The following is a 144,179-nucleotide window of genomic DNA, read 5'->3' as shown; positions in this document are numbered from 1 at the left end:
CACTCATAAAATCGGTTGCATACTACTCTAAATCATATGGTAAGCAAAATAATATGGTTTACATGAAGTTATCACATAGTAGTTTCCCTCAAAATTCAACTTTACACTCTATTGAGCTGAATGCATTACTTTCTATTCTATGCATTTTGAGTTATGGATGTGTACATAACTACTCAGGGTGAGGTGGAACGGTATAAATATTGCATGTATCCTACTCAGAGCCATGAAATACTCAAATGCAAGGTGAATTCAGGAAGCTACCTCATAACATTTAGAGTGGAACAGTAAATATCTTTGTTTAGTTCTGTAAATGGTAATGTTCCATTGTGTAGAAAAGTTGAAGTTACTAAAAGTAACTTCTCCAACCTGGGTAGAACACTCATAAAATTGGTTGCATACTACTCTAAATCGTATGGTAAGCAAAATAATAAGGTTTACATCAAGTTATCACATAGTAGTTTCCCGCAAAATTCATCTCTACACTCTATTGAGCTGAATGCATTACTTTCTATTCTATGCATTTTGATTTATGGATGTGTACATAACTACTCAGGGTGAGGTGGAACGGTATAAATATTGCATGTATCCTACTCAGAGGCACGAGATACTCAAATGCAAGGTGAATTCAGGAAGCTACCTCTTAACATTTAGAGTGGAACAGTAAATATCTTTGTTAAGTTCTGTAAACGGTAATGTTCCTTTGTGTAAAAAAGTTGAAGTTACTAAAAGTAACTTCTCGAACATTGGTAACACACTCATAAAATCGGTTGCATACTACTCTAAGTGATGTGGTAAGTAAAATAATAAGGTTTACATCAAGTTATCACATAGTAGTTTCCCGCAAAATTCAACTTTACACTCTATTGAGCTGAATGCATTACTTCCTATTCTATGCATTTTGATTTATGGATGTGTACATAACCACTCAGGGTGAGCTGGAACGGTATAAATATTGCATGTATCCTACTCAGAGCCATGGAATACTCAAATGCAAGGTGAATTCAGGAAGCTACCTCTTAACATTTAGAGTGGAACAGTAAATATCTTTGTTAAGTTCTGTAAACGGTAATGTTCCATTGTGTAAAAAAGTTGAAGTTACTAAAAGTAACTCCTCCAACATTGGTAGCACACTCATAAAATCGGTTGCATACTACTCTAAGTGATGTGGTAAGTAAAATAATAAGGTTTACATCAAGTTATCATATAGTAGTTTCCCGCAAAATTCAACTTTACACTCTATTGAGCTGAATGCATTACTTTCTATTCTATGCATTTTGATTTATGGATGTGTACATAACCACTCAGGGTGAGGTGGAACGGTATAAATATTGCATGTATCCTACTCAGAGCCATGGAATACTCAAATGCAAGGTGAATTCAGGAAGCTAACTCATAACATTTAGAGTGGAACAGTAAAAATCTTAGTTTAGTTCTGTAAACGGTAATGTTCCATTGTGTAAAAAAGTTGAAGTTACTAAAAGTAACTTCTCCAACATTGGTAGCACACTCATAAAATCGGTTGCATACTACTCTAAATCATATGGTAAGCAAAATAATATGGTTTACATGAAGTTATCACATAGTAGTTTCCCTCAAAATTCAACTTTACACTCTATTGAGCTGAATGCATTACTTTCTACTCTATGCATTTTGAGTTATGGATGTGTACATAACTACTCAGGGTGAGGTGGAACGGTATAAATATTGCATGTATCCTACTCAGAGCCATGAAATACTCAAATGCAAGGTGAATTCAGGAAGCTACCTCATAACATTTAGAGTGGAACAGTAAATATCTTTGTTTAGTTCTGTAAATGGTAATGTTCCATTGTGTAGAAAAGTTGAAGTTACTAAAAGTGACTTCTCGAACATTGGTAACACACTCATAAAATCGGTTGCATACTACTCTAAGTGATGTGGTAAGTAAAATAATAAGGCTTACATCAAGTTATCACATAGTAGTTTCCCGCAAAATTCAACTTTACACTCTATTGAGCTGAATGCATTACTTCCTATTCTATGCATTTTGATTTATGGATGTGTACATAACCACTCAGGGTGAGCTGGAACGGTATAAATATTGCATGTATCCTACTCAGAGCCATGGAATACTCAAATGCAAGGTGAATTCAGGAAGCTACCTCTTAACATTTAGAGTGGAACAGTAAATATCTTTGTTTAGTTCTGTAAACGGTAATGTTCCATTGTGTAAAAAAGTTGAAGTTACTAAAAGTAACTTCTCCAACATTGGTAGCACACTCATAAAATCGGTTGCATACTACTCTAAATCATATGGTAAGCAAAATAATATGGTTTACATGAAGTTATCACATAGTAGTTTCCCTCAAAATTCAACTTTACACTCTATTGAGCTGAATGCATTACTTTCTATTCTATGCATTTTGAGTTATGGATGTGTACATAACTACTCAGGGTGAGGTGGAACGGTATAAATATTGCATGTATCCTACTCAGAGCCATGAAATACTCAAATGCAAGGTGAATTCAGGAAGCTACCTCATAACATTTAGAGTGGAACAGTAAATATCTTTGTTTAGTTCTGTAAATGGTAATGTTCCATTGTGTAGAAAAGTTGAAGTTACTAAAAGTGACTTCTCCAACCTGGGTAGAACACTCATAAAATTGGTTGCATACTACTCTAAATCGTATGGTAAGCAAAATAATAAGGTTTACATCAAGTTATCACATAGTAGTTTCCCGCAAAATTCATCTCTACACTCTATTGAGCTGAATGCATTACTTTCTATTCTATGCATTTTGATTTATGGATGTGTACATAACTACTCAGGGTGAGGTGGAACGGTATAAATATTGCATGTATCCTACTCAGAGGCACGAGATACTCAAATGCAAGGTGAATTCAGGAAGCTACCTCTTAACATTTAGAGTGGAACAGTAAATATCTTTGTTAAGTTCTGTAAACGGTAATGTTCCTTTGTGTAAAAAAGTTGAAGTTACTAAAAGTAACTTCTCGAACATTGGTAACACACTCATAAAATCGGTTGCATACTACTCTACGTGATGTGGTAAGTAAAATAATAAGGTTTACATCAAGTTATCACATAGTAGTTTCCCGCAAAATTCAACTTTACACTCTATTGAGCTGAATGCATTACTTTCTATTCTATGCATTTTGATTTATGGATGTGTACATAACCACTCAGGGTGAGCTGGAACGGTATAAATATTGCATGTATCCTACTCAGAGCCATGGAATACTCAAATGCAAGGTGAATTCAGGAAGCTACCTCTTAACATTTAGAGTGGAACAGTAAATATCTTTGTTTAGTTCTGTAAACGGTAATGTTCCATTGTGTAAAAAAGTTGAAGTTACTAAAAGTAACTTCTCCAACATTGGTAGCACACTCATAAAATCGGTTGCATACTACTCTAAATCATATGGTAAGCAAAATAATATGGTTTACATGAAGTTATCACATAGTAGTTTCCCGCAAAATTCAACTTTACACTCTATTGAGCTGAATGCATTACTTTCTATTCTATGCATTTTGAGTTATGGATGTGTACATAACTACTCAGGGTGAGGTGGAACGGTATAAATATTGCATGTATCCTACTCAGAGCCATGAAATACTCAAATGCAAGGTGAATTCAGGAAGCTACCTCATAACATTTAGAGTTTAACAGTAAAAATCTTTGTTTAGTTCTGTAAACGGTAATGTTCCATTGTATAAAAAAGTTGAAGTTACTAAAAGTAACTTCTCCAACCTTGGTAGCACACTCATAAAATTGGTTGCATACTACTCTAAATCGTATGGTAAGCAAAATAATAAGATTTGCATCAAGTTATCACATAGTAGTTTCCCGCAAAATTCATCTCTACACTCTATTGAGCTGAATGCATTACTTTCTATTCTATGCATTTTGATTTATGGATGTGTACATAACTACTCAGGGTGAGGTGGAACGGTATAAATATTGCATGTATCCTACTCAGAGCCATGGAATACTCAAATGGAAGGTGAATTCAGGAAGCTACCTCTTAACATTTAGAGTGGAACAGTAAATATCTTTGTTTAGTTCTGTAAACGGTAATGTTCCATTGTATAAAAAAGTTGAAGTTACTAAAAGTAACTTCTCCAATCTTGGTAGCACACTCATAAAATTGGTTGCATACTACTCTAAATCGTATGGTAAGCAAAATAATGTTTACATCAAGTTATCACATAGTAGTTTCCCGCAAAATTCATCTCTACACTCTATTGAGCTGAATGCATTACTTTCTATTCTATGCATTTTGAATTATGGATGTGTACATAACTACTCAGGGTGAGGTGGAACGGTATAAATATTGCATGTATCCTACTCAGAGGCATGAAATACTCAAATGCAAGGTGAATTCAGGAAGCTACCTCTTAACATTTAGAGTGGAACAGTAAATATCTTTGTTAAGTTCTGTAAACGGTAATGTTCCATTGTGTAAAAAAGTTGAAGTTACTAAAAGTAACTCCTCCAACATTGGTAGCACACTCATAAAATCGGTTGCATACTACTCTAAGTGATGTGGTAAGTAAAATAATAAGGTTTACATCAAGTTATCACATAGTAGTTTCCCGCAAAATTCAACTTTACACTCTATTGAGCTGAATGCATTACTTTCTATTCTATGCATTTTGATTTATGGATGTGTACATAACTACTCAGGGTGAGGTGGAACGGTATAAATATTGCATGTATCCTACTCAGAGCCATGGAATACTCAAAAGGAAGGTGAATTCAGGAAGCTACCTCTTAACATTTAGACTGGAACAGTAAATATCTTTGTTTAGTTCTGTAAACGGTAATGTTCCATTGTGTAAAAAAGTTGAAGTTACTAAAAGTAACTCCTCCAACATTGGTAGCACACTCATAAAATCGGTTGCATACTACTCTAAATCGTATCGTAAGCAAAATAATAAGGTTTACATCAAGTTATCACATAGTAGTTTCCCGCAAAATTCATCTCTACACTCTATTGAGCTGAATGCATTACTTTCTATTCTATGCATTTTGAGTTATGGATGTGTACATAACTACTCAGGGTGAGGTGGAACGGTATAAATATTGCATGTATCCTAATCAGAGCCATGAAATACTCAAATGCAAGGTGAATTCAGGAAGCTACCTCTTAACATTTAGAGTGGAACAGGAAATATCTTTGTTAAGTTCTGTAAACCGTAATGTTCCATTGTGTAAAAAAGTTGAAGTTACTAAAAGTAACTTCTCGAACATTGGTAGCACACTCATAAAATCGGTTGCATACTACTCTAAGTGATGTGGTAAGTAAAATAATAAGGTTTACATCAAGTTATCACATAGTAGTTTCCCGCAAAATTCAACTTTACACTCTATTGAGCTGAATGCATTACTTCCTATTCTATGCATTTTGATTTATGGATGTGTACATAACCACTCAGGGTGAGCTGGAACGGTATAAATATTGCATGTATCCTACTCAGAGCCATGGAATACTCAAATGCAAGGTGAATTCAGGAAGCTACCTCTTAACATTTAGAGTGGAACAGTAAATATCTTTGTTTAGTTCTGTAAACGGTAATGTTCCATTGTGTAAAAAAGTTGGTTACTAAAAGTAACTTCTCCAACATTGGTAGCACACTCATAAAATCGGTTGCATACTACTCTAAATCATATGGTAAGCAAAATAATATGGTTTACATGAAGTTATCACATAGTAGTTTCCCGCAAAATTCAACTTTACACTCTATTGAGCTGAATGCATTACTTTCTATTCTATGCATTTTGATTTATGGATGTGTACATAACTACTCAGGGTGAGGTGGAACGGTATAAATATTGCATGTATCCTACTCAGAGCCATGGAATACTCAAAAGGAAGGTGAATTCAGGAAGCTACCTCTTAACATTTAGACTGGAACAGTAAATATCTTTGTTTAGTTCTGTAAACGGTAATGTTCCATTGTGTAAAAAAGTTGAAGTTACTAAAAGTAACTCCTCCAACATTGGTAGCACACTCATAAAATCGGTTGCATACTACTCTAAATCGTATGGTAAGCAAAATAATAAGGTTTACATCAAGTTATCACATAGTAGTTTCCCGCAAACTTCATCTCTACACTCTATTGAGCTGAATGCATTACTTTCTATTCTATGCATTTTGAGTTATGGATGTGTACATAACTAAGGGTGAGGTGGAACGGTATAAATATTGCATGTATCCTAATCAGAGCCATGAAATACTCAAATGCAAGGTGAATTCAGGAAGCTACCTCTTAACATTTAGAGTGGAACAGTAAATATCTTTGTTAAGTTCTGTAAACCGTAATGTTCCATTGTGTAAAAAAGTTGAAGTTACTAAAAGTAACTTCTCGAACATTGGTAGCACACTCATAAAATCGGTTGCATACTACTCTAAGTGATGTGGTAAGTAAAATAATAAGGTTTACATCAAGTTATCACATAGTAGTTTCCCGCAAAATTCAACTTTACACTCTATTGAGCTGAATGCATTACTTCCTATTCTATGCATTTTGATTTATGGATGTGTACATAACCACTCAGGGTGAGCTGGAACGGTATAAATATTGCATGTATCCTACTCAGAGCCATGGAATACTCAAATGCAAGGTGAATTCAGGAAGCTACCTCTTAACATTTAGAGTGGAACAGTAAATATCTTTGTTTAGTTCTGTAAACGGTAATGTTCCATTGTGTAAAAAAGTTGAAGTTACTAAAAGTAACTTCTCCAACATTGGTAGCACACTCATAAAATCGGTTGCATACTACTCTAAATCATATGGTAAGCAAAATAATATGGTTTAAATGAAGTTATCACATAGTAGTTTCCCGCAAAATTCAACTTTACACTCTATTGAGCTGAATGCATTACTTTCTATTCTATGCATTTTGAGTTATGTATGTGTACATAACTACTCAGGGTGAGGTGGAACGGTATAAATATTGCATGTATCTTACTCAGAGCCATGAAATACTCAAATGCAAGGTGAATTCAGGAAGCTACCTCATAACATTTAGAGTTTAACAGTAAAAATCTTTGTTTAGTTCTGTAAACGGTAATGTTCCATTGTATAAAAAAGTTGAAGTTACTAAAAGTAACTTCTCCAACCTTGGTAGCACACTCATAAAATTGGTTGCATACTACTCTAAATCGTATGGTAAGCAAAATAATAAGGTTTGCATCAAGTTATCACATAGTAGTTTCCCGCAAAATTCATCTCTACACTCTATTGAGCTGAATGCATTACTTTCTATTCTATGCATTTTGATTTATGGATGTGTACATAACTACTCAGGGTGAGGTGGAACGGTATAAATATTGCATGTATCCTACTCAGAGCCATGGAATACTCAAATGGAAGGTGAATTCAGGAAGCTACCTCTTAACATTTAGAGTGGAACAGTAAATATCTTTGTTTAGTTCTGTAAACGGTAATGTTCCATTGTATAAAAAAGTTGAAGTTACTAAAAGTAACTTCTCCAATCTTGGTAGCACACTCATAAAATTGGTTGCATACTACTCTAAATCGTATGGTAAGCAAAATAATAAGGTTTACATCAAGTTATCACATAGTAGTTTCCCGCAAAATTCATCTCTACACTCTATTGAGCTGAATGCATTACTTTCTATTCTATGCATTTTGATTTATGGATGTGTACATAACTACTCAGGGTGAGGTGGAACGGTATAAATATTGCATATATCCTACTCAGAGCCATGGAATACTCAAATGGAAGGTGAATTCAGGAAGCTACCTCGTAACATTTAGAGTGGAACATTAAATATCTTTGTTTAGTTCTGTAAACGGTAATGTTCCATTGTATAAAAAAGTTGAAGTTACTAAAACTAACTTCTCCAACCTTGGTAGCACACTCATAAAATTGGTTGCATACTACTCTAAATCGTATGGTAAGCAAAATAATAAGGTTTACATCAAGTTATCACATAGTAGTTTCCCGCAAAATTCATCTCTACACTCTATTGAGCTGAATGCATTACTTTCTATTCTATGCATTTTGAGTTATGGATGTGTACATAACTACTCAGGGTGAGGTGGAACGGTATAAATATTGCATGTATCCTACTCAGAGCCATGAAATACTCAAATGCAAGGTGAATTCAAGAAGCTACCTCTTAACATTTAGAGTGGAACAGTAAATATCTTTGTTAAGTTCTGTAAACCGTAATGTTCCATTGTGTAAAAAAGTTGAAGTTACTAAAAGTAACTCCTCCAACATTGGTAGCACACTCATAAAATCGGTTGCATACTACTCTAAGTGATGTGGTAAGTAAAATAATAAGGTTTACATCAAGTTATCACATAGTAGTTTCCCGCAAAATTCAACTTTACACTCTATTGAGCTGAATGCATTACTTTCTATTCTATGCATTTTGATTTATGGATGTGTACATAACTACTCAGGGTGAGGTGGAACGGTATAAATATTGCATGTATCCTACTCAGAGGCATGAAATACTCAAATGCAAGGTGAATTCAGGAAGCTACCTCTTAACATTTAGAGTGGAACAGTAAAAATCTTTGTTTAGTTCTGTAAACGGTAATGTTCCATTGTGTAAAAAAGTTGAAGTTACTAAAAGTAACTTCTCCAACATTGGTAGCACACTCATAAAATCGGTTGCATACTACTCTAAATCATATGGTAAGCAAAATAATATGGTTTACATGAAGTTATCACATAGTAGTTTCCCGCAAAATTCAACTTTACACTCTATTGAGCTGAAAGCATTACTTTCTACTCTATGCATTTTGATTTATGGATGTGTACATAACCACTCAGGGTGAGGTGGAACGGTATAAATATTGCATGTATCCTACTCAGAGCCATGGAATACTCAAATGGAAGGTGAATTCAGGAAGCTACCTCTTAACATTTAGAGTGGAACAGTAAATATCTTTGTTTAGTTCTGTAAACGGTAATGTTCCATTGTATAAAAAAGTTGAAGTTACTAAAAGTAACTTCTCCAATCTTGGTAGCACACTCATAAAATTGGTTGCATACTACTCTAAATCGTATGGTAAGCAAAATAATAAGGTTTACATCAAGTTATCACATAGTAGTTTCCCGCAAAATTCATCTCTACACTCTATTGAGCTGAATGCATTACTTTCTATTCTATGCATTTTGAATTATGGATGTGTACATAACTACTCAGGGTGAGGTGGAACGGTATAAATATTGCATGTATCCTACTCAGAGCCATGGAATACTCAAATGCAAGGTGAATTCAGGAAGCTACCTCTTAACATTTAGAGTGGAACAGTAAATATCTTTGTTTAGTTCTGTAAACGGTAATGTTCCATTGTATAAAAAAGTTGAAGTTACTAAAAGTAACTTCTCCAATCTTGGTAGCACACTCATAAAATTGGTTGCATACTACTCTAAATCGTATGGTAAGCAAAATAATAAGGTTTACATCAAGTTATCACATAGTAGTTTCCCGCAAAATTCATCTCTACACTCTATTGAGCTGAATGCATTACTTTCTATTCTATGCATTTTGATTTATGGATGTGTACATAACTACTCAGGGTGAGGTGGAACGGTATAAATATTGCATATATCCTACTCAGAGCCATGGAATACTCAAATGGAAGGTGAATTCAGGAAGCTACCTCGTAACATTTAGAGTGGAACATTAAATATCTTTGTTTAGTTCTGTAAACGGTAATGTTCCATTGTATAAAAAAGTTGAAGTTACTAAAACTAACTTCTCCAACCTTGGTAGCACACTCATAAAATTGGTTGCATACTACTCTAAATCGTATGGTAAGCAAAATAATAAGGTTTACATCAAGTTATCACATAGTAGTTTCCCGCAAAATTCATCTCTACACTCTATTGAGCTGAATGCATTACTTTCTATTCTATGCATTTTGAGTTATGGATGTGTACATAACTACTCAGGGTGAGGTGGAACGGTATAAATATTGCATGTATCCTACTCAGAGCCATGAAATACTCAAATGCAAGGTGAATTCAGGAAGCTACCTCTTAACATTTAGAGTGGAACAGTAAATATCTTTGTTAAGTTCTGTAAACCGTAATGTTCCATTGTGTAAAAAAGTTGAAGTTACTAAAAGTAACTCCTCCAACATTGGTAGCACACTCATAAAATCGGTTGCATACTACTCTAAGTGATGTGGTAAGTAAAATAATAAGGTTTACATCAAGTTATCACATAGTAGTTTCCCGCAAAATTCAACTTTACACTCTATTGAGCTGAATGCATTACTTTCTATTCTATGCATTTTGATTTATGGATGTGTACATAACTACTCAGGGTGAGGTGGAACGGTATAAATATTGCATGTATCCTACTCAGAGGCATGAAATACTCAAATGCAAGGTGAATTCAGGAAGCTACCTCTTAACATTTAGAGTGGAACAGTAAAAATCTTTGTTTAGTTCTGTAAACGGTAATGTTCCATTGTGTAAAAAAGTTGAAGTTACTAAAAGTAACTTCTCCAACATTGGTAGCACACTCATAAAATCGGTTGCATACTACTCTAAATCATATGGTAAGCAAAATAATATGGTTTACATGAAGTTATCACATAGTAGTTTCCCGCAAAATTCAACTTTACACTCTATTGAGCTGAAAGCATTACTTTCTACTCTATGCATTTTGATTTATGGATGTGTACATAACCACTCAGGGTGAGGTGGAACGGTATAAATATTGCATGTATCCTACTCAGAGTAATGGAATACTCAAATGCAAGGTGAATTCAGGAAGCTAACTCATAATATTTAGAGTGGAACAGTAAAAATCTTAGTTTAGTTCTGTAAACGGTAATGTTCCATTGTGTAAAAAAGTTGAAGTTACTAAAAGTAACTTCTCCAACATTGGTAGCACACTCATAAAATCGGTGGCATACTACTCTAAATCATATGGTAAGCAAAATAATATGGATTACATGAAGTTATCACATAGTAGTTTCCCGCAAAATTCATTTCTACACTCTATTGAGCTGAATGCATTACTTTCTATTCTATGCATTTTGATTTATGGATGTGTACATAACTACTCAGGGTGAGGTGGAACGGTATAAATATTGCATGTATCCTACTCAGAGGCATGAAATACTCAAATGCAAGGTGAATTCAGGAAGCTACCTCTTAACAGTTAGAGTGGAACAGTAAATATCTTTGTTAAGTTCTGTAAACGGTAATGTTCCATTGTGTAAAAAAGTTGAAGTTACTAAAAGTAACTCCTCCAACATTGGTAGCACACTCATAAAATCGGTTGCATACTACTCTAAGTGATGTGGTAAGTAAAATAATAAGGTTTACATCAAGTTATCACATAGTAGTTTCCCGCAAAATTCAACTTTACACTCTATTGAGCTGAATGCATTACTTTCTATTCTATGCATTTTGATTTATGGATGTGTACATAACCACTCAGGGTGAGGTGGAACGGTATAAATATTGCATGTATCCTACTCAGAGCCATGGAATACTCAAAAGGAAGGTGAATTCAGGAAGCTACCTCTTAACATTTAGACTGGAACAGTAAATATCTTTGTTTAGTTCTGTAAACGGTAATGTTCCATTGTGTAAAAAAGTTGAAGTTACTAAAAGTAACTCCTCCAACATTGGTAGCACACTCATAAAATCGGTTGCATACTACTCTAAATCGTATGGTAAGCAAAATAATGTTTACATCAAGTTATCACATAGTAGTTTCCCGCAAAATTCATCTTTACACTCTATTGAGCTGAATGCATTACTTTCTATTCTATGCATTTTGAATTATGGATGTGTACATAACTACTCAGGGTGAGGTGGAACGGTATAAATATTGCATGTATCCTACTCAGAGGCATGAAATACTCAAATGCAAGGTGAATTCAGGAAGCTACCTCTTAACATTTAGAGTGGAACAGTAAATATCTTTGTTAAGTTCTGTAAACGGTAATGTTCCATTGTGTAAAAAAGTTGAAGTTACTAAAAGTAACTCCTCCAACATTGGTAGCACACTCATAAAATCGGTTGCATACTACTCTAAATCGTATGGTAAGCAAAATAATAAGGTTTACATCAAGTTATCACATAGTAGTTTCCCGCAAAATTCATCTCTACACTCTATTGAGCTGAATGCATTACTTTCTATTCTATGCATTTTGAGTTATGGATGTGTACATAACTACTCAGGGTGAGGTGGAACGGTATAAATATTGCATGTATCCTAATCAGAGCCATGAAATACTCAAATGCAAGGTGAATTCAGGAAGCTACCTCTTAACATTTAGAGTGGAACAGTAAATATCTTTGTTAAGTTCTGTAAACCGTAATGTTCCATTGTGTAAAAAAGTTGAAGTTACTAAAAGTAACTTCTCGAACATTGGTAGCACACTCATAAAATCGGTTGCATACTACTCTAAGTGATGTGGTAAGTAAAATAATAAGGTTTACATCAAGTTATCACATAGTAGTTTCCCGCAAAATTCAACTTTACACTCTATTGAGCTGAATGCATTACTTCCTATTCTATGCATTTTGATTTATGGATGTGTACATAACCACTCAGGGTGAGCTGGAACGGTATAAATATTGCATGTATCCTACTCAGAGCCATGGAATACTCAAATGCAAGGTGAATTCAGGAAGCTACCTCTTAACATTTAGAGTGGAACAGTAAATATCTTTGTTTAGTTCTGTAAACGGTAATGTTCCATTGTGTAAAAAAGTTGGTTACTAAAAGTAACTTCTCCAACATTGGTAGCACACTCATAAAATCGGTTGCATACTACTCTAAATCATATGGTAAGCAAAATAATATGGTTTACATGAAGTTATCACATAGTAGTTTCCCGCAAAATTCAACTTTACACTCTATTGAGCTGAATGCATTACTTTCTATTCTATGCATTTTGATTTATGGATGTGTACATAACTACTCAGGGTGAGGTGGAACGGTATAAATATTGCATGTATCCTACTCAGAGCCATGGAATACTCAAATGGAAGGTGAATTCAGGAAGCTACCTCTTAACATTTAGAGTGGAACAGTAAATATCTTTGTTTAGTTCTGTAAACGGTAATGTTCCATTGTATAAAAAAGTTGAAGTTACTAAAAGTAAGTTCTCCAATCTTGGTAGCACACTCATAAAATTGGTTGCATACTACTCTAAATCGTATGGTAAGCAAAATAATGTTTACATCAAGTTATCACATAGTAGTTTCCCGCAAAATTCATCTCTACACTCTATTGAGCTGAATGCATTACTTTCTATTCTATGCATTTTGAATTATGGATGTGAACATAACTACTCAGGGTGAGGTGGAACGGTATAAATATTGCATGTATCCTACTCAGAGGCATGAAATACTCAAATGCAAGGTGAATTCAGGAAGCTACCTCTTAACATTTAGAGTGGAACAGTAAATATCTTTGTTAAGTTCTGTAAACGGTAATGTTCCATTGTGTAAAAAAGTTGAAGTTACTAAAAGTAACTCCTCCAACATTGGTAGCACACTCATAAAATCGGTTGCATACTACTCTAAGTGATGTGGTAAGTAAAATAATAAGGTTTACATCAAGTTATCACATAGTAGTTTCCCGCAAAATTCAACTTTACACTCTATTGAGCTGAATGCATTACTTTCTATTCTATGCATTTTGATTTATGGATGTGTACATAACTACTCAGGGTGAGGTGGAACGGTATAAATATTGCATGTATCCTACTCAGAGCCATGGAATACTCAAAAGGAAGGTGAATTCAGGAAGCTACCTCTTAACATTTAGACTGGAACAGTAAATATCTTTGTTTAGTTCTGTAAACGGTAATGTTCCATTGTGTAAAAAAGTTGAAGTTACTAAAAGTAACTCCTCCAACATTGGTAGCACACTCATAAAATCGGTTGCATACTACTCTAAATCGTATGGTAAGCAAAATAATAAGGTTTACATCAAGTTATCACATAGTAGTTTCCCGCAAAATTCATCTCTACACTCTATTGAGCTGAATGCATTACTTTCTATTCTATGCATTTTGAGTTATGGATGTGTACATAACTACTCAGGGTGAGGTGGAACGGTATAAATATTGCATGTATCCTAATCAGAGCCATGAAATACTCAAATGCAAGGTGAATTCAGGAAGCTACCTCTTAACATTTAGAGTGGAACAGTAAATATCTTTGTTAAGTTCTGTAAACCGTAATGTTCCATTGTGTAAAAAAGTTGAAGTTACTAAAAGTAACTTCTCGAACATTGGTAGCACACTCATAAAATCGGTTGCATACTACTCTAAGTGATGTGGTAAGTAAAATAATAAGGTTTACATCAAGTTATCACATAGTAGTTTCCCGCAAAATTCAACTTTACACTCTATTGAGCTGAATGCATTACTTCCTATTCTATGCATTTTGATTTATGGATGTGTACATAACCACTCAGGGTGAGCTGGAACGGTATAAATATTGCATGTATCCTACTCAGAGCCATGGAATACTCAAATGCAAGGTGAATTCAGGAAGCTACCTCTTAACATTTAGAGTGGAACAGTAAATATCTTTGTTTAGTTCTGTAAACGGTAATGTTCCATTGTGTAAAAAAGTTGAAGTTACTAAAAGTAACTTCTCCAACATTGGTAGCACACTCATAAAATCGGTTGCATACTACTCTAAATCATATGGTAAGCAAAATAATATGGTTTACATGAAGTTATCACATAGTAGTTTCCCGCAAAATTCAACTTTACACTCTATTGAGCTGAATGCATTACTTTCTATTCTATGCATTTTGAGTTATGTATGTGTACATAACTACTCAGGGTGAGGTGGAACGGTATAAATATTGCATGTATCTTACTCAGAGCCATGAAATACTCAAATGCAAGGTGAATTCAGGAAGCTACCTCATAACATTTAGAGTTTAACAGTAAAAATCTTTGTTTAGTTCTGTAAACGGTAATGTTCCATTGTATAAAAAAGTTGAAGTTACTAAAAGTAACTTCTCCAACCTTGGTAGCACACTCATAAAATTGGTTGCATACTACTCTAAATCGTATGGTAAGCAAAATAATAAGGTTTGCATCAAGTTATCACATAGTAGTTTCCCGCAAAATTCATCTCTACACTCTATTGAGCTGAATGCATTACTTTCTATTCTATGCATTTTGATTTATGGATGTGTACATAACTACTCAGGGTGAGGTGGAACGGTATAAATATTGCATGTATCCTACTCAGAGCCATGGAATACTCAAATGGAAGGTGAATTCAGGAAGCTACCTCTTAACATTTAGAGTGGAACAGTAAATATCTTTGTTTAGTTCTGTAAACGGTAATGTTCCATTGTATAAAAAAGTTGAAGTTACTAAAAGTAACTTCTCCAATCTTGGTAGCACACTCATAAAATTGGTTGCATACTACTCTAAATCGTATGGTAAGCAAAATAATAAGGTTTACATCAAGTTATCACATAGTAGTTTCCCGCAAAATTCATCTCTACACTCTATTGAGCTGAATGCATTACTTTCTATTCTATGCATTTTGAATTATGGATGTGTACATAACTACTCAGGGTGAGGTGGAACGGTATAAATATTGCATGTATCCTACTCAGAGCCATGGAATACTCAAATGCAAGGTGAATTCAGGAAGCTACCTCTTAACATTTAGAGTGGAACAGTAAATATCTTTGTTTAGTTCTGTAAACGGTAATGTTCCATTGTATAAAAAAGTTGAAGTTACTAAAAGTAACTTCTCCAATCTTGGTAGCACACTCATAAAATTGGTTGCATACTACTCTAAATCGTATGGTAAGCAAAATAATAAGGTTTACATCAAGTTATCACATAGTAGTTTCCCGCAAAATTCATCTCTACACTCTATTGAGCTGAATGCATTACTTTCTATTCTATGCATTTTGATTTATGGATGTGTACATAACTACTCAGGGTGAGGTGGAACGGTATAAATATTGCATATATCCTACTCAGAGCCATGGAATACTCAAATGGAAGGTGAATTCAGGAAGCTACCTCGTAACATTTAGAGTGGAACATTAAATATCTTTGTTTAGTTCTGTAAACGGTAATGTTCCATTGTATAAAAAAGTTGAAGTTACTAAAACTAACTTCTCCAACCTTGGTAGCACACTCATAAAATTGGTTGCATACTACTCTAAATCGTATGGTAAGCAAAATAATAAGGTTTACATCAAGTTATCACATAGTAGTTTCCCGCAAAATTCATCTCTACACTCTATTGAGCTGAATGCATTACTTTCTATTCTATGCATTTTGAGTTATGGATGTGTACATAACTACTCAGGGTGAGGTGGAACGGTATAAATATTGCATGTATCCTACTCAGAGCCATGAAATACTCAAATGCAAGGTGAATTCAGGAAGCTACCTCTTAACATTTAGAGTGGAACAGTAAATATCTTTGTTAAGTTCTGTAAACCGTAATGTTCCATTGTGTAAAAAAGTTGAAGTTACTAAAAGTAACTCCTCCAACATTGGTAGCACACTCATAAAATCGGTTGCATACTACTCTAAGTGATGTGGTAAGTAAAATAATAAGGTTTACATCAAGTTATCACATAGTAGTTTCCCGCAAAATTCAACTTTACACTCTATTGAGCTGAATGCATTACTTTCTATTCTATGCATTTTGATTTATGGATGTGTACATAACTACTCAGGGTGAGGTGGAACGGTATAAATATTGCATGTATCCTACTCAGAGGCATGAAATACTCAGATGCAAGGTGAATTCAGGAAGCTACCTCTTAACATTTAGAGTGGAACAGTAAAAATCTTTGTTTAGTTCTGTAAACGGTAATGTTCCATTGTGTAAAAAAGTTGAAGTTACTAAAAGTAACTTCTCCAACATTGGTAGCACACTCATAAAATCGGTTGCATACTACTCTAAATCATATGGTAAGCAAAATAATATGGTTTACATGAAGTTATCACATAGTAGTTTCCCGCAAAATTCAACTTTACACTCTATTGAGCTGAAAGCATTACTTTCTACTCTATGCATTTTGATTTATGGATGTGTACATAACCACTCAGGGTGAGGTGGAACGGTATAAATATTGCATGTATCCTACTCAGAGTAATGGAATACTCAAATGCAAGGTGAATTCAGGAAGCTAACTCATAATATTTAGAGTGGAACAGTAAAAATCTTAGTTTAGTTCTGTAAACGGTAATGTTCCATTGTATAAAAAAGTTGAAGTTACTAAAAGTAACTTCTCCAACATTGGTAGCACACTCATAAAATCGGTGGCATACTACTCTAAATCATATGGTAAGCAAAATAATATGGATTACATGAAGTTATCACATAGTAGTTTCCCGCAAAATTCATTTCTACACTCTATTGAGCTGAATGCATTACTTTCTATTCTATGCATTTTGATTTATGGATGTGTACATAACTACTCAGGGTGAGGTGGAACGGTATAAATATTGCATGTATCCTACTCAGAGGCATGAAATACTCAAATGCAAGGTGAATTCAGGAAGCTACCTCTTAACATTTAGAGTGGAACAGTAAATATCTTTGTTAAGTTCTGTAAACGGTAATGTTCCATTGTGTAAAAAAGTTGAAGTTACTAAAAGTAACTCCTCCAACATTGGTAGCACACTCATAAAATCGGTTGCATACTACTCTAAGTGATGTGGTAAGTAAAATAATAAGGTTTACATCAAGTTATCACATAGTAGTTTCCCGCAAAATTCAACTTTACACTCTATTGAGCTGAATGCATTACTTTCTATTCTATGCATTTTGATTTATGGATGTGTACATAACCACTCAGGGTGAGGTGGAACGGTATAAATATTGCATGTATCCTACTCAGAGCCATGGAATACTCAAAAGGAAGGTGAATTCAGGAAGCTACCTCTTAACATTTAGACTGGAACAGTAAATATCTTTGTTTAGTTCTGTAAACGGTAATGTTCCATTGTGTAAAAAAGTTGAAGTTACTAAAAGTAACTCCTCCAACATTGGTAGCACACTCATAAAATCGGTTGCATACTACTCTAAATCGTATGGTAAGCAAAATAATAAGGTTTACATCCAGTTATCACATAGTAGTTTCCCGCAAAATTCATCTCTACACTCTATTGAGCTGAATGCATTACTTTCTATTCTATGCATTTTGAGTTATGGATGTGTACATAACTACTCAGGGTGAGGTGGAACGGTATAAATATTGCATGTATCCTAATCAGAGCCATGAAATACTCAAATGCAAGGTGCATTCAGGAAGCTACCTCTTAACATTTAGAGTGGAACAGTAAAAATCTTTGTTTAGTTCTGTAAACGGTAATGTTCCATTGTGTAAAAAAGTTGAAGTTACTAAAAGTAACTTCTCCAACATTGGTAGCACACTCATAAAATCGGTTGCATACTACTCTAAATCATATGGTAAGCAAAATAATATGGTTTACATGAAGTTATCACATAGTAGTTTCCCGCAAAATTCATCTCTACACTCTATTGAGCTGAATGCATTACTTTCTATTCTATGCATTTTGATTTATGGATGTGTACATAACTACTCAGGGTGAGGTGGAACGGTATAAATATTGCATGTATCCTACTCAGAGCCATGGAATACTCAAATGGAAGGTGAATTCAGGAAGCTACCTCTTAACATTTAGAGTGGAACAGTAAATATCTTTGTTTAGTTCTGTAAACGGTAATGTTCCATTGTATAAAAAAGTTGAAGTTACTAAAAGTAACTTCTCCAATCTTGGTAGCACACTCATAAAATTGGTTGCATACTACTCTAAATCGTATGGTAAGCAAAATAATAAGGTTTACATCGTTATCACATAGTAGTTTCCCGCAAAATTCATCTCTACACTCTATTGAGCTGAATGCATTACTTTCTATTCTATGCATTTTGAATTATGGATGTGTACATAACTACTCAGGGTGAGGTGGAACGGTATAAATATTGCATGTATCCTACTCAGAGGCATGAAATACTCAAATGCAAGGTGAATTCAGGAAGCTACCTCTTAACATTTAGAGTGGAACAGTAAATATCTTTGTTAAGTTCTGTAAACGGTAATGTTCCATTGTGTAAAAAAGTTGAAGTTACTAAAAGTAACTCCTCCAACATTGGTAGCACACTCATAAAATCGGTTGCATACTACTCTAAGTGATGTGGTAAGTAAAATAATAAGGTTTACATCAAGTTATCACATAGTAGTTTCCCGCAAAATTCAACTTTACACTCTATTGAGCTGAATGCATTACTTTCTATTCTATGCATTTTGATTTATGGATGTGTACATAACTACTCAGGGTGAGGTGGAACGGTATAAATATTGCATGTATCCTACTCAGAGCCATGGAATACTCAAAAGGAAGGTGAATTCAGGAAGCTACCTCTTAACATTTAGACTGGAACAGTAAATATCTTTGTTTTGTTCTGTAAACGGTAATGTTCCATTGTGTAAAAAAGTTGAAGTTACTAAAAGTAACTCCTCCAACATTGGTAGCACACTCATAAAATCGGTTGCATACTACTCTAAATCGTATGGTAAGCAAAATAATAAGGTTTACATCAAGTTATCACATAGTAGTTTCCCGCAAAATTCATCTATACACTCTATTGAGCTGAATGCATTACTTTCTATTCTATGCATTTTGAGTTATGGATGTGTACATAACTACTCAGGGTGAGGTGGAACGGTATAAATATTGCATGTATCCTAATCAGAGCCATGAAATACTCAAATGCAAGGTGAATTCAGGAAGCTACCTCTTAACATTTAGAGTGGAACAGTAAATATCTTTGTTAAGTTCTGTAAACCGTAATGTTCCATTGTGTAAAAAAGTTGAAGTTACTAAAAGTAACTTCTCGAACATTGGTAGCACACTCATAAAATCGGTTGCATACTACTCTAAGTGATGTGGTAAGTAAAATAATAAGGTGTACATCAAGTTATCACATAGTAGTTTCCCGCAAAATTCAACTTTACACTCTATTGAGCTGAATGCATTACTTTCTATTCTATGCATTTTGATTTATGGATGTGTACATAACCACTCAGGGTGAGGTGGAACGGTATAAATATTGCATGTATCCTACTCAGAGCCATGGAATACTCAAATGCAAGGTGAATTCAGGAAGCTAACTCATAACATTTAGAGTGGAACAGTAAAAATCTTAGTTTAGTTCTGTAAACGGTAATGTTCCATTGTGTAAAAAAGTTGAAGTTACTAAAAGTAACTTCTCCAACATTGGTAGCACACTCATAAAATCGGTGGCATACTACTCTAAATCATATGGTAAGCAAAATAATATGGATTACATGAAGTTATCACATAGTAGTTTCCCGCAAAATTCATTTCTACACTCTATTGAGCTGAATGCATTACTTTCTATTCTATGCATTTTGATTTATGGATGTGTACATAACTACTCAGGGTGAGGTGGAACGGTATAAATATTGCATGTATCCTACTCAGAGGCATGAAATACTCAAATGCAAGGTGAATTCAGGAAGCTACCTCTTAACATTTAGAGTGGAACAGTAAATATCTTTGTTAAGTTCTGTAAACGGTAATGTTCCATTGTGTAAAAAAGTTGAAGTTACTAAAAGTAACTCCTCCAACATTGGTAGCACACTCATAAAATCGGTTGCATACTACTCTAAGTGATGTGGTAAGTAAAATAATAAGGTTTACATCAAGTTATCACATAGTAGTTTCCCGCAAAATTCAACTTTACACTCTATTGAGCTGAATGCATTACTTTCTATTCTATGCATTTTGATTTATGGATGTGTACATAACCACTCAGGGTGAGGTGGAACGGTATAAATATTGCATGTATCCTACTCAGAGCCATGGAATACTCAAAAGGAAGGTGAATTCAGGAAGCTACCTCTTAACATTTAGACTGGAACAGTAAATATCTTTGTTTAGTTCTGTAAACGGTAATGTTCCATTGTGTAAAAAAGTTGAAGTTACTAAAAGTAACTCCTCCAACATTGGTAGCACACTCATAAAATCGGTTGCATACTACTCTAAATCGTATGGTAAGCAAAATAATAAGGTTTACATCCAGTTATCACATAGTAGTTTCCCGCAAAATTCATCTCTACACTCTATTGAGCTGAATGCATTACTTTCTATTCTATGCATTTTGAGTTATGGATGTGTACATAACTACTCAGGGTGAGGTGGAACGGTATAAATATTGCATGTATCCTAATCAGAGCCATGAAATACTCAAATGCAAGGTGAATTCAGGAAGCTACCTCTTAACATTTAGAGTGGAACAGTAAAAATCTTTGTTTAGTTCTGTAAACGGTAATGTTCCATTGTATAAAAAAGTTGAAGTTACTAAAAGTAACTTCTCCAATCTTGGTAGCACACTCATAAAATTGGTTGCATACTACTCTAAATCGTATGGTAAGCAAAATAATAAGGTTTACATCGTTATCACATAGTAGTTTCCCGCAAAATTCATCTCTACACTCTATTGAGCTGAATGCATTACTTTCTATTCTATGCATTTTGAATTATGGATGTGTACATAACTACTCAGGGTGAGGTGGAACGGTATAAATATTGCATGTATCCTACTCAGAGGCATGAAATACTCAAATGCAAGGTGAATTCAGGAAGCTACCTCTTAACATTTAGAGTGGAACAGTAAATATCTTTGTTAAGTTCTGTAAACGGTAATGTTCCATTGTGTAAAAAAGTTGAAGTTACTAAAAGTAACTCCTCCAACATTGGTAGCACACTCATAAAATCGGTTGCATACTACTCTAAGTGATGTGGTAAGTAAAATAATAAGGTTTACATCAAGTTATCACATAGTAGTTTCCCGCAAAATTCAACTTTACACTCTATTGAGCTGAATGCATTACTTTCTATTCTATGCATTTTGATTTATGGATGTGTACATAACTACTCAGGGTGAGGTGGAACGGTATAAATATTGCATGTATCCTACTCAGAGCCATGGAATACTCAAAAGGAAGGTGAATTCAGGAAGCTACCTCTTAACATTTAGACTGGAACAGTAAATATCTTTGTTTTGTTCTGTAAACGGTAATGTTCCATTGTGTCAAAAAGTTGAAGTTACTAAAAGTAACTCCTCCAACATTGGTAGCACACTCATAAAATCGGTTGCATACTACTCTAAATCGTATGGTAAGCAAAATAATAAGGTTTACATCAAGTTATCACATAGTAGTTTCCCGCAAAATTCATCCCTACACTCTATTGAGCTGAATGCATTACTTTCTATTCTATGCATTTTGAGTTATGGATGTGTACATAACTACTCAGGGTGAGGTGGAACGGTATAAATATTGCATGTATCCTAATCAGAGCCATGAAATACTCAAATGCAAGGTGAATTCAGGAAGCTACCTCTTAACATTTAGAGTGGAACAGTAAATATCTTTGTTAAGTTCTGTAAACCGTAATGTTCCATTGTGTAAAAAAGTTGAAGTTACTAAAAGTAACTTCTCGAACATTGGTAGCACACTCATAAAATCGGTTGCATACTACTCTAAGTGATGTGGTAAGTAAAATAATAAGGTGTACATCAAGTTATCACATAGTAGTTTCCCGCAAAATTCAACTTTACACTCTATTGAGCTGAATGCATTACTTTCTATTCTATGCATTTTGATTTATGGATGTGTACATAACCACTCAGGGTGAGGTGGAACGGTATAAATATTGCATGTATCCTACTCAGAGCCATGGAATACTCAAATGCAAGGTGAATTCAGGAAGCTAACTCATAACATTTAGAGTGGAACAGTAAAAATCTTAGTTTAGTTCTGTAAACGGTAATGTTCCATTGTGTAAAAAAGTTGAAGTTACTAAAAGTAACTTCTCCAACATTGGTAGCACACTCATAAAATCGGTTGCATACTACTCTAAATCATATGGTAAGCAAAATAATATGTTTTACATGAAGTTATCACATAGTAGTTTCCCTCAAAATTCAACTTTACACTCTATTGAGCTGAATGCATTACTTTCTATTCTATGCATTTTGAGTTATGGATGTGTACATAACTACTCAGGGTGAGGTGGAACGGTATAAATATTGCATGTATCCTACTCAGAGCCATGAAATACTCAAATGCAAGGTGAATTCAGGAAGCTACCTCATAACATTTAGAGTGGAACAGTAAATATCTTTGTTTAGTTCTGTAAATGGTAATGTTCCATTGTGTAGAAAAGTTGAAGTTACTAAAAGTAACTTCTCCAACCTTGGTAGAACACTCATAAAATTGGTTGCATACTACTCTAAATCGTATGGTAAGCAAAATAATAAGGTTTACATCAAGTTATCACATAGTAGTTTCCCGCAAAATTCATCTCTACACTCTATTGAGCTGAATGCATTACTTTCTATTCTATGCATTTTGATTTATGGATGTGTACATAACTACTCAGGGTGATGTGGAACGGTATAAATATTGCATGTATCCTACTCAGAGGCACGAGATACTCAAATGCAAGGTGAATTCAGGAAGCTACCTCTTAACATTTAGAGTGGAACAGTAAATATCTTTGTTAAGTTCTGTAAACGGTAATGTTCCTTTGTGTAAAAAAGTTGAAGTTACTAAAAGTAACTTCTCGAACATTGGTAACACACTCATAAAATCGGTTGCATACTACTCTAAGTGATGTGGTAAGTAAAATAATAAGGTTTACATCAAGTTATCACATAGTAGTTTCCCGCAAAATTCAACTTTACACTCTATTGAGCTGAATGCATTACTTTCTATTCTATGCATTTTGATTTATGGATGTGTACATAACCACTCAGGGTGAGGTGGAACGGTATAAATATTGCATGTATCCTACTCAGAGCCATGGAATACTCAAATGCAAGGTGAATTCAGGAAGCTAACTCATAACATTTAGAGTGGAACAGTAAAAATCTTAGTTTAGTTCTGTAAACGGTAATGTTCCATTGTGTAAAAAAGTTGAAGTTACTAAAAGTAACTTCTCCAACATTGGTAGCACACTCATAAAATCGGTTGCATACTACTCTAAATCATATGGTAAGCAAAATAATATGGTTTACATGAAGTTATCACATAGTAGTTTCCCTCAAAATTCAACTTTACACTCTATTGAGCTGAATGCATTACTTTCTATTCTATGCATTTTGAGTTATGGATGTGTACATAACTACTCAGGGTGAGGTGGAACGGTATAAATATTGCATGTATCCTACTCAGAGCCATGAAATACTCAAATGCAAGGTGAATTCAGGAAGCTACCTCATAACATTTAGAGTGGAACAGTAAATATCTTTGTTTAGTTCTGTAAATGGTAATGTTCCATTGTGTAAAAAAGTTGAAGTTACTAAAAGTAACTTCTCGAACATTGGTAGCACACTCATAAAATCGGTTGCATACTACTCTAAGTGATGTGGTAAGTAAAATAATAAGGTGTACATCAAGTTATCACATAGTAGTTTCCCGCAAAATTCAACTTTACACTCTATTGAGCTGAATGCATTACTTTCTATTCTATGCATTTTGATTTATGGATGTGTACATAACCACTCAGGGTGAGGTGGAACGGTATAAATATTGCATGTATCCTACTCAGAGCCATGGAATACTCAAATGCAAGGTGAATTCAGGAAGCTAACTCATAACATTTAGAGTGGAACAGTAAAAATCTTAGTTTAGTTCTGTAAACGGTAATGTTCCATTGTGTAAAAAAGTTGAAGTTACTAAAAGTAACTTCTCCAACATTGGTAGCACACTCATAAAATCGGTGGCATACTACTCTAAATCATATGGTAAGCAAAATAATATGGATTACATGAAGTTATCACATAGTAGTTTCCCGCAAAATTCATTTCTACACTCTATTGAGCTGAATGCATTACTTTCTATTCTATGCATTTTGATTTATGGATGTGTACATAACTACTCAGGGTGAGGTGGAACGGTATAAATATTGCATGTATCCTACTCAGAGGCATGAAATACTCAAATGCAAGGTGAATTCAGGAAGCTACCTCTTAACATTTAGAGTGGAACAGTAAATATCTTTGTTAAGTTCTGTAAACGGTAATGTTCCATTGTGTAAAAAAGTTGAAGTTACTAAAAGTAACTCCTCCAACATTGGTAGCACACTCATAAAATCGGTTGCATACTACTCTAAGTGATGTGGTAAGTAAAATAATAAGGTTTACATCAAGTTATCACATAGTAGTTTCCCGCAAAATTCAACTTTACACTCTATTGAGCTGAATGCAGTACTTTCTATTCTATGCATTTTGATTTATGGATGTGTACATAACCACTCAGGGTGAGGTGGAACGGTATAAATATTGCATGTATCCTACTCAGAGCCATGGAATACTCAAAAGGAAGGTGAATTCAGGAAGCTACCTCTTAACATTTAGACTGGAACAGTAAATATCTTTGTTTAGTTCTGTAAACGGTAATGTTCCATTGTGTAAAAAAGTTGAAGTTACTAAAAGTAACTCCTCCAACATTGGTAGCACACTCATAAAATCGGTTGCATACTACTCTAAATCGTATGGTAAGCAAAATAATAAGGTTTACATCCAGTTATCACATAGTAGTTTCCCGCAAAATTCATCTCTACACTCTATTGAGCTGAATGCATTACTTTCTATTCTATGCATTTTGAGTTATGGATGTGTACATAACTACTCAGGGTGAGGTGGAACGGTATAAATATTGCATGTATCCTAATCAGAGCCATGAAATACTCAAATGCAAGGTGAATTCAGGAAGCTACCTCTTAACATTTAGAGTGGAACAGTAAAAATCTTTGTTTAGTTCTGTAAACGGTAATGTTCCATTGTGTAAAAAAGTTGAAGTTACTAAAAGTAACTTCTCCAACATTGGTAGCACACTCATAAAATCGGTTGCATACTACTCTAAATCATATGGTAAGCAAAATAATATGGTTTACATGAAGTTATCACATAGTAGTTTCCCGCAAAATTCATCTCTACACTCTATTGAGCTGAATGCATTACTTTCTATTCTATGCATTTTGATTTATGGATGTGTACATAACTACTCAGGGTGAGGTGGAACGGTATAAATATTGCATGTATCCTACTCAGAGCCATGGAATACTCAAATGGAAGGTGAATTCAGGAAGCTACCTCTTAACATTTAGAGTGGAACAGTAAATATCTTTGTTTAGTTCTGTAAACGGTAATGTTCCATTGTATAAAAAAGTTGAAGTTACTAAAAGTAACTTCTCCAATCTTGGTAGCACACTCATAAAATTGGTTGCATACTACTCTAAATCGTATGGTAAGCAAAATAATAAGGTTTACATCGTTATCACATAGTAGTTTCCCGCAAAATTCATCTCTACACTCTATTGAGCTGAATGCATTACTTTCTATTCTATGCATTTTGAATTATGGATGTGTACATAACTACTCAGGGTGAGGTGGAACGGTATAAATATTGCATGTATCCTACTCAGAGGCATGAAATACTCAAATGCAAGGTGAATTCAGGAAGCTACCTCTTAACATTTAGAGTGGAACAGTAAATATCTTTGTTAAGTTCTGTAAACGGTAATGTTCCATTGTGTAAAAAAGTTGAAGTTACTAAAAGTAACTCCTCCAACATTGGTAGCACACTCATAAAATCGGTTGCATACTACTCTAAGTGATGTGGTAAGTAAAATAATAAGGTTTACATCAAGTTATCACATAGTAGTTTCCCGCAAAATTCAACTTTACACTCTATTGAGCTGAATGCATTACTTTCTATTCTATGCATTTTGATTTATGGATGTGTACATAACTACTCAGGGTGAGGTGGAACGGTATAAATATTGCATGTATCCTACTCAGAGCCATGGAATACTCAAAAGGAAGGTGAATTCAGGAAGCTACCTCTTAACATTTAGACTGGAACAGTAAATATCTTTGTTTTGTTCTGTAAACGGTAATGTTCCATTGTGTAAAAAAGTTGAAGTTACTAAAAGTAACTCCTCCAACATTGGTAGCACACTCATAAAATCGGTTGCATACTACTCTAAATCGTATGGTAAGCAAAATAATAAGGTTTACATCAAGTTATCACATAGTAGTTTCCCGCAAAATTCATCCCTACACTCTATTGAGCTGAATGCATTACTTTCTATTCTATGCATTTTGAGTTATGGATGTGTACATAACTACTCAGGGTGAGGTGGAACGGTATAAATATTGCATGTATCCTAATCAGAGCCATGAAATACTCAAATGCAAGGTGAATTCAGGAAGCTACCTCTTAACATTTAGAGTGGAACAGTAAATATCTTTGTTAAGTTCTGTAAACCGTAATGTTCCATTGTGTAAAAAAGTTGAAGTTACTAAAAGTAACTTCTCGAACATTGGTAGCACACTCATAAAATCGGTTGCATACTACTCTAAGTGATGTGGTAAGTAAAATAATAAGGTGTACATCAAGTTATCACATAGTAGTTTCCCGCAAAATTCAACTTTACACTCTATTGAGCTGAATGCATTACTTTCTATTCTATGCATTTTGATTTATGGATGTGTACATAACCACTCAGGGTGAGGTGGAACGGTATAAATATTGCATGTATCCTACTCAGAGCCATGGAATACTCAAATGCAAGGTGAATTCAGGAAGCTAACTCATAACATTTAGAGTGGAACAGTAAAAATCTTAGTTTAGTTCTGTAAACGGTAATGTTCCATTGTGTAAAAAAGTTGAAGTTACTAAAAGTAACTTCTCCAACATTGGTAGCACACTCATAAAATCGGTTGCATACTACTCTAAATCATATGGTAAGCAAAATAATATGGTTTACATGAAGTTATCACATAGTAGTTTCCCTCAAAATTCAACTTTACACTCTATTGAGCTGAATGCATTACTTTCTATTCTATGCATTTTGAGTTATGGATGTGTACATAACTACTCAGGGTGAGGTGGAACGGTATAAATATTGCATGTATCCTACTCAGAGCCATGAAATACTCAAATGCAAGGTGAATTCAGGAAGCTACCTCATAACATTTAGAGTGGAACAGTAAATATCTTTGTTTAGTTCTGTAAATGGTAATGTTCCATTGTGTAGAAAAGTTGAAGTTACTAAAAGTAACTTCTCCAACCTTGGTAGAACACTCATAAAATTGGTTGCATACTACTCTAAATCGTATGGTAAGCAAAATAATAAGGTTTACATCAAGTTATCACATAGTAGTTTCCCGCAAAATTCATCTCTACACTCTATTGAGCTGAATGCATTACTTTCTATTCTATGCATTTTGATTTATGGATGTGTACATAACTACTCAGGGTGATGTGGAACGGTATAAATATTGCATGTATCCTACTCAGAGGCACGAGATACTCAAATGCAAGGTGAATTCAGGAAGCTACCTCTTAACATTTAGAGTGGAACAGTAAATATCTTTGTTAAGTTCTGTAAACGGTAATGTTCCTTTGTGTAAAAAAGTTGAAGTTACTAAAAGTAACTTCTCGAACATTGGTAACACACTCATAAAATCGGTTGCATACTACTCTAAGTGATGTGGTAAGTAAAATAATAAGGTTTACATCAAGTTATCACATAGTAGTTTCCCGCAAAATTCAACTTTACACTCTATTGAGCTGAATGCATTACTTTCTATTCTATGCATTTTGATTTATGGATGTGTACATAACCACTCAGGGTGAGGTGGAACGGTATAAATATTGCATGTATCCTACTCAGAGCCATGGAATACTCAAATGCAAGGTGAATTCAGGAAGCTAACTCATAACATTTAGAGTGGAACAGTAAAAATCTTAGTTTAGTTCTGTAAACGGTAATGTTCCATTGTGTAAAAAAGTTGAAGTTACTAAAAGTAACTTCTCCAACATTGGTAGCACACTCATAAAATCGGTTGCATACTACTCTAAATCATATGGTAAGCAAAATAATATGGTTTACATGAAGTTATCACATAGTAGTTTCCCTCAAAATTCAACTTTACACTCTATTGAGCTGAATGCATTACTTTCTATTCTATGCATTTTGAGTTATGGATGTGTACATAACTACTCAGGGTGAGGTGGAACGGTATAAATATTGCATGTATCCTACTCAGAGCCATGAAATACTCAAATGCAAGGTGAATTCAGGAAGCTACCTCATAACATTTAGAGTGGAACAGTAAATATCTTTGTTTAGTTCTGTAAATGGTAATGTTCCATTGTGTAGAAAAGTTGAAGTTACTAAAAGTAACTTCTCCAACCTTGGTAGAACACTCATAAAATTGGTTGCACACTACTCTAAATCGTATGGTAAGCAAAATAATAAGGTTTACATCAAGTTATCACATAGTAGTTTCCCGCAAAATTCATCTCTACACTCTATTGAGCTGAATGCATTACTTTCTATTCTATGCATTTTGATTTATGGATGTGTACATAACTACTCAGGGTGAGGTGGAACGGTATAAATATTGCATGTATCCTACTCAGAGGCACGAGATACTCAAATGCAAGGTGAATTCAGGAAGCTACCTCTTAACATTTAGAGTGGAACAGTAAATATCTTTGTTAAGTTCTGTAAACGGTAATGTTCCTTTGTGTAAAAAAGTTGAAGTTACTAAAAGTAACTTCTCGAACATTGGTAACACACTCATAAAATCGGTTGCATACTACTCTAAGTGATGTGGTAAGTAAAATAATAAGGTTTACATCAAGTTATCACATAGTAGTTTCCCGCAAAATTCAACTTTACACTCTATTGAGCTGAATGCATTACTTCCTATTCTATGCATTTTGATTTATGGATGTGTACATAACCACTCAGGGTGAGCTGGAACGGTATAAATATTGCATGTATCCTACTCAGAGCCATGGAATACTCAAATGCAAGGTGAATTCAGGAAGCTACCTCTTAACATTTAGAGTGGAACAGTAAATATCTTTGTTTAGTTCTGTAAACGGTAATGTTCCATTGTGTAAAAAAGTTGAAGTTACTAAAAGTAACTTCTCCAACATTGGTAGCACACTCATAAAATCGGTTGCATACTACTCTAAATCATATGGTAAGCAAAATAATATGGTTTACATGAAGTTATCACATAGTAGTTTCCCGCAAAATTCAACTTTACACTCTATTGAGCTGAATGCATTACTTTCTATTCTATGCATTTTGAGTTATGGATGTGTACATAACTACTCAGGGTGAGGTGGAACGGTATAAATATTGCATGTATCCTACTCAGAGGCACGAGATACTCAAATGCAAGGTGAATTCAGGAAGCTACCTCTTAACATTTAGAGTGGAACAGTAAATATCTTTGTTAAGTTCTGTAAACGGTAATGTTCCTTTGTGTAAAAAAGTTGAAGTTACTAAAAGTAACTTCTCGAACATTGGTAACACACTCATAAAATCGGTTGCATACTACTCTAAGTGATGTGGTAAGTAAAATAATAAGGTTTACATCAAGTTATCACATAGTAGTTTCCCGCAAAATTCAACTTTACACTCTATTGAGCTGAATGCATTACTTCCTATTCTATGCATTTTGATTTATGGATGTGTACATAACCACTCAGGGTGAGCTGGAACGGTATAAATATTGCATGTATCCTACTCAGAGCCATGGAATACTCAAATGCAAGGTGAATTCAGGAAGCTACCTCTTAACATTTAGAGTGGAACAGTAAATATCTTTGTTTAGTTCTGTAAACGGTAATGTTCCATTGTGTAAAAAAGTTGAAGTTACTAAAAGTAACTTCTCCAACATTGGTAGCACACTCATAAAATCGGTTGCATACTACTCTAAATCATATGGTAAGCAAAATAATATGGTTTACATGAAGTTATCACATAGTAGTTTCCCGCAAAATTCAACTTTACACTCTATTGAGCTGAATGCATTACTTTCTATTCTATGCATTTTGAGTTATGGATGTGTACATAACTACTCAGGGTGAGGTGGAACGGTATAAATATTGCATGTATCCTACTCAGAGCCATGAAATACTCAAATGCAAGGTGAATTCAGGAAGCTACCTCATAACATTTAGAGTTTAACAGTAAAAATCTTTGTTTAGTTCTGTAAACGGTAATGTTCCATTGTATAAAAAAGTTGAAGTTACTAAAAGTAACTTCTCCAACCTTGGTAGCACACTCATAAAATTGGTTGCATACTACTCTAAATCGTATGGTAAGCAAAATAATAAGGTTTGCATCAAGTTATCACATAGTAGTTTCCCGCAAAATTCATCTCTACACTCTATTGAGCTGAATGCATTACTTTCTATTCTATGCATTTTGATTTATGGATGTGTACATAACCACTCAGGGTGAGGTGGAACGGTATAAATATTGCATGTATCCTACTCAGAGGCACGAGATACTCAAATGCAAGGTGAATTCAGGAAGCTAACTCATAACATTTAGAGTGGAACAGTAAAAATCTTAGTTTAGTTCTGTAAACGGTAATGTTCCATTGTGTAAAAAAGTTGAAGTTACTAAAAGTAACTTCTCCAACATTGGTAGCACACTCATAAAATCGGTTGCATACTACTCTAAATCATATGGTAAGCAAAATAATATGGTTTACATGAAGTTATCACATAGTAGTTTCCCTCAAAATTCAACTTTACACTCTATTGAGCTGAATGCATTACTTTCTATTCTATGCATTTTGAGTTATGGATGTGTACATAACTACTCAGGGTGAGGTGGAACGGTATAAATATTGCATGTATCCTACTCAGAGCCATGAAATACTCAAATGCAAGGTGAATTCAGGAAGCTACCTCATAACATTTAGAGTGGAACAGTAAATATCTTTGTTTAGTTCTGTAAATGGTAATGTTCCATTGTGTAGAAAAGTTGAAGTTACTAAAAGTAACTTCTCCAACCTGGGTAGAACACTCATAAAATTGGTTGCATACTACTCTAAATCGTATGGTAAGCAAAATAATAAGGTTTACATCAAGTTATCACATAGTAGTTTCCCGCAAAATTCATCTCTACACTCTATTGAGCTGAATGCATTACTTTCTATTCTATGCATTTTGATTTATGGATGTGTACATAACTACTCAGGGTGAGGTGGAACGGTATAAATATTGCATGTATCCTACTCAGAGGCATGAAATACTCAAATGCAAGGTGAATTCAGGAAGCTACCTCTTAACATTTAGAGTGGAACAGTAAATATCTTTGTTAAGTTCTGTAAACGGTAATGTTCCATTGTGTAAAAAAGTTGAAGTTACTAAAAGTAACTCCTCCAACATTGGTAGCACACTCATAAAATCGGTTGCATACTACTCTAAGTGATGTGGTAAGTAAAATAATAAGGTTTACATCAAGTTATCACATAGTAGTTTCCCGCAAAATTCAACTTTACACTCTATTGAGCTGAATGCATTACTTTCTATTCTATGCATTTTGATTTATGGATGTGTACATAACCACTCAGGGTGAGGTGGAACGGTATAAATATTGCATGTATCCTACTCAGAGCCATGGAATACTCAAAAGGAAGGTGAATTCAGGAAGCTACCTCTTAACATTTAGACTGGAACAGTAAATATCTTTGTTTAGTTCTGTAAACGGTAATGTTCCATTGTGTAAAAAAGTTGAAGTTACTAAAAGTAACTTCTCCAACATTGGTAGCACACTCATAAAATCGGTTGCATACTACTCTAAATCATATGGTAAGCAAAATAATATGGTTTACATGAAGTTATCACATAGTAGTTTCCCGCAAAATTCATCTCTACACTCTATTGAGCTGAATGCATTACTTTCTATTCTATGCATTTTGATTTATGGATGTGTACATAACTACACAGGGTGAGGTGGAACGGTATAAATATTGCATGTATCCTACTCAGAGCCATGGAATACTCAAATGGAAGGTGAATTCAGGAAGCTACCTCTTAACATTTAGAGTGGAACAGTAAATATCTTTGTTTAGTTCTGTAAACGGTAATGTTCCATTGTATAAAAAAGTTGAAGTTACTAAAAGTAACTTCTCCAATCTTGGTAGCACACTCATAAAATTGGTTGCATACTACTCTAAATCGTATGGTAAGCAAAATAATAAGGTTTACATCGTTATCACATAGTAGTTTCCCGCAAAATTCATCTCTACACTCTATTGAGCTGAATGCATTACTTTCTATTCTATGCATTTTGAATTATGGATGTGTACATAACTACTCAGGGTGAGGTGGAACGGTATAAATATTGCATGTATCCTACTCAGAGGCATGAAATACTCAAATGCAAGGTGAATTCAGGAAGCTACCTCTTAACATTTAGAGTGGAACAGTAAATATCTTTGTTAAGTTCTGTAAACGGTAATGTTCCATTGTGTAAAAAAGTTGAAGTTACTAAAAGTAACTCCTCCAACATTGGTAGCACACTCATAAAATCGGTTGCATACTACTCTAAGTGATGTGGTAAGTAAAATAATAAGGTTTACATCAAGTTATCACATAGTAGTTTCCCGCAAAATTCAACTTTACACTCTATTGAGCTGAATGCATTACTTTCTATTCTATGCATTTTGATTTATGGATGTGTACATAACTACTCAGGGTGAGGTGGAACGGTATAAATATTGCATGTATCCTACTCAGAGCCATGGAATACTCAAAAGGAAGGTGAATTCAGGAAGCTACCTCTTAACATTTAGACTGGAACAGTAAATATCTTTGTTTTGTTCTGTAAACGGTAATGTTCCATTGTGTAAAAAAGTTGAAGTTACTAAAAGTAACTCCTCCAACATTGGTAGCACACTCATAAAATCGGTTGCATACTACTCTAAATCGTATGGTAAGCAAAATAATAAGGTTTACATCAAGTTATCACATAGTAGTTTCCCGCAAAATTCATCTCTACACTCTATTGAGCTGAATGCATTACTTTCTATTCTATGCATTTTGAGTTATGGATGTGTACATAACTACTCAGGGTGAGGTGGAACGGTATAAATATTGCATGTATCCTAATCAGAGCCATGAAATACTCAAATGCAAGGTGAATTCAGGAAGCTACCTCTTAACATTTAGAGTGGAACAGTAAATATCTTTGTTAAGTTCTGTAAACCGTAATGTTCCATTGTGTAAAAAAGTTGAAGTTACTAAAAGTAACTTCTCGAACATTGGTAGCACACTCATAAAATCGGTTGCATACTACTCTAAGTGATGTGGTAAGTAAAATAATAAGGTGTACATCAAGTTATCACATAGTAGTTTCCCGCAAAATTCAACTTTACACTCTATTGAGCTGAATGCATTACTTTCTATTCTATGCATTTTGATTTATGGATGTGTACATAACCACTCAGGGTGAGGTGGAACGGTATAAATATTGCATGTATCCTACTCAGAGCCATGGAATACTCAAATGCAAGGTGAATTCAGGAAGCTAACTCATAACATTTAGAGTGGAACAGTAAAAATCTTAGTTTAGTTCTGTAAACGGTAATGTTCCATTGTGTAAAAAAGTTGAAGTTACTAAAAGTAACTTCTCCAACATTGGTAGCACACTCATAAAATCGGTTGCATACTACTCTAAATCATATGGTAAGCAAAATAATATGGTTTACATGAAGTTATCACATAGTAGTTTCCCTCAAAATTCAACTTTACACTCTATTGAGCTGAATGCATTACTTTCTATTCTATGCATTTTGAGTTATGGATGTGTACATAACTACTCAGGGTGAGGTGGAACGGTATAAATATTGCATGTATCCTACTCAGAGCCATGAAATACTCAAATGCAAGGTGAATTCAGGAAGCTACCTCATAACATTTAGAGTGGAACAGTAAATATCTTTGTTTAGTTCTGTAAATGGTAATGTTCCATTGTGTAGAAAAGTTGAAGTTACTAAAAGTAACTTCTCCAACCTTGGTAGAACACTCATAAAATTGGTTGCATACTACTCTAAATCGTATGGTAAGCAAAATAATAAGGTTTACATCAAGTTATCACATAGTAGTTTCCCGCAAAATTCATCTCTACACTCTATTGAGCTGAATGCATTACTTTCTATTCTATGCATTTTGATTTATGGATGTGTACATAACTACTCAGGGTGATGTGGAACGGTATAAATATTGCATGTATCCTACTCAGAGGCACGAGATACTCAAATGCAAGGTGAATTCAGGAAGCTACCTCTTAACATTTAGAGTGGAACAGTAAATATCTTTGTTAAGTTCTGTAAACGGTAATGTTCCTTTGTGTAAAAAAGTTGAAGTTACTAAAAGTAACTTCTCGAACATTGGTAACACACTCATAAAATCGGTTGCATACTACTCTAAGTGATGTGGTAAGTAAAATAATAAGGTTTACATCAAGTTATCACATAGTAGTTTCCCGCAAAATTCAACTTTACACTCTATTGAGCTGAATGCATTACTTTCTATTCTATGCATTTTGATTTATGGATGTGTACATAACCACTCAGGGTGAGGTGGAACGGTATAAATATTGCATGTATCCTACTCAGAGCCATGGAATACTCAAATGCAAGGTGAATTCAGGAAGCTAACTCATAACATTTAGAGTGGAACAGTAAAAATCTTAGTTTAGTTCTGTAAACGGTAATGTTCCATTGTGTAAAAAAGTTGAAGTTACTAAAAGTAACTTCTCCAACATTGGTAGCACACTCATAAAATCGGTTGCATACTACTCTAAATCATATGGTAAGCAAAATAATATGGTTTACATGAAGTTATCACATAGTAGTTTCCCTCAAAATTCAACTTTACACTCTATTGAGCTGAATGCATTACTTTCTATTCTATGCATTTTGAGTTATGGATGTGTACATAACTACTCAGGGTGAGGTGGAACGGTATAAATATTGCATGTATCCTACTCAGAGCCATGAAATACTCAAATGCAAGGTGAATTCAGGAAGCTACCTCATAACATTTAGAGTGGAACAGTAAATATCTTTGTTTAGTTCTGTAAATGGTAATGTTCCATTGTGTAGAAAAGTTGAAGTTACTAAAAGTAACTTCTCCAACCTTGGTAGAACACTCATAAAATTGGTTGCATACTACTCTAAATCGTATGGTAAGCAAAATAATAAGGTTTACATCAAGTTATCACATAGTAGTTTCCCGCAAAATTCATCTCTACACTCTATTGAGCTGAATGCATTACTTTCTATTCTATGCATTTTGATTTATGGATGTGTACATAACTACTCAGGGTGAGGTGGAACGGTATAAATATTGCATGTATCCTACTCAGAGGCACGAGATACTCAAATGCAAGGTGAATTCAGGAAGCTACCTCTTAACATTTAGAGTGGAACAGTAAATATCTTTGTTAAGTTCTGTAAACGGTAATGTTCCTTTGTGTAAAAAAGTTGAAGTTACTAAAAGTAACTTCTCGAACATTGGTAACACACTCATAAAATCGGTTGCATACTACTCTAAGTGATGTGGTAAGTAAAATAATAAGGTTTACATCAAGTTATCACATAGTAGTTTCCCGCAAAATTCAACTTTACACTCTATTGAGCTGAATGCATTACTTCCTATTCTATGCATTTTGATTTATGGATGTGTACATAACCACTCAGGGTGAGCTGGAACGGTATAAATATTGCATGTATCCTACTCAGAGCCATGGAATACTCAAATGCAAGGTGAATTCAGGAAGCTACCTCTTAACATTTAGAGTGGAACAGTAAATATCTTTGTTTAGTTCTGTAAACGGTAATGTTCCATTGTGTAAAAAAGTTGAAGTTACTAAAAGTAACTTCTCCAACATTGGTAGCACACTCATAAAATCGGTTGCATACTACTCTAAATCATATGGTAAGCAAAATAATATGGTTTACATGAAGTTATCACATAGTAGTTTCCCGCAAAATTCAACTTTACACTCTATTGAGCTGAATGCATTACTTTCTATTCTATGCATTTTGAGTTATGGATGTGTACATAACTACTCAGGGTGAGGTGGAACGGTATAAATATTGCATGTATCCTACTCAGAGCCATGAAATACTCAAATGCAAGGTGAATTCAGGAAGCTACCTCATAACATTTAGAGTTTAACAGTAAAAATCTTTGTTTAGTTCTGTAAACGGTAATGTTCCATTGTATAAAAAAGTTGAAGTTACTAAAAGTAACTTCTCCAACCTTGGTAGCACACTCATAAAATTGGTTGCATACTACTCTAAATCGTATGGTAAGCAAAATAATAAGGTTTGCATCAAGTTATCACATAGTAGTTTCCCGCAAAATTCATCTCTACACTCTATTGAGCTGAATGCATTACTTTCTATTCTATGCATTTTGATTTATGGATGTGTACATAACCACTCAGGGTGAGGTGGAACGGTATAAATATTGCATGTATCCTACTCAGAGCCATGGAATACTCAAATGCAAGGTGAATTCAGGAAGCTAACTCATAACATTTAGAGTGGAACAGTAAAAATCTTAGTTTAGTTCTGTAAACGGTAATGTTCCATTGTGTAAAAAAGTTGAAGTTACTAAAAGTAACTTCTCCAACATTGGTAGCACACTCATAAAATCGGTTGCATACTACTCTAAATCATATGGTAAGCAAAATAATATGGTTTACATGAAGTTATCACATAGTAGTTTCCCTCAAAATTCAACTTTACACTCTATTGAGCTGAATGCATTACTTTCTATTCTATGCATTTTGAGTTATGGATGTGTACATAACTACTCAGGGTGAGGTGGAACGGTATAAATATTGCATGTATCCTACTCAGAGCCATGAAATACTCAAATGCAAGGTGAATTCAGGAAGCTACCTCATAACATTTAGAGTGGAACAGTAAATATCTTTGTTTAGTTCTGTAAATGGTAATGTTCCATTGTGTAGAAAAGTTGAAGTTACTAAAAGTAACTTCTCCAACCTGGGTAGAACACTCATAAAATTGGTTGCATACTACTCTAAATCGTATGGTAAGCAAAATAATAAGGTTTACATCAAGTTATCACATAGTAGTTTCCCGCAAAATTCATCTCTACACTCTATTGAGCTGAATGCATTACTTTCTAATCTATGCATTTTGATTTATGGATGTGTACATAACTACTCAGGGTGAGGTGGAACGGTATAAATATTGCATGTATCCTACTCAGAGGCACGAGATACTCAAATGCAAGGTGAATTCAGGAAGCTACCTCTTAACATTTAGAGTGGAACAGTAAATATCTTTGTTAAGTTCTGTAAACGGTAATGTTCCTTTGTGTAAAAAAGTTGAAGTTACTAAAAGTAACTTCTCGAACATTGGTAACACACTCATAAAATCGGTTGCATACTACTCTAAGTGATGTGGTAAGTAAAATAATAAGGTTTACATCAAGTTATCACATAGTAGTTTCCCGCAAAATTCAACTTTACACTCTATTGAGCTGAATGCATTACTTCCTATTCTATGCATTTTGATTTATGGATGTGTACATAACCACTCAGGGTGAGCTGGAACGGTATAAATATTGCATGTATCCTACTCAGAGCCATGGAATACTCAAATGCAAGGTGAATTCAGGAAGCTACCTCTTAACATTTAGAGTGGAACAGTAAATATCTTTGTTTAGTTCTGTAAACGGTAATGTTCCATTGTGTAAAAAAGTTGAAGTTACTAAAAGTAACTTCTCCAACATTGGTAGCACACTCATAAAATCGGTTGCATACTACTCTAAATCATATGGTAAGCAAAATAATATGGTTTACATGAAGTTATCACATAGTAGTTTCCCGCAAAATTCAACTTTACACTCTATTGAGCTGAATGCATTACTTTCTATTCTATGCATTTTGAGTTATGGATGTGTACATAACTACTCAGGGTGAGGTGGAACGGTATAAATATTGCATGTATCCTACTCAGAGGCACGAGATACTCAAATGCAAGGTGAATTCAGGAAGCTACCTCTTAACATTTAGAGTGGAACAGTAAATATCTTTGTTAAGTTCTGTAAACGGTAATGTTCCTTTGTGTAAAAAAGTTGAAGTTACTAAAAGTAACTTCTCGAACATTGGTAACACACTCATAAAATCGGTTGCATACTACTCTAAGTGATGTGGTAAGTAAAATAATAAGGTTTACATCAAGTTATCACATAGTAGTTTCCCGCAAAATTCAACTTTACACTCTATTGAGCTGAATGCATTACTTCCTATTCTATGCATTTTGATTTATGGATGTGTACATAACCACTCAGGGTGAGCTGGAACGGTATAAATATTGCATGTATCCTACTCAGAGCCATGGAATACTCAAATGCAAGGTGAATTCAGGAAGCTACCTCATAACATTTAGAGTTTAACAGTAAAAATCTTTGTTTAGTTCTGTAAACGGTAATGTTCCATTGTGTAAAAAAGTTGAAGTTACTAAAAGTAACTTCTCCAACATTGGTAGCACACTCATAAAATCGGTTGCATACTACTCTAAATCATATGGTAAGCAAAATAATATGGTTTACATGAAGTTATCACATAGTAGTTTCCCGCAAAATTCAACTTTACACTCTATTGAGCTGAATGCATTACTTTCTATTCTATGCATTTTGAGTTATGGATGTGTACATAACTACTCAGGGTGAGGTGGAACGGTATAAATATTGCATGTATCCTACTCAGAGCCATGAAATACTCAAATGCAAGGTGAATTCAGGAAGCTACCTCATAACATTTAGAGTTTAACAGTAAAAATCTTTGTTTAGTTCTGTAAACGGTAATGTTCCATTGTATAAAAAAGTTGAAGTTACTAAAAGTAACTTCTCCAACCTTGGTAGCACACTCATAAAATTGGTTGCATACTACTCTAAATCGTATGGTAAGCAAAATAATAAGGTTTGCATCAAGTTATCACATAGTAGTTTCCCGCAAAATTCATCTCTACACTCTATTGAGCTGAATGCATTACTTTCTATTCTATGCATTTTGATTTATGGATGTGTACATAACCACTCAGGGTGAGGTGGAACGGTATAAATATTGCATGTATCCTACTCAGAGGCACGAGATACTCAAATGCAAGGTGAATTCAGGAAGCTAACTCATAACATTTAGAGTGGAACAGTAAAAATCTTAGTTTAGTTCTGTAAACGGTAATGTTCCATTGTGTAAAAAAGTTGAAGTTACTAAAAGTAACTTCTCCAACATTGGTAGCACACTCATAAAATCGGTTGCATACTACTCTAAATCATATGGTAAGCAAAATAATATGGTTTACATGAAGTTATCACATAGTAGTTTCCCTCAAAATTCAACTTTACACTCTATTGAGCTGAATGCATTACTTTCTATTCTATGCATTTTGAGTTATGGATGTGTACATAACTACTCAGGGTGAGGTGGAACGGTATAAATATTGCATGTATCCTACTCAGAGCCATGAAATACTCAAATGCAAGGTGAATTCAGGAAGCTACCTCATAACATTTAGAGTGGAACAGTAAATATCTTTGTTTAGTTCTGTAAATGGTAATGTTCCATTGTGTAGAAAAGTTGAAGTTACTAAAAGTAACTTCTCCAACCTGGGTAGAACACTCATAAAATTGGTTGCATACTACTCTAAATCGTATGGTAAGCAAAATAATAAGGTTTACATCAAGTTATCACATAGTAGTTTCCCGCAAAATTCATCTCTACACTCTATTGAGCTGAATGCATTACTTTCTATTCTATGCATTTTGATTTATGGATGTGTACATAACTACTCAGGGTGAGGTGGAACGGTATAAATATTGCATGTATCCTACTCAGAGGCATGAAATACTCAAATGCAAGGTGAATTCAGGAAGCTACCTCTTAACATTTAGAGTGGAACAGTAAATATCTTTGTTAAGTTCTGTAAACGGTAATGTTCCATTGTGTAAAAAAGTTGAAGTTACTAAAAGTAACTCCTCCAACATTGGTAGCACACTCATAAAATCGGTTGCATACTACTCTAAGTGATGTGGTAAGTAAAATAATAAGGTTTACATCAAGTTATCACATAGTAGTTTCCCGCAAAATTCAACTTTACACTCTATTGAGCTGAATGCATTACTTTCTATTCTATGCATTTTGATTTATGGATGTGTACATAACCACTCAGGGTGAGGTGGAACGGTATAAATATTGCATGTATCCTACTCAGAGCCATGGAATACTCAAAAGGAAGGTGAATTCAGGAAGCTACCTCTTAACATTTAGACTGGAACAGTAAATATCTTTGTTTAGTTCTGTAAACGGTAATGTTCCATTGTGTAAAAAAGTTGAAGTTACTAAAAGTAACTTCTCCAACATTGGTAGCACACTCATAAAATCGGTTGCATACTACTCTAAATCATATGGTAAGCAAAATAATATGGTTTACATGAAGTTATCACATAGTAGTTTCCCGCAAAATTCATCTCTACACTCTATTGAGCTGAATGCATTACTTTCTATTCTATGCATTTTGATTTATGGATGTGTACATAACTACACAGGGTGAGGTGGAACGGTATAAATATTGCATGTATCCTACTCAGAGCCATGGAATACTCAAATGGAAGGTGAATTCAGGAAGCTACCTCTTAACATTTAGAGTGGAACAGTAAATATCTTTGTTTAGTTCTGTAAACGGTAATGTTCCATTGTATAAAAAAGTTGAAGTTACTAAAAGTAACTTCTCCAATCTTGGTAGCACACTCATAAAATTGGTTGCATACTACTCTAAATCGTATGGTAAGCAAAATAATAAGGTTTACATCGTTATCACATAGTAGTTTCCCGCAAAATTCATCTCTACACTCTATTGAGCTGAATGCATTACTTTCTATTCTATGCATTTTGAATTATGGATGTGTACATAACTACTCAGGGTGAGGTGGAACGGTATAAATATTGCATGTATCCTACTCAGAGGCATGAAATACTCAAATGCAAGGTGAATTCAGGAAGCTACCTCTTAACATTTAGAGTGGAACAGTAAATATCTTTGTTAAGTTCTGTAAACGGTAATGTTCCATTGTGTAAAAAAGTTGAAGTTACTAAAAGTAACTCCTCCAACATTGGTAGCACACTCATAAAATCGGTTGCATACTACTCTAAGTGATGTGGTAAGTAAAATAATAAGGTTTACATCAAGTTATCACATAGTAGTTTCCCGCAAAATTCAACTTTACACTCTATTGAGCTGAATGCATTACTTTCTATTCTATGCATTTTGATTTATGGATGTGTACATAACTACTCAGGGTGAGGTGGAACGGTATAAATATTGCATGTATCCTACTCAGAGCCATGGAATACTCAAAAGGAAGGTGAATTCAGGAAGCTACCTCTTAACATTTAGACTGGAACAGTAAATATCTTTGTTTTGTTCTGTAAACGGTAATGTTCCATTGTGTAAAAAAGTTGAAGTTACTAAAAGTAACTCCTCCAACATTGGTAGCACACTCATAAAATCGGTTGCATACTACTCTAAATCGTATGGTAAGCAAAATAATAAGGTTTACATCAAGTTATCACATAGTAGTTTCCCGCAAAATTCATCTCTACACTCTATTGAGCTGAATGCATTACTTTCTATTCTATGCATTTTGAGTTATGGATGTGTACATAACTACTCAGGGTGAGGTGGAACGGTATAAATATTGCATGTATCCTAATCAGAGCCATGAAATACTCAAATGCAAGGTGAATTCAGGAAGCTACCTCTTAACATTTAGAGTGGAACAGTAAATATCTTTGTTAAGTTCTGTAAACCGTAATGTTCCATTGTGTAAAAAAGTTGAAGTTACTAAAAGTAACTTCTCGAACATTGGTAGCACACTCATAAAATCGGTTGCATACTACTCTAAGTGATGTGGTAAGTAAAATAATAAGGTGTACATCAAGTTATCACATAGTAGTTTCCCGCAAAATTCAACTTTACACTCTATTGAGCTGAATGCATTACTTTCTATTCTATGCATTTTGATTTATGGATGTGTACATAACCACTCAGGGTGAGGTGGAACGGTATAAATATTGCATGTATCCTACTCAGAGCCATGGAATACTCAAATGCAAGGTGAATTCAGGAAGCTAACTCATAACATTTAGAGTGGAACAGTAAAAATCTTAGTTTAGTTCTGTAAACGGTAATGTTCCATTGTGTAAAAAAGTTGAAGTTACTAAAAGTAACTTCTCCAACATTGGTAGCACACTCATAAAATCGGTTGCATACTACTCTAAATCATATGGTAAGCAAAATAATATGGTTTACATGAAGTTATCACATAGTAGTTTCCCTCAAAATTCAACTTTACACTCTATTGAGCTGAATGCATTACTTTCTATTCTATGCATTTTGAGTTATGGATGTGTACATAACTACTCAGGGTGAGGTGGAACGGTATAAATATTGCATGTATCCTACTCAGAGCCATGAAATACTCAAATGCAAGGTGAATTCAGGAAGCTACCTCATAACATTTAGAGTGGAACAGTAAATATCTTTGTTTAGTTCTGTAAATGGTAATGTTCCATTGTGTAGAAAAGTTGAAGTTACTAAAAGTAACTTCTCCAACCTTGGTAGAACACTCATAAAATTGGTTGCATACTACTCTAAATCGTATGGTAAGCAAAATAATAAGGTTTACATCAAGTTATCACATAGTAGTTTCCCGCAAAATTCATCTCTACACTCTATTGAGCTGAATGCATTACTTTCTATTCTATGCATTTTGATTTATGGATGTGTACATAACTACTCAGGGTGATGTGGAACGGTATAAATATTGCATGTATCCTACTCAGAGGCACGAGATACTCAAATGCAAGGTGAATTCAGGAAGCTACCTCTTAACATTTAGAGTGGAACAGTAAATATCTTTGTTAAGTTCTGTAAACGGTAATGTTCCTTTGTGTAAAAAAGTTGAAGTTACTAAAAGTAACTTCTCGAACATTGGTAACACACTCATAAAATCGGTTGCATACTACTCTAAGTGATGTGGTAAGTAAAATAATAAGGTTTACATCAAGTTATCACATAGTAGTTTCCCGCAAAATTCAACTTTACACTCTATTGAGCTGAATGCATTACTTTCTATTCTATGCATTTTGATTTATGGATGTGTACATAACCACTCAGGGTGAGGTGGAACGGTATAAATATTGCATGTATCCTACTCAGAGCCATGGAATACTCAAATGCAAGGTGAATTCAGGAAGCTAACTCATAACATTTAGAGTGGAACAGTAAAAATCTTAGTTTAGTTCTGTAAACGGTAATGTTCCATTGTGTAAAAAAGTTGAAGTTACTAAAAGTAACTTCTCCAACATTGGTAGCACACTCATAAAATCGGTTGCATACTACTCTAAATCATATGGTAAGCAAAATAATATGGTTTACATGAAGTTATCACATAGTAGTTTCCCTCAAAATTCAACTTTACACTCTATTGAGCTGAATGCATTACTTTCTATTCTATGCATTTTGAGTTATGGATGTGTACATAACTACTCAGGGTGAGGTGGAACGGTATAAATATTGCATGTATCCTACTCAGAGCCATGAAATACTCAAATGCAAGGTGAATTCAGGAAGCTACCTCATAACATTTAGAGTGGAACAGTAAATATCTTTGTTTAGTTCTGTAAATGGTAATGTTCCATTGTGTAGAAAAGTTGAAGTTACTAAAAGTAACTTCTCCAACCTTGGTAGAACACTCATAAAATTGGTTGCATACTACTCTAAATCGTATGGTAAGCAAAATAATAAGGTTTACATCAAGTTATCACATAGTAGTTTCCCGCAAAATTCATCTCTACACTCTATTGAGCTGAATGCATTACTTTCTATTCTATGCATTTTGATTTATGGATGTGTACATAACTACTCAGGGTGAGGTGGAACGGTATAAATATTGCATGTATCCTACTCAGAGGCACGAGATACTCAAATGCAAGGTGAATTCAGGAAGCTACCTCTTAACATTTAGAGTGGAACAGTAAATATCTTTGTTAAGTTCTGTAAACGGTAATGTTCCTTTGTGTAAAAAAGTTGAAGTTACTAAAAGTAACTTCTCGAACATTGGTAACACACTCATAAAATCGGTTGCATACTACTCTAAGTGATGTGGTAAGTAAAATAATAAGGTTTACATCAAGTTATCACATAGTAGTTTCCCGCAAAATTCAACTTTACACTCTATTGAGCTGAATGCATTACTTCCTATTCTATGCATTTTGATTTATGGATGTGTACATAACCACTCAGGGTGAGCTGGAACGGTATAAATATTGCATGTATCCTACTCAGAGCCATGGAATACTCAAATGCAAGGTGAATTCAGGAAGCTACCTCTTAACATTTAGAGTGGAACAGTAAATATCTTTGTTTAGTTCTGTAAACGGTAATGTTCCATTGTGTAAAAAAGTTGAAGTTACTAAAAGTAACTTCTCCAACATTGGTAGCACACTCATAAAATCGGTTGCATACTACTCTAAATCATATGGTAAGCAAAATAATATGGTTTACATGAAGTTATCACATAGTAGTTTCCCGCAAAATTCAACTTTACACTCTATTGAGCTGAATGCATTACTTTCTATTCTATGCATTTTGAGTTATGGATGTGTACATAACTACTCAGGGTGAGGTGGAACGGTATAAATATTGCATGTATCCTACTCAGAGCCATGAAATACTCAAATGCAAGGTGAATTCAGGAAGCTACCTCATAACATTTAGAGTTTAACAGTAAAAATCTTTGTTTAGTTCTGTAAACGGTAATGTTCCATTGTATAAAAAAGTTGAAGTTACTAAAAGTAACTTCTCCAACCTTGGTAGCACACTCATAAAATTGGTTGCATACTACTCTAAATCGTATGGTAAGCAAAATAATAAGGTTTGCATCAAGTTATCACATAGTAGTTTCCCGCAAAATTCATCTCTACACTCTATTGAGCTGAATGCATTACTTTCTATTCTATGCATTTTGATTTATGGATGTGTACATAACCACTCAGGGTGAGGTGGAACGGTATAAATATTGCATGTATCCTACTCAGAGCCATGGAATACTCAAATGCAAGGTGAATTCAGGAAGCTAACTCATAACATTTAGAGTGGAACAGTAAAAATCTTAGTTTAGTTCTGTAAACGGTAATGTTCCATTGTGTAAAAAAGTTGAAGTTACTAAAAGTAACTTCTCCAACATTGGTAGCACACTCATAAAATCGGTTGCATACTACTCTAAATCATATGGTAAGCAAAATAATATGGTTTACATGAAGTTATCACATAGTAGTTTCCCTCAAAATTCAACTTTACACTCTATTGAGCTGAATGCATTACTTTCTATTCTATGCATTTTGAGTTATGGATGTGTACATAACTACTCAGGGTGAGGTGGAACGGTATAAATATTGCATGTATCCTACTCAGAGCCATGAAATACTCAAATGCAAGGTGAATTCAGGAAGCTACCTCATAACATTTAGAGTGGAACAGTAAATATCTTTGTTTAGTTCTGTAAATGGTAATGTTCCATTGTGTAGAAAAGTTGAAGTTACTAAAAGTAACTTCTCCAACCTGGGTAGAACACTCATAAAATTGGTTGCATACTACTCTAAATCGTATGGTAAGCAAAATAATAAGGTTTACATCAAGTTATCACATAGTAGTTTCCCGCAAAATTCATCTCTACACTCTATTGAGCTGAATGCATTACTTTCTATTCTATGCATTTTGATTTATGGATGTGTACATAACTACTCAGGGTGAGGTGGAACGGTATAAATATTGCATGTATCCTACTCAGAGGCACGAGATACTCAAATGCAAGGTGAATTCAGGAAGCTACCTCTTAACATTTAGAGTGGAACAGTAAATATCTTTGTTAAGTTCTGTAAACGGTAATGTTCCTTTGTGTAAAAAAGTTGAAGTTACTAAAAGTAACTTCTCGAACATTGGTAACACACTCATAAAATCGGTTGCATACTACTCTAAGTGATGTGGTAAGTAAAATAATAAGGTTTACATCAAGTTATCACATAGTAGTTTCCCGCAAAATTCAACTTTACACTCTATTGAGCTGAATGCATTACTTCCTATTCTATGCATTTTGATTTATGGATGTGTACATAACCACTCAGGGTGAGCTGGAACGGTATAAATATTGCATGTATCCTACTCAGAGCCATGGAATACTCAAATGCAAGGTGAATTCAGGAAGCTACCTCTTAACATTTAGAGTGGAACAGTAAATATCTTTGTTAAGTTCTGTAAACGGTAATGTTCCATTGTGTAAAAAAGTTGAAGTTACTAAAAGTAACTCCTCCAACATTGGTAGCACACTCATAAAATCGGTTGCATACTACTCTAAGTGATGTGGTAAGTAAAATAATAAGGTTTACATCAAGTTATCATATAGTAGTTTCCCGCAAAATTCAACTTTACACTCTATTGAGCTGAATGCATTACTTTCTATTCTATGCATTTTGATTTATGGATGTGTACATAACTACTCAGGGTGAGGTGGAACGGTATAAATATTGCATGTATCCTACTCAGAGCCATGGAATACTCAAAAGGAAGGTGAATTCAGGAAGCTACCTCTTAACATTTAGACTGGAACAGTAAATATCTTTGTTTAGTTCTGTAAACGGTAATGTTCCATTGTGTAAAAAAGTTGAAGTTACTAAAAGTAACTTCTCCAACATTGGTAGCACACTCATAAAATCGGTTGCATACTACTCTAAATCATATGGTAAGCAAAATAATATGGTTTACATGAAGTTATCACATAGTAGTTTCCCTCAAAATTCAACTTTACACTCTATTGAGCTGAATGCATTACTTTCTATTCTATGCATTTTGAGTTATGGATGTGTACATAACTACTCAGGGTGAGGTGGAACGGTATAAATATTGCATGTATCCTACTCAGAGCCATGAAATACTCAAATGCAAGGTGAATTCAGGAAGCTACCTCATAACATTTAGAGTGGAACAGTAAATATCTTTGTTTAGTTCTGTAAATGGTAATGTTCCATTGTGTAGAAAAGTTGAAGTTACTAAAAGTAACTTCTCCAACCTTGGTAGAACACTCATAAAATTGGTTGCATACTACTCTAAATCGTATGGTAAGCAAAATAATAAGGTTTACATCAAGTTATCACATAGTAGTTTCCCGCAAAATTCATCTCTACACTCTATTGAGCTGAATGCATTACTTTCTATTCTATGCATTTTGATTTATGGATGTGTACATAACTACTCAGGGTGAGGTGGAACGGTATAAATATTGCATGTATCCTACTCAGAGGCACGAGATACTCAAATGCAAGGTGAATTCAGGAAGCTACCTCTTAACATTTAGAGTGGAACAGTAAATATCTTTGTTAAGTTCTGTAAACGGTAATGTTCCTTTGTGTAAAAAAGTTGAAGTTACTAAAAGTAACTTCTCGAACATTGGTAACACACTCATAAAATCGGTTGCATACTACTCTAAGTGATGTGGTAAGTAAAATAATAAGGTTTACATCAAGTTATCACATAGTAGTTTCCCGCAAAATTCAACTTTACACTCTATTGAGCTGAATGCATTACTTCCTATTCTATGCATTTTGATTTATGGATGTGTACATAACCACTCAGGGTGAGCTGGAACGGTATAAATATTGCATGTATCCTACTCAGAGCCATGGAATACTCAAATGCAAGGTGAATTCAGGAAGCTACCTCTTAACATTTAGAGTGGAACAGTAAATATCTTTGTTTAGTTCTGTAAACGGTAATGTTCCATTGTGTAAAAAAGTTGAAGTTACTAAAAGTAACTTCTCCAACATTGGTAGCACACTCATAAAATCGGTTGCATACTACTCTAAATCATATGGTAAGCAAAATAATATGGTTTACATGAAGTTATCACATAGTAGTTTCCCGCAAAATTCAACTTTACACTCTATTGAGCTGAATGCATTACTTTCTATTCTATGCATTTTGAGTTATGGATGTGTACATAACTACTCAGGGTGAGGTGGAACGGTATAAATATTGCATGTATCCTACTCAGAGGCACGAGATACTCAAATGCAAGGTGAATTCAGGAAGCTACCTCTTAACATTTAGAGTGGAACAGTAAATATCTTTGTTAAGTTCTGTAAACGGTAATGTTCCTTTGTGTAAAAAAGTTGAAGTTACTAAAAGTAACTTCTCGAACATTGGTAACACACTCATAAAATCGGTTGCATACTACTCTAAGTGATGTGGTAAGTAAAATAATAAGGTTTACATCAAGTTATCACATAGTAGTTTCCCGCAAAATTCAACTTTACACTCTATTGAGCTGAATGCATTACTTCCTATTCTATGCATTTTGATTTATGGATGTGTACATAACCACTCAGGGTGAGCTGGAACGGTATAAATATTGCATGTATCCTACTCAGAGCCATGGAATACTCAAATGCAAGGTGAATTCAGGAAGCTACCTCTTAACATTTAGAGTGGAACAGTAAATATCTTTGTTTAGTTCTGTAAACGGTAATGTTCCATTGTGTAAAAAAGTTGAAGTTACTAAAAGTAACTTCTCCAACATTGGTAGCACACTCATAAAATCGGTTGCATACTACTCTAAATCATATGGTAAGCAAAATAATATGGTTTACATGAAGTTATCACATAGTAGTTTCCCGCAAAATTCAACTTTACACTCTATTGAGCTGAATGCATTACTTTCTATTCTATGCATTTTGAGTTATGGATGTGTACATAACTACTCAGGGTGAGGTGGAACGGTATAAATATTGCATGTATCCTACTCAGAGCCATGAAATACTCAAATGCAAGGTGAATTCAGGAAGCTACCTCATAACATTTAGAGTTTAACAGTGTTACGAAAACCCCGTAACCAGGTAACTTACCAGCAAAGATAGATGGATCAGCTGAGTCGGATGCTACTATTTTCAAACGTTTTATTCAATAAGGGCACAAACGTATGGTTAATACAAAACATTCAAATCGTCAAAACTCAATCTAAAACACCGGTGTAACCATAATCAATCAGAAATAAGCTCTTTCGTTGTCTAGGGTATATAATACTGAGTCCAATTGGAAATATAAAGAGTCACTCTGAAGTCTGCAGGCTTTTGGTTTCACGTGTTGGAGAGAGAGAGATAAACGGAAAAACTTGCCCGAAATATCCACGGAATCAGGGGAGCGATCTTCCCCGTTGTTAGTTAAAAGCGATCTTCCGTTGGTTCCAGCCACAAACCCCGCATTCGGAATTTAACGCACGTGGCTTATTTCAAAATGGCTTCCCGTTCCCACGGGAAGCGTTATCGTGCTTCTTGGTGTCTCCTTGGTGCGTCTGAGGGTCGTCCTCTTTCAGACCCTTCTTTATACTGCCTCACGGGATCTCAGGTGTCAATCAGGTTGCAGGTGATGCAACCTCTCTCTCTCAACCAGCCCACTTTGCCCGAGGGCTTTACAATGTCCCTGCGAGTTGGCACGTCTGCAGTTCCCAGGTGTCTCCTGAGAACAATGCCACAGTCACCAGCTTTTGTCCCAGTGGAATGTCTTTCCATTTCCTGTGTCCATTCAGCCTGTCTCTCTCTCTCTCTTTTGGGTCATTGACCCCCCTTTTCTAGGGCTCTTGCAATTCTCACAAAGGAGGGGGCTGGTATCATAACACCTCCCCTCTTAAAAAGGTTTTTACCAGCGGTTAAAACCCAGAGTGGTACAGTCTTACAGAAATTTTGAATCTAATACAATACAGCTGCTTTTCTTTTCACTACAGAGTAATACAGTTATACATTCAAGTCAGCATCTAAACAGTTAACAAGTACAGTGCCCCTTTTCTTTAATACCTTAACCTCATGTGCCCTACTAACGCCTGGTAGCATCAAACTTCAGCTCAATAACCACCTTATTTATTTGCTTTCTTTGGCAACATAACTAAGGAGGTGTGATCTTAGCTTACATACATCTACAAAGGTTCATGCAAAAGACAAATTTTTATGCTACTTTCAAACTTAACAGTCAAGCTTCCATGGGTGTTGTCTTTATTATTCACATACTTTGTCAAAATCCCTTAAAACCGGCTTCTGCTATTTTAAAAATCGCGCCCCCATTAACCCTCGCCTTTTTTCCGGTTAGTTCCCTCGTGGCGATCTTGGGCACCCTGGCGAAATAAGCTTTCGCCCGCTCCTTTCATAGGAGTTATTTTATCAGCGTGTTCCAAACTTAGACCACCCAATTCCTTAATTTTAGGCCATTTGTCGTTTTTCTCTTCAGGACCCGTCATGCTATTAGTTTCCAATTTAAGATCCGCAAGCGATCTCGCTTTGTTCAGACAGCATTTCAAATTCTGCCTTTTCACAGCACCCTCTTGAATAACAATAGCGTGTGGGGCACCTTTACATTCCAAATCAACCTGTAATTGATTCGCAGGCACCGTGTTACCAAGCCATTGTCTCTGCAGCCTGGTTGCTGCTTCTGACATCAATCCAGACATTAAATTTTCTTCCTTTGATTTGGGAATTACAGATTTCCCGTCTCCCTCCACAACAACAGTTATCTCCCCATTCGTAAACTCCACATTAACTCTGAAGACCCCCTTCTGTACAACCCTCTGGGAACTCACACTTCCCAAGGTTAACCCCTTTTTCCCCGAACCAGGTCTATCTGACTCACGAGGACGGCCGCCCCGTTCCCCTGAATCAAATACCTCAGACTTCCCCTGAGCTCCGTTACCAGGTTCAGCACCACGTGCGCCCCCATCTTGGACACACTCAAACGGGACATTGGCCCCTTCCAGGCTTTCAATACCCGTACCTTTTTCAAATTCTAACGTCCCCCGATCCTTCCAGTTACTCTCTAGGCAGCCCCCCGTTGGGGAAGGCGCAACCCTGCGAGCTGAAACAACCTCCTCGGCCATTTCAGCTGACTTCTCCACGGCAAGGGTACCCTTCTCCTCTAAGACTGCCCTCATTTCACTCTCGGGACCATCGAGAACATCTTTAGGACTCTCAACTTCTCCAAACAATTCTGCCAAACCAGACAGATCAACCACGTCCAACTCTGGACGTTTTAACAGCTTTATCCGTTTCTCAACTTTAGTTCCTACCTCTAGGACCTTTCTCTTCACTAAGGGCAGGGCTATTTCCTCTCCCTTACCCCCTTTTACTTTACTGCTTTCTGTTTTACCACCCTCGGAACCCTCGTGGTGTAGGGTCGGTAAAAACGTCTGGGCCAATTTCAAACTGCGCGCGGTCCCAGTCGCCGCTCTCGACAGGCTGCGAGTGACCGCGCATGCGCGATAGCTCGGGGACTCCATGGGCGGGGCCTCAACTATCAGGGCGGTTCCCATCTTCCCACCCGCGAGGTCATTACCCAACAGGAGGTCCACGCCCTCCCCCGGTAACTCCGGCAGGACTCCTAGCTCCACAGGTCCCGACACCAACTCGCAATCGAGAAAGACCCTATGCAAAGGCACGACCGTGATCTGGTTCCCGATTCCTCTCAGGGCAACCTCCCCCGTCCGAGGGCCGAAATTTAACACATTACGGCTAATTAACGATAGTTCCGCCCCCGTGTCTCTCCAAATTCGTACAGGGATGGGGGGGTCCCCTTCCCTCAAAGACACGGTTCCTTCGGAACTAAATGTCTCCCGCCCCTCCGGTACTCCATCTACCTGGGGCCCTCTTGTCAACGTCCTGATTACCACTGAACGCCCGATAGGGATCGCTGCTCTCTCCCTCTCTGGCTCCTTTCTCAGAGCAAAGCACTTTGATGCAATATGTCCCACCTTTCCACAATTAAAACAGTTTAAACCAGGAGATCTCCAGGTTTCCTGTCTGTTATCCTCACTTTTTGTGCTAGCTCCCGGTGGAGTCTCTCCCTTAGCCGGCGGACTGTCCCTACCATTCCGACGGTCTCTCGGGTAACTTTGTGGCGAGGAAAACTTTGTCTTGTGGGTTAGGGCATATTCATCTGCGAGCCTAGCCATCTCTGAGATGGGCTGATTCGTCCTCTCACTTAAATACATTCGGATCTCTTCCGGAACGCAACTTTTAAATTCCTCAATCAAAACTAGCTCCCTGAGACGCCCATAGTCCTCGGCCACCTTTTCAGCTGTGCACCAACGATTCAAGAGCACACCCTTCTCATGGGCTAGCTCGGTATACGTTTGATTCCACCCTCTTTTTAAATTTCGGAACCTTTGTCTATACGCCTCAGGTACTAACTCGTAACCTCGGAGAATGGCCTCCTTTACTTGATCATAATTCCCGTCCCTTTCTGTGGGCAGCGCGGCATATACCCGCTGTGCTTTTCCTCGTAACACACTTTGTAACAACGCCACCCATTGCTCTCTGGGCCACTGCTGATTCTCTGCCACCTTTTCAAAGAGCAAGAAATAACTATCAACATCCGTCTCCTCGAACGGGGGGACCAACCTCAACGCCCGACTAATATCAAACCCCTCTTTCTCTCCCCCTTGAGTTCTTCGCTCTTGTTTCCGCCTGTCCAGCTCCAATTCATAGTTCCTCTGTTTCTCTCTCTCTTCTGCTTCTAGCTGCTTTAGTTTGAACACCTGCTCTCTTTCCCTCTCGGCTCTCTCGGCTTCTCTCTCTGCAGCCTTCTGAGCTGCGTCTATTTCTAGCTGCTTTATTTTAAACTCATGTTCCAGCCTTGCTTTCTCCAACTCTGCCTGATTTGTCCCACTCACTAATCTCCTTTCGGGAATATTTTCCAAATCCTCAGCTGTAAACACCTTCTTCCCAACGTAATGCTGTTGTATGACCCTTAGCACTTCCTGCTTTTTCATTGCTGGCTTCACCGCTGTGAGGTCTAAGGCCTGCGCCAAACTTACTAAGTCTGATGTTGTAGCCTTCCCTAGCGCCTCTACCGTCGGGTTTTTTCTAAATTCCGACACATCCATCTTTGCTGGTTTCCCGTCTGACTACCTGCGTAACCAGATTTAAGTTTGGACTTACAGCCCGATTCACTGACCTCCCCCCTTTTGGTGTCAAATCCCGAGACGAGAACCCCACTTGTTACGAAAACCCCGTAACCAGGTAACTTACCAGCAAAGATAGATGGATCAGCTGAGTCGGATGCTACTATTTTCAAACGTTTTATTCAATAAGGGCACAAACGTATGGTTAATACAAAACATTCAAATCGTCAAAACTCAATCTAAAACACCGGTGTAACCATAATCAATCAGAAATAAGCTCTTTCGTTGTCTAGGGTATATAATACTGAGTCCAATTGGAAATATAAAGAGTCACTCTGAAGTCTGCAGGCTTTTGGTTTCACGTGTTGGAGAGAGAGAGATAAACGGAAAAACTTGCCCGAAATATCCACGGAATCAGGGGAGCGATCTTCCCCGTTGTTAGTTAAAAGCGATCTTCCGTTGGTTCCAGCCACAAACCCCGCATTCGGAATTTAACGCACGTGGCTTATTTCAAAATGGCTTCCCGTTCCCACGGGAAGCGTTATCGTGCTTCTTGGTGTCTCCTTGGTGCGTCTGAGGGTCGTCCTCTTTCAGACCCTTCTTTATACTGCCTCACGGGATCTCAGGTGTCAATCAGGTTGCAGGTGATGCAACCTCTCTCTCTCAACCAGCCCACTTTGCCCGAGGGCTTTACAATGTCCCTGCGAGTTGGCACGTCTGCAGTTCCCAGGTGTCTCCTGAGAACAATGCCACAGTCACCAGCTTTTGTCCCAGTGGAATGTCTTTCCATTTCCTGTGTCCATTCAGCCTGTCTCTCTCTCTCTCTTTTGGGTCATTGACCCCCCTTTTCTAGGGCTCTTGCAATTCTCACAAAGGAGGGGGCTGGTATCATAACAACAGTAAAAATCTTTGTTTAGTTCTGTAAACGGTAATGTTCCATTGTATAAAAAAGTTGAAGTTACTAAAAGTAACTTCTCCAACCTTGGTAGCACACTCATAAAATTGGTTGCATACTACTCTAAATCGTATGGTAAGCAAAATAATAAGGTTTGCATCAAGTTATCACATAGTAGTTTCCCGCAAAATTCATCTCTACACTCTATTGAGCTGAATGCATTACTTTCTATTCTATGCATTTTGATTTATGGATGTGTACATAACCACTCAGGGTGAGGTGGAACGGTATAAATATTGCATGTATCCTACTCAGAGCCATGGAATACTCAAATGCAAGGTGAATTCAGGAAGCTAACTCATAACATTTAGAGTGGAACAGTAAAAATCTTAGTTTAGTTCTGTAAACGGTAATGTTCCATTGTGTAAAAAAGTTGAAGTTACTAAAAGTAACTTCTCCAACATTGGTAGCACACTCATAAAATCGGTTGCATACTACTCTAAATCATATGGTAAGCAAAATAATATGGTTTACATGAAGTTATCACATAGTAGTTTCCCTCAAAATTCAACTTTACACTCTATTGAGCTGAATGCATTACTTTCTATTCTATGCATTTTGAGTTATGGATGTGTACATAACTACTCAGGGTGAGGTGGAACGGTATAAATATTGCATGTATCCTACTCAGAGCCATGAAATACTCAAATGCAAGGTGAATTCAGGAAGCTACCTCATAACATTTAGAGTGGAACAGTAAATATCTTTGTTTAGTTCTGTAAATGGTAATGTTCCATTGTGTAGAAAAGTTGAAGTTACTAAAAGTAACTTCTCCAACCTGGGTAGAACACTCATAAAATTGGTTGCATACTACTCTAAATCGTATGGTAAGCAAAATAATAAGGTTTACATCAAGTTATCACATAGTAGTTTCCCGCAAAATTCATCTCTACACTCTATTGAGCTGAATGCATTACTTTCTATTCTATGCATTTTGATTTATGGATGTGTACATAACTACTCAGGGTGAGGTGGAACGGTATAAATATTGCATGTATCCTACTCAGAGGCACGTGATACTCAAATGCAAGGTGAATTCAGGAAGCTACCTCTTAACATTTAGAGTGGAACAGTAAATATCTTTGTTAAGTTCTGTAAACGGTAATGTTCCTTTGTGTAAAAAAGTTGAAGTTACTAAAAGTAACTTCTCGAACATTGGTAACACACTCATAAAATCGGTTGCATACTACTCTAAGTGATGTGGTAAGTAAAATAATAAGGTTTACATCAAGTTATCACATAGTAGTTTCCCGCAAAATTCAACTTTACACTCTATTGAGCTGAATGCATTACTTCCTATTCTATGCATTTTGATTTATGGATGTGTACATAACCACTCAGGGTGAGCTGGAACGGTATAAATATTGCATGTATCCTACTCAGAGCCATGGAATACTCAAATGCAAGGTGAATTCAGGAAGCTACCTCTTAACATTTAGAGTGGAACAGTAAATATCTTTGTTAAGTTCTGTAAACGGTAATGTTCCATTGTGTAAAAAAGTTGAAGTTACTAAAAGTAACTCCTCCAACATTGGTAGCACACTCATAAAATCGGTTGCATACTACTCTAAGTGATGTGGTAAGTAAAATAATAAGGTTTACATCAAGTTATCATATAGTAGTTTCCCGCAAAATTCAACTTTACACTCTATTGAGCTGAATGCATTACTTTCTATTCTATGCATTTTGATTTATGGATGTGTACATAACTACTCAGGGTGAGGTGGAACGGTATAAATATTGCATGTATCCTACTCAGAGCCATGGAATACTCAAAAGGAAGGTGAATTCAGGAAGCTACCTCTTAACATTTAGACTGGAACAGTAAATATCTTTGTTTAGTTCTGTAAACGGTAATGTTCCATTGTGTAAAAAAGTTGAAGTTACTAAAAGTAACTCCTCCAACATTGGTAGCACACTCATAAAATCGGTTGCATACTACTCTAAATCGTATGGTAAGCAAAATAATAAGGTTTACATCAAGTTATCACATAGTAGTTTCCCGCAAAATTCAACTTTACACTCTATTGAGCTGAATGCATTACTTTCTATTCTATGCATTTTGAGTTATGGATGTGTACATAACTACTCAGGGTGAGGTGGAACGGTATAAATATTGCATGTATCCTACTCAGAGCCATGAAATACTCAAATGCAAGGTGAATTCAGGAAGCTACCTCATAACATTTAGAGTGGAACAGTAAATATCTTTGTTTAGTTCTGTAAATGGTAATGTTCCATTGTGTAGAAAAGTTGAAGTTACTAAAAGTAACTTCTCCAACCTGGGTAGAACACTCATAAAATTGGTTGCATACTACTCTAAATCGTATGGTAAGCAAAATAATAAGGCTTACATCAAGTTATCACATAGTAGTTTCCCGCAAAATTCATCTCTACACTCTATTGAGCTGAATGCATTACTTTCTATTCTATGCATTTTGATTTATGGATGTGTACATAACTACTCAGGGTGAGGTGGAACGGTATAAATATTGCATGTATCCTACTCAGAGGCACGTGATACTCAAATGCAAGGTGAATTCAGGAAGCTACCTCTTAACATTTAGAGTGGAACAGTAAATATCTTTGTTAAGTTCTGTAAACGGTAATGTTCCTTTGTGTAAAAAAGTTGAAGTTACTAAAAGTAACTTCTCGAACATTGGTAACACACTCATAAAATCGGTTGCATACTACTCTAAGTGATGTGGTAAGTAAAATAATAAGGTTTACATCAAGTTATCACATAGTAGTTTCCCGCAAAATTCAACTTTACACTCTATTGAGCTGAATGCATTACTTCCTATTCTATGCATTTTGATTTATGGATGTGTACATAACCACTCAGGGTGAGCTGGAACGGTATAAATATTGCATGTATCCTACTCAGAGCCATGGAATACTCAAATGCAAGGTGAATTCAGGAAGCTACCTCTTAACATTTAGAGTGGAACAGTAAATATCTTTGTTAAGTTCTGTAAACGGTAATGTTCCATTGTGTAAAAAAGTTGAAGTTACTAAAAGTAACTCCTCCAACATTGGTAGCACACTCATAAAATCGGTTGCATACTACTCTAAGTGATGTGGTAAGTAAAATAATAAGGTTTACATCAAGTTATCATATAGTAGTTTCCCGCAAAATTCAACTTTACACTCTATTGAGCTGAATGCATTACTTTCTATTCTATGCATTTTGATTTATGGATGTGTACATAACTACTCAGGGTGAGGTGGAACGGTATAAATATTGCATGTATCCTACTCAGAGCCATGGAATACTCAAAAGGAAGGTGAATTCAGGAAGCTACCTCTTAACATTTAGACTGGAACAGTAAATATCTTTGTTTAGTTCTGTAAACGGTAATGTTCCATTGTGTAAAAAAGTTGAAGTTACTAAAAGTAACTCCTCCAACATTGGTAGCACACTCATAAAATCGGTTGCATACTACTCTAAATCGTATGGTAAGCAAAATAATAAGGTTTACATCAAGTTATCACATAGTAGTTTCCCGCAAAATTCAACTTTACACTCTATTGAGCTGAATGCATTACTTTCTATTCTATGCATTTTGATTTATGGATGTGTACATAACCACTCAGGGTGAGGTGGAACGGTATAAATATTGCATGTATCCTACTCAGAGCCATGGAATACTCAAATGCAAGGTGAATTCAGGAAGCTAACTCATAACATTTAGAGTGGAACAGTAAAAATCTTAGTTTAGTTCTGTAAACGGTAATGTTCCATTGTGTAAAAAAGTTGAAGTTACTAAAAGTAACTTCTCCAACATTGGTAGCACACTCATAAAATCGGTTGCATACTACTCTAAATCATATGGTAAGCAAAATAATATGGTTTACATGAAGTTATCACATAGTAGTTTCCCTCAAAATTCAACTTTACACTCTATTGAGCTGAATGCATTACTTTCTACTCTATGCATTTTGAGTTATGGATGTGTACATAACTACTCAGGGTGAGGTGGAACGGTATAAATATTGCATGTATCCTACTCAGAGCCATGAAATACTCAAATGCAAGGTGAATTCAGGAAGCTACCTCATAACATTTAGAGTGGAACAGTAAATATCTTTGTTTAGTTCTGTAAATGGTAATGTTCCATTGTGTAGAAAAGTTGAAGTTACTAAAAGTGACTTCTCCAACCTGGGTAGAACACTCATAAAATTGGTTGCATACTACTCTAAATCGTATGGTAAGCAAAATAATAAGGTTTACATCAAGTTATCACATAGTAGTTTCCCGCAAAATTCATCTCTACACTCTATTGAGCTGAATGCATTACTTTCTATTCTATGCATTTTGATTTATGGATGTGTACATAACTACTCAGGGTGAGGTGGAACGGTATAAATATTGCATGTATCCTACTCAGAGGCACGAGATACTCAAATGCAAGGTGAATTCAGGAAGCTACCTCTTAACATTTAGAGTGGAACAGTAAATATCTTTGTTAAGTTCTGTAAACGGTAATGTTCCTTTGTGTAAAAAAGTTGAAGTTACTAAAAGTAACTTCTCGAACATTGGTAACACACTCATAAAATCGGTTGCATACTACTCTAAGTGATGTGGTAAGTAAAATAATAAGGTTTACATCAAGTTATCACATAGTAGTTTCCCGCAAAATTCAACTTTACACTCTATTGAGCTGAATGCATTACTTCCTATTCTATGCATTTTGATTTATGGATGTGTACATAACCACTCAGGGTGAGCTGGAACGGTATAAATATTGCATGTATCCTACTCAGAGCCATGGAATACTCAAATGCAAGGTGAATTCAGGAAGCTACCTCTTAACATTTAGAGTGGAACAGTAAATATCTTTGTTTAGTTCTGTAAACGGTAATGTTCCATTGTGTAAAAAAGTTGAAGTTACTAAAAGTAACTTCTCCAACATTGGTAGCACACTCATAAAATCGGTTGCATACTACTCTAAATCATATGGTAAGCAAAATAATATGGTTTACATGAAGTTATCACATAGTAGTTTCCCTCAAAATTCAACTTTACACTCTATTGAGCTGAATGCATTACTTTCTATTCTATGCATTTTGAGTTATGGATGTGTACATAACTACTCAGGGTGAGGTGGAACGGTATAAATATTGCATGTATCCTACTCAGAGCCATGAAATACTCAAATGCAAGGTGAATTCAGGAAGCTACCTCATAACATTTAGAGTGGAACAGTAAATATCTTTGTTTAGTTCTGTAAATGGTAATGTTCCATTGTGTAGAAAAGTTGAAGTTACTAAAAGTGACTTCTCCAACCTGGGTAGAACACTCATAAAATTGGTTGCATACTACTCTAAATCGTATGGTAAGCAAAATAATAAGGTTTACATCAAGTTATCACATAGTAGTTTCCCGCAAAATTCATCTCTACACTCTATTGAGCTGAATGCATTACTTTCTATTCTATGCATTTTGATTTATGGATGTGTACATAACTACTCAGGGTGAGGTGGAACGGTATAAATATTGCATGTATCCTACTCAGAGGCACGTGATACTCAAATGCAAGGGGAATTCAGGAAGCTACCTCTTAACATTTAGAGTGGAACAGTAAATATCTTTGTTAAGTTCTGTAAACGGTAATGTTCCTTTGTGTAAAAAAGTTGAAGTTACTAAAAGTAACTTCTCGAACATTGGTAACACACTCATAAAATCGGTTGCATACTACTCTAAGTGATGTGGTAAGTAAAATAATAAGGTTTACATCAAGTTATCACATAGTAGTTTCCCGCAAAATTCAACTTTACACTCTATTGAGCTGAATGCATTACTTCCTATTCTATGCATTTTGATTTATGGATGTGTACATAACCACTCAGGGTGAGCTGGAACGGTATAAATATTGCATGTATCCTACTCAGAGCCATGGAATACTCAAATGCAAGGTGAATTCAGGAAGCTACCTCTTAACATTTAGAGTGGAACAGTAAATATCTTTGTTTAGTTCTGTAAACGGTAATGTTCCATTGTGTAAAAAAGTTGAAGTTACTAAAAGTAACTTCTCCAACATTGGTAGCACACTCATAAAATCGGTTGCATACTACTCTAAATCATATGGTAAGCAAAATAATATGGTTTACATGAAGTTATCACATAGTAGTTTCCCGCAAAATTCAACTTTACACTCTATTGAGCTGAATGCATTACTTTCTATTCTATGCATTTTGAGTTATGGATGTGTACATAACTACTCAGGGTGAGGTGGAACGGTATAAATATTGCATGTATCCTACTCAGAGCCATGGAATACTCAAAAGGAAGGTGAATTCAGGAAGCTACCTCTTAACATTTAGACTGGAACAGTAAATATCTTTGTTTAGTTCTGTAAACGGTAATGTTCCATTGTGTAAAAAAGTTGAAGTTACTAAAAGTAACTCCTCCAACATTGGTAGCACACTCATAAAATCGGTTGCATACTACTCTAAATCGTATGGTAAGCAAAATAATAAGGTTTACATCAAGTTATCACATAGTAGTTTCCCGCAAAATTCATCTCTACACTCTATTGAGCTGAATGCATTACTTTCTATTCTATGCATTTTGAGTTATGGATGTGTACATAACTACTCAGGGTGAGGTGGAACGGTATAAATATTGCATGTATCCTAATCAGAGCCATGAAATACTCAAATGCAAGGTGAATTCAGGAAGCTACCTCTTAACATTTAGAGTGGAACAGTAAATATCTTTGTTAAGTTCTGTAAACCGTAATGTTCCATTGTGTAAAAAAGTTGAAGTTACTAAAAGTAACTTCTCGAACATTGGTAGCACACTCATAAAATCGGTTGCATACTACTCTAAGTGATGTGGTAAGTAAAATAATAAGGTTTACATCAAGTTATCACATAGTAGTTTCCCGCAAAATTCAACTTTACACTCTATTGAGCTGAATGCATTACTTCCTATTCTATGCATTTTGATTTATGGATGTGTACATAACCACTCAGGGTGAGCTGGAACGGTATAAATATTGCATGTATCCTACTCAGAGCCATGGAATACTCAAATGCAAGGTGAATTCAGGAAGCTACCTCTTAACATTTAGAGTGGAACAGTAAATATCTTTGTTTAGTTCTGTAAACGGTAATGTTCCATTGTGTAAAAAAGTTGAAGTTACTAAAAGTAACTTCTCCAACATTGGTAGCACACTCATAAAATCGGTTGCATACTACTCTAAATCATATGGTAAGCAAAATAATATGGTTTACATGAAGTTATCACATAGTAGTTTCCCGCAAAATTCAACTTTACACTCTATTGAGCTGAATGCATTACTTTCTATTCTATGCATTTTGAGTTATGGATGTGTACATAACTACTCAGGGTGAGGTGGAACGGTATAAATATTGCATGTATCCTACTCAGAGCCATGGAATACTCAAAAGGAAGGTGAATTCAGGAAGCTACCTCTTAACATTTAGACTGGAACAGTAAATATCTTTGTTTAGTTCTGTAAACGGTAATGTTCCATTGTGTAAAAAAGTTGAAGTTACTAAAAGTAACTCCTCCAACATTGGTAGCACACTCATAAAATCGGTTGCATACTACTCTAAATCGTATGGTAAGCAAAATAATAAGGTTTACATCAAGTTATCACATAGTAGTTTCCCGCAAAATTCATCTCTACACTCTATTGAGCTGAATGCATTACTTTCTATTCTATGCATTTTGAGTTATGGATGTGTACATAACTACTCAGGGTGAGGTGGAACGGTATAAATATTGCATGTATCCTAATCAGAGCCATGAAATACTCAAATGCAAGGTGAATTCAGGAAGCTACCTCTTAACATTTAGAGTGGAACAGTAAATATCTTTGTTAAGTTCTGTAAACCGTAATGTTCCATTGTGTAAAAAAGTTGAAGTTACTAAAAGTAACTTCTCGAACATTGGTAGCACACTCATAAAATCGGTTGCATACTACTCTAAGTGATGTGGTAAGTAAAATAATAAGGTTTACATCAAGTTATCACATAGTAGTTTCCCGCAAAATTCAACTTTACACTCTATTGAGCTGAATGCATTACTTCCTATTCTATGCATTTTGATTTATGGATGTGTACATAACCACTCAGGGTGAGCTGGAACGGTATAAATATTGCATGTATCCTACTCAGAGCCATGGAATACTCAAATGCAAGGTGAATTCAGGAAGCTACCTCTTAACATTTAGAGTGGAACAGTAAATATCTTTGTTTAGTTCTGTAAACGGTAATGTTCCATTGTGTAAAAAAGTTGAAGTTACTAAAAGTAACTTCTCCAACATTGGTAGCACACTCATAAAATCGGTTGCATACTACTCTAAATCATATGGTAAGCAAAATAATATGGTTTACATGAAGTTATCACATAGTAGTTTCCCGCAAAATTCAACTTTACACTCTATTGAGCTGAATGCATTACTTTCTATTCTATGCATTTTGATTTATGGATGTGTACATAACTACTCAGGGTGAGGTGGAACGGTATAAATATTGCATGTATCCTACTCAGAGCCATGGAATACTCAAATGGAAGGTGAATTCAGGAAGCTACCTCTTAACATTTAGAGTGGAACAGTAAATATCTTTGTTTAGTTCTGTAAACGGTAATGTTCCATTGTATAAAAAAGTTGAAGTTACTAAAAGTAAGTTCTCCAATCTTGGTAGCACACTCATAAAATTGGTTGCATACTACTCTAAATCGTATGGTAAGCAAAATAATGTTTACATCAAGTTATCACATAGTAGTTTCCCGCAAAATTCATCTCTACACTCTATTGAGCTGAATGCATTACTTTCTATTCTATGCATTTTGAATTATGGATGTGTACATAACTACTCAGGGTGAGGTGGAACGGTATAAATATTGCATGTATCCTACTCAGAGGCATGAAATACTCAAATGCAAGGTGAATTCAGGAAGCTACCTCTTAACATTTAGAGTGGAACAGTAAATATCTTTGTTAAGTTCTGTAAACGGTAATGTTCCATTGTGTAAAAAAGTTGAAGTTACTAAAAGTAACTCCTCCAACATTGGTAGCACACTCATAAAATCGGTTGCATACTACTCTAAGTGATGTGGTAAGTAAAATAATAAGGTTTACATCAAGTTATCACATAGTAGTTTCCCGCAAAATTCAACTTTACACTCTATTGAGCTGAATGCATTACTTTCTATTCTATGCATTTTGATTTATGGATGTGTACATAACTACTCAGGGTGAGGTGGAACGGTATAAATATTGCATGTATCCTACTCAGAGCCATGGAATACTCAAAAGGAAGGTGAATTCAGGAAGCTACCTCTTAACATTTAGACTGGAACAGTAAATATCTTTGTTTAGTTCTGTAAACGGTAATGTTCCATTGTGTAAAAAAGTTGAAGTTACTAAAAGTGACTTCTCCAACCTGGGTAGAACACTCATAAAATTGGTTGCATACTACTCTAAATCGTATGGTAAGCAAAATAATAAGGTTTACATCAAGTTATCACATAGTAGTTTCCCGCAAAATTCATCTCTACACTCTATTGAGCTGAATGCATTACTTTCTATTCTATGCATTTTGATTTATGGATGTGTACATAACTACTCAGGGTGAGGTGGAACGGTATAAATATTGCATGTATCCTACTCAGAGGCACGAGATACTCAAATGCAAGGTGAATTCAGGAAGCTACCTCTTAACATTTAGAGTGGAACAGTAAATATCTTTGTTTAGTTCTGTAAACGGTAATGTTCCATTGTGTAAAAAAGTTGAAGTTACTAAAAGTAACTCCTCCAACATTGGTAGCACACTCATAAAATCGGTTGCATACTACTCTAAATCGTATGGTAAGCAAAATAATAAGGTTTACATCAAGTTATCACATAGTAGTTTCCCGCAAAATTCATCTCTACACTCTATTGAGCTGAATGCATTACTTTCTATTCTATGCATTTTGAGTTATGGATGTGTACATAACTACTCAGGGTGAGGTGGAACGGTATAAATATTGCATGTATCCTAATCAGAGCCATGAAATACTCAAATGCAAGGTGAATTCAGGAAGCTACCTCTTAACATTTAGAGTGGAACAGTAAATATCTTTGTTAAGTTCTGTAAACCGTAATGTTCCATTGTGTAAAAAAGTTGAAGTTACTAAAAGTAACTTCTCGAACATTGGTAGCACACTCATAAAATCGGTTGCATACTACTCTAAGTGATGTGGTAAGTAAAATAATAAGGTTTACATCAAGTTATCACATAGTAGTTTCCCGCAAAATTCAACTTTACACTCTATTGAGCTGAATGCATTACTTCCTATTCTATGCATTTTGATTTATGGATGTGTACATAACCACTCAGGGTGAGCTGGAACGGTATAAATATTGCATGTATCCTACTCAGAGCCATGGAATACTCAAATGCAAGGTGAATTCAGGAAGCTACCTCTTAACATTTAGAGTGGAACAGTAAATATCTTTGTTTAGTTCTGTAAACGGTAATGTTCCATTGTGTAAAAAAGTTGAAGTTACTAAAAGTAACTTCTCCAACATTGGTAGCACACTCATAAAATCGGTTGCATACTACTCTAAATCATATGGTAAGCAAAATAATATGGTTTACATGAAGTTATCACATAGTAGTTTCCCGCAAAATTCAACTTTACACTCTATTGAGCTGAATGCATTACTTTCTATTCTATGCATTTTGATTTATGGATGTGTACATAACTACTCAGGGTGAGGTGGAACGGTATAAATATTGCATGTATCCTACTCAGAGCCATGGAATACTCAAATGGAAGGTGAATTCAGGAAGCTACCTCTTAACATTTAGAGTGGAACAGTAAATATCTTTGTTTAGTTCTGTAAACGGTAATGTTCCATTGTATAAAAAAGTTGAAGTTACTAAAAGTAAGTTCTCCAATCTTGGTAGCACACTCATAAAATTGGTTGCATACTACTCTAAATCGTATGGTAAGCAAAATAATGTTTACATCAAGTTATCACATAGTAGTTTCCCGCAAAATTCATCTCTACACTCTATTGAGCTGAATGCATTACTTTCTATTCTATGCATTTTGAATTATGGATGTGTACATAACTACTCAGGGTGAGGTGGAACGGTATAAATATTGCATGTATCCTACTCAGAGGCATGAAATACTCAAATGCAAGGTGAATTCAGGAAGCTACCTCTTAACATTTAGAGTGGAACAGTAAATATCTTTGTTAAGTTCTGTAAACGGTAATGTTCCATTGTGTAAAAAAGTTGAAGTTACTAAAAGTAACTCCTCCAACATTGGTAGCACACTCATAAAATCGGTTGCATACTACTCTAAGTGATGTGGTAAGTAAAATAATAAGGTTTACATCAAGTTATCACATAGTAGTTTCCCGCAAAATTCAACTTTACACTCTATTGAGCTGAATGCATTACTTTCTATTCTATGCATTTTGATTTATGGATGTGTACATAACTACTCAGGGTGAGGTGGAACGGTATAAATATTGCATGTATCCTACTCAGAGCCATGGAATACTCAAAAGGAAGGTGAATTCAGGAAGCTACCTCTTAACATTTAGACTGGAACAGTAAATATCTTTGTTTAGTTCTGTAAACGGTAATGTTCCATTGTGTAAAAAAGTTGAAGTTACTAAAAGTAACTCCTCCAACATTGGTAGCACACTCATAAAATCGGTTGCATACTACTCTAAATCGTATGGTAAGCAAAATAATAAGGTTTACATCAAGTTATCACATAGTAGTTTCCCGCAAAATTCATCTCTACACTCTATTGAGCTGAATGCATTACTTTCTATTCTATGCATTTTGAGTTATGGATGTGTACATAACTACTCAGGGTGAGGTGGAACGGTATAAATATTGCATGTATCCTAATCAGAGCCATGAAATACTCAAATGCAAGGTGAATTCAGGAAGCTACCTCTTAACATTTAGAGTGGAACAGTAAATATCTTTGTTAAGTTCTGTAAACCGTAATGTTCCATTGTGTAAAAAAGTTGAAGTTACTAAAAGTAACTTCTCGAACATTGGTAGCACACTCATAAAATCGGTTGCATACTACTCTAAGTGATGTGGTAAGTAAAATAATAAGGTTTACATCAAGTTATCACATAGTAGTTTCCCGCAAAATTCAACTTTACACTCTATTGAGCTGAATGCATTACTTCCTATTCTATGCATTTTGATTTATGGATGTGTACATAACCACTCAGGGTGAGCTGGAACGGTATAAATATTGCATGTATCCTACTCAGAGCCATGGAATACTCAAATGCAAGGTGAATTCAGGAAGCTACCTCTTAACATTTAGAGTGGAACAGTAAATATCTTTGTTTAGTTCTGTAAACGGTAATGTTCCATTGTGTAAAAAAGTTGAAGTTACTAAAAGTAACTTCTCCAACATTGGTAGCACACTCATAAAACCGGTTGCATACTACTCTAAATCATATGGTAAGCAAAATAATATGGTTTACATGAAGTTATCACATAGTAGTTTCCCGCAAAATTCAACTTTACACTCTATTGAGCTGAATGCATTACTTTCTATTCTATGCATTTTGATTTATGGATGTGTACATAACTACTCAGGGTGAGGTGGAACGGTATAAATATTGCATGTATCCTACTCAGAGCCATGGAATACTCAAATGGAAGGTGAATTCAGGAAGCTACCTCTTAACATTTAGAGTGGAACAGTAAATATCTTTGTTTAGTTCTGTAAACGGTAATGTTCCATTGTATAAAAAAGTTGAAGTTACTAAAAGTAAGTTCTCCAATCTTGGTAGCACACTCATAAAATTGGTTGCATACTACTCTAAATCGTATGGTAAGCAAAATAATGTTTACATCAAGTTATCACATAGTAGTTTCCCGCAAAATTCATCTCTACACTCTATTGAGCTGAATGCATTACTTTCTATTCTATGCATTTTGAATTATGGATGTGTACATAACTACTCAGGGTGAGGTGGAACGGTATAAATATTGCATGTATCCTACTCAGAGGCATGAAGTACTCAAATGCAAGGTGAATTCAGGAAGCTACCTCTTAACATTTAGAGTGGAACAGTAAATATCTTTGTTAAGTTCTGTAAACGGTAATGTTCCATTGTGTAAAAAAGTTGAAGTTACTAAAAGTAACTCCTCCAACATTGGTAGCACACTCATAAAATCGGTTGCATACTACTCTAAGTGATGTGGTAAGTAAAATAATAAGGTTTACATCAAGTTATCACCTAGTAGTTTCCCGCAAAATTCAACTTTACACTCTATTGAGCTGAATGCATTACTTTCTATTCTATGCATTTTGATTTATGGATGTGTACATAACTACTCAGGGTGAGGTGGAACGGTATAAATATTGCATGTATCCTACTCAGAGCCATGGAATACTCAAAAGGAAGGTGAATTCAGGAAGCTACCTCTTAACATTTAGACTGGAACAGTAAATATCTTTGTTTAGTTCTGTAAACGGTAATGTTCCATTGTGTAAAAAAGTTGAAGTTACTAAAAGTAACTCCTCCAACATTGGTAGCACACTCATAAAATCGGTTGCATACTACTCTAAATCGTATGGTAAGCAAAATAATAAGGTTTACATCAAGTTATCACATAGTAGTTTCCCGCAAAATTCATCTCTACACTCTATTGAGCTGAATGCATTACTTTCTATTCTATGCATTTTGAGTTATGGATGTGTACATAACTACTCAGGGTGAGGTGGAACGGTATAAATATTGCATGTATCCTAATCAGAGCCATGAAATACTCAAATGCAAGGTGAATTCAGGAAGCTACCTCTTAACATTTAGAGTGGAACAGTAAATATCTTTGTTAAGTTCTGTAAACCGTAATGTTCCATTGTGTAAAAAAGTTGAAGTTACTAAAAGTAACTTCTCGAACATTGGTAGCACACTCATAAAATCGGTTGCATACTACTCTAAGTGATGTGGTAAGTAAAATAATAAGGTTTACATCAAGTTATCACATAGTAGTTTCCCGCAAAATTCAACTTTACACTCTATTGAGCTGAATGCATTACTTCCTATTCTATGCATTTTGATTTATGGATGTGTACATAACCACTCAGGGTGAGCTGGAACGGTATAAATATTGCATGTATCCTACTCAGAGCCATGGAATACTCAAATGCAAGGTGAATTCAGGAAGCTACCTCTTAACATTTAGAGTGGAACAGTAAATATCTTTGTTTAGTTCTGTAAACGGTAATGTTCCATTGTGTAAAAAAGTTGAAGTTACTAAAAGTAACTTCTCCAACATTGGTAGCACACTCATAAAATCGGTTGCATACTACTCTAAATCATATGGTAAGCAAAATAATATGGTTTACATGAAGTTATCACATAGTAGTTTCCCGCAAAATTCAACTTTACACTCTATTGAGCTGAATGCATTACTTTCTATTCTATGCATTTTGATTTATGGATGTGTACATAACTACTCAGGGTGAGGTGGAACGGTATAAATATTGCATGTATCCTACTCAGAGCCATGGAATACTCAAATGGAAGGTGAATTCAGGAAGCTACCTCTTAACATTTAGAGTGGAACAGTAAATATCTTTGTTTAGTTCTGTAAACGGTAATGTTCCATTGTATAAAAAAGTTGAAGTTACTAAAAGTAAGTTCTCCAATCTTGGTAGCACACTCATAAAATTGGTTGCATACTACTCTAAATCGTATGGTAAGCAAAATAATGTTTACATCAAGTTATCACATAGTAGTTTCCCGCAAAATTCATCTCTACACTCTATTGAGCTGAATGCATTACTTTCTATTCTATGCATTTTGAATTATGGATGTGTACATAACTACTCAGGGTGAGGTGGAACGGTATAAATATTGCATGTATCCTACTCAGAGGCATGAAATACTCAAATGCAAGGTGAATTCAGGAAGCTACCTCTTAACATTTAGAGTGGAACAGTAAATATCTTTGTTAAGTTCTGTAAACGGTAATGTTCCATTGTGTAAAAAAGTTGAAGTTACTAAAAGTAACTCCTCCAACATTGGTAGCACACTCATAAAATCGGTTGCATACTACTCTAAGTGATGTGGTAAGTAAAATAATAAGGTTTACATCAAGTTATCACATAGTAGTTTCCCGCAAAATTCAACTTTACACTCTATTGAGCTGAATGCATTACTTTCAATTCTATGCATTTTGATTTATGGATGTGTACATAACTACTCAGGGTGAGGTGGAACGGTATAAATATTGCATGTATCCTACTCAGAGCCATGGAATACTCAAATGAAGGTGAATTCAGGAAGCTACCTCTTAACATTTAGACTGGAACAGTAAATATCTTTGTTTAGTTCTGTAAACGGTAATGTTCCATTGTGTAAAAAAGTTGAAGTTACTAAAAGTGACTTCTCCAACCTGGGTAGAACACTCATAAAATTGGTTGCATACTACTCTAAATCGTATGGTAAGCAAAATAATAAGGTTTACATCAAGTTATCACATAGTAGTTTCCCGCAAAATTCATCTCTACACTCTATTGAGCTGAATGCATTACTTTCTATTCTATGCATTTTGATTTATGGATGTGTACATAACTACTCAGGGTGAGGTGGAACGGTATAAATATTGCATGTATCCTACTCAGAGGCACGAGATACTCAAATGCAAGGTGAATTCAGGAAGCTACCTCTTAACATTTAGAGTGGAACAGTAAATATCTTTGTTAAGTTCTGTAAACGGTAATGTTCCTTTGTGTAAAAAAGTTGAAGTTACTAAAAGTAACTTCTCGAACATTGGTAACACACTCATAAAATCGGTTGCATACTACTCTAAGTGATGTGGTAAGTAAAATAATAAGGTTTACATCAAGTTATCACATAGTAGTTTCCCGCAAAATTCAACTTTACACTCTATTGAGCTGAATGCATTACTTCCTATTCTATGCATTTTGATTTATGGATGTGTACATAACCACTCAGGGTGAGCTGGAACGGTATAAATATTGCATGTATCCTACTCAGAGCCATGGAATACTCAAATGCAAGGTGAATTCAGGAAGCTACCTCTTAACATTTAGAGTGGAACAGTAAATATCTTTGTTTAGTTCTGTAAACGGTAATGTTCCATTGTGTAAAAAAGTTGAAGTTACTAAAAGTAACTTCTCCAACATTGGTAGCACACTCATAAAATCGGTTGCATACTACTCTAAATCATATGGTAAGCAAAATAATATGGTTTACATGAAGTTATCACATAGTAGTTTCCCTCAAAATTCAACTTTACACTCTATTGAGCTGAATGCATTACTTTCTATTCTATGCATTTTGAGTTATGGATGTGTACATAACTACTCAGGGTGAGGTGGAACGGTATAAATATTGCATGTATCCTACTCAGAGCCATGAAATACTCAAATGCAAGGTGAATTCAGGAAGCTACCTCATAACATTTAGAGTGGAACAGTAAATATCTTTGTTTAGTTCTGTAAATGGTAATGTTCCATTGTGTAGAAAAGTTGAAGTTACTAAAAGTGACTTCTCCAACCTGGGTAGAACACTCATAAAATTGGTTGCATACTACTCTAAATCGTATGGTAAGCAAAATAATAAGGTTTACATCAAGTTATCACATAGTAGTTTCCCGCAAAATTCATCTCTACACTCTATTGAGCTGAATGCATTACTTTCTATTCTATGCATTTTGATTTATGGATGTGTACATAACTACTCAGGGTGAGGTGGAACGGTATAAATATTGCATGTATCCTACTCAGAGGCACGAGATACTCAAATGCAAGGTGAATTCAGGAAGCTACCTCTTAACATTTAGAGTGGAACAGTAAATATCTTTGTTAAGTTCTGTAAACGGTAATGTTCCTTTGTGTAAAAAAGTTGAAGTTACTAAAAGTAACTTCTCGAACATTGGTAACACACTCATAAAATCGGTTGCATACTACTCTAAGTGATGTGGTAAGTAAAATAATAAGGTTTACATCAAGTTATCACATAGTAGTTTCCCGCAAAATTCAACTTTACACTCTATTGAGCTGAATGCATTACTTCCTATTCTATGCATTTTGATTTATGGATGTGTACATAACCACTCAGGGTGAGCTGGAACGGTATAAATATTGCATGTATCCTACTCAGAGCCATGGAATACTCAAATGCAAGGTGAATTCAGGAAGCTACCTCTTAACATTTAGAGTGGAACAGTAAATATCTTTGTTTAGTTCTGTAAACGGTAACGTTCCATTGTGTAAAAAAGTTGAAGTTACTAAAAGTAACTTCTCCAACATTGGTAGCACACTCATAAAATCGGTTGCATACTACTCTAAATCATATGGTAAGCAAAATAATATGGTTTACATGAAGTTATCACATAGTAGTTTCCCGCAAAATTCAACTTTACACTCTATTGAGCTGAATGCATTACTTTCTATTCTATGCATTTTGAGTTATGGATGTGTACATAACTACTCAGGGTGAGGTGGAACGGTATAAATATTGCATGTATCCTACTCAGAGCCATGAAATACTCAAATGCAAGGTGAATTCAGGAAGCTACCTCATAACATTTAGAGTTTAACAGTAAAAATCTTTGTTTAGTTCTGTAAACGGTAATGTTCCATTGTATAAAAAAGTTGAAGTTACTAAAAGTAACTTCTCCAACCTTGGTAGCACACTCATAAAATTGGTTGCATACTACTCTAAATCGTATGGTAAGCAAAATAATGTTTACATCAAGTTATCACATAGTAGTTTCCCGCAAAATTCATCTCTACACTCTATTGAGCTGAATGCATTACTTTCTATTCTATGCATTTTGAATTATGGATGTGTACATAACTACTCAGGGTGAGGTGGAACGGTATAAATATTGCATGTATCCTACTCAGAGGCATGAAATACTCAAATGCAAGGTGAATTCAGGAAGCTACCTCTTAACATTTAGAGTGGAACAGTAAATATCTTTGTTAAGTTCTGTAAACGGTAATGTTCCATTGTGTAAAAAAGTTGAAGTTACTAAAAGTAACTCCTCCAACATTGGTAGCACACTCATAAAATCGGTTGCATACTACTCTAAGTGATGTGGTAAGTAAAATAATAAGGTTTACATCAAGTTATCACATAGTAGTTTCCCGCAAAATTCAACTTTACACTCTATTGAGCTGAATGCATTACTTTCTATTCTATGCATTTTGATTTATGGATGTGTACATAACTACTCAGGGTGAGGTGGAACGGTATAAATATTGCATGTATCCTACTCAGAGCCATGGAATACTCAAAAGGAAGGTGAATTCAGGAAGCTACCTCTTAACATTTAGACTGGAACAGTAAATATCTTTGTTTAGTTCTGTAAACGGTAATGTTCCATTGTGTAAAAAAGTTGAAGTTACTAAAAGTGACTTCTCCAACCTGGGTAGAACACTCATAAAATTGGTTGCATACTACTCTAAATCGTATGGTAAGCAAAATAATAAGGTTTACATCAAGTTATCACATAGTAGTTTCCCGCAAAATTCATCTCTACACTCTATTGAGCTGAATGCATTACTTTCTATTCTATGCATTTTGATTTATGGATGTGTACATAACTACTCAGGGTGAGGTGGAACGGTATAAATATTGCATGTATCCTACTCAGAGGCACGAGATACTCAAATGCAAGGTGAATTCAGGAAGCTACCTCTTAACATTTAGAGTGGAACAGTAAATATCTTTGTTAAGTTCTGTAAACGGTAATGTTCCTTTGTGTAAAAAAGTTGAAGTTACTAAAAGTAACTTCTCGAACATTGGTAACACACTCATAAAATCGGTTGCATACTACTCTAAGTGATGTGGTAAGTAAAATAATAAGGTTTACATCAAGTTATCACATAGTAGTTTCCCGCAAAATTCAACTTTACACTCTATTGAGCTGAATGCATTACTTCCTATTCTATGCATTTTGATTTATGGATGTGTACATAACCACTCAGGGTGAGCTGGAACGGTATAAATATTGCATGTATCCTACTCAGAGCCATGGAATACTCAAATGCAAGGTGAATTCAGGAAGCTACCTCTTAACATTTAGAGTGGAACAGTAAATATCTTTGTTTAGTTCTGTAAACGGTAATGTTCCATTGTGTAAAAAAGTTGAAGTTACTAAAAGTAACTTCTCCAACATTGGTAGCACACTCATAAAATCGGTTGCATACTACTCTAAATCATATGGTAAGCAAAATAATATGGTTTACATGAAGTTATCACATAGTAGTTTCCCTCAAAATTCAACTTTACACTCTATTGAGCTGAATGCATTACTTTCTATTCTATGCATTTTGAGTTATGGATGTGTACATAACTACTCAGGGTGAGGTGGAACGGTATAAATATTGCATGTATCCTACTCAGAGCCATGAAATACTCAAATGCAAGGTGAATTCAGGAAGCTACCTCATAACATTTAGAGTGGAACAGTAAATATCTTTGTTTAGTTCTGTAAATGGTAATGTTCCATTGTGTAGAAAAGTTGAAGTTACTAAAAGTGACTTCTCCAACCTGGGTAGAACACTCATAAAATTGGTTGCATACTACTCTAAATCGTATGGTAAGCAAAATAATAAGGTTTACATCAAGTTATCACATAGTAGTTTCCCGCAAAATTCATCTCTACACTCTATTGAGCTGAATGCATTACTTTCTATTCTATGCATTTTGATTTATGGATGTGTACATAACTACTCAGGGTGAGGTGGAACGGTATAAATATTGCATGTATCCTACTCAGAGGCACGAGATACTCAAATGCAAGGTGAATTCAGGAAGCTACCTCTTAACATTTAGAGTGGAACAGTAAATATCTTTGTTAAGTTCTGTAAACGGTAATGTTCCTTTGTGTAAAAAAGTTGAAGTTACTAAAAGTAACTTCTCGAACATTGGTAACACACTCATAAAATCGGTTGCATACTACTCTAAGTGATGTGGTAAGTAAAATAATAAGGTTTACATCAAGTTATCACATAGTAGTTTCCCGCAAAATTCAACTTTACACTCTATTGAGCTGAATGCATTACTTCCTATTCTATGCATTTTGATTTATGGATGTGTACATAACCACTCAGGGTGAGCTGGAACGGTATAAATATTGCATGTATCCTACTCAGAGCCATGGAATACTCAAATGCAAGGTGAATTCAGGAAGCTACCTCTTAACATTTAGAGTGGAACAGTAAATATCTTTGTTTAGTTCTGTAAACGGTAACGTTCCATTGTGTAAAAAAGTTGAAGTTACTAAAAGTAACTTCTCCAACATTGGTAGCACACTCATAAAATCGGTTGCATACTACTCTAAATCATATGGTAAGCAAAATAATATGGTTTACATGAAGTTATCACATAGTAGTTTCCCGCAAAATTCAACTTTACACTCTATTGAGCTGAATGCATTACTTTCTATTCTATGCATTTTGAGTTATGGATGTGTACATAACTACTCAGGGTGAGGTGGAACGGTATAAATATTGCATGTATCCTACTCAGAGCCATGAAATACTCAAATGCAAGGTGAATTCAGGAAGCTACCTCATAACATTTAGAGTTTAACAGTAAAAATCTTTGTTTAGTTCTGTAAACGGTAATGTTCCATTGTATAAAAAAGTTGAAGTTACTAAAAGTAACTTCTCCAACCTTGGTAGCACACTCATAAAATTGGTTGCATACTACTCTAAATCGTATGGTAAGCAAAATAATAAGGTTTGCATCAAGTTATCACATAGTAGTTTCCCGCAAAATTCATCTCTACACTCTATTGAGCTGAATGCATTACTTTCTATTCTATGCATTTTGATTTATGGATGTGTACATAACTACTCAGGGTGAGGTGGAACGGTATAAATATTGCATGTATCCTACTCAGAGCCATGGAATACTCAAATGGAAGGTGAATTCAGGAAGCTACCTCTTAACATTTAGAGTGGAACAGTAAATATCTTTGTTTAGTTCTGTAAACGGTAATGTTCCATTGTATAAAAAAGTTGAAGTTACTAAAAGTAACTTCTCCAATCTTGGTAGCACACTCATAAAATTGGTTGCATACTACTCTAAATCGTATGGTAAGCAAAATAATGTTTACATCAAGTTATCACATAGTAGTTTCCCGCAAAATTCATCTCTACACTCTATTGAGCTGAATGCATTACTTTCTATTCTATGCATTTTGAATTATGGATGTGTACATAACTACTCAGGGTGAGGTGGAACGGTATAAATATTGCATGTATCCTACTCAGAGGCATGAAATACTCAAATGCAAGGTGAATTCAGGAAGCTACCTCTTAACATTTAGAGTGGAACAGTAAATATCTTTGTTAAGTTCTGTAAACGGTAATGTTCCATTGTGTAAAAAAGTTGAAGTTACTAAAAGTAACTCCTCCAACATTGGTAGCACACTCATAAAATCGGTTGCATACTACTCTAAGTGATGTGGTAAGTAAAATAATAAGGTTTACATCAAGTTATCACATAGTAGTTTCCCGCAAAATTCAACTTTACACTCTATTGAGCTGAATGCATTACTTTCTATTCTATGCATTTTGATTTATGGATGTGTACATAACTACTCAGGGTGAGGTGGAACGGTATAAATATTGCATGTATCCTACTCAGAGCCATGGAATACTCAAAAGGAAGGTGAATTCAGGAAGCTACCTCTTAACATTTAGACTGGAACAGTAAATATCTTTGTTTAGTTCTGTAAACGGTAATGTTCCATTGTGTAAAAAAGTTGAAGTTACTAAAAGTAACTCCTCCAACATTGGTAGCACACTCATAAAATCGGTTGCATACTACTCTAAATCGTATGGTAAGCAAAATAATAAGGTTTACATCAAGTTATCACATAGTAGTTTCCCGCAAAATTCATCTCTACACTCTATTGAGCTGAATGCATTACTTTCTATTCTATGCATTTTGAGTTATGGATGTGTACATAACTACTCAGGGTGAGGTGGAACGGTATAAATATTGCATGTATCCTAATCAGAGCCATGAAATACTCAAATGCAAGGTGAATTCAGGAAGCTACCTCTTAACATTTAGAGTGGAACAGTAAATATCTTTGTTAAGTTCTGTAAACCGTAATGTTCCATTGTGTAAAAAAGTTGAAGTTACTAAAAGTAACTTCTCCAACATTGGTAGCACACTCATAAAATCGGTTGCATAGTACTCTAAATCATATGGTAAGCAAAATAATATGGTTTACATGAAGTTATCACATAGTAGTTTCCCGCAAAATTCAACTTTACACTCTATTGAGCTGAATGCATTACTTTCTATTCTATGCATTTTGAGTTATGGATGTGTACATAACTACTCAGGGTGAGGTGGAACGGTATAAATATTGCATGTATCCTACTCAGAGCCATGAAATACTCAAATGCAAGGTGAATTCAGGAAGCTACCTCATAACATTTAGAGTTTAACAGTAAAAATCTTTGTTTAGTTCTGTAAACGGTAATGTTCCATTGTATAAAAAAGTTGAAGTTACTAAAAGTAACTTCTCCAACCTTGGTAGCACACTCATAAAATTGGTTGCATACTACTCTAAATCGTATGGTAAGCAAAATAATAAGGTTTGCATCAAGTTATCACATAGTAGTTTCCCGCAAAATTCATCTCTACACTCTATTGAGCTGAATGCATTACTTTCTATTCTATGCATTTTGATTTATGGATGTGTACATAACCACTCAGGGTGAGGTGGAACGGTATAAATATTGCATGTATCCTACTCAGAGCCATGGAATACTCAAATGCAAGGTGAATTCAGGAAGCTAACTCATAACATTTAGAGTGGAACAGTAAAAATCTTAGTTTAGTTCTGTAAACGGTAATGTTCCATTGTGTAAAAAAGTTGAAGTTACTAAAAGTAACTTCTCCAACATTGGTAGCACACTCATAAAATCGGTTGCATACTACTCTAAATCATATGGTAAGCAAAATAATATGGTTTACATGAAGTTATCACATAGTAGTTTCCCTCAAAATTCAACTTTACACTCTATTGAGCTGAATGCATTACTTTCTATTCTATGCATTTTGAGTTATGGATGTGTACATAACTACTCAGGGTGAGGTGGAACGGTATAAATATTGCATGTATCCTACTCAGAGCCATGAAATACTCAAATGCAAGGTGAATTCAGGAAGCTACCTCATAACATTTAGAGTGGAACAGTAAATATCTTTGTTTAGTTCTGTAAATGGTAATGTTCCATTGTGTAGAAAAGTTGAAGTTACTAAAAGTAACTTCTCCAACCTGGGTAGAACACTCATAAAATTGGTTGCATACTACTCTAAATCGTATGGTAAGCAAAATAATAAGGTTTACATCAAGTTATCACATAGTAGTTTCCCGCAAAATTCATCTCTACACTCTATTGAGCTGAATGCATTACTTTCTATTCTATGCATTTTGATTTATGGATGTGTACATAACTACTCAGGGTGAGGTGGAACGGTATAAATATTGCATGTATCCTACTCAGAGGCACGAGATACTCAAATGCAAGGTGAATTCAGGAAGCTACCTCTTAACATTTAGAGTGGAACAGTAAATATCTTTGTTAAGTTCTGTAAACGGTAATGTTCCTTTGTGTAAAAAAGTTGAAGTTACTAAAAGTAACTTCTCGAACATTGGTAACACACTCATAAAATCGGTTGCATACTACTCTAAGTGATGTGGTAAGTAAAATAATAAGGTTTACATCAAGTTATCACATAGTAGTTTCCCGCAAAATTCAACTTTACACTCTATTGAGCTGAATGCATTACTTCCTATTCTATGCATTTTGATTTATGGATGTGTACATAACCACTCAGGGTGAGCTGGAACGGTATAAATATTGCATGTATCCTACTCAGAGCCATGGAATACTCAAATGCAAGGTGAATTCAGGAAGCTACCTCTTAACATTTAGAGTGGAACAGTAAATATCTTTGTTTAGTTCTGTAAACGGTAATGTTCCATTGTGTAAAAAAGTTGAAGTTACTAAAAGTAACTTCTCCAACATTGGTAGCACACTCATAAAATCGGTTGCATACTACTCTAAATCATATGGTAAGCAAAATAATATGGTTTACATGAAGTTATCACATAGTAGTTTCCCTCAAAATTCAACTTTACACTCTATTGAGCTGAATGCATTACTTTCTATTCTATGCATTTTGAGTTATGGATGTGTACATAACTACTCAGGATGAGGTGGAACGGTATAAATATTGCATGTATCCTACTCAGAGCCATGAAATACTCAAATGCAAGGTGAATTCAGGAAGCTACCTCATAACATTTAGAGTGGAACAGTAAATATCTTTGTTTAGTTCTGTAAATGGTAATGTTCCATTGTGTAGAAAAGTTGAAGTTACTAAAAGTGACTTCTCCAACCTGGGTAGAACACTCATAAAATTGGTTGCATACTACTCTAAATCGTATGGTAAGCAAAATAATAAGGTTTACATCAAGTTATCACATAGTAGTTTCCCGCAAAATTCATCTCTACACTCTATTGAGCTGAATGCATTACTTTCTATTCTATGCATTTTGATTTATGGATGTGTACATAACTACTCAGGGTGAGGTGGAACGGTATAAATATTGCATGTATCCTACTCAGAGGCACGAGATACTCAAATGCAAGGTGAATTCAGGAAGCTACCTCTTAACATTTAGAGTGGAACAGTAAATATCTTTGTTAAGTTCTGTAAACGGTAATGTTCCTTTGTGTAAAAAAGTTGAAGTTACTAAAAGTAACTTCTCGAACATTGGTAACACACTCATAAAATCGGTTGCATACTACTCTAAGTGATGTGGTAAGTAAAATAATAAGGTTTACATCAAGTTATCACATAGTAGTTTCCCGCAAAATTCAACTTTACACTCTATTGAGCTGAATGCATTACTTCCTATTCTATGCATTTTGATTTATGGATGTGTACATAACCACTCAGGGTGAGCTGGAACGGTATAAATATTGCATGTATCCTACTCAGAGCCATGGAATACTCAAATGCAAGGTGAATTCAGGAAGCTACCTCTTAACATTTAGAGTGGAACAGTAAATATCTTTGTTTAGTTCTGTAAACGGTAACGTTCCATTGTGTAAAAAAGTTGAAGTTACTAAAAGTAACTTCTCCAACATTGGTAGCACACTCATAAAATCGGTTGCATTCTACTCTAAATCATATGGTAAGCAAAATAATATGGTTTACATGAAGTTATCACATAGTAGTTTCCCGCAAAATTCAACTTTACACTCTATTGAGCTGAATGCATTACTTTCTATTCTATGCATTTTGAGTTATGGATGTGTACATAACTACTCAGGGTGAGGTGGAACGGTATAAATATTGCATGTATCCTACTCAGAGCCATGAAATACTCAAATGCAAGGTGAATTCAGGAAGCTACCTCATAACATTTAGAGTTTAACAGTAAAAATCTTTGTTTAGTTCTGTAAACGGTAATGTTCCATTGTATAAAAAAGTTGAAGTTACTAAAAGTAACTTCTCCAACCTTGGTAGCACACTCATAAAATTGGTTGCATACTACTCTAAATCGTATGGTAAGCAAAATAATAAGGTTTGCATCAAGTTATCACATAGTAGTTTCCCGCAAAATTCATCTCTACACTCTATTGAGCTGAATGCATTACTTTCTATTCTATGCATTTTGATTTATGGATGTGTACATAACTACTCAGGGTGAGGTGGAACGGTATAAATATTGCATGTATCCTACTCAGAGCCATGAAATACTCAAATGCAAGGTGAATTCAGGAAGCTACCTCATAACATTTAGAGTTTAACAGTAAAAATCTTTGTTTAGTTCTGTAAACGGTAATGTTCCATTGTATAAAAAAGTTGAAGTTACTAAAAGTAACTTCTCCAACCTTGGTAGCACACTCATAAAATTGGTTGCATACTACTCTAAATCGTATGGTAAGCAAAATAATAAGGTTTGCATCAAGTTATCACATAGTAGTTTCCCGCAAAATTCATCTCTACACTCTATTGAGCTGAATGCATTACTTTCTATTCTATGCATTTTGATTTATGGATGTGTACATAACCACTCAGGGTGAGGTGGAACGGTATAAATATTGCATGTATCCTACTCAGAGCCATGGAATACTCAAATGCAAGGTGAATTCAGGAAGCTAACTCATAACATTTAGAGTGGAACAGTAAAAATCTTAGTTTAGTTCTGTAAACGGTAATGTTCCATTGTGTAAAAAAGTTGAAGTTACTAAAAGTAACTTCTCCAACATTGGTAGCACACTCATAAAATCGGTTGCATACTACTCTAAATCATATGGTAAGCAAAATAATATGGTTTACATGAAGTTATCACATAGTAGTTTCCCTCAAAATTCAACTTTACACTCTATTGAGCTGAATGCATTACTTTCTATTCTATGCATTTTGAGTTATGGATGTGTACATAACTACTCAGGGTGAGGTGGAACGGTATAAATATTGCATGTATCCTACTCAGAGCCATGAAATACTCAAATGCAAGGTGAATTCAGGAAGCTACCTCATAACATTTAGAGTGGAACAGTAAATATCTTTGTTTAGTTCTGTAAATGGTAATGTTCCATTGTGTAGAAAAGTTGAAGTTACTAAAAGTAACTTCTCCAACCTGGGTAGAACACTCATAAAATTGGTTGCATACTACTCTAAATCGTATGGTAAGCAAAATAATAAGGTTTACATCAAGTTATCACATAGTAGTTTCCCGCAAAATTCATCTCTACACTCTATTGAGCTGAATGCATTACTTTCTATTCTATGCATTTTGATTTATGGATGTGTACATAACTACTCAGGGTGAGGTGGAACGGTATAAATATTGCATGTATCCTACTCAGAGGCACGAGATACTCAAATGCAAGGTGAATTCAGGAAGCTACCTCTTAACATTTAGAGTGGAACAGTAAATATCTTTGTTAAGTTCTGTAAACGGTAATGTTCCTTTGTGTAAAAAAGTTGAAGTTACTAAAAGTAACTTCTCGAACATTGGTAACACACTCATAAAATCGGTTGCATACTACTCTAAGTGATGTGGTAAGTAAAATAATAAGGTTTACATCAAGTTATCACATAGTAGTTTCCCGCAAAATTCAACTTTACACTCTATTGAGCTGAATGCATTACTTCCTATTCTATGCATTTTGATTTATGGATGTGTACATAACCACTCAGGGTGAGCTGGAACGGTATAAATATTGCATGTATCCTACTCAGAGCCATGGAATACTCAAATGCAAGGTGAATTCAGGAAGCTACCTCTTAACATTTAGAGTGGAACAGTAAATATCTTTGTTTAGTTCTGTAAACGGTAATGTTCCATTGTGTAAAAAAGTTGAAGTTACTAAAAGTAACTTCTCCAACATTGGTAGCACACTCATAAAATCGGTTGCATACTACTCTAAATCATATGGTAAGCAAAATAATATGGTTTACATGAAGTTATCACATAGTAGTTTCCCTCAAAATTCAACTTTACACTCTATTGAGCTGAATGCATTACTTTCTATTCTATGCATTTTGAGTTATGGATGTGTACATAACTACTCAGGATGAGGTGGAACGGTATAAATATTGCATGTATCCTACTCAGAGCCATGAAATACTCAAATGCAAGGTGAATTCAGGAAGCTACCTCATAACATTTAGAGTGGAACAGTAAATATCTTTGTTTAGTTCTGTAAATGGTAATGTTCCATTGTGTAGAAAAGTTGAAGTTACTAAAAGTGACTTCTCCAACCTGGGTAGAACACTCATAAAATTGGTTGCATACTACTCTAAATCGTATGGTAAGCAAAATAATAAGGTTTACATCAAGTTATCACATAGTAGTTTCCCGCAAAATTCATCTCTACACTCTATTGAGCTGAATGCATTACTTTCTATTCTATGCATTTTGATTTATGGATGTGTACATAACTACTCAGGGTGAGGTGGAACGGTATAAATATTGCATGTATCCTACTCAGAGGCACGAGATACTCAAATGCAAGGTGAATTCAGGAAGCTACCTCTTAACATTTAGAGTGGAACAGTAAATATCTTTGTTAAGTTCTGTAAACGGTAATGTTCCTTTGTGTAAAAAAGTTGAAGTTACTAAAAGTAACTTCTCGAACATTGGTAACACACTCATAAAATCGGTTGCATACTACTCTAAGTGATGTGGTAAGTAAAATAATAAGGTTTACATCAAGTTATCACATAGTAGTTTCCCGCAAAATTCAACTTTACACTCTATTGAGCTGAATGCATTACTTCCTATTCTATGCATTTTGATTTATGGATGTGTACATAACCACTCAGGGTGAGCTGGAACGGTATAAATATTGCATGTATCCTACTCAGAGCCATGGAATACTCAAATGCAAGGTGAATTCAGGAAGCTACCTCTTAACATTTAGAGTGGAACAGTAAATATCTTTGTTTAGTTCTGTAAACGGTAACGTTCCATTGTGTAAAAAAGTTGAAGTTACTAAAAGTAACTTCTCCAACATTGGTAGCACACTCATAAAATCGGTTGCATACTACTCTAAATCATATGGTAAGCAAAATAATATGGTTTACATGAAGTTATCACATAGTAGTTTCCCGCAAAATTCAACTTTACACTCTATTGAGCTGAATGCATTACTTTCTATTCTATGCATTTTGAGTTATGGATGTGTACATAACTACTCAGGGTGAGGTGGAACGGTATAAATATTGCATGTATCCTACTCAGAGCCATGAAATACTCAAATGCAAGGTGAATTCAGGAAGCTACCTCATAACATTTAGAGTTTAACAGTAAAAATCTTTGTTTAGTTCTGTAAACGGTAATGTTCCATTGTATAAAAAAGTTGAAGTTACTAAAAGTAACTTCTCCAACCTTGGTAGCACACTCATAAAATTGGTTGCATACTACTCTAAATCGTATGGTAAGCAAAATAATAAGGTTTGCATCAAGTTATCACATAGTAGTTTCCCGCAAAATTCATCTCTACACTCTATTGAGCTGAATGCATTACTTTCTATTCTATGCATTTTGATTTATGGATGTGTACATAACTACTCAGGGTGAGGTGGAACGGTATAAATATTGCATGTATCCTACTCAGAGCCATGGAATACTCAAATGGAAGGTGAATTCAGGAAGCTACCTCTTAACATTTAGAGTGGAACAGTAAATATCTTTGTTTAGTTCTGTAAACGGTAATGTTCCATTGTATAAAAAAGTTGAAGTTACTAAAAGTAACTTCTCCAATCTTGGTAGCACACTCATAAAATTGGTTGCATACTACTCTAAATCGTATGGTAAGCAAAATAATGTTTACATCAAGTTATCACATAGTAGTTTCCCGCAAAATTCATCTCTACACTCTATTGAGCTGAATGCATTACTTTCTATTCTATGCATTTTGAATTATGGATGTGTACATAACTACTCAGGGTGAGGTGGAACGGTATAAATATTGCATGTATCCTACTCAGAGGCATGAAATACTCAAATGCAAGGTGAATTCAGGAAGCTACCTCTTAACATTTAGAGTGGAACAGTAAATATCTTTGTTAAGTTCTGTAAACGGTAATGTTCCATTGTGTAAAAAAGTTGAAGTTACTAAAAGTAACTCCTCCAACATTGGTAGCACACTCATAAAATCGGTTGCATACTACTCTAAGTGATGTGGTAAGTAAAATAATAAGGTTTACATCAAGTTATCACATAGTAGTTTCCCGCAAAATTCAACTTTACACTCTATTGAGCTGAATGCATTACTTTCTATTCTATGCATTTTGATTTATGGATGTGTACATAACTACTCAGGGTGAGGTGGAACGGTATAAATATTGCATGTATCCTACTCAGAGCCATGGAATACTCAAAAGGAAGGTGAATTCAGGAAGCTACCTCTTAACATTTAGACTGGAACAGTAAATATCTTTGTTTAGTTCTGTAAACGGTAATGTTCCATTGTGTAAAAAAGTTGAAGTTACTAAAAGTAACTCCTCCAACATTGGTAGCACACTCATAAAATCGGTTGCATACTACTCTAAATCGTATGGTAAGCAAAATAATAAGGTTTACATCAAGTTATCACATAGTAGTTTCCCGCAAAATTCATCTCTACACTCTATTGAGCTGAATGCATTACTTTCTATTCTATGCATTTTGAGTTATGGATGTGTACATAACTACTCAGGGTGAGGTGGAACGGTATAAATATTGCATGTATCCTAATCAGAGCCATGAAATACTCAAATGCAAGGTGAATTCAGGAAGCTACCTCTTAACATTTAGAGTGGAACAGTAAATATCTTTGTTAAGTTCTGTAAACCGTAATGTTCCATTGTGTAAAAAAGTTGAAGTTACTAAAAGTAACTTCTCGAACATTGGTAGCACACTCATAAAATCGGTTGCATACTACTCTAAGTGATGTGGTAAGTAAAATAATAAGGTTTACATCAAGTTATCACATAGTAGTTTCCCGCAAAATTCAACTTTACACTCTATTGAGCTGAATGCATTACTTCCTATTCTATGCATTTTGATTTATGGATGTGTACATAACCACTCAGGGTGAGCTGGAACGGTATAAATATTGCATGTATCCTACTCAGAGCCATGGAATACTCAAATGCAAGGTGAATTCAGGAAGCTACCTCTTAACATTTAGAGTGGAACAGTAAATATCTTTGTTTAGTTCTGTAAACGGTAATGTTCCATTGTGTAAAAAAGTTGAAGTTACTAAAAGTAACTTCTCCAACATTGGTAGCACACTCATAAAATCGGTTGCATAGTACTCTAAATCATATGGTAAGCAAAATAATATGGTTTACATGAAGTTATCACATAGTAGTTTCCCGCAAAATTCAACTTTACACTCTATTGAGCTGAATGCATTACTTTCTATTCTATGCATTTTGAGTTATGGATGTGTACATAACTACTCAGGGTGAGGTGGAACGGTATAAATATTGCATGTATCCTACTCAGAGCCATGAAATACTCAAATGCAAGGTGAATTCAGGAAGCTACCTCATAACATTTAGAGTGGAACAGTAAATATCTTTGTTTAGTTCTGTAAATGGTAATGTTCCATTGTGTAGAAAAGTTGAAGTTACTAAAAGTAACTTCTCCAACCTGGGTAGAACACTCATAAAATTGGTTGCATACTACTCTAAATCGTATGGTAAGCAAAATAATAAGGTTTACATCAAGTTATCACATAGTAGTTTCCCGCAAAATTCATCTCTACACTCTATTGAGCTGAATGCATTACTTTCTATTCTATGCATTTTGATTTATGGATGTGTACATAACTACTCAGGGTGAGGTGGAACGGTATAAATATTGCATGTATCCTACTCAGAGGCACGAGATACTCAAATGCAAGGTGAATTCAGGAAGCTACCTCTTAACATTTAGAGTGGAACAGTAAATATCTTTGTTAAGTTCTGTAAACGGTAATGTTCCTTTGTGTAAAAAAGTTGAAGTTACTAAAAGTAACTTCTCGAACATTGGTAACACACTCATAAAATCGGTTGCATACTACTCTAAGTGATGTGGTAAGTAAAATAATAAGGTTTACATCAAGTTATCACATAGTAGTTTCCCGCAAAATTCAACTTTACACTCTATTGAGCTGAATGCATTACTTCCTATTCTATGCATTTTGATTTATGGATGTGTACATAACCACTCAGGGTGAGCTGGAACGGTATAAATATTGCATGTATCCTACTCAGAGCCATGGAATACTCAAATGCAAGGTGAATTCAGGAAGCTACCTCTTAACATTTAGAGTGGAACAGTAAATATCTTTGTTTAGTTCTGTAAACGGTAATGTTCCATTGTGTAAAAAAGTTGAAGTTACTAAAAGTAACTTCTCCAACATTGGTAGCACACTCATAAAATCGGTTGCATACTACTCTAAATCATATGGTAAGCAAAATAATATGGTTTACATGAAGTTATCACATAGTAGTTTCCCTCAAAATTCAACTTTACACTCTATTGAGCTGAATGCATTACTTTCTATTCTATGCATTTTGAGTTATGGATGTGTACATAACTACTCAGGATGAGGTGGAACGGTATAAATATTGCATGTATCCTACTCAGAGCCATGAAATACTCAAATGCAAGGTGAATTCAGGAAGCTACCTCATAACATTTAGAGTGGAACAGTAAATATCTTTGTTTAGTTCTGTAAATGGTAATGTTCCATTGTGTAGAAAAGTTGAAGTTACTAAAAGTGACTTCTCCAACCTGGGTAGAACACTCATAAAATTGGTTGCATACTACTCTAAATCGTATGGTAAGCAAAATAATAAGGTTTACATCAAGTTATCACATAGTAGTTTCCCGCAAAATTCATCTCTACACTCTATTGAGCTGAATGCATTACTTTCTATTCTATGCATTTTGATTTATGGATGTGTACATAACTACTCAGGGTGAGGTGGAACGGTATAAATATTGCATGTATCCTACTCAGAGGCACGAGATACTCAAATGCAAGGTGAATTCAGGAAGCTACCTCTTAACATTTAGAGTGGAACAGTAAATATCTTTGTTAAGTTCTGTAAACGGTAATGTTCCTTTGTGTAAAAAAGTTGAAGTTACTAAAAGTAACTTCTCGAACATTGGTAACACACTCATAAAATCGGTTGCATACTACTCTAAGTGATGTGGTAAGTAAAATAATAAGGTTTACATCAAGTTATCACATAGTAGTTTCCCGCAAAATTCAACTTTACACTCTATTGAGCTGAATGCATTACTTCCTATTCTATGCATTTTGATTTATGGATGTGTACATAACCACTCAGGGTGAGCTGGAACGGTATAAATATTGCATGTATCCTACTCAGAGCCATGGAATACTCAAATGCAAGGTGAATTCAGGAAGCTACCTCTTAACATTTAGAGTGGAACAGTAAATATCTTTGTTTAGTTCTGTAAACGGTAACGTTCCATTGTGTAAAAAAGTTGAAGTTACTAAAAGTAACTTCTCCAACATTGGTAGCACACTCATAAAATCGGTTGCATACTACTCTAAATCGTATGGTAAGCAAAATAATAAGGTTTGCATCAAGTTATCACATAGTAGTTTCCCGCAAAATTCATCTCTACACTCTATTGAGCTGAATGCATTACTTTCTATTCTATGCATTTTGATTTATGGATGTGTACATAACTACTCAGGGTGAGGTGGAACGGTATAAATATTGCATGTATCCTACTCAGAGCCATGGAATACTCAAATGGAAGGTGAATTCAGGAAGCTACCTCTTAACATTTAGAGTGGAACAGTAAATATCTTTGTTTAGTTCTGTAAACGGTAATGTTCCATTGTATAAAAAAGTTGAAGTTACTAAAAGTAACTTCTCCAATCTTGGTAGCACACTCATAAAATTGGTTGCATACTACTCTAAATCGTATGGTAAGCAAAATAATGTTTACATCAAGTTATCACATAGTAGTTTCCCGCAAAATTCATCTCTACACTCTATTGAGCTGAATGCATTACTTTCTATTCTATGCATTTTGAATTATGGATGTGTACATAACTACTCAGGGTGAGGTGGAACGGTATAAATATTGCATGTATCCTACTCAGAGGCATGAAATACTCAAATGCAAGGTGAATTCAGGAAGCTACCTCTTAACATTTAGAGTGGAACAGTAAATATCTTTGTTAAGTTCTGTAAACGGTAATGTTCCATTGTGTAAAAAAGTTGAAGTTACTAAAAGTAACTCCTCCAACATTGGTAGCACACTCATAAAATCGGTTGCATACTACTCTAAGTGATGTGGTAAGTAAAATAATAAGGTTTACATCAAGTTATCACATAGTAGTTTCCCGCAAAATTCAACTTTACACTCTATTGAGCTGAATGCATTACTTTCTATTCTATGCATTTTGATTTATGGATGTGTACATAACTACTCAGGGTGAGGTGGAACGGTATAAATATTGCATGTATCCTACTCAGAGCCATGGAATACTCAAAAGGAAGGTGAATTCAGGAAGCTACCTCTTAACATTTAGACTGGAACAGTAAATATCTTTGTTTAGTTCTGTAAACGGTAATGTTCCATTGTGTAAAAAAGTTGAAGTTACTAAAAGTAACTCCTCCAACATTGGTAGCACACTCATAAAATCGGTTGCATACTACTCTAAATCGTATGGTAAGCAAAATAATAAGGTTTACATCAAGTTATCACATAGTAGTTTCCCGCAAAATTCATCTCTACACTCTATTGAGCTGAATGCATTACTTTCTATTCTATGCATTTTGAGTTATGGATGTGTACATAACTACTCAGGGTGAGGTGGAACGGTATAAATATTGCATGTATCCTAATCAGAGCCATGAAATACTCAAATGCAAGGTGAATTCAGGAAGCTACCTCTTAACATTTAGAGTGGAACAGTAAATATCTTTGTTAAGTTCTGTAAACCGTAATGTTCCATTGTGTAAAAAAGTTGAAGTTACTAAAAGTAACTTCTCGAACATTGGTAGCACACTCATAAAATCGGTTGCATACTACTCTAAGTGATGTGGTAAGTAAAATAATAAGGTTTACATCAAGTTATCACATAGTAGTTTCCCGCAAAATTCAACTTTACACTCTATTGAGCTGAATGCATTACTTCCTATTCTATGCATTTTGATTTATGGATGTGTACATAACCACTCAGGGTGAGCTGGAACGGTATAAATATTGCATGTATCCTACTCAGAGCCATGGAATACTCAAATGCAAGGTGAATTCAGGAAGCTACCTCTTAACATTTAGAGTGGAACAGTAAATATCTTTGTTTAGTTCTGTAAACGGTAATGTTCCATTGTGTAAAAAAGTTGAAGTTACTAAAAGTAACTTCTCCAACATTGGTAGCACACTCATAAAATCGGTTGCATAGTACTCTAAATCATATGGTAAGCAAAATAATATGGTTTACATGAAGTTATCACATAGTAGTTTCCCGCAAAATTCAACTTTACACTCTATTGAGCTGAATGCATTACTTTCTATTCTATGCATTTTGAGTTATGGATGTGTACATAACTACTCAGGGTGAGGTGGAACGGTATAAATATTGCATGTATCCTACTCAGAGCCATGAAATACTCAAATGCAAGGTGAATTCAGGAAGCTACCTCATAACATTTAGAGTTTAACAGTAAAAATCTTTGTTTAGTTCTGTAAACGGTAATGTTCCATTGTATAAAAAAGTTGAAGTTACTAAAAGTAACTTCTCCAACCTTGGTAGCACACTCATAAAATTGGTTGCATACTACTCTAAATCGTATGGTAAGCAAAATAATAAGGTTTGCATCAAGTTATCACATAGTAGTTTCCCGCAAAATTCATCTCTACACTCTATTGAGCTGAATGCATTACTTTCTATTCTATGCATTTTGATTTATGGATGTGTACATAACCACTCAGGGTGAGGTGGAACGGTATAAATATTGCATGTATCCTACTCAGAGCCATGGAATACTCAAATGCAAGGTGAATTCAGGAAGCTACCTCATAACATTTAGAGTGGAACAGTAAATATCTTTGTTTAGTTCTGTAAATGGTAATGTTCCATTGTGTAGAAAAGTTGAAGTTACTAAAAGTAACTTCTCCAACCTGGGTAGAACACTCATAAAATTGGTTGCATACTACTCTAAATCGTATGGTAAGCAAAATAATAAGGTTTACATCAAGTTATCACATAGTAGTTTCCCGCAAAATTCATCTCTACACTCTATTGAGCTGAATGCATTACTTTCTATTCTATGCATTTTGATTTATGGATGTGTACATAACTACTCAGGGTGAGGTGGAACGGTATAAATATTGCATGTATCCTACTCAGAGGCACGAGATACTCAAATGCAAGGTGAATTCAGGAAGCTACCTCTTAACATTTAGAGTGGAACAGTAAATATCTTTGTTAAGTTCTGTAAACGGTAATGTTCCTTTGTGTAAAAAAGTTGAAGTTACTAAAAGTAACTTCTCGAACATTGGTAACACACTCATAAAATCGGTTGCATACTACTCTAAGTGATGTGGTAAGTAAAATAATAAGGTTTACATCAAGTTATCACATAGTAGTTTCCCGCAAAATTCAACTTTACACTTTATTGAGCTGAATGCATTACTTCCTATTCTATGCATTTTGATTTATGGATGTGTACATAACCACTCAGGGTGAGCTGGAACGGTATAAATATTGCATGTATCCTACTCAGAGCCATGGAATACTCAAATGCAAGGTGAATTCAGGAAGCTACCTCTTAACATTTAGAGTGGAACAGTAAATATCTTTGTTTAGTTCTGTAAACGGTAATGTTCCATTGTGTAAAAAAGTTGAAGTTACTAAAAGTAACTTCTCCAACATTGGTAGCACACTCATAAAATCGGTTGCATACTACTCTAAATCATATGGTAAGCAAAATAATATGGTTTACATGAAGTTATCACATAGTAGTTTCCCTCAAAATTCAACTTTACACTCTATTGAGCTGAATGCATTACTTTCTATTCTATGCATTTTGAGTTATGGATGTGTACATAACTACTCAGGGTGAGGTGGAACGGTATAAATATTGCATGTATCCTACTCAGAGCCATGAAATACTCAAATGCAAGGTGAATTCAGGAAGCTACCTCATAACATTTAGAGTGGAACAGTAAATATCTTTGTTTAGTTCTGTAAATGGTAATGTTCCATTGTGTAGAAAAGTTGAAGTTACTAAAAGTGACTTCTCCAACCTGGGTAGAACACTCATAAAATTGGTTGCATACTACTCTAAATCGTATGGTAAGCAAAATAATAAGGTTTACATCAAGTTATCACATAGTAGTTTCCCGCAAAATTCATCTCTACACTCTATTGAGCTGAATGCATTACTTTCTATTCTATGCATTTTGATTTATGGATGTGTACATAACTACTCAGGGTGAGGTGGAACGGTATAAATATTGCATGTATCCTACTCAGAGGCACGAGATACTCAAATGCAAGGTGAATTCAGGAAGCTACCTCTTAACATTTAGAGTGGAACAGTAAATATCTTTGTTAAGTTCTGTAAACGGTAATGTTCCTTTGTGTAAAAAAGTTGAAGTTACTAAAAGTAACTTCTCGAACATTGGTAACACACTCATAAAATCGGTTGCATACTACTCTAAGTGATGTGGTAAGTAAAATAATAAGGTTTACATCAAGTTATCACATAGTAGTTTCCCGCAAAATTCAACTTTACACTCTATTGAGCTGAATGCATTACTTCCTATTCTATGCATTTTGATTTATGGATGTGTACATAACCACTCAGGGTGAGCTGGAACGGTATAAATATTGCATGTATCCTACTCAGAGCCATGGAATACTCAAATGCAAGGTGAATTCAGGAAGCTACCTCTTAACATTTAGAGTGGAACAGTAAATATCTTTGTTTAGTTCTGTAAACGGTAACGTTCCATTGTGTAAAAAAGTTGAAGTTACTAAAAGTAACTTCTCCAACATTGGTAGCACACTCATAAAATCGGTTGCATACTACTCTAAATCATATGGTAAGCAAAATAATATGGTTTACATGAAGTTATCACATAGTAGTTTCCCGCAAAATTCAACTTTACACTCTATTGAGCTGAATGCATTACTTTCTATTCTATGCATTTTGAGTTATGGATGTGTACATAACTACTCAGGGTGAGGTGGAACGGTATAAATATTGCATGTATCCTACTCAGAGCCATGAAATACTCAAATGCAAGGTGAATTCAGGAAGCTACCTCATAACATTTAGAGTTTAACAGTAAAAATCTTTGTTTAGTTCTGTAAACGGTAATGTTCCATTGTATAAAAAAGTTGAAGTTACTAAAAGTAACTTCTCCAACCTTGGTAGCACACTCATAAAATTGGTTGCATACTACTCTAAATCGTATGGTAAGCAAAATAATAAGGTTTGCATCAAGTTATCACATAGTAGTTTCCCGCAAAATTCATCTCTACACTCTATTGAGCTGAATGCATTACTTTCTATTCTATGCATTTTGATTTATGGATGTGTACATAACTACTCAGGGTGAGGTGGAACGGTATAAATATTGCATGTATCCTACTCAGAGCCATGGAATACTCAAATGGAAGGTGAATTCAGGAAGCTACCTCTTAACATTTAGAGTGGAACAGTAAATATCTTTGTTTAGTTCTGTAAACGGTAATGTTCCATTGTATAAAAAAGTTGAAGTTACTAAAAGTAACTTCTCCAATCTTGGTAGCACACTCATAAAATTGGTTGCATACTACTCTAAATCGTATGGTAAGCAAAATAATGTTTACATCAAGTTATCACATAGTAGTTTCCCGCAAAATTCATCTCTACACTCTATTGAGCTGAATGCATTACTTTCTATTCTATGCATTTTGAATTATGGATGTGTACATAACTACTCAGGGTGAGGTGGAACGGTATAAATATTGCATGTATCCTACTCAGAGGCATGAAATACTCAAATGCAAGGTGAATTCAGGAAGCTACCTCTTAACATTTAGAGTGGAACAGTAAATATCTTTGTTAAGTTCTGTAAACGGTAATGTTCCATTGTGTAAAAAAGTTGAAGTTACTAAAAGTAACTCCTCCAACATTGGTAGCACACTCATAAAATCGGTTGCATACTACTCTAAGTGATGTGGTAAGTAAAATAATAAGGTTTACATCAAGTTATCACATAGTAGTTTCCCGCAAAATTCAACTTTACACTCTATTGAGCTGAATGCATTACTTTCTATTCTATGCATTTTGATTTATGGATGTGTACATAACTACTCAGGGTGAGGTGGAACGGTATAAATATTGCATGTATCCTACTCAGAGCCATGGAATACTCAAAAGGAAGGTGAATTCAGGAAGCTACCTCTTAACATTTAGACTGGAACAGTAAATATCTTTGTTTAGTTCTGTAAACGGTAATGTTCCATTGTGTAAAAAAGTTGAAGTTACTAAAAGTAACTCCTCCAACATTGGTAGCACACTCATAAAATCGGTTGCATACTACTCTAAATCGTATGGTAAGCAAAATAATAAGGTTTACATCAAGTTATCACATAGTAGTTTCCCGCAAAATTCATCTCTACACTCTATTGAGCTGAATGCATTACTTTCTATTCTATGCATTTTGAGTTATGGATGTGTACATAACTACTCAGGGTGAGGTGGAACGGTATAAATATTGCATGTATCCTAATCAGAGCCATGAAATACTCAAATGCAAGGTGAATTCAGGAAGCTACCTCTTAACATTTAGAGTGGAACAGTAAATATCTTTGTTAAGTTCTGTAAACCGTAATGTTCCATTGTGTAAAAAAGTTGAAGTTACTAAAAGTAACTTCTCGAACATTGGTAGCACACTCATAAAATCGGTTGCATACTACTCTAAGTGATGTGGTAAGTAAAATAATAAGGTTTACATCAAGTTATCACATAGTAGTTTCCCGCAAAATTCAACTTTACACTCTATTGAGCTGAATGCATTACTTCCTATTCTATGCATTTTGATTTATGGATGTGTACATAACCACTCAGGGTGAGCTGGAACGGTATAAATATTGCATGTATCCTACTCAGAGCCATGGAATACTCAAATGCAAGGTGAATTCAGGAAGCTACCTCTTAACATTTAGAGTGGAACAGTAAATATCTTTGTTTAGTTCTGTAAACGGTAATGTTCCATTGTGTAAAAAAGTTGAAGTTACTAAAAGTAACTTCTCCAACATTGGTAGCACACTCATAAAATCGGTTGCATAGTACTCTAAATCATATGGTAAGCAAAATAATATGGTTTACATGAAGTTATCACATAGTAGTTTCCCGCAAAATTCAACTTTACACTCTATTGAGCTGAATGCATTACTTTCTATTCTATGCATTTTGAGTTATGGATGTGTACATAACTACTCAGGGTGAGGTGGAACGGTATAAATATTGCATGTATCCTACTCAGAGCCATGAAATACTCAAATGCAAGGTGAATTCAGGAAGCTACCTCATAACATTTAGAGTTTAACAGTAAAAATCTTTGTTTAGTTCTGTAAACGGTAATGTTCCATTGTATAAAAAAGTTGAAGTTACTAAAAGTAACTTCTCCAACCTTGGTAGCACACTCATAAAATTGGTTGCATACTACTCTAAATCGTATGGTAAGCAAAATAATAAGGTTTGCATCAAGTTATCACATAGTAGTTTCCCGCAAAATTCATCTCTACACTCTATTGAGCTGAATGCATTACTTTCTATTCTATGCATTTTGATTTATGGATGTGTACATAACCACTCAGGGTGAGGTGGAACGGTATAAATATTGCATGTATCCTACTCAGAGCCATGGAATACTCAAATGCAAGGTGAATTCAGGAAGCTAACTCATAACATTTAGAGTGGAACAGTAAAAATCTTAGTTTAGTTCTGTAAACGGTAATGTTCCATTGTGTAAAAAAGTTGAAGTTACTAAAAGTAACTTCTCCAACATTGGTAGCACACTCATAAAATCGGTTGCATACTACTCTAAATCATATGGTAAGCAAAATAATATGGTTTACATGAAGTTATCACATAGTAGTTTCCCTCAAAATTCAACTTTACACTCTATTGAGCTGAATGCATTACTTTCTATTCTATGCATTTTGAGTTATGGATGTGTACATAACTACTCAGGGTGAGGTGGAACGGTATAAATATTGCATGTATCCTACTCAGAGCCATGAAATACTCAAATGCAAGGTGAATTCAGGAAGCTACCTCATAACATTTAGAGTGGAACAGTAAATATCTTTGTTTAGTTCTGTAAATGGTAATGTTCCATTGTGTAGAAAAGTTGAAGTTACTAAAAGTAACTTCTCCAACCTGGGTAGAACACTCATAAAATTGGTTGCATACTACTCTAAATCGTATGGTAAGCAAAATAATAAGGTTTACATCAAGTTATCACATAGTAGTTTCCCGCAAAATTCATCTCTACACTCTATTGAGCTGAATGCATTACTTTCTATTCTATGCATTTTGATTTATGGATGTGTACATAACTACTCAGGGTGAGGTGGAACGGTATAAATATTGCATGTATCCTACTCAGAGGCACGAGATACTCAAATGCAAGGTGAATTCAGGAAGCTACCTCTTAACATTTAGAGTGGAACAGTAAATATCTTTGTTAAGTTCTGTAAACGGTAATGTTCCTTTGTGTAAAAAAGTTGAAGTTACTAAAAGTAACTTCTCGAACATTGGTAACACACTCATAAAATCGGTTGCATACTACTCTAAGTGATGTGGTAAGTAAAATAATAAGGTTTACATCAAGTTATCACATAGTAGTTTCCCGCAAAATTCAACTTTACACTCTATTGAGCTGAATGCATTACTTCCTATTCTATGCATTTTGATTTATGGATGTGTACATAACCACTCAGGGTGAGCTGGAACGGTATAAATATTGCATGTATCCTACTCAGAGCCATGGAATACTCAAATGCAAGGTGAATTCAGGAAGCTACCTCTTAACATTTAGAGTGGAACAGTAAATATCTTTGTTAAGTTCTGTAAACGGTAATGTTCCATTGTGTAAAAAAGTTGAAGTTACTAAAAGTAACTCCTCCAACATTGGTAGCACACTCATAAAATCGGTTGCATACTACTCTAAGTGATGTGGTAAGTAAAATAATAAGGTTTACATCAAGTTATCATATAGTAGTTTCCCGCAAAATTCAACTTTACACTCTATTGAGCTGAATGCATTACTTTCTATTCTATGCATTTTGATTTATGGATGTGTACATAACTACTCAGGGTGAGGTGGAACGGTATAAATATTGCATGTATCCTACTCAGAGCCATGGAATACTCAAAAGGAAGGTGAATTCAGGAAGCTACCTCTTAACATTTAGACTGGAACAGTAAATATCTTTGTTTAGTTCTGTAAACGGTAATGTTCCATTGTGTAAAAAAGTTGAAGTTACTAAAAGTAACTTCTCCAACATTGGTAGCACACTCATAAAATCGGTTGCATACTACTCTAAATCATATGGTAAGCAAAATAATATGGTTTACATGAAGTTATCACATAGTAGTTTCCCTCAAAATTCAACTTTACACTCTATTGAGCTGAATGCATTACTTTCTATTCTATGCATTTTGAGTTATGGATGTGTACATAACTACTCAGGGTGAGGTGGAACGGTATAAATATTGCATGTATCCTACTCAGAGCCATGAAATACTCAAATGCAAGGTGAATTCAGGAAGCTACCTCATAACATTTAGAGTGGAACAGTAAATATCTTTGTTTAGTTCTGTAAATGGTAATGTTCCATTGTGTAGAAAAGTTGAAGTTACTAAAAGTAACTTCTCCAACCTTGGTAGAACACTCATAAAATTGGTTGCATACTACTCTAAATCGTATATTAAGCAAAATAATAAGGTTTACATCAAGTTATCACATAGTAGTTTCCCGCAAAATTCATCTCTACACTCTATTGAGCTGAATGCATTACTTTCTATTCTATGCATTTTGATTTATGGATGTGTACATAACTACTCAGGGTGAGGTGGAACGGTATAAATATTGCATGTATCCTACTCAGAGGCACGAGATACTCAAATGCAAGGTGAATTCAGGAAGCTACCTCTTAACATTTAGAGTGGAACAGTAAATATCTTTGTTAAGTTCTGTAAACGGTAATGTTCCTTTGTGTAAAAAAGTTGAAGTTACTAAAAGTAACTTCTCGAACATTGGTAACACACTCATAAAATCGGTTGCATACTACTCTAAGTGATGTGGTAAGTAAAATACTAAGGTTTACATCAAGTTATCACATAGTAGTTTCCCGCAAAATTCAACTTTACACTCTATTGAGCTGAATGCATTACTTCCTATTCTATGCATTTTGATTTATGGATGTGTACATAACCACTCAGGGTGAGCTGGAACCGTATAAATATTGCATGTATCCTACTCAGAGCCATGGAATACTCAAATGCAAGGTGAATTCAGGAAGCTACCTCTTAACATTTAGAGTGGAACAGTAAATATCTTTGTTTAGTTCTGTAAACGGTAATGTTCCATTGTGTAAAAAAGTTGAAGTTACTAAAAGTAACTTCTCCAACATTGGTAGCACACTCATAAAATCGGTTGCATACTACTCTAAATCATATGGTAAGCAAAATAATATGGTTTACATGAAGTTATCACATAGTAGTTTCCCGCAAAATTCAACTTTACACTCTATTGAGCTGAATGCATTACTTTCTATTCTATGCATTTTGAGTTATGGATGTGTACATAACTACTCAGGGTGAGGTGGAACGGTATAAATATTGCATGTATCCTACTCAGAGCCATGAAATACTCAAATGCAAGGTGAATTCAGGAAGCTACCTCATAACATTTAGAGTTTAACAGTAAAAATCTTTGTTTAGTTCTGTAAACGGTAATGTTCCATTGTATAAAAAAGTTGAAGTTACTAAAAGTAACTTCTCCAACCTTGGTAGCACACTCATAAAATTGGTTGCATACTACTCTAAATCCTATGGTAAGCAAAATAATAAGGTTTGCATCAAGTTATCACATAGTAGTTTCCCGCAAAATTCATCTCTACACTCTATTGAGCTGAATGCATTACTTTCTATTCTATGCATTTTGATTTATGGATGTGTACATAACCACTCAGGGTGAGGTGGAACGGTATAAATATTGCATGTATCCTACTCAGAGCCATGGAATACTCAAATGCAAGGTGAATTCAGGAAGCTAACTCATAACATTTAGAGTGGAACAGTAAAAATCTTAGTTTAGTTCTGTAAACGGTAATGTTCCATTGTGTAAAAAAGTTGAAGTTACTAAAAGTAACTTCTCCAACATTGGTAGCACACTCATAAAATCGGTTGCATACTACTCTAAATCATATGGTAAGCAAAATAATATGGTTTACATGAAGTTATCACATAGTAGTTTCCCTCAAAATTCAACTTTACACTCTATTGAGCTGAATGCATTACTTTCTATTCTATGCATTTTGAGTTATGGATGTGTACATAACTACTCAGGGTGAGGTGGAACGGTATAAATATTGCATGTATCCTACTCAGAGCCATGAAATACTCAAATGCAAGGTGAATTCAGGAAGCTACCTCATAACATTTAGAGTGGAACAGTAAAAATCTTAGTTTAGTTCTGTAAATGGTAATGTTCCATTGTGTAGAAAAGTTGAAGTTACTAAAAGTAACTTCTCCAACCTGGGTAGAACACTCATAAAATTGGTTGCATACTACTCTAAATCGTATGGTAAGCAAAATAATAAGGTTTACATCAAGTTATCACATAGTAGTTTCCCGCAAAATTCATCTCTACACTCTATTGAGCTGAATGCATTACTTTCTATTCTATGCATTTTGATTTATGGATGTGTACATAACTACTCAGGGTGAGGTGGAACGGTATAAATATTGCATGTATCCTACTCAGAGGCACGAGATACTCAAATGCAAGGTGAATTCAGGAAGCTACCTCTTAACATTTAGAGTGGAACAGTAAATATCTTTGTTAAGTTCTGTAAACGGTAATGTTCCATTGTGTAAAAAAGTTGAAGTTACTAAAAGTAACTCCTCCAACATTGGTAGCACACTCATAAAATCGGTTGCATACTACTCTAAGTGATGTGGTAAGTAAAATAATAAGGTTTACATCAAGTTATCATATAGTAGTTTCCCGCAAAATTCAACTTTACACTCTATTGAGCTGAATGCATTACTTTCTATTCTATGCATTTTGATTTATGGATGTGTACATAACTACTCAGGGTGAGGTGGAACGGTATAAATATTGCATGTATCCTACTCAGAGCCATGGAATACTCAAAAGGAAGGTGAATTCAGGAAGCTACCTCTTAACATTTAGACTGGAACAGTAAATATCTTTGTTTAGTTCTGTAAACGGTAATGTTCCATTGTGTAAAAAAGTTGAAGTTACTAAAAGTAACTCCTCCAACATTGGTAGCACACTCATAAAATCGGTTGCATACTACTCTAAATCGTATGGTAAGCAAAATAATAAGGTTTACATCAAGTTATCACATAGTAGTTTCCCGCAAAATTCAACTTTACACTCTATTGAGCTGAATGCATTACTTTCTATTCTATGCATTTTGATTTATGGATGTGTACATAACCACTCAGGGTGAGGTGGAACGGTATAAATATTGCATGTATCCTACTCAGAGCCATGGAATACTCAAATGCAAGGTGAATTCAGGAAGCTAACTCATAACATTTAGAGTGGAACAGTAAAAATCTTAGTTTAGTTCTGTAAACGGTAATGTTCCATTGTGTAAAAAAGTTGAAGTTACTAAAAGTAACTTCTCCAACATTGGTAGCACACTCATAAAATCGGTTGCATACTACTCTAAATCATATGGTAAGCAAAATAATATGGTTTACATGAAGTTATCACATAGTAGTTTCCCTCAAAATTCAACTTTACACTCTATTGAGCTGAATGCATTACTTTCTACTCTATGCATTTTGAGTTATGGATGTGTACATAACTACTCAGGGTGAGGTGGAACGGTATAAATATTGCATGTATCCTACTCAGAGCCATGAAATACTCAAATGCAAGGTGAATTCAGGAAGCTACCTCATAACATTTAGAGTGGAACAGTAAATATCTTTGTTTAGTTCTGTAAATGGTAATGTTCCATTGTGTAGAAAAGTTGAAGTTACTAAAAGTGACTTCTCCAACCTGGGTAGAACACTCATAAAATTGGTTGCATACTACTCTAAATCGTATGGTAAGCAAAATAATAAGGTTTACATCAAGTTATCACATAGTAGTTTCCCGCAAAATTCATCTCTACACTCTATTGAGCTGAATGCATTACTTTCTATTCTATGCATTTTGATTTATGGATGTGTACATAACTACTCAGGGTGAGGTGGAACGGTATAAATATTGCATGTATCCTACTCAGAGGCACGAGATACTCAAATGCAAGGTGAATTCAGGAAGCTACCTCTTAACATTTAGAGTGGAACAGTAAATATCTTTGTTAAGTTCTGTAAACGGTAATGTTCCTTTGTGTAAAAAAGTTGAAGTTACTAAAAGTAACTTCTCGAACATTGGTAACACACTCATAAAATCGGTTGCATACTACTCTAAGTGATGTGGTAAGTAAAATAATAAGGTTTACATCAAGTTATCACATAGTAGTTTCCCGCAAAATTCAACTTTACACTCTATTGAGCTGAATGCATTACTTCCTATTCTATGCATTTTGATTTATGGATGTGTACATAACCACTCAGGGTGAGCTGGAACGGTATAAATATTGCATGTATCCTACTCAGAGCCATGGAATACTCAAATGCAAGGTGAATTCAGGAAGCTACCTCTTAACATTTAGAGTGGAACAGTAAATATCTTTGTTTAGTTCTGTAAACGGTAATGTTCCATTGTATAAAAAAGTTGAAGTTACTAAAAGTAACTTCTCCAACCTTGGTAGCACACTCATAAAATTGGTTGCATACTACTCTAAATCGTATGGTAAGCAAAATAATAAGGTTTGCATCAAGTTATCACATAGTAGTTTCCCGCAAAATTCATCTCTACACTCTATTGAGCTGAATGCATTACTTTCTATTCTATGCATTTTGATTTATGGATGTGTACATAACCACTCAGGGTGAGGTGGAACGGTATAAATATTGCATGTATCCTACTCAGAGCCATGGAATACTCAAATGCAAGGTGAATTCAGGAAGCTAACTCATAACATTTAGAGTGGAACAGTAAAAATCTTAGTTTAGTTCTGTAAACGGTAATGTTCCATTGTGTAAAAAAGTTGAAGTTACTAAAAGTAACTTCTCCAACATTGGTAGCACACTCATAAAATCGGTTGCATACTACTCTAAATCATATGGTAAGCAAAATAATATGGTTTACATGAAGTTATCACATAGTAGTTTCCCTCAAAATTCAACTTTACACTCTATTGAGCTGAATGCATTACTTTCTATTCTATGCATTTTGAGTTATGGATGTGTACATAACTACTCAGGGTGAGGTGGAACGGTATAAATATTGCATGTATCCTACTCAGAGCCATGAAATACTCAAATGCAAGGTGAATTCAGGAAGCTACCTCATAACATTTAGAGTGGAACAGTAAAAATCTTAGTTTAGTTCTGTAAATGGTAATGTTCCATTGTGTAGAAAAGTTGAAGTTACTAAAAGTAACTTCTCCAACCTGGGTAGAACACTCATAAAATTGGTTGCATACTACTCTAAATCGTATGGTAAGCAAAATAATAAGGTTTACATCAAGTTATCACATAGTAGTTTCCCGCAAAATTCATCTCTACACTCTATTGAGCTGAATGCATTACTTTCTATTCTATGCATTTTGATTTATGGATGTGTACATAACTACTCAGGGTGAGGTGGAACGGTATAAATATTGCATGTATCCTACTCAGAGGCACGAGATACTCAAATGCAAGGTGAATTCAGGAAGCTACCTCTTAACATTTAGAGTGGAACAGTAAATATCTTTGTTAAGTTCTGTAAACGGTAATGTTCCTTTGTGTAAAAAAGTTGAAGTTACTAAAAGTAACTTCTCGAACATTGGTAACACACTCATAAAATCGGTTGCATACTACTCTAAGTGATGTGGTAAGTAAAATAATAAGGTTTACATCAAGTTATCACATAGTAGTTTCCCGCAAAATTCAACTTTACACTCTATTGAGCTGAATGCATTACTTCCTATTCTATGCATTTTGATTTATGGATGTGTACATAACCACTCAGGGTGAGCTGGAACGGTATAAATATTGCATGTATCCTACTCAGAGCCATGGAATACTCAAATGCAAGGTGAATTCAGGAAGCTACCTCTTAACATTTAGAGTGGAACAGTAAATATCTTTGTTTAGTTCTGTAAACGGTAATGTTCCATTGTATAAAAAAGTTGAAGTTACTAAAAGTAACTTCTCCAACCTTGGTAGCACACTCATAAAATTGGTTGCATACTACTCTAAATCGTATGGTAAGCAAAATAATAAGGTTTGCATCAAGTTATCACATAGTAGTTTCCCGCAAAATTCATCTCTACACTCTATTGAGCTGAATGCATTACTTTCTATTCTATGCATTTTGATTTATGGATGTGTACATAACCACTCAGGGTGAGGTGGAACGGTATAAATATTGCATGTATCCTACTCAGAGCCATGGAATACTCAAATGCAAGGTGAATTCAGGAAGCTAACTCATAACATTTAGAGTGGAACAGTAAAAATCTTAGTTTAGTTCTGTAAACGGTAATGTTCCATTGTGTAAAAAAGTTGAAGTTACTAAAAGTAACTTCTCCAACATTGGTAGCACACTCATAAAATCGGTTGCATACTACTCTAAATCATATGGTAAGCAAAATAATATGGTTTACATGAAGTTATCACATAGTAGTTTCCCTCAAAATTCAACTTTACACTCTATTGAGCTGAATGCATTACTTTCTATTCTATGCATTTTGAGTTATGGATGTGTACATAACTACTCAGGGTGAGGTGGAACGGTATAAATATTGCATGTATCCTACTCAGAGCCATGAAATACTCAAATGCAAGGTGAATTCAGGAAGCTACCTCATAACATTTAGAGTGGAACAGTAAAAATCTTAGTTTAGTTCTGTAAATGGTAATGTTCCATTGTGTAGAAAAGTTGAAGTTACTAAAAGTAACTTCTCCAACCTGGGTAGAACACTCATAAAATTGGTTGCATACTACTCTAAATCGTATGGTAAGCAAAATAATAAGGTTTACATCAAGTTATCACATAGTAGTTTCCCGCAAAATTCATCTCTACACTCTATTGAGCTGAATGCATTACTTTCTATTCTATGCATTTTGATTTATGGATGTGTACATAACTACTCAGGGTGAGGTGGAACGGTATAAATATTGCATGTATCCTACTCAGAGGCACGAGATACTCAAATGCAAGGTGAATTCAGGAAGCTACCTCTTAACATTTAGAGTGGAACAGTAAATATCTTTGTTAAGTTCTGTAAACGGTAATGTTCCTTTGTGTAAAAAAGTTGAAGTTACTAAAAGTAACTTCTCGAACATTGGTAACACACTCATAAAATCGGTTGCATACTACTCTAAGTGATGTGGTAAGTAAAATAATAAGGTTTACATCAAGTTATCACATAGTAGTTTCCCGCAAAATTCAACTTTACACTCTATTGAGCTGAATGCATTACTTCCTATTCTATGCATTTTGATTTATGGATGTGTACATAACCACTCAGGGTGAGCTGGAACGGTATAAATATTGCATGTATCCTACTCAGAGCCATGGAATACTCAAATGCAAGGTGAATTCAGGAAGCTACCTCTTAACATTTAGAGTGGAACAGTAAATATCTTTGTTAAGTTCTGTAAACGGTAATGTTCCATTGTGTAAAAAAGTTGAAGTTACTAAAAGTAACTCCTCCAACATTGGTAGCACACTCATAAAATCGGTTGCATACTACTCTAAGTGATGTGGTAAGTAAAATAATAAGGTTTACATCAAGTTATCATATAGTAGTTTCCCGCAAAATTCAACTTTACACTCTATTGAGCTGAATGCATTACTTTCTATTCTATGCATTTTGATTTATGGATGTGTACATAACTACTCAGGGTGAGGTGGAACGGTATAAATATTGCATGTATCCTACTCAGAGCCATGGAATACTCAAAAGGAAGGTGAATTCAGGAAGCTACCTCTTAACATTTAGACTGGAACAGTAAATATCTTTGTTTAGTTCTGTAAACGGTAATGTTCCATTGTGTAAAAAAGTTGAAGTTACTAAAAGTAACTCCTCCAACATTGGTAGCACACTCATAAAATCGGTTGCATACTACTCTAAATCGTATGGTAAGCAAAATAATAAGGTTTACATCAAGTTATCACATAGTAGTTTCCCGCAAAATTCAACTTTACACTCTATTGAGCTGAATGCATTACTTTCTATTCTATGCATTTTGATTTATGGATGTGTACATAACCACTCAGGGTGAGGTGGAACGGTATAAATATTGCATGTATCCTACTCAGAGCCATGGAATACTCAAATGCAAGGTGAATTCAGGAAGCTAACTCATAACATTTAGAGTGGAACAGTAAAAATCTTAGTTTAGTTCTGTAAACGGTAATGTTCCATTGTGTAAAAAAGTTGAAGTTACTAAAAGTAACTTCTCCAACATTGGTAGCACACTCATAAAATCGGTTGCATACTACTCTAAATCATATGGTAAGCAAAATAATATGGTTTACATGAAGTTATCACATAGTAGTTTCCCTCAAAATTCAACTTTACACTCTATTGAGCTGAATGCATTACTTTCTACTCTATGCATTTTGAGTTATGGATGTGTACATAACTACTCAGGGTGAGGTGGAACGGTATAAATATTGCATGTATCCTACTCAGAGCCATGAAATACTCAAATGCAAGGTGAATTCAGGAAGCTACCTCATAACATTTAGAGTGGAACAGTAAATATCTTTGTTTAGTTCTGTAAATGGTAATGTTCCATTGTGTAGAAAAGTTGAAGTTACTAAAAGTGACTTCTCCAACCTGGGTAGAACACTCATAAAATTGGTTGCATACTACTCTAAATCGTATGGTAAGCAAAATAATAAGGTTTACATCAAGTTATCACATAGTAGTTTCCCGCAAAATTCATCTCTACACTCTATTGAGCTGAATGCATTACTTTCTATTCTATGCATTTTGATTTATGGATGTGTACATAACTACTCAGGGTGAGGTGGAACGGTATAAATATTGCATGTATCCTACTCAGAGGCACGAGATACTCAAATGCAAGGTGAATTCAGGAAGCTACCTCTTAACATTTAGAGTGGAACAGTAAATATCTTTGTTAAGTTCTGTAAACGGTAATGTTCCTTTGTGTAAAAAAGTTGAAGTTACTAAAAGTAACTTCTCGAACATTGGTAACACACTCATAAAATCGGTTGCATACTACTCTAAGTGATGTGGTAAGTAAAATAATAAGGTTTACATCAAGTTATCACATAGTAGTTTCCCGCAAAATTCAACTTTACACTCTATTGAGCTGAATGCATTACTTCCTATTCTATGCATTTTGATTTATGGATGTGTACATAACCACTCAGGGTGAGCTGGAACGGTATAAATATTGCATGTATCCTACTCAGAGCCATGGAATACTCAAATGCAAGGTGAATTCAGGAAGCTACCTCTTAACATTTAGAGTGGAACAGTAAATATCTTTGTTTAGTTCTGTAAACGGTAATGTTCCATTGTGTAAAAAAGTTGAAGTTACTAAAAGTAACTTCTCCAACATTGGTAGCACACTCATAAAATCGGTTGCATACTACTCTAAATCATATGGTAAGCAAAATAATATGGTTTACATGAAGTTATCACATAGTAGTTTCCCTCAAAATTCAACTTTACACTCTATTGAGCTGAATGCATTACTTTCTATTCTATGCATTTTGAGTTATGGATGTGTACATAACTACTCAGGGTGAGGTGGAACGGTATAAATATTGCATGTATCCTACTCAGAGCCATGAAATACTCAAATGCAAGGTGAATTCAGGAAGCTACCTCATAACATTTAGAGTGGAACAGTAAATATCTTTGTTTAGTTCTGTAAATGGTAATGTTCCATTGTGTAGAAAAGTTGAAGTTACTAAAAGTGACTTCTCCAACCTGGGTAGAACACTCATAAAATTGGTTGCATACTACTCTAAATCGTATGGTAAGCAAAATAATAAGGTTTACATCAAGTTATCACATAGTAGTTTCCCGCAAAATTCATCTCTACACTCTATTGAGCTGAATGCATTACTTTCTATTCTATGCATTTTGATTTATGGATGTGTACATAACTACTCAGGGTGAGGTGGAACGGTATAAATATTGCATGTATCCTACTCAGAGGCACGAGATACTCAAATGCAAGGGGAATTCAGGAAGCTACCTCTTAACATTTAGAGTGGAACAGTAAATATCTTTGTTAAGTTCTGTAAACGGTAATGTTCCTTTGTGTAAAAAAGTTGAAGTTACTAAAAGTAACTTCTCGAACATTGGTAACACACTCATAAAATCGGTTGCATACTACTCTAAGTGATGTGGTAAGTAAAATAATAAGGTTTACATCAAGTTATCACATAGTAGTTTCCCGCAAAATTCAACTTTACACTCTATTGAGCTGAATGCATTACTTCCTATTCTATGCATTTTGATTTATGGATGTGTACATAACCACTCAGGGTGAGCTGGAACGGTATAAATATTGCATGTATCCTACTCAGAGCCATGGAATACTCAAATGCAAGGTGAATTCAGGAAGCTACCTCTTAACATTTAGAGTGGAACAGTAAATATCTTTGTTTAGTTCTGTAAACGGTAATGTTCCATTGTGTAAAAAAGTTGAAGTTACTAAAAGTAACTTCTCCAACATTGGTAGCACACTCATAAAATCGGTTGCATACTACTCTAAATCATATGGTAAGCAAAATAATATGGTTTACATGAAGTTATCACATAGTAGTTTCCCGCAAAATTCAACTTTACACTCTATTGAGCTGAATGCATTACTTTCTATTCTATGCATTTTGAGTTATGGATGTGTACATAACTACTCAGGGTGAGGTGGAACGGTATAAATATTGCATGTATCCTACTCAGAGCCATGGAATACTCAAAAGGAAGGTGAATTCAGGAAGCTACCTCTTAACATTTAGACTGGAACAGTAAATATCTTTGTTTAGTTCTGTAAACGGTAATGTTCCATTGTGTAATAAAGTTGAAGTTACTAAAAGTAACTCCTCCAACATTGGTAGCACACTCATAAAATCGGTTGCATACTACTCTAAATCGTATGGTAAGCAAAATAATAAGGTTTACATCAAGTTATCACATAGTAGTTTCCCGCAAAATTCATCTCTACACTCTATTGAGCTGAATGCATTACTTTCTATTCTATGCATTTTGAGTTATGGATGTGTACATAACTACTCAGGGTGAGGTGGAACGGTATAAATATTGCATGTATCCTAATCAGAGCCATGAAATACTCAAATGCAAGGTGAATTCAGGAAGCTACCTCTTAACATTTAGAGTGGAACAGTAAATATCTTTGTTAAGTTCTGTAAACCGTAATGTTCCATTGTGTAAAAAAGTTGAAGTTACTAAAAGTAACTTCTCGAACATTGGTAGCACACTCATAAAATCGGTTGCATACTACTCTAAGTGATGTGGTAAGTAAAATAATAAGGTTTACATCAAGTTATCACATAGTAGTTTCCCGCAAAATTCAACTTTACACTCTATTGAGCTGAATGCATTACTTCCTATTCTATGCATTTTGATTTATGGATGTGTACATAACCACTCAGGGTGAGCTGGAACGGTATAAATATTGCATGTATCCTACTCAGAGCCATGGAATACTCAAATGCAAGGTGAATTCAGGAAGCTACCTCTTAACATTTAGAGTGGAACAGTAAATATCTTTGTTTAGTTCTGTAAACGGTAATGTTCCATTGTGTAAAAAAGTTGAAGTTACTAAAAGTAACTTCTCCAACATTGGTAGCACACTCATAAAATCGGTTGCATACTACTCTAAATCATATGGTAAGCAAAATAATATGGTTTACATGAAGTTATCACATAGTAGTTTCCCGCAAAATTCAACTTTACACTCTATTGAGCTGAATGCATTACTTTCTATTCTATGCATTTTGATTTATGGATGTGTACATAACTACTCAGGGTGAGGTGGAACGGTATAAATATTGCATGTATCCTACTCAGAGCCATGGAATACTCAAATGGAAGGTGAATTCAGGAAGCTACCTCTTAACATTTAGAGTGGAACAGTAAATATCTTTGTTTAGTTCTGTAAACGGTAATGTTCCATTGTATAAAAAAGTTGAAGTTACTAAAAGTAAGTTCTCCAATCTTGGTAGCACACTCATAAAATTGGTTGCATACTACTCTAAATCGTATGGTAAGCAAAATAATGTTTACATCAAGTTATCACATAGTAGTTTCCCGCAAAATTCATCTCTACACTCTATTGAGCTGAATGCATTACTTTCTATTCTATGCATTTTGAATTATGGATGTGTACATAACTACTCAGGGTGAGGTGGAACGGTATAAATATTGCATGTATCCTACTCAGAGGCATGAAATACTCAAATGCAAGGTGAATTCAGGAAGCTACCTCTTAACATTTAGAGTGGAACAGTAAATATCTTTGTTAAGTTCTGTAAACGGTAATGTTCCATTGTGTAAAAAAGTTGAAGTTACTAAAAGTAACTCCTCCAACATTGGTAGCACACTCATAAAATCGGTTGCATACTACTCTAAGTGATGTGGTAAGTAAAATAATAAGGTTTACATCAAGTTATCACATAGTAGTTTCCCGCAAAATTCAACTTTACACTCTATTGAGCTGAATGCATTACTTTCTATTCTATGCATTTTGATTTATGGATGTGTACATAACTACTCAGGGTGAGGTGGAACGGTATAAATATTGCATGTATCCTACTCAGAGCCATGGAATACTCAAAAGGAAGGTGAATTCAGGAAGCTACCTCTTAACATTTAGACTCCAACAGTAAATATCTTTGTTTAGTCCTGTAAACGGTAATGTTCCATTGTGTAAAAAAGTTGAAGTTACTAAAAGTGACTTCTCCAACCTGGGTAGAACACTCATAAAATTGGTTGCATACTACTCTAAATCGTATGGTAAGCAAAATAATAAGGTTTACATCAAGTTATCACATAGTAGTTTCCCGCAAAATTCATCTCTACACTCTATTGAGCTGAATGCATTACTTTCTATTCTATGCATTTTGATTTATGGATGTGTACATAACTACTCAGGGTGAGGTGGAACGGTATAAATATTGCATGTATCCTACTCAGAGGCACGAGATACTCAAATGCAAGGTGAATTCAGGAAGCTACCTCTTAACATTTAGAGTGGAACAGTAAATATCTTTGTTTAGTTCTGTAAACGGTAATGTTCCATTGTGTAAAAAAGTTGAAGTTACTAAAAGTAACTCCTCCAACATTGGTAGCACACTCATAAAATCGGTTGCATACTACTCTAAATCGTATGGTAAGCAAAATAATAAGGTTTACATCAAGTTATCACATAGTAGTTTCCCGCAAAATTCAACTTTACACTCTATTGAGCTGAATGCATTACTTCCTATTCTATGCATTTTGATTTATGGATGTGTACATAACCACTCAGGGTGAGCTGGAACGGTATAAATATTGCATGTATCCTACTCAGAGCCATGGAATACTCAAATGCAAGGTGAATTCAGGAAGCTACCTCTTAACATTTAGAGTGGAACAGTAAATATCTTTGTTTAGTTCTGTAAACGGTAATGTTCCATTGTGTAAAAAAGTTGAAGTTACTAAAAGTAACTTCTCCAACATTGGTAGCACACTCATAAAATCGGTTGCATACTACTCTAAATCATATGGTAAGCAAAATAATATGGTTTACATGAAGTTATCACATAGTAGTTTCCCGCAAAATTCAACTTTACACTCTATTGAGCTGAATGCATTACTTTCTATTCTATGCATTTTGATTTATGGATGTGTACATAACTACTCAGGGTGAGGTGGAACGGTATAAATATTGCATGTATCCTACTCAGAGCCATGGAATACTCAAATGGAAGGTGAATTCAGGAAGCTACCTCTTAACATTTAGAGTGGAACAGTAAATATCTTTGTTTAGTTCTGTAAACGGTAATGTTCCATTGTATAAAAAAGTTGAAGTTACTAAAAGTAAGTTCTCCAATCTTGGTAGCACACTCATAAAATTGGTTGCATACTACTCTAAATCGTATGGTAAGCAAAATAATGTTTACATCAAGTTATCACATAGTAGTTTCCCGCAAAATTCATCTCTACACTCTATTGAGCTGAATGCATTACTTTCTATTCTATGCATTTTGAATTATGGATGTGTACATAACTACTCAGGGTGAGGTGGAACGGTATAAATATTGCATGTATCCTACTCAGAGGCATGAAATACTCAAATGCAAGGTGAATTCAGGAAGCTACCTCTTAACATTTAGAGTGGAACAGTAAATATCTTTGTTAAGTTCTGTAAACGGTAATGTTCCATTGTGTAAAAAAGTTGAAGTTACTAAAAGTAACTCCTCCAACATTGGTAGCACACTCATAAAATCGGTTGCATACTACTCTAAGTGATGTGGTAAGTAAAATAATAAGGTTTACATCAAGTTATCACATAGTAGTTTCCCGCAAAATTCAACTTTACACTCTATTGAGCTGAATGCATTACTTTCTATTCTATGCATTTTGATTTATGGATGTGTACATAACTACTCAGGGTGAGGTGGAACGGTATAAATATTGCATGTATCCTACTCAGAGCCATGGAATACTCAAAAGGAAGGTGAATTCAGGAAGCTACCTCTTAACATTTAGACTGGAACAGTAAATATCTTTGTTTAGTTCTGTAAACGGTAATGTTCCATTGTGTAAAAAAGTTGAAGTTACTAAAAGTAACTCCTCCAACATTGGTAGCACACTCATAAAATCGGTTGCATACTACTCTAAATCGTATGGTAAGCAAAATAATAAGGTTTACATCAAGTTATCACATAGTAGTTTCCCGCAAAATTCATCTCTACACTCTATTGAGCTGAATGCATTACTTTCTATTCTATGCATTTTGAGTTATGGATGTGTACATAACTACTCAGGGTGAGGTGGAACGGTATAAATATTGCATGTATCCTAATCAGAGCCATGAAATACTCAAATGCAAGGTGAATTCAGGAAGCTACCTCTTAACATTTAGAGTGGAACAGTAAATATCTTTGTTAAGTTCTGTAAACCGTTATGTTCCATTGTGTAAAAAAGTTGAAGTTACTAAAAGTAACTTCTCGAACATTGGTAGCACACTCATAAAATCGGTTGCATACTACTCTAAGTGATGTGGTAAGTAAAATAATAAGGTTTACATCAAGTTATCACATAGTAGTTTCCCGCAAAATTCAACTTTACACTCTATTGAGCTGAATGCATTACTTCCTATTCTATGCATTTTGATTTATGGATGTGTACATAACCACTCAGGGTGAGCTGGAACGGTATAAATATTGCATGTATCCTACTCAGAGCCATGGAATACTCAAATGCAAGGTGAATTCAGGAAGCTACCTCTTAACATTTAGAGTGGAACAGTAAATATCTTTGTTTAGTTCTGTAAACGGTAATGTTCCATTGTGTAAAAAAGTTGAAGTTACTAAAAGTAACTTCTCCAACATTGGTAGCACACTCATAAAATCGGTTGCATACTACTCTGAATCATATGGTAAGCAAAATAATATGGTTTACATGAAGTTATCACATAGTAGTTTCCCGCAAAATTCAACTTTACACTCTATTGAGCTGAATGCATTACTTTCTATTCTATGCATTTTGATTTATGGATGTGTACATAACTACTCAGGGTGAGGTGGAACGGTATAAATATTGCATGTATCCTACTCAGAGGCATGAAATACTCAAATGCAAGGTGAATTCAGGAAGCTACCTCTTAACATTTAGAGTGGAACAGTAAATATCTTTGTTAAGTTCTGTAAACGGTAATGTTCCATTGTGTAAAAAAGTTGAAGTTACTAAAAGTAACTCCTCCAACATTGGTAGCACACTCATAAAATCGGTTGCATACTACTCTAAGTGATGTGGTAAGTAAAATAATAAGGTTTACATCAAGTTATCACATAGTAGTTTCCCGCAAAATTCAACTTTACACTCTATTGAGCTGAATGCATTACTTTCTATTCTATGCATTTTGATTTATGGATGTGTACATAACTACTCAGGGTGAGGTGGAACGGTATAAATATTGCATGTATCCTACTCAGAGCCATGGAATACTCAAAAGGAAGGTGAATTCAGGAAGCTACCTCTTAACATTTAGACTGGAACAGTAAATATCTTTGTTTAGTTCTGTAAACGGTAATGTTCCATTGTGTAAAAAAGTTGAAGTTACTAAAAGTAACTCCTCCAACATTGGTAGCACACTCATAAAATCGGTTGCATACTACTCTAAATCGTATGGTAAGCAAAATAATAAGGTTTACATCAAGTTATCACATAGTAGTTTCCCGCAAAATTCATCTCTACACTCTATTGAGCTGAATGCATTACTTTCTATTCTATGCATTTTGAGTTATGGATGTGTACATAACTACTCAGGGTGAGGTGGAACGGTATAAATATTGCATGTATCCTAATCAGAGCCATGAAATACTCAAATGCAAGGTGAATTCAGGAAGCTACCTCTTAACATTTAGAGTGGAACAGTAAATATCTTTGTTAAGTTCTGTAAACCGTAATGTTCCATTGTGTAAAAAAGTTGAAGTTACTAAAAGTAACTTCTCGAACATTGGTAGCACACTCATAAAATCGGTTGCATACTACTCTAAGTGATGTGGTAAGTAAAATAATAAGGTTTACATCAAGTTATCACATAGTAGTTTCCCGCAAAATTCAACTTTACACTCTATTGAGCTGAATGCATTACTTCCTATTCTATGCATTTTGATTTATGGATGTGTACATAACCACTCAGGGTGAGCTGGAACGGTATAAATATTGCATGTATCCTACTCAGAGCCATGGAATACTCAAATGCAAGGTGAATTTAGGAAGCTACCTCTTAACATTTAGAGTGGAACAGTAAATATCTTTGTTTAGTTCTGTAAACGGTAATGTTCCATTGTGTAAAAAAGTTGAAGTTACTAAAAGTAACTTCTCCAACATTGGTAGCACACTCATAAAATCGGTTGCATACTACTCTAAATCATATGGTAAGCAAAATAATATGGTTTACATGAAGTTATCACATAGTAGTTTCCCGCAAAATTCAACTTTACACTCTATTGAGCTGAATGCATTACTTTCTATTCTATGCATTTTGATTTATGGATGTGTACATAACTACTCAGGGTGAGGTGGAACGGTATAAATATTGCATGTATCCTACTCAGAGCCATGGAATACTCAAATGGAAGGTGAATTCAGGAAGCTACCTCTTAACATTTAGAGTGGAACAGTAAATATCTTTGTTTAGTTCTGTAAACGGTAATGTTCCATTGTATAAAAAAGTTGAAGTTACTAAAAGTAAGTTCTCCAATCTTGGTAGCAAACTCATAAAATTGGTTGCATACTACTCTAAATCGTATGGTAAGCAAAATAATGTTTACATCAAGTTATCACATAGTAGTTTCCCGCAAAATTCATCTCTACACTCTATTGAGCTGAATGCATTACTTTCTATTCTATGCATTTTGAATTATGGATGTGTACATAACTACTCAGGGTGAGGTGGAACGGTATAAATATTGCATGTATCCTACTCAGAGGCATGAAATACTCAAATGCAAGGTGAATTCAGGAAGCTACCTCTTAACATTTAGAGTGGAACAGTAAATATCTTTGTTAAGTTCTGTAAACGGTAATGTTCCATTGTGTAAAAAAGTTGAAGTTACTAAAAGTAACTCCTCCAACATTGGTAGCACACTCATAAAATCGGTTGCATACTACTCTAAGTGATGTGGTAAGTAAAATAATAAGGTTTACATCAAGTTATCACATAGTAGTTTCCCGCAAAATTCAACTTTACACTCTATTGAGCTGAATGCATTACTTTCTATTCTATGCATTTTGATTTATGGATGTGTACATAACTACTCAGGGTGAGGTGGAACGGTATAAATATTGCATGTATCCTACTCAGAGCCATGGAATACTCAAAAGGAAGGTGAATTCAGGAAGCTACCTCTTAACATTTAGACTGGAACAGTAAATATCTTTGTTTAGTTCTGTAAACGGTAATGTTCCATTGTGTAAAAAAGTTGAAGTTACTAAAAGTGACTTCTCCAACCTGGGTAGAACACTCATAAAATTGGTTGCATACTACTCTAAATCGTATGGTAAGCAAAATAATAAGGTTTACATCAAGTTATCACATAGTAGTTTCCCGCAAAATTCATCTCTACACTCTATTGAGCTGAATGCATTACTTTCTATTCTATGCATTTTGATTTATGGATGTGTACATAACTACTCAGGGTGAGGTGGAACGGTATAAATATTGCATGTATCCTACTCAGAGGCACGAGATACTCAAATGCAAGGTGAATTCAGGAAGCTACCTCTTAACATTTAGAGTGGAACAGTAAATATCTTTGTTAAGTTCTGTAAACGGTAATGTTCCTTTGTGTAAAAAAGTTGAAGTTACTAAAAGTAACTTCTCGAACATTGGTAACACACTCATAAAATCGGTTGCATACTACTCTAAGTGATGTGGTAAGTAAAATAATAAGGTTTACATCAAGTTATCACATAGTAGTTTCCCGCAAAATTCAACTTTACACTCTATTGAGCTGAATGCATTACTTCCTATTCTATGCATTTTGATTTATGGATGTGTACATAACCACTCAGGGTGAGCTGGAACGGTATAAATATTGCATGTATCCTACTCAGAGCCATGGAATACTCAAATGCAAGGTGAATTCAGGAAGCTACCTCTTAACATTTAGAGTGGAACAGTAAATATCTTTGTTTAGTTCTGTAAACGGTAACGTTCCATTGTGTAAAAAAGTTGAAGTTACTAAAAGTAACTTCTCCAACATTGGTAGCACACTCATAAAATCGGTTGCATACTACTCTAAATCATATGGTAAGCAAAATAATATGGTTTACATGAAGTTATCACATAGTAGTTTCCCGCAAAATTCAACTTTACACTCTATTGAGCTGAATGCATTACTTTCTATTCTATGCATTTTGAGTTATGGATGTGTACATAACTACTCAGGGTGAGGTGGAACGGTATAAATATTGCATGTATCCTACTCAGAGCCATGAAATACTCAAATGCAAGGTGAATTCAGGAAGCTACCTCATAACATTTAGAGTTTAACAGTAAAAATCTTTGTTTAGTTCTGTAAACGGTAATGTTCCATTGTATAAAAAAGTTGAAGTTACTAAAAGTAACTTCTCCAACCTTGGTAGCACACTCATAAAATTGGTTGCATACTACTCTAAATCGTATGGTAAGCAAAATAATGTTTGCATCAAGTTATCACATAGTAGTTTCCCGCAAAATTCATCTCTACACTCTATTGAGCTGAATGCATTACTTTCTATTCTATGCATTTTGATTTATGGATGTGTACATAACTACTCAGGGTGAGGTGGAACGGTATAAATATTGCATGTATCCTACTCAGAGCCATGGAATACTCAAATGGAAGGTGAATTCAGGAAGCTACCTCTTAACATTTAGAGTGGAACAGTAAATATCTTTGTTTAGTTCTGTAAACGGTAATGTTCCATTGTATAAAAAAGTTGAAGTTACTAAAAGTAACTTCTCCAATCTTGGTAGCACACTCATAAAATTGGTTGCATACTACTCTAAATCGTATGGTAAGCAAAATAATGTTTACATCAAGTTATCACATAGTAGTTTCCCGCAAAATTCATCTCTACACTCTATTGAGCTGAATGCATTACTTTCTATTCTATGCATTTTGAATTATGGATGTGTACATAACTACTCAGGGTGAGGTGGAACGGTATAAATATTGCATGTATCCTACTCAGAGGCATGAAATACTCAAATGCAAGGTGAATTCAGGAAGCTACCTCTTAACATTTAGAGTGGAACAGTAAATATCTTTGTTAAGTTCTGTAAACGGTAATGTTCCATTGTGTAAAAAAGTTGAAGTTACTAAAAGTAACTCCTCCAACATTGGTAGCACACTCATAAAATCGGTTGCATACTACTCTAAGTGATGTGGTAAGTAAAATAATAAGGTTTACATCAAGTTATCACATAGTAGTTTCCCGCAAAATTCAACTTTACACTCTATTGAGCTGAATGCATTACTTTCTATTCTATGCATTTTGATTTATGGATGTGTACATAACTACTCAGGGTGAGGTGGAACGGTATAAATATTGCATGTATCCTACTCAGAGCCATGGAATACTCAAAAGGAAGGTGAATTCAGGAAGCTACCTCTTAACATTTAGACTGGAACAGTAAATATCTTTGTTTAGTTCTGTAAACGGTAATGTTCCATTGTGTAAAAAAGTTGAAGTTACTAAAAGTAACTCCTCCAACATTGGTAGCACACTCATAAAATCGGTTGCATACTACTCTAAATCGTATGGTAAGCAAAATAATAAGGTTTACATCAAGTTATCACATAGTAGTTTCCCGCAAAATTCATCTCTACACTCTATTGAGCTGAATGCATTACTTTCTATTCTATGCATTTTGAGTTATGGATGTGTACATAACTACTCAGGGTGAGGTGGAACGGTATAAATATTGCATGTATCCTAATCAGAGCCATGAAATACTCAAATGCAAGGTGAATTCAGGAAGCTACCTCTTAACATTTAGAGTGGAACAGTAAATATCTTTGTTAAGTTCTGTAAACCGTAATGTTCCATTGTGTAAAAAAGTTGAAGTTACTAAAAGTAACTTCTCGAACATTGGTAGCACACTCATAAAATCGGTTGCATACTACTCTAAGTGATGTGGTAAGTAAAATAATAAGGTTTACATCAAGTTATCACATAGTAGTTTCCCGCAAAATTCAACTTTACACTCTATTGAGCTGAATGCATTACTTCCTATTCTATGCATTTTGATTTATGGATGTGTACATAACCACTCAGGGTGAGCTGGAACGGTATAAATATTGCATGTATCCTACTCAGAGCCATGGAATACTCAAATGCAAGGTGAATTCAGGAAGCTACCTCTTAACATTTAGAGTGGAACAGTAAATATCTTTGTTTAGTTCTGTAAACGGTAATGTTCCATTGTGTAAAAAAGTTGAAGTTACTAAAAGTAACTTCTCCAACATTGGTAGCACACTCATAAAATCGGTTGCATACTACTCTAAATCATATGGTAAGCAAAATAATATGGTTTACATGAAGTTATCACATAGTAGTTTCCCGCAAAATTCAACTTTACACTCTATTGAGCTGAATGCATTACTTTCTATTCTATGCATTTTGATTTATGGATGTGTACATAACTACTCAGGGTGAGGTGGAACGGTATAAATATTGCATGTATCCTACTCAGAGCCATGGAATACTCAAATGGAAGGTGAATTCAGGAAGCTACCTCTTAACATTTAGAGTGGAACAGTAAATATCTTTGTTTAGTTCTGTAAACGGTAATGTTCCATTGTATAAAAAAGTTGAAGTTACTAAAAGTAAGTTCTCCAATCTTGGTAGCACACTCATAAAATTGGTTGCATACTACTCTAAATCGTATGGTAAGCAAAATAATGTTTACATCAAGTTATCACATAGTAGTTTCCCGCAAAATTCATCTCTACACTCTATTGAGCTGAATGCATTACTTTCTATTCTATGCATTTTGAATTATGGATGTGTACATAACTACTCAGGGTGAGGTGGAACGGTATAAATATTGCATGTATCCTACTCAGAGGCATGAAATACTCAAATGCAAGGTGAATTCAGGAAGCTACCTCTTAACATTTAGAGTGGAACAGTAAATATCTTTGTTAAGTTCTGTAAACGGTAATGTTCCATTGTGTAAAAAAGTTGAAGTTACTAAAAGTAACTCCTCCAACATTGGTAGCACACTCATAAAATCGGTTGCATACTACTCTAAGTGATGTGGTAAGTAAAATAATAAGGTTTACATCAAGTTATCACATAGTAGTTTCCCGCAAAATTCAACTTTACACTCTATTGAGCTGAATGCATTACTTTCTATTCTATGCATTTTGATTTATGGATGTGTACATAACTACTCAGGGTGAGGTGGAACGGTATAAATATTGCATGTATCCTACTCAGAGCCATGGAATACTCAAAAGGAAGGTGAATTCAGGAAGCTACCTCTTAACATTTAGACTGGAACAGTAAATATCTTTGTTTAGTTCTGTAAACGGTAATGTTCCATTGTGTAAAAAAGTTGAAGTTACTAAAAGTAACTCCTCCAACATTGGTAGCACACTCATAAAATCGGTTGCATACTACTCTAAATCGTATGGTAAGCAAAATAATAAGGTTTACATCAAGTTATCACATAGTAGTTTCCCGCAAAATTCATCTCTACACTCTATTGAGCTGAATGCATTACTTTCTATTCTATGCATTTTGAGTTATGGATGTGTACATAACTACTCAGGGTGAGGTGGAACGGTATAAATATTGCATGTATCCTAATCAGAGCCATGAAATACTCAAATGCAAGGTGAATTCAGGAAGCTACCTCTTAACATTTAGAGTGGAACAGTAAATATCTTTGTTAAGTTCTGTAAACCGTAATGTTCCATTGTGTAAAAAAGTTGAAGTTACTAAAAGTAACTTCTCGAACATTGGTAGCACACTCATAAAATCGGTTGCATACTACTCTAAGTGATGTGGTAAGTAAAATAATAAGTTTTACATCAAGTTATCACATAGTAGTTTCCTGCAAAATTCAACTTTACACTCTATTGAGCTGAATGCATTACTTCCTATTCTATGCATTTTGATTTATGGATGTGTACATAACCACTCAGGGTGAGCTGGAACGGTATAAATATTGCATGTATCCTACTCAGAGCCATGGAATACTCAAATGCAAGGTGAATTCAGGAAGCTACCTCTTAACATTTAGAGTGGAACAGTAAATATCTTAGTTTAGTTCTGTAAACGGTAATGTTCCATTGTGTAAAAAAGTTGAAGTTACTAAAAGTAACTTCTCCAACATTGGTAGCACACTCATAAAATCGGTTGCATACTACTCTAAATCATATGGTAAGCAAAATAATATGGTTTACATGAAGTTATCACATAGTAGTTTCCCGCAAAATTCAACTTTACACTCTATTGAGCTGAATGCATTACTTTCTATTCTATGCATTTTGAGTTATGTATGTGTACATAACTACTCAGGGTGAGGTGGAACGGTATAAATATTGCATGTATCTTACTCAGAGCCATGAAATACTCAAATGCAAGGTGAATTCAGGAAGCTACCTCATAACATTTAGAGTTTAACAGTAAAAATCTTTGTTTAGTTCTGTAAACGGTAATGTTCCATTGTATAAAAAAGTTGAAGTTACTAAAAGTAACTTCTCCAACCTTGGTAGCACACTCATAAAATTGGTTGCATACTACTCTAAATCGTATGGTAAGCAAAATAATAAGGTTTGCATCAAGTTATCACATAGTAGTTTCCCGCAAAATTCATCTCTACACTCTATTGAGCTGAATGCATTACTTTCTATTCTATGCATTTTGATTTATGGATGTGTACATAACTACTCAGGGTGAGGTGGAACGGTATAAATATTGCATGTATCCTACTCAGAGCCATGGAATACTCAAATGGAAGGTGAATTCAGGAAGCTACCTCTTAACATTTAGAGTGGAACAGTAAATATCTTTGTTTAGTTCTGTAAACGGTAATGTTCCATTGTATAAAAAAGTTGAAGTTACTAAAAGTAACTTCTCCAATCTTGGTAGCACACTCATAAAATTGGTTGCATACTACTCTAAATCGTATGGTAAGCAAAATAATAAGGTTTACATCAAGTTATCACATAGTAGTTTCCCGCAAAATTCATCTCTACACTCTATTGAGCTGAATGCATTACTTTCTATTCTATGCATTTTGAATTATGGATGTGTACATAACTACTCAGGGTGAGGTGGAACGGTATAAATATTGCATGTATCCTACTCAGAGCCATGGAATACTCAAATGCAAGGTGAATTCAGGAAGCTACCTCTTAACATTTAGAGTGGAACAGTAAATATCTTTGTTTAGTTCTGTAAACGGTAATGTTCCATTGTATAAAAAAGTTGAAGTTACTAAAAGTAACTTCTCCAATCTTGGTAGCACACTCATAAAATTGGTTGCATACTACTCTAAATCGTATGGTAAGCAAAATAATAAGGTTTACATCAAGTTATCACATAGTAGTTTCCCGCAAAATTCATCTCTACACTCTATTGAGCTGAATGCATTACTTTCTATTCTATGCATTTTGAGTTATGGATGTGTACATAACTACTCAGGGTGAGGTGGAACGGTATAAATATTGCATGTATCCTACTCAGAGCCATGAAATACTCAAATGCAAGGTGAATTCAAGAAGCTACCTCTTAACATTTAGAGTGGAACAGTAAATATCTTTGTTAAGTTCTGTAAACCGTAATGTTCCATTGTGTAAAAAAGTTGAAGTTACTAAAAGTAACTCCTCCAACATTGGTAGCACACTCATAAAATCGGTTGCATACTACTCTAAGTGATGTGGTAAGTAAAATAATAAGGTTTACATCAAGTTATCACATAGTAGTTTCCCGCAAAATTCAACTTTACACTCTATTGAGCTGAATGCATTACTTTCTATTCTATGCATTTTGATTTATGGATGTGTACATAACTACTCAGGGTGAGGTGGAACGGTATAAATATTGCATGTATCCTACTCAGAGGCATGAAATACTCAAATGCAAGGTGAATTCAGGAAGCTACCTCTTAACATTTAGAGTGGAACAGTAAAAATCTTTGTTTAGTTCTGTAAACGGTAATGTTCCATTGTGTAAAAAAGTTGAAGTTACTAAAAGTAACTTCTCCAACATTGGTAGCACACTCATAAAATCGGTTGCATACTACTCTAAATCATATGGTAAGCAAAATAATATGGTTTACATGAAGTTATCACATAGTAGTTTCCCGCAAAATTCAACTTTACACTCTATTGAGCTGAAAGCATTACTTTCTACTCTATGCATTTTGATTTATGGATGTGTACATAACCACTCAGGGTGAGGTGGAACGGTATAAATATTGCATGTATCCTACTCAGAGCCATGGAATACTCAAATGGAAGGTGAATTCAGGAAGCTACCTCTTAACATTTAGAGTGGAACAGTAAATATCTTTGTTTAGTTCTGTAAACGGTAATGTTCCATTGTATAAAAAAGTTGAAGTTACTAAAAGTAACTTCTCCAATCTTGGTAGCACACTCATAAAATTGGTTGCATACTACTCTAAATCGTATGGTAAGCAAAATAATAAGGTTTACATCAAGTTATCACATAGTAGTTTCCCGCAAAATTCATCTCTACACTCTATTGAGCTGAATGCATTACTTTCTATTCTATGCATTTTGAATTATGGATGTGTACATAACTACTCAGGGTGAGGTGGAACGGTATAAATATTGCATGTATCCTACTCAGAGCCATGGAATACTCAAATGCAAGGTGAATTCAGGAAGCTACCTCTTAACATTTAGAGTGGAACAGTAAATATCTTTGTTTAGTTCTGTAAACGGTAATGTTCCATTGTATAAAAAAGTTGAAGTTACTAAAAGTAACTTCTCCAATCTTGGTAGCACACTCATAAAATTGGTTGCATACTACTCTAAATCGTATGGTAAGCAAAATAATAAGGTTTACATCAAGTTATCACATAGTAGTTTCCCGCAAAATTCATCTCTACACTCTATTGAGCTGAATGCATTACTTTCTATTCTATGCATTTTGAGTTATGGATGTGTACATAACTACTCAGGGTGAGGTGGAACGGTATAAATATTGCATGTATCCTACTCAGAGCCATGAAATACTCAAATGCAAGGTGAATTCAGGAAGCTACCTCTTAACATTTAGAGTGGAACAGTAAATATCTTTGTTAATTTCTGTAAACCGTAATGTTCCATTGTGTAAAAAAGTTGAAGTTACTAAAAGTAACTCCTCCAACATTGGTAGCACACTCATAAAATCGGTTGCATACTACTCTAAGTGATGTGGTAAGTAAAATAATAAGGTTTACATCAAGTTATCACATAGTAGTTTCCCGCAAAATTCAACTTTACACTCTATTGAGCTGAATGCATTACTTTCTATTCTATGCATTTTGATTTATGGATGTGTACATAACTACTCAGGGTGAGGTGGAACGGTATAAATATTGCATGTATCCTACTCAGAGGCATGAAATACTCAAATGCAAGGTGAATTCAGGAAGCTACCTCTTAACATTTAGAGTGGAACAGTAAAAATCTTTGTTTAGTTCTGTAAACGGTAATGTTCCATTGTGTAAAAAAGTTGAAGTTACTAAAAGTAACTTCTCCAACATTGGTAGCACACTCATAAAATCGGTTGCATACTACTCTAAATCATATGGTAAGCAAAATAATATGGTTTACATGAAGTTATCACATAGTAGTTTCCCGCAAAATTCAACTTTACACTCTATTGAGCTGAAAGCATTACTTTCTACTCTATGCATTTTGATTTATGGATGTGTACATAACCACTCAGGGTGAGGTGGAACGGTATAAATATTGCATGTATCCTACTCAGAGCCATGGAATACTCAAATGGAAGGTGAATTCAGGAAGCTACCTCTTAACATTTAGAGTGGAACAGTAAATATCTTTGTTTAGTTCTGTAAACGGTAATGTTCCATTGTATAAAAAAGTTGAAGTTACTAAAAGTAACTTCTCCAATCTTGGTAGCACACTCATAAAATTGGTTGCATACTACTCTAAATCGTATGGTAAGCAAAATAATAAGGTTTACATCAAGTTATCACATAGTAGTTTCCCGCAAAATTCATCTCTACACTCTATTGAGCTGAATGCATTACTTTCTATTCTATGCATTTTGAATTATGGATGTGTACATAACTACTCAGGGTGAGGTGGAACGGTATAAATATTGCATGTATCCTACTCAGAGCCATGGAATACTCAAATGCAAGGTGAATTCAGGAAGCTACCTCTTAACATTTAGAGTGGAACAGTAAATATCTTTGTTTAGTTCTGTAAACGGTAATGTTCCATTGTATAAAAAAGTTGAAGTTACTAAAAGTAACTTCTCCAATCTTGGTAGCACACTCATAAAATTGGTTGCATACTACTCTAAATCGTATGGTAAGCAAAATAATAAGGTTTACATCAAGTTATCACATAGTAGTTTCCCGCAAAATTCATCTCTACACTCTATTGAGCTGAATGCATTACTTTCTATTCTATGCATTTTGATTTATGGATGTGTACATAACTACTCAGGGTGAGGTGGAACGGTATAAATATTGCATATATCCTACTCAGAGCCATGGAATACTCAAATGGAAGGTGAATTCAGGAAGCTACCTCGTAACATTTAGAGTGGAACATTAAATATCTTTGTTTAGTTCTGTAAACGGTAATGTTCCATTGTATAAAAAAGTTGAAGTTACTAAAACTAACTTCTCCAACCTTGGTAGCACACTCATAAAATTGGTTGCATACTACTCTAAATCGTATGGTAAGCAAAATAATAAGGTTTACATCAAGTTATCACATAGTAGTTTCCCGCAAAATTCATCTCTACACTCTATTGAGCTGAATGCATTACTTTCTATTCTATGCATTTTGAGTTATGGATGTGTACATAACTACTCAGGGTGAGGTGGAACGGTATAAATATTGCATGTATCCTACTCAGAGCCATGAAATACTCAAATGCAAGGTGAATTCAGGAAGCTACCTCTTAACATTTAGAGTGGAACAGTAAATATCTTTGTTAATTTCTGTAAACCGTAATGTTCCATTGTGTAAAAAAGTTGAAGTTACTAAAAGTAACTCCTCCAACATTGGTAGCACACTCATAAAATCGGTTGCATACTACTCTAAGTGATGTGGTAAGTAAAATAATAAGGTTTACATCAAGTTATCACATAGTAGTTTCCCGCAAAATTCAACTTTACACTCTATTGAGCTGAATGCATTACTTTCTATTCTATGCATTTTGATTTATGGATGTGTACATAACTACTCAGGGTGAGGTGGAACGGTATAAATATTGCATGTATCCTACTCAGAGGCATGAAATACTCAAATGCAAGGTGAATTCAGGAAGCTACCTCTTAACATTTAGAGTGGAACAGTAAAAATCTTTGTTTAGTTCTGTAAACGGTAATGTTCCATTGTGTAAAAAAGTTGAAGTTACTAAAAGTAACTTCTCCAACATTGGTAGCACACTCATAAAATCGGTTGCATACTACTCTAAATCATATGGTAAGCAAAATAATATGGTTTACATGAAGTTATCACATAGTAGTTTCCCGCAAAATTCAACTTTACACTCTATTGAGCTGAAAGCATTACTTTCTACTCTATGCATTTTGATTTATGGATGTGTACATAACCACTCAGGGTGAGGTGGAACGGTATAAATATTGCATGTATCCTACTCAGAGCCATGGAATACTCAAATGGAAGGTGAATTCAGGAAGCTACCTCTTAACATTTAGAGTGGAACAGTAAATATCTTTGTTTAGTTCTGTAAACGGTAATGTTCCATTGTATAAAAAAGTTGAAGTTACTAAAAGTAACTTCTCCAATCTTGGTAGCACACTCATAAAATTGGTTGCATACTACTCTAAATCGTATGGTAAGCAAAATAATAAGGTTTACATCAAGTTATCACATAGTAGTTTCCCGCAAAATTCATCTCTACACTCTATTGAGCTGAATGCATTACTTTCTATTCTATGCATTTTGAATTATGGATGTGTACATAACTACTCAGGGTGAGGTGGAACGGTATAAATATTGCATGTATCCTACTCAGAGCCATGGAATACTCAAATGCAAGGTGAATTCAGGAAGCTACCTCTTAACATTTAGAGTGGAACAGTAAATATCTTTGTTTAGTTCTGTAAACGGTAATGTTCCATTGTATAAAAAAGTTGAAGTTACTAAAAGTAACTTCTCCAATCTTGGTAGCACACTCATAAAATTGGTTGCATCCTACTCTAAATCGTATGGTAAGCAAAATAATAAGGTTTACATCAAGTTATCACATAGTAGTTTCCCGCAAAATTCATCTCTACACTCTATTGAGCTGAATGCATTACTTTCTATTCTATGCATTTTGATTTATGGATGTGTACATAACTACTCAGGGTGAGGTGGAACGGTATAAATATTGCATATATCCTACTCAGAGCCATGGAATACTCAAATGGAAGGTGAATTCAGGAAGCTACCTCGTAACATTTAGAGTGGAACATTAAATATCTTTGTTTAGTTCTGTAAACGGTAATGTTCCATTGTATAAAAAAGTTGAAGTTACTAAAACTAACTTCTCCAACCTTGGTAGCACACTCATAAAATTGGTTGCACACTACTCTAAATCGTATGGTAAGCAAAATAATAAGGTTTACATCAAGTTATCACATAGTAGTTTCCCGCAAAATTCATCTCTACACTCTATTGAGCTGAATGCATTACTTTCTATTCTATGCATTTTGAGTTATGGATGTGTACATAACTACTCAGGGTGAGGTGGAACGGTATAAATATTGCATGTATCCTACTCAGAGCCATGAAATACTCAAATGCAAGGTGAATTCAGGAAGCTACCTCTTAACATTTAGAGTGGAACAGTAAATATCTTTGTTAAGTTCTGTAAACCGTAATGTTCCATTGTGTAAAAAAGTTGAAGTTACTAAAAGTAACTCCTCCAACATTGGTAGCACACTCATAAAATCGGTTGCATACTACTCTAAGTGATGTGGTAAGTAAAATAATAAGGTTTACATCAAGTTATCACATAGTAGTTTCCCGCAAAATTCAACTTTACACTCTATTGAGCTGAATGCATTACTTTCTATTCTATGCATTTTGATTTATGGATGTGTACATAACTACTCAGGGTGAGGTGGAACGGTATAAATATTGCATGTATCCTACTCAGAGGCATGAAATACTCAAATGCAAGGTGAATTCAGGAAGCTACCTCTTAACATTTAGAGTGGAACAGTAAAAATCTTTGTTTAGTTCTGTAAACGGTAATGTTCCATTGTGTAAAAAAGTTGAAGTTACTAAAAGTAACTTCTCCAACATTGGTAGCACACTCATAAAATCGGTTGCATACTACTCTAAATCATATGGTAAGCAAAATAATATGGTTTACATGAAGTTATCACATAGTAGTTTCCCGCAAAATTCAACTTTACACTCTATTGAGCTGAAAGCATTACTTTCTACTCTATGCATTTTGATTTATGGATGTGTACATAACCACTCAGGGTGAGGTGGAACGGTATAAATATTGCATGTATCCTACTCAGAGTAATGGAATACTCAAATGCAAGGTGAATTCAGGAAGCTAACTCATAATATTTAGAGTGGAACAGTAAAAATCTTAGTTTAGTTCTGTAAACGGTAATGTTCCATTGTGTAAAAAAGTTGAAGTTACTAAAAGTAACTTCTCCAACATTGGTAGCACACTCATAAAATCGGTTGCATACTACTCTAAATCATATGGTAAGCAAAATAATATGGTTTACATGAAGTTATCACATAGTAGTTTCCCTCAAAATTCAACTTTACACTCTATTGAGCTGAATGCATTACTTTCTATTCTATGCATTTTGAGTTATGGATGTGTACATAACTACTCAGGGTGAGGTGGAACGGTATAAATATTGCATGTATCCTACTCAGAGCCATGAAATACTCAAATGCAAGGTGAATTCAGGAAGCTACCTCATAACATTTAGAGTGGAACAGTAAATATCTTTGTTTAGTTCTGTAAACGGTAATGTTCCATTGTATAAAAAAGTTGAAGTTACTAAAAGTAACTTCTCGAACATTGGTAACACACTCATAAAATCGGTTGCATACTACTCTAAGTGTTATGGTAAGTAAAATAATAAGGTTTACAACAAGTTATCACATAGTAGTTTCCCGCAAAATTCAACTTTACACTCTATTGAGCTGAATGCATTACTTCCTATTCTATGCATTTTGATTTATGGATGTGTACATAACCACTCAGGGTGAGGTGGAACGGTATAAATATTGCATGTATCCTACTCAGAGCCATGGAATACTCAAATGCAAGGTGAATTCAGGAAGCTACCTCTTAACATTTAGAGTGGAACAGTAAATATCTTTGTTTAGTTCTGTAAACGGTAATGTTCCATTGTATAAAAAAGTTGAAGTTACTAAAAGTAACTTCTCCAATCTTGGTAGCACACTCATAAAATTGGTTGCATACTACTCTAAATCGTATGGTAAGCAAAATAATAAGGTTTACATCAGGTTATCACATAGTAGTTTCCCGCAAAATTCATCTCTACAGTCTATTGAGCTGAATGCATTACTTTCTATTCTATGCATTTTGATTTATGGATGTGTACATAACTACTCAGGGTGAGGTGGAACGGTATAAATATTGCATGTATCCTACTCAGAGCCATGAAATACTCAAATGCAAGGTGAATTCAGGAAGCTACCTCTTAACATTTAGAGTGGAACAGTAAATATCTTTGTTAAGTTCTGTAAACCGTAATGTTCCATTGTGTAAAAAAGTTGGTTACTAAAAGTAACTCCTCCAACATTGGTAGCACACTCATAAAATCGGTTGCATACTACTCTATGTGATGTGGTAAGTAAAATAATAAGGTTTACATCAAGTTATCACATAGTAGTTTCCCGCAAAATTCAACTTTACACTCTATTGAGCTGAATGCATTACTTTCTATTCTATGCATTTTGATTTATGGATGTGTACATAACCACTCAGGGTGAGGTGGAACGGTATAAATATTGCATGTATCCTACTCAGAGCCATGAAATACTCAAATGCAAGGTGAATTCAGGAAGCTACCTCTTAACATTTAGAGTGGAACAGTAAAAATCTTTGTTTAGTTCTGTAAACGGTAATGTTCCATTGTGTAAAAAAGTTGAAGTTACTAAAAGTAACTTCTCCAACATTGGTAGCACACTCATAAAATCGGTTGCATACTACTCTAAATCATATGGTAAGCAAAATAATATGGTTTACATGAAGTTATCACATAGTAGTTTCCCGCAAAATTCAACTTTACACTCTATTGAGCTGAAAGCATTACTTTCTACTCTATGCATTTTGATTTATGGATGTGTACATAACCACTCAGGGTGAGGTGGAACGGTATAAATATTGCATGTATCCTACTCAGAGCCATGGAATACTCAAATGGAAGGTGAATTCAGGAAGCTACCTCTTAACATTTAGAGTGGAACAGTAAATATCTTTGTTTAGTTCTGTAAACGGTAATGTTCCATTGTATAAAAAAGTTGAAGTTACTAAAAGTAACTTCTCCAATCTTGGTAGCACACTCATAAAATTGGTTGCATACTACTCTAAATCGTATGGTAAGCAAAATAATAAGGTTTACATCAAGTTATCACATAGTAGTTTCCCGCAAAATTCATCTCTACACTCTATTGAGCTGAATGCATTACTTTCTATTCTATGCATTTTGAATTATGGATGTGTACATAACTACTCAGGGTGAGGTGGAACGGTATAAATATTGCATGTATCCTACTCAGAGCCATGGAATACTCAAATGCAAGGTGAATTCAGGAAGCTACCTCTTAACATTTAGAGTGGAACAGTAAATATCTTTGTTTAGTTCTGTAAACGGTAATGTTCCATTGTATAAAAAAGTTGAAGTTACTAAAAGTAACTTCTCCAATCTTGGTAGCACACTCATAAAATTGGTTGCATACTACTCTAAATCGTATGGTAAGCAAAATAATAAGGTTTACATCAAGTTATCACATAGTAGTTTCCCGCAAAATTCATCTCTACACTCTATTGAGCTGAATGCATTACTTTCTATTCTATGCATTTTGATTTATGGATGTGTACATAACTACTCAGGGTGAGGTGGAACGGTATAAATATTGCATATATCCTACTCAGAGCCATGGAATACTCAAATGGAAGGTGAATTCAGGAAGCTACCTCGTAACATTTAGAGTGGAACATTAAATATCTTTGTTTAGTTCTGTAAACGGTAATGTTCCATTGTATAAAAAAGTTGAAGTTACTAAAACTAACTTCTCCAACCTTGGTAGCACACTCATAAAATTGGTTGCATACTACTCTAAATCGTATGGTAAGCAAAATAATAAGGTTTACATCAAGTTATCACATAGTAGTTTCCCGCAAAATTCATCTCTACACTCTATTGAGCTGAATGCATTACTTTCTATTCTATGCATTTTGAGTTATGGATGTGTACATAACTACTCAGGGTGAGGTGGAACGGTATAAATATTGCATGTATCCTACTCAGAGCCATGAAATACTCAAATGCAAGGTGAATTCAGGAAGCTACCTCTTAACATTTAGAGTGGAACAGTAAATATCTTTGTTAATTTCTGTAAACCATAATGTTCCATTGTGTAAAAAAGTTGAAGTTACTAAAAGTAACTCCTCCAACATTGGTAGCACACTCATAAAATCGGTTGCATACTACTCTAAGTGATGTGGTAAGTAAAATAATAAGGTTTACATCAAGTTATCACATAGTAGTTTCCCGCAAAATTCAACTTTACACTCTATTGAGCTGAATGCATTACTTTCTATTCTATGCATTTTGATTTATGGATGTGTACATAACTACTCAGGGTGAGGTGGAACGGTATAAATATTGCATGTATCCTACTCAGAGGCATGAAATACTCAAATGCAAGGTGAATTCAGGAAGCTACCTCTTAACATTTAGAGTGGAACAGTAAAAATCTTTGTTTAGTTCTGTAAACGGTAATGTTCCATTGTGTAAAAAAGTTGAAGTTACTAAAAGTAACTTCTCCAACATTGGTAGCACACTCATAAAATCGGTTGCATACTACTCTAAATCATATGGTAAGCAAAATAATATGGTTTACATGAAGTTATCACATAGTAGTTTCCCGCAAAATTCAACTTTACACTCTATTGAGCTGAAAGCATTACTTTCTACTCTATGCATTTTGATTTATGGATGTGTACATAACCACTCAGGGTGAGGTGGAACGGTATAAATATTGCATGTATCCTACTCAGAGCCATGGAATACTCAAATGGAAGGTGAATTCAGGAAGCTACCTCTTAACATTTAGAGTGGAACAGTAAATATCTTTGTTTAGTTCTGTAAACGGTAATGTTCCATTGTATAAAAAAGTTGAAGTTACTAAAAGTAACTTCTCCAATCTTGGTAGCACACTCATAAAATTGGTTGCATACTACTCTAAATCGTATGGTAAGCAAAATAATAAGGTTTACATCAAGTTATCACATAGTAGTTTCCCGCAAAATTCATCTCTACACTCTATTGAGCTGAATGCATTACTTTCTATTCTATGCATTTTGAATTATGGATGTGTACATAACTACTCAGGGTGAGGTGGAACGGTATAAATATTGCATGTATCCTACTCAGAGCCATGGAATACTCAAATGCAAGGTGAATTCAGGAAGCTACCTCTTAACATTTAGAGTGGAACAGTAAATATCTTTGTTTAGTTCTGTAAACGGTAATGTTCCATTGTATAAAAAAGTTGAAGTTACTAAAAGTAACTTCTCCAATCTTGGTAGCACACTCATAAAATTGGTTGCATCCTACTCTAAATCGTATGGTAAGCAAAATAATAAGGTTTACATCAAGTTATCACATAGTAGTTTCCCGCAAAATTCATCTCTACACTCTATTGAGCTGAATGCATTACTTTCTATTCTATGCATTTTGATTTATGGATGTGTACATAACTACTCAGGGTGAGGTGGAACGGTATAAATATTGCATATATCCTACTCAGAGCCATGGAATACTCAAATGGAAGGTGAATTCAGGAAGCTACCTCGTAACATTTAGAGTGGAACATTAAATATCTTTGTTTAGTTCTGTAAACGGTAATGTTCCATTGTATAAAAAAGTTGAAGTTACTAAAACTAACTTCTCCAACCTTGGTAGCACACTCATAAAATTGGTTGCACACTACTCTAAATCGTATGGTAAGCAAAATAATAAGGTTTACATCAAGTTATCACATAGTAGTTTCCCGCAAAATTCATCTCTACACTCTATTGAGCTGAATGCATTACTTTCTATTCTATGCATTTTGAGTTATGGATGTGTACATAACTACTCAGGGTGAGGTGGAACGGTATAAATATTGCATGTATCCTACTCAGAGCCATGAAATACTCAAATGCAAGGTGAATTCAGGAAGCTACCTCTTAACATTTAGAGTGGAACAGTAAATATCTTTGTTAAGTTCTGTAAACCGTAATGTTCCATTGTGTAAAAAAGTTGAAGTTACTAAAAGTAACTCCTCCAACATTGGTAGCACACTCATAAAATCGGTTGCATACTACTCTAAGTGATGTGGTAAGTAAAATAATAAGGTTTACATCAAGTTATCACATAGTAGTTTCCCGCAAAATTCAACTTTACACTCTATTGAGCTGAATGCATTACTTTCTATTCTATGCATTTTGATTTATGGATGTGTACATAACTACTCAGGGTGAGGTGGAACGGTATAAATATTGCATGTATCCTACTCAGAGGCATGAAATACTCAAATGCAAGGTGAATTCAGGAAGCTACCTCTTAACATTTAGAGTGGAACAGTAAAAATCTTTGTTTAGTTCTGTAAACGGTAATGTTCCATTGTGTAAAAAAGTTGAAGTTACTAAAAGTAACTTCTCCAACATTGGTAGCACACTCATAAAATCGGTTGCATACTACTCTAAATCATATGGTAAGCAAAATAATATGGTTTACATGAAGTTATCACATAGTAGTTTCCCGCAAAATTCAACTTTACACTCTATTGAGCTGAAAGCATTACTTTCTACTCTATGCATTTTGATTTATGGATGTGTACATAACCACTCAGGGTGAGGTGGAACGGTATAAATATTGCATGTATCCTACTCAGAGTAATGGAATACTCAAATGCAAGGTGAATTCAGGAAGCTAACTCATAATATTTAGAGTGGAACAGTAAAAATCTTAGTTTAGTTCTGTAAACGGTAATGTTCCATTGTGTAAAAAAGTTGAAGTTACTAAAAGTAACTTCTCCAACATTGGTAGCACACTCATAAAATCGGTTGCATACTACTCTAAATCATATGGTAAGCAAAATAATATGGTTTACATGAAGTTATCACATAGTAGTTTCCCTCAAAATTCAACTTTACACTCTATTGAGCTGAATGCATTACTTTCTATTCTATGCATTTTGAGTTATGGATGTGTACATAACTACTCAGGGTGAGGTGGAACGGTATAAATATTGCATGTATCCTACTCAGAGCCATGAAATACTCAAATGCAAGGTGAATTCAGGAAGCTACCTCATAACATTTAGAGTGGAACAGTAAATATCTTTGTTTAGTTCTGTAAACGGTAATGTTCCATTGTATAAAAAAGTTGAAGTTACTAAAAGTAACTTCTCGAACATTGGTAACACACTCATAAAATCGGTTGCATACTACTCTAAGTGTTATGGTAAGTAAAATAATAAGGTTTACAACAAGTTATCACATAGTAGTTTCCCGCAAAATTCAACTTTACACTCTATTGAGCTGAATGCATTACTTCCTATTCTATGCATTTTGATTTATGGATGTGTACATAACCACTCAGGGTGAGGTGGAACGGTATAAATATTGCATGTATCCTACTCAGAGCCATGGAATACTCAAATGCAAGGTGAATTCAGGAAGCTACCTCTTAACATTTAGAGTGGAACAGTAAATATCTTTGTTTAGTTCTGTAAACGGTAATGTTCCATTGTATAAAAAAGTTGAAGTTACTAAAAGTAACTTCTCCAATCTTGGTAGCACACTCATAAAATTGGTTGCATACTACTCTAAATCGTATGGTAAGCAAAATAATAAGGTTTACATCAAGTTATCACATAGTAGTTTCCCGCAAAATTCATCTCTACACTCTATTGAGCTGAATGCATTACTTTCTATTCTATACATTTTGAGTTATGGATGTGTACATAACTACTCAGGGTGAGGTGGAACGGTATAAATATTGCATGTATCCTACTCAGAGCCATGAAATACTCAAATGCAAGGTGAATTCAGGAAGCTACCTCTTAACATTTAGAGTGGAACAGTAAATATCTTTGTTAAGTTCTGTAAACCGTAATGTTCCATTGTGTAAAAAAGTTGAAGTTACTAAAAGTAACTCCTCCAACATTGGTAGCACACTCATAAAATCGGTTGCATACTACTCTAAGTGATGTGGTAAGTAAAATAATAAGGTTTACATCAAGTTATCACATAGTAGTTTCCCGCAAAATTCAACTTTACACTCTATTGAGCTGAATGCATTACTTTCTATTCTATGCATTTTGATTTATGGATGTGTACATAACTACTCAGGGTGAGGTGGAACTGTATAAATATTGCATGTATCCTACTCAGAGGCATGAAATACTCAAATGCAAGGTGAATTCAGGAAGCTACCTCTTAACATTTAGAGTGGAACAGTAAAAATCTTTGTTTAGTTCTGTAAACGGTAATGTTCCATTGTGTAAAAAAGTTGAAGTTACTAAAAGTAACTTCTCCAACATTGGTAGCACACTCATAAAATCGGTTGCATACTACTCTAAATCATATGGTAAGCAAAATAATATGGTTTACATGAAGTTATCACATAGTAGTTTCCCGCAAAATTCAACTTTACACTCTATTGAGCTGAAAGCATTACTTTCTACACTATGCATTTTGATTTATGGATGTGTACATAACCACTCAGGGTGAGGTGGAACGGTATAAATATTGCAGGTATCCTACTCAGAGTAATGGAATACTCAAATGCAAGGTGAATTCAGGAAGCTAACTCATAACATTTAGAGTGGAACAGTAAATATCTTTGTTTAGTTCTGTAAACGGTAATGTTCCTTTGTATAAAAAAGTTGAAGTTACTAAAAGTAACTTCTCCAATCTTGGTAGCACACTCATAAAATTGGTTGCATACTACTCTAAATCGTATGGTAAGCAAAATAATAAGGTTTACATCAAGTTATCACATAGTAGTTTCCCGCAAAATTCATCTCTACACTCTATTGAGCTGAATGCATTACTTTCTATTCTATGCATTTTGATTTATGGATGTGTACATAACTACTCAGGGTGAGGTGGAACGGAATAAATATTGCATGTATCCTACTCAGAGCCATGGAATACTCAAATGGAAGGTGAATTCAGGAAGCTACCACTTAACATTTAGAGTGGAACAGTAAATATCTTTGTTTAGTTCTGTAAACGGTAATGTTCCATTGTATAAAAAAGTTGAAGTTACTAAAAGTAACTTCTCCAATCTTGGTAGCACACTCATAAAATTGGTTGCATACTACTCTAAATCGTATGGTAAGCAAAATAATAAGGTTTACATCAAGTTATCACATAGTAGTTTCCCGCAAAATTCATCCCTACACTCTATTGAGCTGAATGCATTACTTTCTATTCTATGCATTTTGATTTATGGATGTGTACATAACTACTCAGGGTGAGGTGGAACGGTATAAATATTGCATGTATCCTACTCAGAGGCATGAAATACTCAAATGCAAGGTGAATTCAGGAAGCTACCTCTTAACATTTAGAGTGGAACAGTAAATATCTTTGTTAAGTTCTGTAAACGGTAATGTTCCATTGTGTAAAAAAGTTGAAGTTACTAAAAGTAACTCCTCCAACATTGGTAGCACACTCATAAAATCGGTTGCATACTACTCTAAGTGATGTGGTAAGTAAAATAATAAGGTTTACATCAAGTTATCACATAGTAGTTTCCCGCAAAATTCAACTTTACACTCTATTGAGCTGAATGCATTACTTTCTATTCTATGCATTTTGATTTATGGATGTGTACATAACCACTCAGGGTGAGGTGGAACGGTATAAATATTGCATGTATCCTACTGAGAGCCATGGAATACTCAAATGCAAGGTGAATTCAGGAAGCTAACTCATAACATTTAGAGTTGAACAGTAAAAATCTTAGTTTAGTTCTGTAAACGGTAATGTTCCATTGTGTAAAAAAGTTGAAGTTACTAAAAGTAACTTCTCCAACATTGGTAGCACACTCATAAAATCGGTTGCATACTACTCTAAATCATATGGTAAGCAAAATAATATGGTTTACATGAAGTTATCACATAGTAGTTTCCCTCAAAATTCAACTTTACACTCTATTGAGCTGAAAGCATTACTTTCTACACTATGCATTTTGATTTATGGATGTGTACATAACCACTCAGGGTGAGGTGGAACGGTATAAATATTGCAGGTATCCTACTCAGAGTAATGGAATACTCAAATGCAAGGTGAATTCAGGAAGCTAACTCATAACATTTAGAGTGGAACAGTAAATATCTTTGTTTAGTTCTGTAAACGGTAATGTTCCTTTGTATAAAAAAGTTGAAGTTACTAAAAGTAACTTCTCCAATCTTGGTAGCACACTCATAAAATTGGTTGCATACTACTCTAAATCGTATGGTAAGCAAAATAATAAGGTTTACATCAAGTTATCACATAGTAGTTTCCCGCAAAATTCATCTCTACACTCTATTGAGCTGAATGCATTACTTTCTATTCTATGCATTTTGATTTATGGATGTGTACATAACTACTCAGGGTGAGGTGGAACGGAATAAATATTGCATGTATCCTACTCAGAGCCATGGAATACTCAAATGGAAGGTGAATTCAGGAAGCTACCACTTAACATTTAGAGTGGAACAGTAAATATCTTTGTTTAGTTCTGTAAACGGTAATGTTCCATTGTATAAAAAAGTTGAAGTTACTAAAAGTAACTTCTCCAATCTTGGTAGCACACTCATAAAATTGGTTGCATACTACTCTAAATCGTATGGTAAGCAAAATAATAAGGTTTACATCAAGTTATCACATAGTAGTTTCCCGCAAAATTCATCCCTACACTCTATTGAGCTGAATGCATTACTTTCTATTCTATGCATTTTGATTTATGGATGTGTACATAACTACTCAGGGTGAGGTGGAACGGTATAAATATTGCATGTATCCTACTCAGAGGCATGAAATACTCAAATGCAAGGTGAATTCAGGAAGCTACCTCTTAACATTTAGAGTGGAACAGTAAATATCTTTGTTAAGTTCTGTAAACGGTAATGTTCCATTGTGTAAAAAAGTTGAAGTTACTAAAAGTAACTCCTCCAACATTGGTAGCACACTCATAAAATCGGTTGCATACTACTCTAAGTGATGTGGTAAGTAAAATAATAAGGTTTACATCAAGTTATCACATAGTAGTTTCCCGCAAAATTCAACTTTACACTCTATTGAGCTGAATGCATTACTTTCTATTCTATGCATTTTGATTTATGGATGTGTACATAACCACTCAGGGTGAGGTGGAACGGTATAAATATTGCATGTATCCTACTGAGAGCCATGGAATACTCAAATGCAAGGTGAATTCAGGAAGCTAACTCATAACATTTAGAGTTGAACAGTAAAAATCTTAGTTTAGTTCTGTAAACGGTAATGTTCCATTGTGTAAAAAAGTTGAAGTTACTAAAAGTAACTTCTCCAACATTGGTAGCACACTCATAAAATCGGTTGCATACTACTCTAAATCATATGGTAAGCAAAATAATATGGTTTACATGAAGTTATCACATAGTAGTTTCCCTCAAAATTCAACTTTACACTCTATTGAGCTGAATGCATTGCTTTCTATTCTATGCATTTTGATTTATGGATGTGTACATAACTACTCAGGGTGAGGTGGAACGGTATAAATATTGCATGTATCCTACTCAGAGGCATGAAATACTCAAATGCAAGGTGAATTCAGGAAGCTACCTCTTAACATTTAGAGTGGAACAGTAAAAATCTTTGTTTAGTTCTGTAAACGGTAATGTTCCATTGTGTAAAAAAGTTGAAGTTACTAAAAGTAACTTCTCCAACATTGGTAGCACACTCATAAAATCGGTTGCATACTACTCTAAATCATATGGTAAGCAAAATAATATGGTTTACATGAAGTTATCACATAGTAGTTTCCCGCAAAATTCAACTTTACACTCTATTGAGCTGAAAGCATTACTTTCTACTCTATGCATTTTGATTTATGGATGTGTACATAACCACTCAGGGTGAGGTGGAACGGTATAAATATTGCATGTATCCTACTCAGAGTAATGGAATACTCAAATGCAAAGTGAATTCAGGAAGCTAACTCATAACATTTAGAGTGGAACAGTAAATATCTTTGTTTAGTTCTGTAAACGGTAATGTTCCTTTGTATAAAAAAGTTGAAGTTACTAAAAGTAACTTCTCCAATCTTGGTAGCACACTCATAAAATTGGTTGCATACTACTCTAAATCGTATGGTAAGCAAAATAATAAGGTTTACATCAAGTTATCACATAGTAGTTTCCCGCAAAATTCATCTCTACACTCTATTGAGCTGAATGCATTACTTTCTATTCTATGGATTTTGATTTATGGATGTGTACATAACTACTCAGGGTGAGGTGGAACGGTATAAATATTGCATGTATCCTACTCAGAGCCATGGAATACTCAAATGGAAGGTGAATTCAGGAAGCTACCTCTTAACATTTAGAGTGGAACAGTAAATATCTTTGTTTAGTTCTGTAAACGGTAATGTTCCATTGTATAAAAAAGTTGAAGTTACTAAAAGTAACTTCTCCAATCTTGGTAGCACACTCATAAAATTGGTTGCATACTACTCTAAATCGTATGGTAAGCAAAATAATAAGGTTTACATCAGGTTATCACATAGTAGTTTCCCGCAAAATTCATCTCTACAGTCTATTGAGCTGAATGCATTACTTTCTATTCTATGCATTTTGATTTATGGATGTGTACATAACTACTCAGGGTGAGGTGGAACGGTATAAATATTGCATGTATCCTACTCAGAGCCATGAAATACTCAAATGCAAGGTGAATTCAGGAAGCTACCTCTTAACATTTAGAGTGGAACAGTAAATATCTTTGTTAAGTTCTGTAAACCGTAATGTTCCATTGTGTAAAAAAGTTGGTTACTAAAAGTAACTCCTCCAACATTGGTAGCACACTCATAAAATCGGTTGCATACTACTCTATGTGATGTGGTAAGTAAAATAATAAGGTTTACATCAAGTTATCACATAGTAGTTTCCCGCAAAATTCAACTTTACACTCTATTGAGCTGAATGCATTACTTTCTATTCTATGCATTTTGATTTATGGATGTGTACATAACCACTCAGGGTGAGGTGGAACGGTATAAATATTGCATGTATCCTACTCAGAGCCATGAAATACTCAAATGCAAGGTGAATTCAGGAAGCTACCTCATAACATTTAGAGTGGAACAGTAAATATCTTTGTTTAGTTCTGTAAATGGTAATGTTCCATTGTGTAGAAAAGTTGAAGTTACTAAAAGTAACTTCTCCAACCTTGGTAGAACACTCATAAAATTGGTTGCATACTACTCTAAATCGTATGGTAAGCAAAATAATAAGGTTTACATCAAGTTATCACATAGTAGTTTCCCGCAAAATTCATCTCTACACTCTATTGAGCTGAATGCATTACTTTCTATTCTATGCATTTTGATTTATGGATGTGTACATAACTACTCAGGGTGAGGTGGAACGGTATAAATATTGCATGTATCCTACTCAGAGGCACGGGATACTCAAATGCAAGGTGAATTCAGGAAGCTACCTCTTAACATTTAGAGTGGAACAGTAAATATCTTTGTTAAGTTCTGTAAACGGTAATGTTCCTTTGTGTAAAAAAGTTGAAGTTACTAAAAGTAACTTCTCGAACATTGGTAACACACTCATAAAATCGGTTGCATACTACTCTAAGTGATGTGGTAAGTAAAATAATAAGGTTTACAACAAGTTATCACATAGTAGTTTCCCGCAAAATTCAACTTTACACTCTATTGAGCTGAATGCATTACTTCCTATTCTATGCATTTTGATTTATGGATGTGTACATAACCACTCAGGGTGAGGTGGAACGGTATAAATATTGCATGTATCCTACTCAGAGCCATGGAATACTCAAATGCAAGGTGAATTCAGGAAGCTACCTCTTAACATTTAGAGTGGAACAGTAAATATCTTTGTTTAGTTCTGTAAACGGTAATGTTCCATTGTATAAAAAAGTTGAAGTTACTAAAAGTAACTTCTCCAATCTTGGTAGCACACTCATAAAATTGGTTGCATACTACTCTAAATCGTATGGTAAGCAAAATAATAAGGTTTACATCAAGTTATCACATAGTAGTTTCCCGCAAAATTCATCTCTACACTCTATTGAGCTGAATGCATTACTTTCTATTCTATGCATTTTGATTTATGGATGTGTACATAACTACTCAGGGTGAGGTGGAACGGTATAAATATTGCTTATATCCTACTCAGAGCCATGGAATACTCAAATGGAAGGTGAATTCAGGAAGCTACCTCGTAACATTTAGAGTGGAACATTAAATATCTTTGTTTAGTTCTGTAAACGGTAATGTTTCATTGTATAAAAAAGTTGAAGTTACTAAAACTAACTTCTCCAACCTTGGTAGCACACTCATAAAATTGGTTGCATACTACTCTAAATCGTATGGTAAGCAAAATAATAAGGTTTACATCAAGTTATCACATAGTAGTTTCCCGCAAAATTCATCTCTACACTCTATTGAGCTGAATGCATTACTTTCTATTCTATGCATTTTGAGTTATGGATGTGTACATAACTACTCAGGGTGAGGTGGAACGGTATAAATATTGCATGTATCCTACTCAGAGGCATGAAATACTCAAATGCAAGGTGAATTCAGGAAGCTACCTCTTAACATTTAGAGTGGAACAGTAAAAATCTTTGTTTAGTTCTGTAAACGGTAATGTTCCATTGTGTAAAAAAGTTGAAGTTACTAAAAGTAACTTCTCCAACATTGGTAGCACACTCATAAAATCGGTTGCATACTACTCTAAATCATATGGTAAGCAAAATAATATGGTTTACATGAAGTTATCACATAGTAGTTTCCCTCAAAATTCAACTTTACACTCTATTGAGCTGAATGCATTACTTTCTATTCTATGCATTTTGAGTTATGGATGTGTACATAACTACTCAGGGTGAGGTGGAACGGTATAAATATTGCATGTATCCTACTCAGAGCCATGAAATACTCAAATGCAAGGTGAATTCAGGAAGCTACCTCATAACATTTAGAGTGGAACAGTAAATATCTTTGTTTAGTTCTGTAAATGGTAATGTTCCATTGTGTAGAAAAGTTGAAGTTACTAAAAGTAACTTCTCCAACCTTGGTAGAACACTCATAAAATTGGTTGCATACTACTCTAAATCGTATGGTAAGCAAAATAATAAGGTTTACATCAAGTTATCACATAGTAGTTTCCCGCAAAATTCATCTCTACACTCTATTGAGCTGAATGCATTACTTTCTATTCTATGCATTTTGATTTATGGATGTGTACATAACTACTCAGGGTGAGGTGGAACGGTATAAATATTGCATGTATCCTACTCAGAGGCACGGGATACTCAAATGCAAGGTGAATTCAGGAAGCTACCTCTTAACATTTAGAGTGGAACAGTAAATATCTTTGTTAAGTTCTGTAAACGGTAATGTTCCTTTGTGTAAAAAAGTTGAAGTTACTAAAAGTAACTTCTCGAACATTGGTAACACACTCATAAAATCGGTTGCATACTACTCTAAGTGATGTGGTAAGTAAAATAATAAGGTTTACAACAAGTTATCACATAGTAGTTTCCCGCAAAATTCAACTTTACACTCTATTGAGCTGAATGCATTACTTCCTATTCTATGCATTTTGATTTATGGATGTGTACATAACCACTCAGGGTGAGGTGGAACGGTATAAATATTGCATGTATCCTACTCAGAGCCATGGAATACTCAAATGCAAGGTGAATTCAGGAAGCTACCTCTTAACATTTAGAGTGGAACAGTAAATATCTTTGTTTAGTTCTGTAAACGGTAATGTTCCATTGTATAAAAAAGTTGAAGTTACTAAAAGTAACTTCTCCAATCTTGGTAGCACACTCATAAAATTGGTTGCATACTACTCTAAATCGTATGGTAAGCAAAATAATAAGGTTTACATCAAGTTATCACATAGTAGTTTCCCGCAAAATTCATCTCTACACTCTATTGAGCTGAATGCATTACTTTCTATTCTATGCATTTTGATTTATGGATGTGTACATAACTACTCAGGGTGAGGTGGAACGGTATAAATATTGCTTATATCCTACTCAGAGCCATGGAATACTCAAATCGAAGGTGAATTCAGGAAGCTACCTCGTAACATTTAGAGTGGAACATTAAATATCTTTGTTTAGTTCTGTAAACGGTAATGTTTCATTGTATAAAAAAGTTGAAGTTACTAAAACTAACTTCTCCAACCTTGGTAGCACACTCATAAAATTGGTTGCATACTACTCTAAATCGTATGGTAAGCAAAATAATAAGGTTTACATCAAGTTATCACATAGTAGTTTCCCGCAAAATTCATCTCTACACTCTATTGAGCTGAATGCATTACTTTCTATTCTATGCATTTTGAGTTATGGATGTGTACATAACTACTCAGGGTGAGGTGGAACGGTATAAATATTGCATGTATCCTACTCAGAGGCATGAAATACTCAAATGCAAGGTGAATTCAGGAAGCTACCTCTTAACATTTAGAGTGGAACAGTAAAAATCTTTGTTAAGTTCTGTAAACGGTAATGTTCCATTGTGTAAAAAAGTTGAAGTTACTAAAAGTAACTTCTCCAACATTGGTAGCACACTCATAAAATCGGTTGCATACTACTCTAAATCATATGGTAAGCAAAATAATATGGTTTACATGAAGTTATCACATAGTAGTTTCCCGCAAAATTCAACTTTACACTCTATTGAGCTGAAAGCATTACTTTCTACACTATGCATTTTGATTTATGGATGTGTACATAACCACTCAGGGTGAGGTGGAACGGTATAAATATTGCATGTATCCTACTCAGAGTAATGGAATACTCAAATGCAAGGTGAATTCAGGAAGCTAACTCATAACATTTAGAGTGGAACAGTAAATATCTTTGTTTAGTTCTGTAAACGGTAATGTTCCTTTGTATAAAAAAGTTGAAGTTACTAAAAGTAACTTCTCCAATCTTGGTAGCACACTCATAAAATTGGTTGCATACTGCTCTAAATCGTATGGTAAGCAAAATAATAAGGTTTACATCAAGTTATCACATAGTAGTTTCCCGCAAAATTCATCTCTACACTCTATTGAGCTGAATGCATTACTTTCTATTCTATGCATTTTGATTTATGGATGTGTACATAACTACTCAGGGTGAGGTGGAACGGAATAAATATTGCATGTATCCTACTCAGAGGCATGAAATACTCAAATGCAAGGTGAATTCAGGAAGCTACCTCTTAACATTTAGAGTGGAACAGTAAATATCTTTGTTAAGTTCTGTAAACCGTAATGTTCCATTGTGTAAAAAAGTTGAAGTTACTAAAAGTAACTCCTCCAACATTGGTAGCACACTCATAAAATCGGTTGCATACTACTCTAAGTGATGTGGTAAGTAAAATAATAAGGTTTACATCAAGTTATCACATAGTAGTTTCCCGCAAAATTCAACTTTACACTCTATTGAGCTGAATGCATTACTTTCTATTCTATGCATTTTGATTTATGGATGTGTACATAACCACTCAGGGTGAGGTGGAACGGTATAAATATTGCATGTATCCTACTCAGAGCCATGGAATACTCAAATGCAAGGTGAATTCAGGAAGCTAACTCATAACATTTAGAGTTGAACAGTAAAAATCTTAGTTTAGTTCTGTAAACGGTAATGTTCCATTGTGTAAAAAAGTTGAAGTTACTAAAAGTAACTTCTCCAACATTGGTAGCACACTCATAAAATCGGTTGCATACTACTCTAAATCATATGGTAAGCAAAATAATATGGTTTACATGAAGTTATCACATAGTAGTTTCCCTCAAAATTCAACTTTACACTCTATTGAGCTGAATGCATTACTTTCTATTCTATGCATTTTGATTTATGGATGTGTAGA

The sequence above is a fragment of the Hemitrygon akajei genome, chromosome 6, assembly GCF_048418815.1.
Source record: "Hemitrygon akajei chromosome 6, sHemAka1.3, whole genome shotgun sequence".
NCBI classification, from domain to species: Eukaryota; Metazoa; Chordata; class Chondrichthyes; order Myliobatiformes; family Dasyatidae; genus Hemitrygon; species Hemitrygon akajei.
Note: the sequence above shows the minus strand (reverse complement) of the source record.